The 112,139-nt window shown below is 54.6% G+C and overlaps 1 protein-coding gene across 3 annotated transcripts; it reads right to left on the minus strand.

The window, feature by feature from the left end:
- Positions 1-39,802: 39,802 nt before the first annotated feature.
- On the minus strand, positions 39,803-102,071 carry SPSB1 (splA/ryanodine receptor domain and SOCS box containing 1). Of its 3 annotated transcripts, none has more exons than XM_064494084.1 (3): positions 101,903-102,071; positions 49,055-49,895; positions 39,803-41,848 (listed from the first exon to the last, which is right to left on the minus strand). In XM_064494084.1, the coding sequence occupies exons 2-3, from the start codon at positions 49,746-49,748 to the stop codon at positions 41,721-41,723; spliced, it is 822 nt and encodes a 273-aa protein (XP_064350154.1). In that variant the 5' UTR covers positions 49,749-49,895; positions 101,903-102,071; the 3' UTR covers positions 39,803-41,720. The 3 variants fall into 3 exon arrangements, with proteins under 3 accessions (XP_064350154.1, XP_064350155.1, XP_031319867.1); XM_064494085.1 differs by having other exon boundaries at positions 101,889-102,071; XM_031464007.2 differs by lacking the exon at positions 101,903-102,071 and adding an exon at positions 64,311-64,538.
- Between the last annotated feature and the right edge of the window lie 10,068 nt (positions 102,072-112,139).

The raw sequence follows: 112,139 nt of genomic DNA on the forward strand, positions 1-112,139 counted from the left end.
TGGATTCAAAGAGATAAGGGTTTGAAGCAGCTCTGTGCTACCGATTGGCTGCAAGTAATTTAATCTCTCTAGGCCCACTGTCCTCATCGACAACATTATCTGTTTCACAAAGTTGTGAGGCCTGATGAGACACATGGATTTGCTTGAGGTGGAGTCTGGCCCATCGTAACTGCTCAATAGATGCTGGTTCCCTTTTCTACTTGCAACACTGCTGTTCATTTAAGGAGATGCACTAAAAAAACAAAAGAGATAAAACAACAAGCAAAATATTGACCCCAGGACAACTGCCTGGTGGGGCCATAGAGTGGGAGTTCTGGTATTTGTGTCGGTGCCCATTGTGGGGAGGATGCTGGGAGAAGGGGCGGGGCTGTCTCAGGGTCTCCAGGCCCTGGAGGCAGCATCAATGTCTTCCTCTGGGCGTGGAGTAAGGTGGTGGAGGGAAGAGCAGGCAGAGTGCCCCTTCACCCCTTCACTCAGAGTGATATTAATAGTGATGTCTCCTATTCAATCTGCATTTGGACGTGGGCAATGGGGGACCCCTGCCTGAGCCCCAGCCTCCAACAGTCTCCACTCCAGCCCTCCTTCAGCCGCATCCCTCTCTTTGAAATGAGGCATCCACAGCTAAGTGTAGCCATGAGGGTCATCGCCTCTGAAGTCTGACGGACCAGGTTCACATGCTGGTTCTGACACTTACAAGCGCTGCAGTCTTGGGCAAGTTACTTCACCTCTCAGTGCCTCTGTTGCCTCATCTATAAAATGGGTCAAATAATAACCACATCATAGAATAGTTGTGATGTTTAAATGTGTGAATATATGTAAAGCACTTTGAACAGCTGCTGGCTCCGTGGATCAGTGTTAACCACTAGATGCGCAATCGTGTTTGATTCTTAACTGCAAATAGGTCCTGTTAGTAGTTCTGTTTCACAGATGAGAAGACTGAAGCTCAGAGAGAGATGTAACTTTTGCAAGTTCACCCAGGTAGTAAATAGTCAGGCTGAGACTTTACTCCAGGTCTTTCTGACTCTTTCTCGTGCATGAGGTTTTAACCACCTCCCCAAGTTGCATATTTTTCTTCTCCTTGGAGTCCTCCTCCCACCCCCACCCCCACCCCATGATGCTCAGCCTCTCCCTGCCGTCCTGGACCTCACCCTCTGCAGTCTCCAGCTGGATTTTTGCTTTCAGGTCAAGGTCTTGACTCTTCACTGTTTCCCTGCAGGAACTTACCTTGCAGAGTGACTTCTTACATGCAAATATTCCTTCCTGGGGATCACCTGAGTTTATTCACGAGAAGATTTCAAGTGTTTCTAGGACTGTTCATATTTTAACCCAAAGAAATGACTCTTTGGAGAGAATTCCACAAAGAGAAGCCTGGCAGGGGAGACATTCTGTTGCTGTTTTAGCTGGAGAGGTGGTCCTTTGCTGCCCCCTCAAATCCCACTGCCCCGGTGGTGGGCTTCGTCTGATGGAAGAGGCAACACGTGGTGATGCAAAGGGTCTCAGACTTCATGAGCATAATTATTGCCTGAGGAGCTTTGAACATGGAAACTCCTGGGCCCCATCTCAGTCTGTAAACTACATTTTGAGAAATGCTGGTATTGCAGCAAGAGGCTCAGACCTCGGTTCAAGTTCTCTAATTAGCTGAGAGACCTCAGGAGGACATTAACTCCTTCCGAGCTTCATTATTCTCATCTTTAAAATAGGTATTAAGCCGATCCCACCCACCTCATAGGGGATCACTAGTGAAAATGCCTCATTCCCTGTTCAGCGAGAGACTGTGAGAGAGGACCATTACTATACTAATGTTTAACCAAGTGCTATAGAGAAATTCAAAGGAAAGCGTAGACACAGGCCCAAGCTTCAGAAGTTCCTGAAATCTTTAATGAGATAGGGAACCATGGGCCCCTGAATGTAAGCACTCCTTTGGGTGAAGGCTGCTGGCTGGAAGGGGCGGAAGCATTGCTTTCCACCTCTTGGGCACAGGTCCCTCCCACTGCACAACATGGCAAAGTGTGTGAGAGTCTGCCAGGAGCATTAATCAGCCAGGGCTTGCCAGGTAATGCTGCAGTGAAAAACCAGCCCTGGGTCTCAGTGGCTGAACACGGCAAAAGGTTCTTTCTTGGTCAAGCTGGACATCTCAGTGGGTCAGCAGGCAGTTCTGTTCCACAGACTTGCTCAGGGACCCAAGCAGGCAGAAGCTCCACCACCTTGAACCACACCGTCTGGAACACACGGCTTCCATAGTCAGAGTGGCCGGGAAAGAGTGACTAGAGATCAGGGACTGGGCTTTTTACTGCCCCAGCCTGGCAGTGCCTTGCATCCTTTCTGCTCAGTTTCATTGGCCAAAACTAGTCACGTGGCATGGCTGGGAAAGACCGGGAGCAAATGGCATATTTGGGGAGCATTATTGTCCCTGCCACAGGATGCTTCCTGCATAGTGTAGGGGGCTCTGAAAACTCTTGGTCCAGATTTCTAGCTAGGGCACAAAGACCAGTATCTCTCAGAGAGAAAAGAGAGGAAGAGTTCTCTGATGAGTTGCTCCCGCATCCTATGTGCTGAGAAGCTCGGCTTTCCTGTCTGGTAGAGCAGAGTTTTATTTGTTAGTTAATGTGGTTGGCTTTTTTTTTCCCCCTCTCTCTCTTCTTCCTTTTTCTCATTCTTGCCTACCCTCAAAACATGGGAAGAGAAGCAGTCTGCTTCAAACAGCCAGCAGTCTGGCCCAGCTCCCTCATCTGGAGAGGGGCCATCTCTCAGCAGGCCAAGAAATACCCCGGAGCTCCCAGGGTCCTGTGGGCGCTGGGTGGGAGGCTCACAGAGCCAGGAGGCTCTGTGCCCGGCCGCCAGCTCCACTATCGGCCTGAGCACTCTGCGCAGAGCACAGCCGAAAGCAACCCAAAGCTCTTCGGAGCTGGAGAACGCTGGAATGGAACCCAGCAATTTGGGGCAGGAGTGATTCTGGAGCATGCAGCTTGGGAATTTGCCTGAAGAAATCTTTCATTCCTAGAGCGTTGGTGGATAGATGGCACTTATTTGTTTAACCTCAAATCAAGCCACAGACCCCATTTCTGGGCTGCTTTGAAAGGGTTGTTTTAAAATAGCTGAACAAGCTGAAAATCATGGGTCTAAGTTGCTGGAATGGCTTTGCAGAAAGCAGCAGGCTCAGGAAGTTCCTGAATTTTCCGTAGAATGTGACTGGCAGTAGATGGTGGGGGTAGGGGGTAGGGAACAGAGCCTGGACCTTTTTCCTGCAGGTTGGCTGGACTGTCTCTGTGGCGGGTTCGGCGCTGACCTGGTCAGTGTCCCCTTGGGCGTTTCGGGTGGGAGGAACCCTGGAAGATTCCCGTCTGAGATCCGCTGTAAGCAGTTTTGCAGTATCAGAGTGGAGTTCCTCTGTTATTTCTGTCTGACCAGCCTCTGCTTCCCCTCTCTTGGTAACAGAATGTGTCTTTCCTCAGGACAACTGTTTCCCTGGTTTAGGTAGGGCTGACTCTGTGGCCTGTGTGTTTGACAGCTGGCTCTGGGGGGGTGGCGTGGGGAAGCCCTGACGCGCAGCGTTTGCCAGTTTCCCTGGTGTAAATACAGGCGCACCTTATTTTATTGTGCTTTGCTTTATTGGGCTTCCTGGATATTGTGTTTTTCACAAACTGAAGGTTCGTGGCAACCCTATGCCGTCAGATAATGGTTAGCATTTTTTTAGCAATCAAGCATGTTTAAGTTAAGGCATATACCTTGTTTTCTAAGACATAATGTTATTGCACACTTAATAGACCACGGTGTAGTGTAAACACTATGGAAAGTTTTGCATGCACTTGGAAACCAAAAAAATCGCATGAGTTGCTTTATTGTGACATTTTCTTCATTGCGGTGGTCTAGAACTGAACCCACAATATCTCCGAGGTCTGCCTGTACTCCCACCATGGCCAATTTCAAGCTACAAACATGACAGTACTGAACCCCCATAGCACATCTCTGGTGCTGATTCTGCCGTATCCAGGGATGAGCAGATGACCCAGAGGCACCCTGTCAGAATTCTTAGGAGCTATCAGAGAAGACCATTTCCTTCTTTTGGAATTGCCAGATAGATAGGATGTAGTCTGAGGCTGTCAGCAGTCATCTTCCCAGTCACAGAGAGAATTTGTTAGAGAGAGAGCCCGCAAGCAAGGGGACACTCATGATGCCATTTGAACACCTGAATCCAGCTGTATCTGAAGCTGGTATATCTCTGACTATCCAGTTACACAAATCAGCATTTCCCTTTCTTTGTCTAGGCAGTGTGAGCTAAGCTCCTGCCAGCTACCAATAAAAATGCCATGAATAATACAAACAGGTCACCCATAGGAAGCCAATTAAGTAGATTTGGTGTTTATCTTGATTGTGGCGGTGGTTTCACAGGATATGCATCTGCTAAAACTCACCAAATCGTACACTTTACGTGGGCGCAGCTTATTGTAAGTAAATGATATCTTAACTAAGATGTTACAAATTAATAAACAACAACAACAGGTTTTGGGGCGGGGGGTGTGGTGGGTGGGAGTGGCTTTTTCATATCTTATTCTGCCACGCAAAGGCTCAGACAGGAAAAGGTGAATCTAGATGGTTCTACCACTCCCATCAACTGGTTCCTGCTTCCACCAGTGCCATGATTTTTATCCACCCATCACTGACCACCTGGGACTTCTTGGAGAAGAAATGGATGAAGGAAGGACGGAAGGAAACAGCCCTCTTGGAAGTCGGGGAAGCAGAGCTGAAGTTGGGTGTTACCTCCCCCGCAAGCCCTGGAAACCAGCCAAGTTACCATTGTCCTTCATCCAGTGACAACAGAGCAGCCCCGCTGACAAAAGCGAGCTTGGCCTGGGGTTCCTTTGAGAGGGGGATGAAACCAACCCGGCGTGCACCCACTCCCCTCTTCCACCTCGGGGGTCTGGGAGACAGTGGGCTCCAGGTTGCAAAGAAAGAGAACCTGGCCTTGAGCTCAAATCCCACCATTTTGGTGCTGGCGCAGGGCCCCGAGGCTGCCAGCTTACTTTCTCCCTGGGCGCCTGGGACCACACCTCGTCTCCTATGCAGCCAACTTAGTCGCTAGTGGAGTGGAGAAATAATACTGACGGAGGCAGCTACTGCTGCTTCTTTCTTGTGAGACTGTTTGAGTGTCCACCCTGAGCCAATTTCATGTTCCAAATCGTAGAGGTAAGTTCTCTGACAGTCGCCATTATACAGATGAGGAAGCCAGAGCTCAGAGAGGTTAGGTAACCTGCTAGAACACAGCTAGACACAGCTAAGAAGAGGCATTGCTGGGCCTCAAACTCACATCCTTCTGGTCCTGAACCTGGCTTCCACATCTGTACAGAGTGCAAAGCAGAGTGAACTGCATTTGCCTTTCTCACTTGGTGGCACCGAATTCATAATAAGCCAGCCCCAACAAGGTGAGCCAGCTGGGCAAGATGAATTTCAAACGCCTGCTGCGTGTCAGATTGCCCCGAGCCCCCGGGCCACGGTAGAGTTTTCCCAGCCAGGGCACTGATCCCCACCTGCACCCCAGAGGAAAGTCCTGGGGAGATGGCTGGGGGCAGAGTTGGGCCACCCAGCTATAATGGGCCAGAATCAGCCTGGGTCCGGCTCACTACTCTGCAGGAGGGGCTGGGCACTGGTGCTGCCCCTGGCCATGAGCTTTTCCCCAAGTGTGGCAGGAGTGTTATTCCAGAACAGGTAGGGGTTCTCAGCCCAGTCTGCCCAACACACACCTCTCTGATGACCACCAGGCCCTCGAGAGAGGCTGTGCAGAGCCAGTGAGAGTTCTACAGCCATTTGGGGCCCCTGGCAGGGTAGGCATAGTTGTGCTCTTGTGCCCTTGTGCCCATTTCACTCAAATCACACCCGGTTCTGGTCTCCTGAATCATCCCGATTGAAGTCACCCCCTTCCCCACTGCAGCCCTGATCTGCAGAGAGACTGCTTCGAGCAAAGGACCCACTTTGGCTGAGATTTTAGCTGGGTTTCAGGAGGCTGACTTGGTCTGATTGGGTGGTGTGGATAGCCAGATGTGAAGGGGGAGGGAGAGGACGGGGTGGGTGCAAGGTGGTGGGTTTGTCGGGGTGGGATGTGGACAGAGAACAGGGGAGACCAGTGAGCTTAGGGGGAAAGATGAAGCAGAAAGGGGCTCTGAGGCCGGAAAGGGGAGTGGGGGCAGTGTGCACCCCAGGGCTGGAGAGAGGAAAAGCACCAGAGTAACTAGAGCCCTGAGAAAGGGCAGAGTGGAATTACAAAAGGATTATTGATGAAGGCTGTTAGGCAGGAGGGGCAGCGGGGTCCCCAGATCAAGAGCGGAGCTGCCCCAGTTTGGGGATGAGTGCTGTCTGGGTGTGTCTGGCTGGCAGGAAGCTGGGCAGGGCCCAGGTCCACTGGGTTTGGGCTTCAGTGTCTGTGGGGTGCAGACAGCAGCCACGGGGCTCTCAGCCCCAGGACCCGTTGGAGCTGGCCTGGGCGTCCGAGGTGTCCTAACGATGCTCGTATTTACCACTTCCATTTACAGATCATTTACAGTTGGTGTGACTGGCGCAGCACTCAGCACGCTCAGCAGTTTTCTCATTTAATCACCCAGGGCTCCGAGCCTGGTCTCATATGAAGTAACAAGTGGTGGGACTGGGGTTGGGACCTGGGTCACTCCTCTGGCCGTGTCACCCTGTGTCAGTGGAGGGGGTGGGAGCCGAGGTGGGGGCTAGAACTGCTGGGGACAGTGTCACCAGCCAGCTTGTCTCGTTGGCCAGGAGTTCCCCCTTCTGTCTCTCCTTTCATGAGGCAGCGAGGGCAAGGTGCTCTGAGCCACCAGGAGGGTGGAGAGGAGGGGACAGCCTGTGATAAGAATGAGTGAGTGTGTCGGGGAAGACGAGTGTGTGTGAAGGTGGGAGCGAGTGTGTGTGGGTGAGTGTGAGTGAGGGGCTGGGCTGGCCAGGGGACATTAGCCCCCACAGAGTCTGGCTGTGACAGGAAGTCACTCACCCTCGGTGTACCCAGCAGCCCTCCTGGGCTGGGACAGGATGCTGTGGTCTCTGCAGAAAAACGGGAACCTGCGAGGGAGCAGAGGGAGGCAGTGGCTGAGAGGGAGGAGGTGGGAGATAGGGTTGGAGGCCTGGAGGTGGGTGGGGGGATACCAGGGGCTGGGATGGTTGAAAGATGAGACTTTGGAAATGCTCTAAGACACTGAAGAAAGGGAGGAGGGCAGATCTTTGCCTCATGTCCTCAGGGATGTACTGGGGGACAAGTGAAGCATGTCCCCCCTGGAACTGACTCGCTCCACCGTCAGACTGGCACTGCTGTTTTAATTCCTGGGCTCCTCTGCCTGGGCCCCAGCTGCCAGCCCAGGGCCCCGGGGTCCCAGGCCAGGGGACATGCCTCCCTCAGCTCTGTCAGCAGGAACCCTGCCCACTTTGGAAGACAAGATGTACCTGGTGCTTCACCTCTGAGAAGCCTTCCCTCCCGTGGCACAGGGGTTCCTCCCTTGTGGCCCGAGCTGCTCATTTGTACAGACATCAGCTCCCCAACCCTACGGGGCAGCCTTTCAATTCTCTTCAGCGTCTGCAGCATCCTGTCGAATGTGGTAGGGCCGGTCTCACAGCTGACACCACCACTCACGATGAAAACCATGCAAAAACCATATTGGGTGGATGGGGTTGGGGAGGGGGAATATGGGAGGCAGGAGGGATCCCACCCCTGCTCTGTCCCCAGTGAGACCTCATTCCCATTTTTCTCTTAATACCATTTGTTAAGATTAAAGACTGGGGAGTCTGGGGTGAGATGAACTTGGTTTAAAGTCACCCTTTTCTTCATGTGTGGCAACCCTTCACACTGTAATCCCACATCTGGAAATTCGAGAATTTGACTGAAGACAGTAATCTCCAAAAAATGAAAGACTTTTCCATATGAAGATGTTCACAACAGTGTTATTTATAATTGTGAAGAATTGGAAACTACCTGTATATGCCAACATGGGACAATGGCTAAATGCATAAATATTAGATAGACATTTTAAAAGATGGTTATGATGACTTTGTGGTCCCACGGGAAAGTTTCGTAATAATGTAAGATGATCATGGCTACGTTAAACGAACAACAACCTTACATCCAAAATGTCTGCGTGGGAGAAACTGCAAAAGAAAACAGGGAGATGTGAGTGTTGACAGTACTACGGTGATTTCTAATTTCTCCTTTCTGCTTTTCTCTAACAAGCATGAATATTTATATCAAGATTAATTATACTTAAAAATATCTTTTTTCTTATCTTGAGAGTCTTAAAAAAAAATAAAACAACACCAAAATGAGAAGAAACAAGCATGTTAATATGCTGTGTATTTCCTTCCAGTCCTTTCTCCACGCATATTTCCACATCTATAAATAGATGCTCAGTTGACTAGAAAAGAAAAATCCCAAGGAATTTTGGAGGCGTTCTCTCTGGGCTTGGAGGTCCCAGTTCCCTGGAAGCTTCCTGCGGCTGTGGGAAGAGTCAGGCTCCTGGGGCGAGAGCTGCTCCCTGCTTGGAGCCTTGGGCCAGGGTGAGCCCACTACCCTCAACCTGAGAGCTGCTCCCCAGGAACCAGCTTGCTGACGGGTGTCCCTCAGACTTACCTTCTCTGTTCCAGTCCCCAAGTCCTGGTCCTGCCCCTCCACTGCCTTTCTAAGGACCTCTCAGCAACCAATTTGCTAATGAATCCTGACCTTTCCAAAGTCTGAAGTTTCTTACTAGTGAGAGACTTTCCCTTTTCAAGTGGTTTTGGCAGTTGTTGGCCACGGCTTGGGGCTTTCCACCTCAGTTCCACGGGTTGGCCAATCAACGGCAGGTCTGGCCCCAGAGGTTGGTGGTGCCAGGACCTGCTGGGCCTTGCCCTGCCTCGCCCTGCTCAGGTGGGGACATTTGCTCCAGGGCTCTGTCAAGGCTGCCACCCTGGCCCCCTGGGAATCTGCTAGCAGAATTCAGGTGGCTGTTGACTCATTCACCCCTCCCAGGCCTGGGACCATCTCCACGCCCTTGACCGGGGGGATAGTTGCTGCCTCCACCCTTCCTAGGAAGCACCATGCACTCTGGCGAGGAGGGCACGAGGGAGGTGGGGGATATGGCAGCCCGGCTCTGTGCAGCCTGCCCTCAGCATAGGACTCCGCTCCCCACCCTCACCCCGTCCCATCCTATGGCCCTAAGAATAAGACCCTGTGATTCAGAACATCTCTGTTCCCCCAGCATCCCTCCCCGTACCCCCTCCTTCTTCTGCACCGTCCCCCATGCCCGCCTGAGTCGCTTTCTGATAACCACAGCTGGGTTTCTATCTTGGTCAGAGATGCACATGAATCAAGAGTTACCAGGTTCTGCCCTGAGCTGACTTTCCTTTTCAGCAGCCTGTTTCCACTTAGAAGACAAAACAGGTCAGGCTGGCCCAGCCCTGCTTGCTGGGTCAGGACGAGGACAGGGTGGGGAGGCTGGGCTCGGGACCAGGGCAGGCATGGGAGGGTGGGATGAGGTGCCCAGGCACTGCCGTCTGCACTGCCCTCCAGCGCCCTGCACAGAGCCAGGCGCACAGGACCACTTCAGAGTAGTTTTGCAGAATAGATGCTCTTCCCCAAGCCTGTAGGGGATGCAGCAAAAGATTTGGTCATGTTTTTGTCTTTCGATGATGGGAATTTTTTTGGCTCCATTCTCAGTCTAAATCCCTGAAAAAAGCACCTGCTAATCACCCACTGGGTGCAGAACATGTGCTCTATTTTCAAAGGAAAGCTCCGTCATCCCATTGCTCACTTCCAACTCAGACCTGGAGGGAGGCTGTCTCACATCTCAGGCCCTTCCCGGGATGGTGCTCTGGAGACCCGGCGTCCTGTCTAGGCCTGGGGCGTTGGAATTTAAGTGGCACTTCTTAGCAACGTTCCCTTTAATCCATTAGACATTTATTATGGTTGTACTTCTAACATCATTGTTGATGGTATGAAGGGGCCTGAGACACCAAGGTGCCCCATAATCAACAGCATAACTCGCAAGGCGGTGGCTCGCCCGGGGGGAGAAGGCAGACAGAGGAGGCCCGAACCCCTCTACGAACTGTGATGGACCCTTCCAGTTGCAGGGAAGGTCCACTCAGGGTTTGCTTGGAGACTGGGGGTCCACCGGAAGGATAACTGTGGACCCAAAGCTGGGAGGGGCCTCAACCAGGCCACCCCAACCGGGAGGCACAGCTGTTCCTGCAGGTCCAGCCCCTCTTCCCTCCGCTGGTAGCCGCACCCCCGACTACTGCATGAGAGGCTGTTGCCAGCGTTTCCAAGACCCCGCCCTCTTCTCCTCGGGGGAGGGCCCATGACTCAGAGCCCGCCAATCTCCTCACACCTCTGACTGCAGTGATTGGCTTAGGAATTAGCACATGCTCCAAGCTGGCCAATCAGAGCCCTCCCAGGCATTCACTGAGGGGAAGGAGCTCTTTTTCCTGGGCCAGGGACCAACAGAGCAAGCTTTGGGTTTCAAACGACCATCAAGATCCACTCCTAGAGAAAACTGTCTTAGAGATGTGGTGAAACATGGACGCCTGAAGCTGAAGCTGGCCCATCTGGGAAGTTTTCAGATAAAAGCTCATAGGGTTTTTTCCCCCCTTAAGCTAGTATGAATTGGGTTTCTGGTACTATTAAGGAAGAGACAAGCCCACAGGGGTTATTGTTGCTTCTCCTGGATATGGCATGGGTCTTCAGGAGGAACCAATTCAGGTTGATCTTTATCTTTAAATTTTATTTATTTATTTATAATTTTTTTTTGGGAGGGGAGATAATTAGGTTTATTTATTTATTTAATTTTATAGGATGTACTGGGAATTGAACCCAGGACCTCGTGCATGCTAAGCACACCCTCTACCACTGAGCTATACCTTCCCCCATCAAGTTGATCTTTTTAACAACTACATCTGATATACAAGGTCTTGATCCAGGTTTCTTTCTGTGTCCTCATGCCCCTCTCAGGCCCCCAGCCCCCAACCCCCAAAATCCTCTCAGATAATCTTCTCTTTGGCTGACTTCAGTGTGGTCAGCAGAATAAGGACCCTCTAAAGATGTCCCCGTCCCTGTCCCCAGAACCTGTGACTATGTGCCCTCACGTGGCAAAAGGGATTTTGCAGATGTGACTAGAGTTAAGGACCTTGAGATGGGGAGATTATCCTGGGTTATTCGGGGGCCCCCTGTAATCTCAAGGATCCTTATCAGAAGGAAGCAGGAGGATCAGAGCCAGAGAAGGAGACGTGACAACGGGAACAGAAGCTGGTGTGAACTGAGGAAGAGGCTGTGAGCCAAGGAATGCAGGTGGACTCTAAAGGCTGGGAAAGGCAAGACAATGGATTCTCCCTTTGAGCCTCCAAAAGGAACAGCCCTCCTGACCCTTCTTTTAGCCCAGTGTATAGTCTGCTTGGTATACCATACCAAAATACCACGGTCTGGGTGGTTTAAACAACAGAAATCTATTTTCTCACAGTTCCGGTGGCTAGGAGTCCAAGATCAAGGTGCCAGAAAATTCGATTTTCCTTATCTCCTTAAAGGCCCTCTCTCCAAATATAGTCTCATCAGGGGATTAAGGCTTCAACGTATGAATCTGGGAGGAGGAACACAGTTCAGACTGTAACACTCAGTGTGGCTGGTTTTAGACTTCTGACCTCTAGAACTACTGGAGAATATACTTCGGCTGTTTTAAGTGACTACACGTGTGGTACCCTGTACAGCAGCAACAGGCTCACACACCCAGTCGGCAATGCTCTTTCTCTCTCACCATCATGTCCTCCCACGTGCTGTGCCTTCTGCCTGTCACTCTCAGCTGGCCAGCTCCTGCCAGTCCTTCCTGACTCAGCTTCCTGTTCCACGAAGTTTTCCTCTGTTTATGTATCTGTCCCCTAGCCGGGCGGAAAACTCCCATCCCCATCCTCCATTCGGGAGGTATATACTGAGCACATCCTATGGACTCTACAAAACCCAACGTTCTTACCCCCTTGGAGCTTTTGTTCCAGCAGGGGACAGAGGGCAGGATCTCCACCCCTCTCACCTGTGTATCCCCAGCACCTAGCAGTGTTAGGCACACGGTGGACCCCAGCGCTATCAAATCAATGAGAGACCGTGAGTGAGTCTGAAGTCCACAGCCCCAGGCCTCGCCCTCGCACATATCCCTACAACTGCCATTCTGGAAAAAGCCCAGAGTTCAAGTCTCAAGTCTGGCGGATCAGCCGGAGTGTGTTTTCCTGGCTCTGAGTGTTCCCTGGGTCCTCCCACACTTGTTAAGCCTTCTCTTTGCTCAGCCAGCATCCAAGGCCAACTCTGGGGCCAAGGGCACAAGTAGCCCATTCATCAGCCTGTGCCCTCAGTGTGTCCACTCTGAGGTTGGGTCCCCCTGCCCCTTCATTTCCAAGCCCTACGGTTCTCAACATGGGGTGATTCCTCCCTCCTCTCCTCTGCCTCCTGCCCCAGGGACATTTGGCAATATCTGGAGACATTTTTAGTTGATGTCATGACTCTGGGTGGGGAGGGGTGCTATGGATATTTAGTGAGCAGAGGCCAGGGATGCCACTGAACGTCATCTGATGAACAGGACAGCTCCCTTCCAAAGCAACAAAGAAATGTCCAGCCCCAAAAGTCAGTAGTCCTGAGGTTGAAGAACCCTGAGGCTTAACCGCACTCTTTTGGACTCTTTTTGGCTGGAGAGTTCAAGCACTTGGGTTATGAGATTTGGCCCCTCTTTTTAGGACTAGATGGGCAAATCTCTGCTGTATCATGTTAACGGTGGTGTCCTGTTGAGAGACAGTCCACCACTGTGTTATCTTCTTTTGAAGGCCTCCCATTGTAACTTTGTTCTAGTGGATTCTACATGCTGAGGCTGGGACATTTGGAGGCCACACCAGACTGAGAGAAGTGTGTTTACTGATTCCTGACACAACAGCAAACCCCCAAACACACCTGTGGTTCAGTCTCTGCTCACATCAGCCCTGCTCCGGTGACAGGTGTGTGTTGAAAATCACATGGTATCAGACCATCCTGGGCACAAGCCCTTGCCCTGTGGCCTCTGAGCCTCAGTTCCCTGATTTGTAAAACAGGGATGGTTAACCTGTCCTATGGGATCGTAGGGGAATGAGATATGCGTCTGCTGGAATGCTAGAGCCGGCTTGTGCCGGCTCATGGGGGTTGAATGATCAATTTTCAGGAATTTTGTGTGTCGGTGGTTAAATATGGCCCTCATTAATAATTCAGTTTTACAAATTATATCAAAAACAATGCTAATACCCCCAACTCAACACTTCCTCCTTATTTTTTTTACTTTTTGCTATTGCCTGAAATCTTATGGTTATTTACGTCTGCTGCATCTGCGTGCTGTGAATGTTATATAATGCTATAATATTAGCCGCTATATATTTCTTCTCAACTCCGCAGGCAGTGGCGCCACCTCGGTAGCTTGGAATCAGCCACAGTGGAAGTGTTCACACCATGGAAGTTGGTACACACTATTGGGGCTTGAAAGTGAAGGGGAAGAATGGTAATAACGCAGGTTAAACCTGAAAGCGAGTCAGGTCTCTGGTCCTTACACTGTGAACAGCATACCAAATTGAAGATAAGACTCTTTTCATATTCAAACACCGTTACTCAGTTCAGCAAAAAAGTGCAGTTGCCATGCGCACCTCCGCTGTTTCACTCTCCCTCGCTCATTCAGGTAAATGGAGATATTAATCAACCTTCAGGTCAGAACTGCACCCGCTCAATGATACGGGCTATTTCTTTCACCGAGGTGGATAGTGATGAGCGTTGATTTGTAGTTTAGACTAAATGTATGTTCGCATGCATACGGGCCCTTTTCCCGTCAGAGAGCCGATTGTTAAACATTTACCAGCACAGCGAGGGATGTGAGCATAGATATTAAAATTCTTAATGCAGAGACAGAATTCCATCGCAGTGTCAGCTTAGCTGACGGCCCTGCAGCTGGAGCCCTGTGGGAAGATGACGTGTGCGTCTGAGATGAGGCGGGGACTGGTTCTTGTGAACCGTGGCCTGGAGGGCCCACTCTCCCTGCCCATCAAGCTACCTTGGGTGGGCATCCTTGGCTCTAGCAGGTGCACACACAGGCTGAGCCTGCCTGGTTGCAGGTGAGGGATCGGAGTACCCAAGGTGGACGCCTCCTGGTGTGGGCGGGTCCAGTGCCCATCCACCTCAGGAGATGGCCTAGAAACTCCAGGAGAACCCAGACTGAGCAGGTTGGAAGGGCAGGACGTGGGCCTAAGTGGTTTTTGGGGGATGGGATGGAGGTGACCTCAAGGGCCACACTCAGAGTGAGTCCAGCCTTGCCGGCAAAATACTGGGCAGCAAGCCATTTACACTGAGTCATTCATTGATTCAAACACCATTTGAAAAACATCCTGTCTGCGCTGGCCCTTGGCTGCGTGCTAGTCATCCAGCTCATTTATCTTTCTTTCTCTTGAGGAGAGAGTGTTCTAGGCAGAGGGGACAGGCCCCGGCAGCTCTAGAGCACGGCTGGAATTGGTAGGGGTGGGGTGGTGACAGCATGTTCAGGGCCAGATGGGGGAGAAGTGTCACAGAGACCAATGTAAACAGTGAGCTCTAAGCCCAGCTCACATGGCACCATTTTACTAGTAAAGCTTATAAGCAAATGTTGGTTGAATGAAAACCGTCAGGAGACGGGAAGCTCACACTAAACTTCTAGGGGGCGGGAAGGAAAGGTTCTCAGATGTCTGAGAATCTGTGTGAGCAGCATTCTGGGAGGATAAGCCAGGCAGGAGGTTCAAAGCCTGCAAGGACCCACCCCCATCCCCGACCAGGCAGAAGCTGAAATGATGTTCCCGATGGTAGGACCAGACCGTCTGGTAGGATGGTTGGTGCAGTGGGTCCTTAACTAAGATCACACACCTCCTACCTGGCAGGACTGGCACTGGGGGACGGGTGAGGTCAGCAGGGTGGCTGAGTGAGCTTCTCAGACTTTGTATAAAAGGCCCCTAAGGTGAATCTTTCAGGGGTGTTTCCTCCAAACCCCCTTCCTATGCCCCGCTCCTGCTGGGAACCCCCTCATTGTTCTGCGCCTCCACCCCTAAGGTAGCCAGATTCAGCAAGTGAAAATAAGACTCTTCGTTAAATTAGAATTTCAGGTAAGGAACAAATAACATTTTAGTTGATGTATGTTCCTTGCAACGTTTGGCAACTCTGCGCCACCCGCACCTCCCTGAATTGGTCCCGGGGGCCTCCTCTCGTCTCCAGCCATCCCTCTGGGCGGGGAAGGTGCGGCGCAAGGTGGACTGAGTCAGCGCTGAAGTCAGGTGCAGATGCAGGGAGAGGCCCAGGAGCTGGAGGACACGGAGGAGTGAGGTGTCCAGCGGGAACTCTGAGGGCAGACCTGGACCTGAACCAGGATTGAGGGTCCCAGACTTATTTTTGTGTGTGTGTGTGTGGGGGGATAATTAGGTTTTTATTTATTTATTTATTTTTATTTCATTCATTCATTCATTCATTCATTTAATGAGGTACTGGGGATTGAACCCAGGACCTTGGCATGCTAAGCACACACTATCACTGAGCTATACTTTCCCCCAAAATATTTTGTTCCTATTTTGTTTTTCTTTGTATGTTTGTTTGTTTGTTTGTTTTTTAGGGGAGATAATTAAGTTCACTTATTTTTTTAAAATTATTATTATTTTTTAGTGGAGGTACTGGGGGATTGAACCCAGGATCTTGGCATGCTAAACACACACTCTACCACTGAGCTGTACCCTCCCCTGGGGGTCCCAAACTTCGTAACTCCCACCTGCCAAAGGGCGGGCTGGCACCCGGCTTCTCTGAGCTCATGTTGTCCCCTCTGTCAAATGGGGATATTAATACCACATACAGGTGGTGGTGAAGGTTACGGGGGATGGAGGGCACTCGGCATAGTGCCTGGCTTATGCTGGGTGCTCAGTAAGTGGTGGGCATGACTGTACACTTACCCATTATTCTATATATTTTGTTAATTATTCACAATAAGAAATTATGATTTCTCTAGACTGGTCCTTTGTTTTGCTTACTGTTATATTGCCAGCATCTAGAATGATGCCTGGGACAGAGTGGGTACTCAGTTATTATGTACTGAGTGGGTAAATAATGTGGGAAAGGCCTTCACCTCCAGGTAGCCGGGAGTGGTCCAGGCACCCAGCCTGATCCCTGAGGTTGGCCCAGCCTCCTCCCACCTAACCAAGCCAGCCGGCATCGCCCAAATGATAAATAAACAAGGCACGTGGGAACATAGAAAATCCAGGCTGAAATGTGTAGCTTTGTTTCCATTGAGTTCTGGGAAGTCAGGCCTGTGACAGGAGGCGGGTGGTCTCTGGGTGCGTCTCAGGAGCCTGGCTCCCGTTGAGAGCCCTGTGGGGATGAAGGATGTCACGGTCTAGCCCTCCCGGCAGATGGAGAGGAACCTGGGAAAACAAATGCAGGATGGGCAGCCACAGATTCTGTTCTAGACGTCCCTGTGTCTGTCCCCACCTCCTCAGTGTCCAGTCTGCCTGGCTGGCATTGTGGAAGGATGCAGCATCCCACAGCCCATGCCTGGGGTCCGAGTTCTGGTTCGCAATATTTGGGCAGAGGTGCGTTCAAATTCCTGAGACTCTGATCGAGATGCCCTGCAAGCCCCAGACTCAGTCTGTCTGAACCGAGCTCTGACCTTCTTCCAGGGATCCGCCCCTCCCTGGGTCTCTGCCGCAGGCATTCTCCTGATCTCACGCCAGCGATCCTGGGGTCTCTCCACATTTCCACACCCTCTCTCCCCACATACAAGCTCCCACCAGGTCCTGTCATTTCTACCCCCAGCTATCTCCTGATCTCTCCACACCCAACAGCACCGTCACTGCCTTGCCATCACCGACCACTGAGTAATCACTGCCACGCCCTAACGTCCTGGCCTCCCACCTGTTCTCCTGGCGGCCATCCCTGAGTGCTGGCCTTGGCCAGGCTGCCCTCTGTCCCGTGCACCTTCTCCCGGCTTTGCTTAGCTACTTCCTACTCAGCCCGCAGGTGCCTGCCTCCTTGACGGACACAGAAATATTCAAGTCGATCACAGACGCACAACAACACTCCCTCCTGAATATTTAGACAAGAGCCTTCTAAGATCAGAGACAGTCTCCTGCATAAGCAAAATCCCATTTTCATGCCTGGGAACTTTACTTTGATGCAGGAAGATGATACAACATGTGACCCATAATTTAATTCTCCCAGAATCCTTAAAGTTAGTGGCTGCCTTGATTTCGCTTTAATCCAGGATCTAACCAAGTGTTATGCATGGTGTCTGGTCGCGTGCCCCTGTTGTCTTTGTGATCCCCCGGCACCACCCGAACTTGCCCCCCAAAGCCCTAACCCTTCTCTACAAGGCAGCTTTAACCATCTGCTCTGCCTCTCGACCGCCAGCTCTCCAAGGGGCGGGGCTTGTCTTGGGTTTGGTTGTTCCTGGTTCAATAGTTTTTGAAGTTGAATAGAGGCAATGACACAAAATTCTGTGGGCTCCCAACTATCCTATCCTTCAGTGATAAAATCGGTGCCCTGCAAAGGGGGCATGGTTGGGAGAACACTGTGAACTCAAACTCTCACTCTAAACCGTGGAAGGTGTGAACCTTGAAAACAGCAGAGGCAGCTTGTCTGTGCCTGATTTTGGTGTCTGTGTGAGACATGACACTGTCCTTTTATAGTGAGAGGGAGGTTAGGGACCCCTGGGGCGGCGGTGTAGGGGGAAGGGCAGGGTCAAAGTTGAGCATCTTTCTGGCTCTTCCTGAGTCTGGGCCTCCCTGTGTTGCCCATCCCTCTGCACCCTGGTTTCACCAGTTCCCAGGCGGTCCAGGGAGTGCTGGGTACGTGCAAGTGCAAAGCTAGGACGCAGCACACGCTTCCTGGATTATCAGCTCACTGGGGTCATTCATCCTCTGAGGCCCTCTCACTGGCAAGAAGAGCTACACACTAGCTGGAATAACAATGGCCTGGACTGGGTCTTTGGAGGGGCAGGAAGGCCCAAACAGCCCTGCGAGACGGAGAGGTCATTCAGAGTCACCAATATTTATTGACACAGCCATGACTGTTCCTGGGACAGCTGTGAATCAGAGGAACTGCCGGGAATAGCACTCAAAGGCCAGACTCACACTGTCTGACCAGCTGCCTGCTGGCGTCCCTCCCTCATCCCCACCCCCCACCCCCAGCAGTGGGGCAGGAACCTCACCAGGGCCCATCAGGCCCCAGATCGGGCGCTATGTGGGCAGGGTGAATGCAGCAGGGTACCTGCTTCTAGCTTGTTGCACTGTGCTGAAGACAAATTCATTCCTTCATTTGTTCAACATGTACCACTTTTGAGCACTTACTGTATGCCAGGCAGAGTTCTAAGCGCTGGATTTGGCTATTCCATCTACATTTTTTGAGTACCTACTATGTGCTAGGCATTATCTAGATACTGGGTTCCAGTTATTTGTCCTTCATTTTTTGGAGCACCTACTATGTGCATGCCAGGTACATAGCAGGTGCTTGCCCAGGGCAACTCAAGGCAGTAAAGTAAATCCCAGAGCCAGGCCCTGTCTTCATGCCTTTGGGTCTTGGCAGTGCCACCCTGGGCTGGGTAGAGCAGTTTTGCCTCAGCCTGACAGGGATCTGCCCTCCCTAAAGTCAGCCCTTTGAGGGGGCGACCAGAGTGGGAGACCCACTTCTAGCCCAGGGCGTCCAGGCCTGGCCGCTCACAGGCAATGCAGCCAGGCTGAATTCATCTCTCACTGGCTCCTCGGGTGCCCCCCTCCCCATCAGAGTGGCCTCCGTTGCTGGGAGACATCGGTACAAAACAGTGCTGGCTATTCTGCAAACCTGGCGTTGCCCCCAGCCCCGAGGGCTGCTGCACAGAGCCCAATCCCCTAATTAGAACCGGCCGGCTTGGCCTGCACCCGGCCCAGGCCCAGGCTGACTTCAGTGGCCGTAAAACTTGCAAACTCTTTCCTGTGTGTTCCCCTGGGATGCAGCCTGCAGGAGCCTGGGAGGCGAGTCATTTCCCCTGGCCTCGGGCCGGGCAGGTGCAGCTGCGGCCTCCGGCCTCCTGGACGGCAGAGGCTACGGCTCCAGGGCGTGGGCCTGGCACGCTGTGGGCGCTGGGAAGGGATTGCTGAACCAATGAGCCCCCGCCCTCCTCACCCCTGCAGAGGCCTCCCTTCAGCATCCTCACCCCTTCCTGCTGACCCCGTCTGCCCCAGGGCATCTCCCCATCCTGCAAGGCCTAGCTTGGGGGCACTTCCCTGGTGGCCTTGTGCAGACATACTGTGTTGCCTTTGTTTTACCTGTCTGCCTGGGAGTTCCTCAAAGTTCGGAGCTGAGTTTTGTCCATCTCTACATCTCAGCACCCACCACGGGGCTGGGTCTAGAGAAAGTTCAGGGTCACTTGTTGAGTGGCTGATTGGAGGCTCAGCTGCTGGTTTCCAAACCTCTCTTGGGTCCCCCGGCTCTGGCAGGAAGGAGCCCACCCCTCTCCTCCAGGGGCCAGAGATATCAAAGCCAAAAGCCTTCTCCCAACAGACCCCCAGAAGCTGGCACAGCCTAAGCCATCAATGTCCCCGGCCAGGTGGACCAGGCTGATTCCAGCTTATAAGCCAACTTCTATCCAAGCCCGGGCCGAGATTTTCACTTGGAAAAGATCCCCATGGTTGGGCTGGCCAAGGACCCAATTCGGAACCTCTGACTAATCCCCGCTGTCCGACCTCTAGCCCCCGGGTACAAGGGAGCAGCTGGCACTGAGCTCCCTCCCCAGGTGCTCCTAGCCCTGTCTGTGTGAGAGGTGGCCAGGGTGGGGCTGGATTGACGCCCTGAGGTCTTCTGCTTCCCCTTTGCACCCCAAAGCCCACGTCAGTATGCAGAGAGCCGTGGCCCCTAGGGTTTTTCCCGGCCCCGAGGACTGTGTGCGGCGGCCTCCAGCAGGCCCTGCCTGGCTGCGTGTTTTCTGGAAAGATGGTTGCTCTTTTCCGAGCTCTGGGGGTGCTTGTCCACACCAGAGGCAGTGGGATCCCCTGGTGGGAGGCCAGAGGGAAGGGCTGTCAGCCGAGGCAGGGACTTCAAAGTGCTCCTCTGGGCTCCCCGCTTGGGCCTCCAGCTGCAGGCTGGGCTGAGCCGCCAGCCCGGCAGCTGGCAAAACAGGGCTCTGCTTGCTCGAAGCACCAAACAGCAAACAAGGATGGTGCCCAGAGAATCAGAGTGACAACGGGATCCTCCCAAGGAGTTGGGGCTGGAGGGTGGTTCAGGCTGCAGGCACAGACAGGGTCTCCACCCGCATCTCTTTAGGGCTGGGTGGAGGATAGGGGGGAACTGGCTGGTCCTCGGTCACCTCTTCTGGGGACATGTCACCCAGCTTTTGCTGATTATCTAGGTACTGATTCGTGAAAGATCCACCAGGGGCAAAACGGGGACTAGGAAGACTGTGACATGATGCTAAGGAGGAGAGGAAACTGGCATTTATTGCCCACCAACTGCCTGCCTGGCTTGGTGCTGAATGTTGGAGCTAGAATGGAGGAGGGCACCCCACAGGGGCGGGAGGGAGCGGGAGGGAGGTGAGTCCAGGCTGTGGGCTGCCCTGGGATCTGCTGGGAATGGGGAGGCCAGTCCCCCGTCCTTGTGGGTGGGGCCCGCCAGTGTGTCCAGAGAATGAGGTCTTTGGTGGGCCATGTCCCTGGAAAGGAGGGAGGGGTGGAGGAGAGGAAGTGGTGAATTGGCTGAAGCTGTAGTGGGACCCTCCTCCCAGCCTCTTCCCAGGTTCCCTCGCTGGCTGCCGACCCCTCTCCTCCTGTTCCCTCTGTGATCCCAGCAGGGGCGATGAAAAGGGCCCTCCCCACCCCCGGCCACCTGCCTCCTGGTCTCAAAGTTCCCGTGTGACTCAGGAGGGTGGAGAAGCAGCCTGGAAGCATCTCAGCATCCTCTTCCATCCCCTCCCCGGCTGCCAGCCAGAATTCCTCACCTTTCCTATAGGACCCGGATGGCCTGCCTGGCTCTTGGGTCCTGCAGAGCACATGGGATCTGAACCCTGCTTCCACTCAGGAAAAACCTGGCTTGTCCAAGGGTGTGGCTGGCAGGCCTTGGCCAGGGGCCCTGTGCCAGCCGAGCGGCCGTCGCCGTGCCCTGGCTCGTCTACCCCAAACAAGGGCTGCTGCTCGACCTCACAGACTTAACCGAAGAGTCCTTTTAAATCTCTCCAGCTGCTGGTCACTAAGGCCTGGACAGAGAATTCTGGGCTCTGGAATCCATCCCAGGGGACAAGCCTGCTGGGTCCAGGGGAGCCTCCAGCCCCTGCCCTGCAGGACCTGTTTCTCCCCAGGAAAGAAGTGGCAGGGCCCTGCCCGAGCCTGGTAACTAAGCTGTGGAGGCCTCAGTCCCCTGGAATCCAGCTTGACAGGACCTGGTATATGTGTGTGTGTGTGTGTGTGTGTGTGTGTGTGTGTGTTTGTGTGTGTGTGGCGGGGGGTAGGCTGAGCTTTTACGGAGTGGCCCTGAGGATGGCGAAGGCAGCAGGACCACAGCCTTGGCCGGACGCTCTCCTGGGGAGCCCTGTCCTTTCCTTCCTCTTCCCGGGGATTGCTGAGACCGGGACAGTTCAGCAGGGCCCAGCCCCATGTCCACAAACACCGTTGCTGGGGCCCTGATGGCCAAGCGGAGGCCGCCAGGATCCCGCTGAGAGCGCGAGCCAGTCCTGCAGGTGCCAACTCAGGGGAGGGTGACCATTTCGGAATCCACCCCTGTTCCTCTTGTAAATGATTTACTTTCTTTTATTTTTTAAATATTAAGCTCTTTATTGGGTCTGGAATTCTGCCCCAAGAGTTGATGTAGGTGGGTCTGAGAAAGTGTAGGATTCCCTCCTTCCTTCCAGCGGGCCCTTCCCCAGCTTCACCTTCCTGTGACTTCCTGGGGAGCGGGGACAGTGACGCGCCAGGGACGGTGTCCTCTTGGCTTTCACCAGCATTGAGCCGCTGATCCTCTGCCCTCGGGGTGTTTTTGGAGAAGGTTCTCTGTCACTGGACTGTGTGCTGGGCCCTGTTTTCCTAGGTCAAAGGTCAGGGGCAGCGTTTTCAACTGCAGGATCTAATAGGCTAGATGCCTCTCTGAGGCAGAACCGAATAATCCATCACTAGTGGGAGTTAGGGCGTGAACATTAGGATGGGTACGAAGCTGTGGTAGAATCATGGCTGCCCAAAGCGGTCGGCTTTCTAGTCCCCAGAACCTGTGACTCTGTGGCCTTCTGTGGCCAAAGGGACTTTACAGATGTAATTAAATTAAGGACTTTGAGATGGTGAGATTAGCCTGTATTATCCAGGTGGGCCCAATGTGTTCACAAGGGTTCTCACATGGAAGACAGGAGTGTCAGAAGGATAGCTAGTTATGGGCTGAACATTTGTGTCCCCCCAATGTCCACATGTTGAGGCCTTAACCAAACCCCTCCTGGCCCCCCACCCTACCTGCCGCAGTGTGGCTGCGTTTGGAGATGGCGGGATCTAAGGAAGAAATTAAGGTTAGATGAGGTCACAAGGGTGGGGCCCTGGTCAGGCAGGAGTAGTGTCTTCACAAGGGGATATGCTGGAGAGGCTGCACTCTCTCCCCTCCCCCTCCCCTTCTCCCTCCCCCTCCTCCTCTCCTTCTCTCCCCTCCCCCACCCCTGCCACTGAGGAAAGGCTGGGTGAGGACAAACCGAGAAGGTGCCCGACTGCAAGCTGGGAGGAGGGTTCTCACGAGGAATCGCATTGGCCAGCACCTTGATCTTGGACTTTCCAGCCTTCAGAACTGACAAATTTCTATTGTTTAAGTCACCATCAGTGGTATTTTGTATGGCAGGCTGAACAGAGAGAGAGAAACAGAGAGAGAGGGGAGATGGATGAAGGGTCATGAGCCAGGGAATGCGGGTGCCCCTAGAAGCTGGAAAAGGCAAGGAAACAGATTCTTCCCTAGAGCTTCCCGAAGTCAGCCCTGCTGACACCTCGAGTTTAGGACTTCTGGCCTCTAGACTGTGCAATAATACATTTGTGTTATTTTAAGTCATTTTGTGGCAGTTTGTTATAGCAACCACAGGAAACTAGCGTGGGGCCGTCGGAGCTCTGACCTGCCCTGTCTGGCTTCCTTCCCCGTCCCCTGGTGGCTGCTCCTGGACCTTCCTCTGGGAGCCTCTCCTCCCTGCTTTCAGTCCCTCTCTGAGTTGAGTGGAACTGGCCCCAGCCCCTAGCCCCTGCGTGAAGCAGGTGACCAGAAAATAAAAACATCACAGCAGCACGTCTCCCTGGCTGCAGGGCAGGTGGCTGAGCCCACAAGGCTCCGCGCTGGGACTCCTGCAGGAACCACAGGGTGGAGGGAACCGCTCTTTCCATGAGGTGGCTGAGGATGAACGTGGGCTGGGAGCAGCTGGTGGCCCCCGGCCACTGCGGGGTGAGGGCCGCTTCGAGATGGAGCCCATGCAAGGACTCAGGGGCCTAGAACTGAGGGGGGACCTGGGTGCCTCCTGGCCTCCCGATCAAGCCCCAGCAACCCAGTCCTGAATTTGGTGACACAGGAACCACTAGAGCCCCCGTTTGGCTTAACTCAGTTTGAGGTGGGATTCCATTACTTGCAACTCAGAGCTTCTAATGATGTCGCCCCTTGCCACTGTATTGCAGTCAGTCTGCTCAGGTGGGAGAGAAGGGGCTGGAGTCGCAGCTGCAGCTCCGGAGTCACCCCTCCCCCCTCCCCCTGCCTCATCCCGACAGCAGCCCCTTTAGTGTTTGTCGGGGGTATCAGGACGCATCGCCCTGCTCCTTGAGGAGTCTGACTTGGAGCTTCTGTGATAATTCCGAGAATGCTTCCTGTTTGGATGTCTTCACCCTTCACTGCATTGCCCTCCCCAGGTGGCCCCCACCTCAAGCCCCCTGGACACCCTCCTGTAGATGGAGACCCTCTTTTCTGATTGTTTCATTCCATGGTGTTCTGGGACAGAGGGCTTGGGCTCGGGGCATGGGACAGAAAGCACAGGGTGGCTCTCTGGCTAATCTCATGGAATCCCGTGTGGTAACAGGCATGGATGCCAACATTATCATCATCATTGTCAGTACAGACACGGGCGGCGGGACCCCCATGCCCTCAGGCAGGCTGGGATCCATCGGGGCCTCCAGGGTTCCATTTCCACATCCCTGGGGACGGAAGAGCCACAGCTCTCCCTCTGGGATCTGGGTGGGGTGTCACTGTAATAGTAACTGATATCTGCTTACCCCTCCATCCCCTGCCTCCTGAGTCGGAGGCTGCTGGTGTGACCCACCCTCCACCTTCTGGCTGGGGAGCCCCGCAGCAAGCTAGAGGGAGGGAGGAGCCTGAGGGTGGGGCACACATTTTGTCGGCCCCCTCCCCATAGGCCTGTGTTGGTTTCCTGGGGCGGCCAGGAGTACCACAGACAGGCTGAATTAACAACAGCAGACGTTTATCCTCTTACAAGTCAGGAAGTCATCGTGTGTGAAATCACGGTGTCAGTAGGGCCCCGGTCCCTCTGAGGCTCTGGGGGAGAGTCCATCCTGGCCTCTCCCAGCCTCCGGGGCTCCAGCTGTTTCTCGGCTTGTGGCCTCATCACTCCAATCTCTGCCTCCGTCTTCACATGGCCTCTCCTCTGTCTGTCTGTGTGTCCCCTCCTCTTATGAGGACACCAGTTATAGATTTAGGATCACCCCAAGTGTGGGGTGATCTCATCTCGAGATCATTAAATGACTACATCCACAAAGACCTTACTTGCAAATAAGTTCGCATTCTGAGGTTCTGGGGGGACATGCGTTCTGGGGGTACTGTTCAACCTACCACAAAGCCCCCTTGGACTTGCTGTGTTCCCTGCCTGGAAGTCACTGCCCCTCAAGGTGTCCTGCTCTGCACGCCTCTCTCGTTCCGGGCTTGGACGGCTCCCACCACCCTTCTCCTGCACCCCGATGGTAACGGCTCTGCTTGGTGCCAGCCCTGGTTCCCGCGTTCTCCTCTTCTCCCTTGAGGTTCCCCTGCATCCCACCTTGTAAACAAGCCCTTCTGGGAGGATCCAAAGGTGCCAACTGTTTCTCATCGGGATGCTGAGGATGGGCACTGAGCACTTCCTCCACCTTCCGGCCCCACAATCGGTATTATTCCCGCCTGAATGAAGAGACAGGCTCTGAGGGCTAGGTTACTTGGCCAAAGCCATGCGGCTGAGATGTGGTGCTGGTCCACCCCCGGAGCCCGGCTTCGACCTCAGGGCTTCACTGTGACCTGCGATACCCTCCTTTCTGCAGGATCCTGGGAAAAGCCAGCTCTGCCTCCGAGGGGTGTCCTTCAGGGTGTGGAGACGCAGGGAGAGTGGGGCCTGACTGTGCAGACTGCTCCAGACTCTTGTGGCTGTGGGTGATAGAACCCCAGCTCTCACTGGCTTCAGCAAAAAAATTTATTGGCTCATGCACCTCAAAAGCTATCGGGTGGCCTGGCCTGAGGCGCCTCTGGATTCAGGGTGCAAAGGATGGCTCGGAGTGGGTGTGTTTCCCTCCCCTGTCTCAGCTCTGTGTCCCCTGCACTGGCTCCACCCTCAAGCAGGCAGCTCTGCCCAGGCTCATCCTCAGCAGGAAGGTTCTCAGCAGGAAGAGAGCCTGCGGCAGTCCCAGGCAAGGCAGTGGTAGACTGGATCACGTGCTGGGCAGGTGGCTCCCCACAGGGAAGTCAGGGTACCTCTGAGACTTCGGCAAAGGGCAGGTTCGCAGCCTCCAGCTTGATGGGGAAGGTGGGCAGAGGTTTTATCAGTCACCTAGAGCAGCAGGGATGGGGCAGGCAGACTTGGGGCTGGGGCTTCCTCCTTAGCACAAGGGTCCTACTGGGCCAGAGTTCTGGGAAGGAGGGGGTGGGCAGTCTGTCTGGGCAGGCAGGGGGGATGATGGTGGTGATGGGGTGGAGGTGTGTGCGAGCACCTGGGTGCGGTGTGCAGATGGACAGCCGATCTGGTCCCAGGACTTCAACACCACAAAACTTCCCAAGGGACGGGGCTGCATCTTCAAAGTCTGCCTTTGCGTCCCCAGACATCACAGGCCCCCAGATCTCCCTGGCTGCTCCCCACAAAGGCTCTGCTAGAGTGAGAGAGCCCTGACTGCCACATCCTAGCTGTGTGACCTTGGGTCGGCCCCTTCCCTCTCTGGGCCTCAGTTTCCTTTGCTGTAAGAGGAGGCCTGCTCCCTTTGTTGGGAGGACTGAGCGGAACTTCAGCTGAGAGACAGCTGCCTGGGGCCTCAGCAGACATTCGACAAGCACCCTGTCTGAGTCTAAAATCCCTCCTCCGAGTCCCTGCGGTGGGGCCGGTGCTCTGCAGCTGGGGCCTGTGTTTCCAGTCTCCTCAGTGTCCCTTCTGTTCACCTTGCGCCCAGCCAGGCGGAAGGCACATAGAGCCTGGGCTACTGGTCCACTGCTGTCCTTGCCACCCCCGGTGTCTTCAGTAAGGGCTTGTGGAGAGGCAGGTGCAAGGGATGGGGGTCTCGGGAGTGAGGAAGGGAGGGCTCTGCTTTCTCTGGGTCGTGCATTGAATAAATGTCTTGGGCCGACATGGTGCCAGGCGGCGGGGGACACGGGGAGGCGGAGGGGCTGGGAGGCCTGGAATCAGAGCTGCCTCTGTCTGAACCCAGACCCCGCCTCCTCCCAGCTGCGAGCTTCACTTTGGGGCAACCTACTCCCCACCTCCCCCCATGCCTCAGTTTCCTCCTCTGTGAGCTCTAAGTGGGGCTGGTGCCTTGCACGGGACCTGGTCCCTGAGCCGCAGGCTTCGTGGACAGTTTATCAAACAGCCTGGATGAGTTTGATTTTGCTCCAGTCACTTGCCTCCCAGCTGTGCTCGGTCAAACCGCTGCTCCCTGGCCCTTGACTTGCAGATTTTTAATCACTTTCAATTTTAAAAAGCAGAGGCCTGTGCGTTCTAATTCTCCAGTCTCTTCCTTCACTCTTCCCTTCCTGCTTACCCGGCATCAACAGGTGCACGCCCTTCCTTGCAGCTGGGGAAGGGAGATGCCTGGCGGGGTGCCCTCCAGTAAGGCGAGGGGACGCTGGTCCTGGTGGCCGGAGTCTGTTACTGGAGGCAGGTATAATCTGGGGCAACAGGAAGTGTCTCACTCCCTCTCCTGCATAACATTGTCAATACTACTGAATGCTTGGGACAGAAATTTCTTTGTTCTGTGCACACTGTTGATGTGAGCAGAGAAAGAGGAGGAGGAGGGGGAAAAAATCTCAGGAGTGTGCAGTCCCTTTCCTGAGGGTCTGCAGGGCCTCCTTTGTCTGAGGTGGTCCTGGCAGAGGCCTGTCTATAGCCAGAGGGACCAGTGAGATGGTCCCTCCCCACTGCGGAGCTGCTTGGCATGGTTTGGGGAGTTCCTCCCTGAACATTCTGGACTAATGGTACCATTTAGATCAGATGGGTCAGAGAGACCCCACAGAAAGGACGCCTGCCTCCACTCTGGCCGTTGCTCTGGGGAGATGGGGGACAGCCCAGGTGCATGAACCCCATGGCACTGACCCCTCCCATCCTACCTGTGACCCTCATTTTCCTCTGTCTTGGCTCCTAGGAGCCCTGCCCTGGGTGGATGGAGGGGCAAGGTTTGGAGAAGAGAGTGAGCATGGCTCTGCTGAATCCCACCAGCGGAAGCTCTCGCCTCCAGGATGGGCCAGAGTACCAGATTAGGAGCCTGAAGGGTGGGGTCTAGTCCCCAGTTACCCCGTAATAAAAGCAGAAGTTCCACTCCACCCACAGGGAGAGTGCTGTGCTGGGCACTTACACGTGTGTCCTTGGAGAATCCAGCCCACAGCTCCCTGAGGTCGGGGTCCATCTCCACCATCTGCCTCTTGATTCTGTGTCAGTCTTTCTTCTGCTCGCCCACTGACCTTCCAGGGCTCCCCCAGCGCACACCAGAGGCCAGAATGAAGACTCCACTGACCATGGAGGATCTAGGTTTTCTGTTACAGAGATTCAGTCTGGCTGGGCCTGACGGGAGAGAGCGGAGGTGGCACAGGGCTGCCTTGCACAGGTGTTCAGGTTGTGTACTGCACAAAGGTGCCTGGCCTGTGAGAGCAGCTGTTGATGAAAACATAAAGTTACTTTAATGAGACTGTGTGGGCAAGTGTGTGAATTTGGGCCTGTGCTCCTAGGGAGCCAGGTAATTCTTTACGTGACCCTCACACAGGCCAGAACACCCTCAGGGAGGCAGGTAACTGCACACTCCTGTGTGCACACGTACACACATGTACACACATGTAGCTGTACCATCCCCGCTGAGCTCAGGAAATGCCCCAGGGTCCCTCCCCCTGCCTGCTGCTCTCAGACTGATCTCTGCCCTCTCCGGGTTCCCCGCGGGCAGACCTGAGACAGGATTTGAGAAACAAGCAGAAACCAAATAAACGAATGCATAAAGGAGAGGGCAGGCGGCTGAAAATTCCAACCTTGTACCTTGACTTCGTGGGCTGAGCAGCGCTCTGGACCCTGGCAGGCTCTGGGGTCTTTGCTGGGTGGAGGGAGTGCGCTTTCTCTCAGTTTAACCCCAAGTGGTTCTGGGCTTGAGTCCGCAGCTTCTCCCAGCCCAGACCCGGGCCCAGGGACCAGTGCACTGACTTTGGAAACTGAAGTTAAAGCACCCAGTGGCCACCCGAGTGTCCACTGGTCCAGCAGTCACCACAGGCCCCGGGGAGTGGTGAGTGCCCAGGATGGGGCAGATGCCTTACCAGGGCCCCAGGGGGACCGTCCAGGAGTGCCTGGCCTCCTTCCTCCTTCCTCCTTCCCACAGGCAGCGTAGGCTCCCGGCCCCCCAGGTGTGGGGCTGGGGTCTGGAGGCAGGGGCAGAGGTGGGCAGGGAGGGAGGGGGAGCTCTGTCCCCGCCAGCCTGCGGGGAGTCTGCTCACCCCACCCCAGGCTCTGTAGAGAGGCTGGAAGACAAAGCTATTTTTATTTATGATAGTGTCAGTGGGCTGGCCTCTGTCTAGACAGCTGGCGTTATCATTCGAGGCCATCCTGGAATGCGCAGCCCCATTTATTGAGAACAGAAGACAGTGTGCAGATTAAACAGCTCATAAAAATAAGCTGGGAACAACACTGGGCCGGGAAGAGCAAGGTAACCTGGCTAGGTCAATTGTCCTTGTTTGTTTTGGACCCAGGGACATTTTCAGAGAAAACAAAGAGTGATGTGGCCCCGGGGAAGCCAGCAGCTCTGCCTGTGGCCCTAGGCAGATATCGTGGGGGCAGGCTGCAGAGTCTCTCCCTTGGGGGCAGGAAGGGACAAAGGGGACAGGCCTGTGGAGCAGTCAGGGCTCTGTCTGTAGAAACCTTGGCCTCCGCAGGGCTGCCAAGCACCCAGCTGCCCTCTCCTGCCCTCAGCGCAGAGGCCATTGCTGTCATCCTGTTATCTGGGCTTCAAGGAAAAGCCAGACTCTGGGTGATTGATCAAGGAGACAAGTGTCCTGGGCGCACATTGACCACTTCATATGTTCATTCATTCATTCATTTATTCACTAATTCATCTGTTCATTTATTCATTCAGTCAATCAATCCACAAATGTTTATAGCATTTATAACATGCCTGGCAGTAACTTGGGTCTTATCTTCAAGATACTTCCAGGGGAAACAGACGTGAAAACACAGACTTGGGTCCTGGCGTGGAATGCCAATGATCTGACCTCACCACTCCCTTAGTTAAAGGGCTACTTGGTGCCCACGAGAGAGAGAGGCTGGCACCCCAGCCCAGTCTTCCTCAATGCCAGCGTCATGTCTCCGCAGTCTCTGCCCTCAGCCTGCTGTCTGCACCCTTCATCCCAGTGCTGATGACCCACCCTCCCCAGGGCCCCCCTTCCCCTCCTCGGAGCCTCTCCACGGGCTGCTCACTCTGTTCTAGATGGCGTTCCCTTAGGTCCCCCCCGACTTCCCCACCTCAGAGAAGCCCTCACAGCCCTGCCCCAGACAAGGGTTCTCGAGGCCACCTCTGTGGGCTGCAAAGCCTCACTTTCCCCCTACCCCTGCAGGTCCTGGGGGTGGGGGCTGGGAGCTGAGCACATGTGCGTGTGAGCCCTACGGGCCGGGGCCGGAACCTGCTAGTCCTGTGCGGATGGCGCACCAGCTGCCCTGAGCCTCAGTGTCCTCATCTGCGAAGCGCGGATGAGCTCGGCCCCCCCACCCTGGGGGGAGGACGGCATGGATGAGAGAGCGCTGGCACACCGTGACGATTTCCCGATGCTAACGCGTGCTACTGTTCTGTCATTGTCACTTAATCCACTTTCTACCTTCGAGACCTGCCCCAAACCTGGTGCAAGCTGGGTGTGGCGTGAGCCAAGTGACAGAGGGAGGTTTTCTGGGAAGTCTCCCTTTCTGTGAGCGGCTCAGGGATCAGTTTCTAAGCTCCAAACACAAAAAGGTCAGTTCTGGGGAAGGGGAAGAAAGAGGAGGCAGCAAGAGTGGCCTTGACCCAGTCCTTCCGGAGGGACAAGTCTGCTGTGGTGCGGCTGCTGTGTGGACACAGCCAGGCGGAGCTGGCGGGGCCCAGGTCTGGGCAGGAGAGGGTTCCTGCAGGGTTATAGCCTGGCAGGGCCCAGCTCTGCCCCCAGCAGACAGTCCCAGCTCCCCTCGGAGCCTCGGTTTCTACTTCTGGGGAAGGAGGATGCTAGGATCTCCCCTATGGGCTTGCCCAGGACAGGGCACCCAGTGCTCAGGTAGCACTGGATGCTGTGTGGACGCCTGTGTCCACCGAAGGCCAGGACATGACAGCCCTCGCCAGATAAACCCGTCAGGCAGACTGGGCCCAGGGGTCCGCTGGGTTGGGAGAAAGTAACGCAGCCTCTTGTGGTATCTGGTGCTCTTCCAAGCACACCCTGCCTCCCACCCCAACCCCCGCCGGCACCAGCTGAAGGTACAAATTCCCTCTTCTGGTTGCCCAACGGATGCCTTGGCCTCTCAAAGTCAAGGCCTCCATCCTAACACAGCTCCCTGCCTCGTCCCTCGGCCTGGGGCCTCAGTGGTCAGAGACGCCTTGGCTGCCTTTCCTTCACCTTCAGAAAGCCCGAGGGTTTCTCCTGCTAGCCCTCCAGGCCTTCAAGAGCTAAGCCCCTCCCTCTCAGCCTCTTCTCTCATTCACCCCATGTGCATTTGCTGAACACCTACTGTGTGCCCAGATAAAGTGGGAACCAGACAGGCACGACACCCACCCTCCCATTCCTGTGGCAGGTAGGGTCCACTCCGTCCTGGGGCTACACTCAGGGTCCAACACAGTGTCCAGCAAAGTCAGGGCTTGGTGGACACCTGCTGAATGAATGAGCACGTGGCTGCCAGGTGGCAGAAATCTCCCAACAGCCTGAGAGAGGTGACAGAGCCTGGGGTCAAGAGCCCAGGGTTTGGTGCCAGTGAGGCCTGGTTTTGAGTTCCGGTTTCACCACTTCAGCTGTGTGACCTTGGGCAAGTGAATGAGCCTCTGAGCATCCGAGGTCATGGCAGCACCTGCCATGGAGGTCTGCCGACTAGATCGCATTGGAACCCAGGTCTCAACTCTGAGTCCTTTTTTTGAACCCACTACCTTTAGGAGGAGCTGACGCCAGCTCCTCCAGGACTCCTGCCCAGGAATGACCCTGGGGAAGGCAGGCTCAACTTCCCTGGGGATGCTGGGCCCTGTTCCCCCCACCGTGCCCCACGGCACAGCAGCAGCAGCTTTGCTGGGCTGCCCCACTGACACCCCTAGGCCTGGGGATCACTGTGCACAGAAGAGGTCCAGGAGCACAGGACCCCACCTTCCCAGGACCCCCTGCACTGCATGCGCTGAGTGGGCTCCACACAGCCACCGTGATGCTCCAGAAAAGCCAGACACCAAAGGGTGGAGCTAAAGGAGCCACACAGATGGGCCTGGGCTCTTCTAGGTGTATAGACTCTGGTGAGTTTTGAGTCTAGAGCACCCAGGAGAATTCACAGCCAGAGCCTGCGCCGGGAGCTGCCCAAAGATGGAAGAACTTTTGTATGTAAACAGAATAAATGACCGACCCCGGATACCTGAAGTTCTGGGTTTAATGCTCCTTCAAGAGGCTGCCTGTGGGAGACAGAGAGGCTGTGAGCTTAGACAACATTATTATCATTCATAACAGTAGTTTACTGTTTCTACCCAACCCTTAAATGGCACTCGCTATGTGTCAGCCAGTGTTCCCTGTACCTTACAAAGAGCCACCCAATGAGGCAGGTCCTATCACCATCCCCATTTTACAGTGGAACCTACACAAATAGGCTCACTTCCCTCCCCCTGGAAAACTCCTATTCATCCTTCAAAGCCCTGCTAGGGCATTCCTGCCCTGATCAACTGGTGGAGCCCATCACTTCTAATTTTATATCACTTTGATGCGGAGCCCCATCTCCCACATCTGCTGCTCTGTGTCCACCCATTGGTCTTGCTCAGAAGCCTGGTTTTCTGAGTCTGAATCCCTGGCATCTCCATGTGTCTGGCACAGAAAAGGGGTCAAGATGTGTTTGCCTAATGGGACCACGGAGGCTGTGGCACCTCTTCTCCTTACTCCCACGGGGCCTCCTGCAGGAAGAGGTCACTTGTCCCCTGCATAGGTGGCCAGGATGACTTCAAGGACCGGTCCTCCGGAGGTGGGTCTGGGTGGGATGCTGCTTCCCTTCATCCCCAGCTCACCCTTCCAGGAAGCCAGGGGTGGGGGTACTCAGAGGAGGTCCCCAGCCTCTGGGGACGGCTACAGGGGGCGTGAGGGGAAGCCCCAGGACCAGAGGGAGGGGCGCTTTCCGGGAGGGCCAGGCATGGATGCTTATCTTCCCTACTTGCTCATAAACAGACATTATAGCAACTAGACCTTGGGCATGCTTGGACTTCACAACTTCTCACGGCGTTGCCCCATACCCAGACCTCATTTGATCTTTGCAACACCACGAGCTTGGCTGGAAGGTATCATTAGTCCTACTTCACAGAAGAGGAAATTGAGGCTCTTGTAGGTGGTATCCAGAGCCATGGGGTTGGTGACTGACGTTCTGATCTAAACCCCAGACCCCGGCCTTTCTGCTCCCTTGCCTGTGTCTCTCTGCACTTCTGTAGGCTGTTGGGGGCATCATACACCCCGCGGTGGGAGGGCCTGGGAATGCCCTAAGTCCCACCACCATTTCTGGACTGGGAACACAGACACGTGGGAGAGGACGCCCTGGTCGTAATCTCTCTCTGGTTCTCTGCAGGATTCAGAAGTTAAAAGGGAGCAGGGCTGGGAATGGGTGATGCAGAGAAGTAGGTCGCTGAGGGCTGTCAGAAAAGGCAGGCTAGGGGGGTCTCCCCTTGTACCCCAGGGAAGCAGGCCCTCCAAGGCCCCATGAGCTGCTCCCCACAGCCCCGCTCCTCCCAGCACGGCCCTCAGAAGGAGAGCCAGACGCGGGCGTGCTGGCCCAGGAGGTTTCCTGCCCAGTGGACAAAACATTTCTGGCGCTTCCAGGAGGGGACTGAACACTTTGTCCACTTTGGCGGACTTCAGGATTCCTGGACGGACACAAGTGTGTTTCACATGCAACAAGATTAATTGCACAACCTCCCCACCCCCAGCCCAGGCTCCTCACTGCCCCACCCTCTTCCCTGGTTGCCTGCTCTGTTCCAGAGCAAACTTCTGAGAATTCATTCCAAGTGGCCTCAGGAAGTGAACACTGAAATCATGTGTCTCTCTCCACAGGCCTCATTGGTGGGGAGAGAGGCTGAGAACCCCCCACAACCCTGCATCCTGTGAACCCCAGCATGCTGGAGCATCATGGCCCTCTAGACGGGGTTGGCCTCTGGCCTGACGTGGTGGCCTCGACCCCAAGCCTGGTCTTACTGGTGCCTCTCTGGAACTTCCCTTGTTCTCTGGGATTTCCAGGGGGTTGGGAACCTTCCAGAACTGCCCTCCCCCAAAGAACTGTGGTCCCATCCCCGGTGCCCTGTGGCCTTCCACACCCCATTTGAAGAGGCCGGCCAAAGTGGGACCAGAATGGAAGAGCAGGAATGAAATGATGAAGTCTGTGTCCACACCTCCCAGGGGACAGCCCTGGCACGTGGGGCCTGCTCCAAGGGTGCCTCCTTGCCAAGCTGTTTGTAGGGTCTCAAGGCTGGTTTTAGACCCTGCCTACCCCAGCGGGTCCAGCAGTGAGAACATTCCACAAGTTTAGGGTGCCTGCAAGATGCTCTGAAGTCAGGGTCAGGCTGCCACCCCAGGCAAGTCGGATGCTTTGGAAAGCAGTCTCCCACTCTGGCTCCACTCAAGGCAGAGCAGGCTTGGGTTGCACGGGAGGGAGCATCCAGGCCGCTGAACAAAGGCCCATGGGCCGATGCCAGGGCCCCAAACCCTTTGGGGCAAGATGAACTCCGGCGGGAGGCAGGCTGCTAACCAGTAAGCAAGTTGTAAAAACCCAACTCAGACACAACATCTGGCAGTGGCTTCAAATAGTTCTCTGTCTGAAGTTGGAGTTGCTCGTGGCCCTCCAGTAAATCAAACCATGTGCAGAGAGGAGCCCTGGGCAGACCTGAGGCACCCTGCTTGGCCGAGTCCCAGCCGCGCCTCCAGTTTCTTGTGCTCTTTAAATAGCCTGGGGTTCACATTCCATTTCCTTGTACGATCTGTTCGAGCGGGCCTGGCTGGGGACGCTGCTGGGAGGCAAGCTGCCTCCCTGGGTCCCAGAGAAGGATGGAGGGAGGGAAGTCGTGAGACTCCACAGGAAACTTGGCACCTGGGGCCTCCTGCCCCTGGCTCAGCCTCGGTTTCTGATGAGCAATGCCCGCACCTTTCCAGACCCTGGGACCCACTCACTATAGCTGGTCAGAGGGAGACCCGGAGAGAGGGTTCACGTCCTCTGTCCAGGGACAAGTTTCCAGTTCTCTCCACATCCTGGCCTGAGCTTGGCCCTGAAGTTCCCATGCACAGCCTGGGCACCCACCTCGTAGAAAACATCTGTCAATCCAGAGCTGACCTGCTCTCGTGGGACTGGCTGTAGGTGGCTGGGGCAGGGGTAGGTGGGACTGTGGCTAATAATGCAGGGACTTCTTGCCCCTTTGGCAGCATTCATCACAGGCCTGGCCTTGGCTATGTTTTCTACCTTCATCGTTTCATAAATCCTCATGGTCATCCTATCAGTGTACTGTTATGAACTCTGTTCTAAAGATGTGCGTGTGTGTGTATGTGTGTGTGTGTGTATGGGGGGGTGGGTATAGCTCAGTGGTAGAGTACGTGCTTAGCATGCACAAGATCCTGGGTTCAATCTCCAGTACCTCCATTAAAAATTAAAAAATAAAGATGTGCCCAGGGGGTTGAATGGTGGCCCTTAGGAAGATACATCTGTATCCTAACCCCAGGACTGTGACTGATCTTATTTGGAAAAAGGGTCTTAGATGCCATTGAGTTAAGGATTTGGAGATGATTTCATCCTGGATAACCTGAGAGGACCCTAAATCCAGTGCCAATTGCCCTTATAAGACAGACACGGAGACATAGAGGGGAGAGGGTCATGTGACGATGGAGGCAAAATTTGGAGGGATGTGACCACAAGCCAAGGACTGCCTGGAGCCTCCAGGAGCTGGAAGCAGGAAGGATTTTTCCCTAGCGCCTCCAGAGGGAGCACGGCTCTGTCCACACTTTGATTTTAGGCCTCTGGCTTCCAGAACTGTAAGAAAATAAATGTGTGTTGTGTTAAGTCACCCTTGCAGGGTAGTAACTCCTTGCAGCAGCCACAGGAAACTAGTACAATGTGGAGATGGGGGTCAGAAAGGCTGAGCAAGACCACATAGCTCCTGACTGCTGGGCACTCTGCTGCCTGATTATGAGACTGATTTTTAGAAAAGTGACCTTGTTTCCATCCAGAGGGACAGAAGCTCCCAGGCCCAGGCAAATTTCCTGCAGGACGTCCTCCTGGGAAAGGCTAGTTCCTGCGCAGCGGCTGCAGGAGGCTGGAGCACAGACAGCGTCTCTGGGCGTCTCAGGCAGTGTGCAAGTAATCACACCGGCTGCTTTTATTGACCCCTTACTATGCTCTGGGCAGTGCTCTGAGTTCTTCACAGACACACTTTAAAATGGTGAATCTGATGATGTGTATATCTCACCTCAATCTTCAAAAAGAGCCAGTTGGGAAATAGTGAGGTAGGGGTGCCTCGTACCGGTATCCTGGTGTGCTCAGCCCTAAACCTATGATGGCTCAGTGGCCTCTGGGAGGAAAGTGTGGGTCCCACGTCACAGATGGGGACAACAAGGCTCCTGGGGTTCTTATTCCCCTCCGGGCAGTAAGGAGGGGAGCTGGGCTGGAATCCCGGGCTGTCCTGGCTCTGGATGGTGTCCAGACCCTGTCCCCATCACGCAGCCCCAACACACAGATCAGCTGGAAGGTGAGGATCTTTGCTTTGGGGCTGGAGTTTACTCTGCCTGTGTCATCAACAGCCCAATGGCGGCTTCGCTTAACAGAAATCATTGGGAGGGTACTTCATAAATGGGCTTTGGTTGAAAATTTTCAAAATGTGGGGCCCAGGGACACAGGTGGGAGGGGAAGTCGGGGGACATGGTCCTGGGTGGGCTCTGAGGTCGTGGGAAGTGGCCTCGAGCAGCTCCCCAGTGACCGGCCCTACGGGACGGCGCAGGGGCAGCTCTCAGATCCTGGTCTGGCTTTCCAGGGACTAATTTCCTTGGGGAAAACCGAGGCTCAGGGGAAGAGCCCAAGGCTGAAGCTCCTCCGCCCCCACCCTGGCGTTTCCCCTGGGACCCACCTTGCTCACTCCTCCGAGACAAGCACTTCCGTCGCAGCCCCAGCTGCCTGGGGCTTTTGCTCACGGTCTGAAGCAGGGCGGGTAGAGCTGATTCCCGTGGAATCTTCCACCCTGGTGCTCGCCAAGCTCCTCTGGGTCACAGCCCCTCTCGGGCCTCTGCAGGAAGTGGGGAACAGTGGCGGTGGCGGGGGACGGGGGAAGTGGTTGGTGCTCTGCATGGGTATAACCTTGCACGTGATTCTGGGGCCCCAGGGACCCCTCTACTGCATCAAAATTTCTGGGATTTTGTTTTTTCCCCAAGGTCACCTGGTCATTCAGATGCAAGAGGTACTTGTACTTCAAATTGAGGCCCCCAAACTAGGTCCTGTTACTCCTGCACTTCTGTGAGACACATTCTTAGGGGTGGCTGTGAGATCCACACTCAAAAGAGTCAGGGAAGGGACACATGAGGCCTCTGCTTTTCCTGTCTACAAAGTAGACCCAGAAGAGGCTACTGCTGGGCTGGGCGGGAAGACAGACCCGGGGCAAGGTCAGTGCCACCTTCCATTTAGCTAGTTTCCCCAGCCTGGGCTTTTCCAGCGAGAACATTTTCTCTGCCCAGAAATATCATTATCAGACCAGCAGCTGTTCTCCGGCCCAGGAATAAAGGTTCCAGAGAAGTGTTAGCTTCTTTTTCTCTTTAAAAAAAGAAAGGAAAGTCAGAGCCCGCAGAGGACACGGAGGCCTGAAGCTGGGACCGGATTTTGCCGAGGACACCAGGAGGCCGGTTGCTGGTCCTGCCCGCCAGCAGTTGAGCCCTGAGAAGCCCTCCGAGAGCCCTGAGTGGCTTCCTCTGCGTTTGCTCGGCCAGGACATCATTTGTTGATTCTAGAGCCCAGTCCCTAGCTCATGATTTCCTCCCTGGTTGCCATGGCCCCGCACAGACAACACAGCAACTCCTGGCCCCAGGCAGCTCATTTATTTCAAATATTCCTTGCAGCTGGCCTCCAACCATGTTTGGGTGTCTGGACTGGAGCATGAACTAATTGCTCTGTCTTCGGCCCCCTCCCCAGCTCCCCCGGCATACTTTATGGTTCAGTAAATCCACATTCCTCATCTAGCCCTCCCCGCCGAGGAGAAGCGGGGGGGGGGGGGCGGGAGGGAAGCCGTGTGCAGGAGATGGTCTGCCGAGGGGGGAGGGAGGGCTCTTCCCATCGACGGCCAAGCCCGAGAGCCCGCTACCTGCTTGAAGGCAGGGTATTAATTACAACCACATGAGCCAGTCTGCAAGATGGTTTTATTAAGACCGCTCCCTTCAGCACGAAACCCTGCTCCCCCAGAAGTCTCTCGGCAGCACAAAGGCCCTCATTTTCCCCATGCTTCTAGCCCCCGCCTCCGTCCTACCCCACCGTCTGACCCCTCGCTTCCCCCTGCCACCACTTCTAAGCAAGCTGGAGTCCCAACTGCAACCCAGACATGAACTCCAACCTAAAAATAATTTCAGCCCACCCCTTTCTTCCAGCTGCATCTGGGGAAGGCATCCAGGGGTCCCTTTTCCCAATACCCACCCTTGATCTTTGAAGACTTTACCTGGGAGGAAAGAACATTTGTCAGGAAGTTGGTTTAGGAACGTTTGGTCCATTCTCAGAAACCAAGTTCAATCCAGGAACTGCCATTTCCCAGAACAGAAGTGCGTGAGCAATTACAGCATTTGTTTGCAGGCTGGTTAATATGCCCAGTCCTGTTCTAAAGCCTCATTTCACTCTTGCTACCCTCCTCCGAGATGGGCACTGTGATGACTGCCATTTTGCGGAGGCTCATCTAAGATCACACAGCTCGTGAGGGTCAGAGCCAACATCTGAACAGGTCTGACTCAGGAGGCCACGTGCTCATCGCTGGACCAGCCCACCAACACACCGAAAGAATCTCCCCTTACCCTGCAACTTTTACAGAGAAAAAGCTGACACGGTCTCCAACAGTGGTCTCCAAATGCTCTTCAACAAGGTCCCTGCGTAGCTGGAGAAAACTGCCAATTCCTGGTCCCCAGAGGTGCTGATTCAGCCCATCCCAGGTGGGGCCCTGAGACGGGCACTTTAACAAACATCTCCCAGGTGGTGCCGATGCAGGTGGTCTGAAAAAAGCTGGCCAGGGGGCCGTCAGAGAAAGGGACACAGGACTTTGGTCCCAGGGGTCTTGGACCCTCAGACCAGGGCACTTTTCCCAGCACCACGGATTCTGACATGCCTTTAGAATGAAAAGTACCCAAAGGGAGCTGAATGCACCCTTGTTAATTCTTTGGAAACTAGTCACAACACGTGATCATATCTAGTAAATTTCTTGACTGTTCACTTTCTCACCAATTCTCTAAGCCGGAATTTCCTGTCTTCTCTGCTGTGCTGGGGTGTGGGGAGGGGAGACCCTGCTCACAGTGGCAGGCAGAACGAGTTCACTTGGCATCACTATGCGCTTGGCACTGGGTACACGAAGATGAAGTGAAGTTCCAGCTCCTTCCACTGAGTGCCCAGAGCCTGGACTCTGAGCCCACACCTGGGCTCCTAAAAGTCCACTGGCAACTCAACCATGAGCCAGAGGTGTTCACTGATGTGCAGAATCCTATTAGGTCAGCAAGTCCCTTACTCTGAGCTGCAGGCTCACGAACTTCTGAAAAGGGACGGGGAGGTTCTGGGATCACCCCTTCCAGGAGTCTCCTTCTCTATCTGGGGCTCCAGCTGGCATCCCACCCTCTCCCAAAGGGTCAGGGAGGGTCACCCCCTTATCTGTTGAAAACCATGGACCCAGGGAGGAGTCAGCCACGCCCCATCCCTTCCCCCAAAGCACAAAGTGGCTTTGTATTACATTACTACATATAAAATAGATAAACAGCAAGGACCTACTGTGTAGCACAAGGAACTATATTCAATTTCTTGTAATAAGCTACCGTGGAAAAGAATCCGCATATATATATATATATGTATATGTATATGTATATGTATATGTATAACTGAATCACTTTGCTGTACACCTGAAACTAACATTGTAAATCAACGACAGTTCAATTGAAAAAATAAAATAAAAGAAACAACAAAGTGGCTTTCTATTTTAATAAACTTTACTTTATTCTAATAAGGTTACTGACTATTATCAACCATCATAAAATAGAATGGGAGTTTCAAAACTGTACAGGCCACAAGGCTCTGGGCTGAGAGGAAAGAAGGATGGGGTTGAGGTTCGGGGAGCTGGGGGGCGGGACGTGCAGAGAGATGACAAGGAGCCCGGTGATTTGTCCAGCGTCTGCGGGAGACGGCTGGGTCAAGGTGATAAGGCTGGATCTGTATAAGTGAGACCCTCTTGTGTGCAACATTCATCAAAACATGACCCAACCTGAAACCGGAGTGAGGACAATCTTTAAAAGTCTTACAGGTAAGGTTCCTCCCCCGCCACCCCCTGAAAAAAAAACACCTCTAAATAATAAGGGGGTAATTTACACTCCTCACCCAGTCTTGGCACCAATTTTGTGCTTTAAAAAATACACACTTTTTTTTAAAGGTACCCTACAGCAGCTGTTTAAAACACGATTCTTACAGACAAATATATATGCATATATATTAAACATTTTAAACAAATAAAGTCATCTATTGTACCTGTACAGAAATGGACAGAAGTCAGATTCTAAGAGCGTTGACTTCAAGACATAAGAAATGGTGAATGTGGTGGCAGGTGCTGGGGTCTGCTACGTGGGGGAGCTGTGCAGGAGAGGGAGTGTCCGTCCCCTGCTGGCTGCCCGCCCCGCCCCACCCTGCCCCTCTAGCACTGGGGCATCACGATGAACTGGCCCAGAGCGTGGACAGGGGCATTTAGCAGAGACCTGCACTGGCTTCTAGGATCCACGACTCTACTCTGGTCTCCCCCACCCCACCCCGCCCCTGGCTTCTCGGGGGATGGAGACTCACACATCTTCCCTTCCTGGCTGAGGTGGCCCTCGGGGAAGCTGAAGCTTCTGAGGATGCGCGTAGAAGGTCTCAGGTAGCAAAGCAAAAGTAAAACCGAAACCACACCCCAAATCCCATAGAAGACGAAAGAAATAAAACCACGTGCAAAGACGTATGAGCCCAAGTGGTAAGTGGCTTCCAGGAGAGACACAGGGAGCTGCCACAGCCCGTGCCGACTGGTCCCCCAAGACTCTCATATTGCACGTGAGGCTGATGCTCCCTGAGGGGCCTGCTTGGGAACTCGGTGCCCCCTGGAAACCTTAGGTCAAGAGACCCAAACAAAGACACCCTGTCCCCACGTGGGGACACATCACAGACACGACCCAGCGAGAAGGGCAGGTGAGGCACACACATCCCAGGGAGGGGCAGGTGGATGAAAAGCAACAGAACACTCCAGAGAGAGGTGACCCAAACAAGCTTTCCTTTCTAAATGGAATAAATAAATGGCTTTTGTTATTGTTAAAAGAATAAATACAGGGTACAGGGGGCACCAACAGCCAGGACTGATGCTCGGTGCTCACGTGCCTGCGGAAGGTCCAATTTTGGTTTCTGCCTTGGTGGCCATGGTGAGCTTCTGACATCCTGAGCTTCGTCTGCCGTGGCCGGGCCCTGCTGGGTGGGCCCCGGCCCTTGTCTAAGCACCTCTTAGCACCCCCGGGATCTGCTCTCGGCACCAGGGCATCTCCCACCTGCTCCATCACTGTGGGACCCGGCAGGTGGGGGAGTACCCCAGGCTACCCGGAGAGCAGACCAGAGCTCAGGGTAGGAGTTTATTCTATGTGTCTTTGTCCGAGGAGGGGCCGTGATTCGGCACGCAGGGAACTTCTGCCAACGTCCGGAAGGGGAACGGAGGGGCCCGCGTCCAGAGCTGTCTGTGTCTGGCGGGGCAGCCAGGGAGGATGAAGAGGAAGAGAGGGACTTCCTCCCACGCCGAGAACGCCGGTCCAAGATGCGGGGCGCGGCGGTGGCTCAGTGAGTTGGCACCAGGGGGCTGTCGTGCGGGCGGCCCCGGGCGGGGCGTCACTGGTAGAGGAGGTAGGCCTTGAGGGAGGCGGGCAGCGGCAGCGCGTGGATCTCACCCAGGCGCTCCTTCCCCAGGGCCAGGCGCACTGAGCGGCGGCAGAGGTCCATGAGCGGCAGGGGCTCCGCTGGGGAAACCGAGGAGAGACAGAGAGCGTCGGGTTAGCACAGCTCTGGGTGGTTCTAGAACAGACAACACTAACAGCAACAGCATCATTAACTGTAGTTTTAATACACAGACTATTAAAAATTAACTCATTTTACATTTTAAATGAGCTATTAATTGCTAGCACAGAGAACTCAACTGGGCCAGGCACCTTTGTAAGCCCCTCTGCGAACACTAACTCATTTAATCCTGGCAATGGTTCATGATGAATGGTTTAATAGTCACGGGCAGGTACTATTATCATTCCCATTTTACAGATGGGGAAACTGAGGGGTGGAGAGTCCAAATCACTTGCCCAGGGTTGCACTGTTGGTAGGAGGTGAAGCTAGGATTCCACCCCAGGCCGTCCCTGCTCTTACCCACCGGACAAGTGGTGGCCTTCAATGCACGTCCATCCAGGGCACACAGAGTGGACCCTCCCTAGCACCAGACCCCACACGGACTTTTAGGAGGGGAATCATTTGGTGTTAATGCAACTGTTCATGGGTACCGTTCTCATCTCTACAGCCGAGGGGACCAAATTGCCAGGGTTACAGGCCGGGATCCAAATCCAGGCAGTCTGGGCCCAGCTCATGGCACAGGTGCGCAGGCCCTGGGTTCCAGAGGGGCTGCTAGCTGCAGTCTACCGTTGTACCTCTGTCTTTGTGTTCCCAGGGGGCCCGGCTTCTTGCAAGAGGCTCTGTGTAGCCTGCATCTTATTTAAAGTCTCAGCTCCAAAAGGAGCCAGAAAGTCATGCCCTCCCTGGCCCTGGAGGCTGCCAGGGGCCCCCGTGAGCTGACTCCTTGCTCTTGTGCCTGAAACCAGGTATAGGTGAGCACACCTGAATAGCTCGGGGTCCCCCCACCAAGTCCTGGACATGGAAAGAGCTGAAATGAATGGATTGGTGGCTTCATCCATGGTCTCCCCCAAGTCTTTTATGAGCAAAATAAAGCTCAGATCTCATTCCACCAATTAAAAGTAGATTAAAGTTCTTTAATATTCACCAATGTGTCTTAGAATATTAAAAATAACATTGAAAATTCTGTTACTGAAGACCAAATCCTCTGGTGGGGGTGCTGGGATAGACAAGGCATGACCGCTAATGAGCAGAGGCTCCCTCTGGAGTGACAGAAGTGCTGTGAGGAGGACCGCCGCGGTGGTCCACAGCTGTGAGTGCACGAGAGGCCAGCGAACCGTGCACGCTGATGGGTGACTTGTGTGGCGTGTGAGTTATAGCTCAATAAAGCTGTTAATAAAAAATACGTCTTAGGCTTGATAATGCATTTACTGAATTCCAGGCTTTAAAGGAAGACAAACAACGGGTCTTCATCTCCCAGGAGCAGTCACAGGAGACAGGGCTAAAGTGACAACTGTTTTTCATGGAAAGCTTTGAAACAGGGCCTTTCCTGGAAGCAAAGGATGAACTAAATGAACTTTTGGGTCAAGGATTCCACAGACTCCTGGTGGGTCAGGCCGAGGTCCTCCTGGGGAGGAGAGCCTGGGGTCTACCTCACCATACAGTGTCCTGCCTCGGTGATCCCTGACCTGGTCCTTCACTTCCACCCTGCACAGCAGCCTGACCTCGAGCGGATCACTCCCTCTGCCTGGGCCTCAGTTTCCCCATCCATCGTAAGATAAGGCTCCCCAAAGTCCCACTGGCTGAGCTCCTGAAGGCCAGCAACACCTCACAGCAGCTCTCGGCTGGACCAGCTGTTGTGAAGGGAGTGGTCCTCTGAGTGATTGAGTAGGGGAACTGGGCTCCCCTCTCTTCCATCTTCCCCCAGCGCCTTGTCCTACAAGGATGTGGCTCAGCTCCCACTGGGAGGCAGAGGGCTTCCCCTGGTGGCCCAAGGCACTTGAGAAAGCATTAAGAGCCATTGACCGTGGCTGAGAGCCCTACCAGGCTGTGGGGGGAGGGCAGAGAGGGAGTTCCCATCATCACCTCTTGGCTACATGGGTTTCAGGTCCACTCACCAACATCCTCAGGAATAAACATTTCCAAGACAGCAGGTCATTCCCAGCCCCACTGATCTCGCAGGAGGCAAAACAGTGATGCTCAGGGTCACGGTCTGATTGCAGAGACCCAGCGCGAGGCTACAGAAAATGACGTGGGCACTGTGCCAGGAGAAACATCTGTCCCACACATTTTGGTTGGTCGCTAACAGGACTCTGGGGGCCTCCCCCAACCTCAACACTTTGGACAGGGGGCGGCAGGTTCTGCATCCAACTCCATCCACACAGCCAGTGCCCAGTGCTCTTCCTCGGAGGCACGAGGGGCCTCTGGCCGCAATGTCCACCTCCAGGAAGCCTAGGCGCCTGCTCATTTACATAGTTTATATGAATGAGAGGGGGTGGCGCCCAGAGAGCAGCACAGGAATCAGGAAGTGACGCTGGCACTATTTACGGGAGCAGAAGGTTGAGGAAATGGACGAGACCACACGCCCACTTCCACATTTCCAGGAGAAATGAGCACCTGGTGGTCTATTTGAACAGATGGCGGGGCCGTCTCCCGGTTCTCCAAGAGACTGCAACCCAGCCGGCGCCCCCAGAGCCTGGCGTCCTGTTCGTGGGCTAAGTGAATGAACTTCGGGGCTGTGAGGTCAAGTATGAACATCTCAAGTCAGGAAGTGCCTGGTTCAGGGAGGTTCCCATCCAACACCTTCCCGGCTCCCAGGACTGGCCCTGCACTCACTTCTGCAGGCAGCCTGCAGTGAAAAGGCTCTACGAAAAGGATGCTGGAAAGTTGTGGGCGGAGGAGGACCGTCCCAAGGCATGTGTGTGTCTCCCCTTTACATGAAGCAGTTCTTAGAAAAAAGAAGCAAAACAAAATACCACCCTTGTCCTTGACCATCAGGGAAGGACGCCGGACACCCGGCCAGGGCACGTGGGCAGACTTGCTTCTGTGCCCCCCCGTTCTGAGAGTTTGCTCTCTTCATATGCTCCCCTGCCTCCCACATGGCCCCTCTCCCCTAGAAGGAAGCCCCTGCAGGGTGGGGTGATCGGTCCCCCCGATGAGGAGCTGCCCCAGAGCCCAGCTGGAATGGAGGTGCAGGACGTGAGGTGCCAGGGAGGGCGCTGGGGAGGCCAGGAGAACACCGGGAAGAGGTCACCAAGTTGAACGACAGGAAAAGAGCTGAGCCTTTCTTGAACTGGCAATCATGACAAACCACACCAAATGTATCTGGGAGCCGTGAAAGAGAGAATTTGAAAATGCTGAATTGCAGGGAAATGCTTCCTGACTGGGAGGTGCCTTTAAAAGCAGTGGGGGCAGGGAGAACCCATGGTTCAGGGACTCTCCCTTGAGTGATGGCCAGTCTGCTGCTTGCAAAGGGGCCTCTCCCTTCTGCATCTCTGGGGAATGTGGCAGGCAGGCCTGGGGCCAAGCTGGGCCCTGTCTCCCCACTACCATGGCCATCTCTGCCCCTTGGCCCCAGGAAAGAGCAAGGTGCCACAGCAGCCCCTCTGGTTACAGCCTCAGCCCCAGAGGTCGCAAGCCTTCAGGGAAGAGTCAGAGCACGTGGCCTGTGATCATTGCTGTCTGGACAGGGTAGGTCACGTAGGGACACACTGCTCTTGCTCTGGCCCCAGCCAGTTCAGCCCATGGCCCCAGCACTGGGGCAGGGACTCTGATGGGGTGGGGAAGGGTCTGCCTGGTTCCCAGGGGAAGGCAGGCTGGGAGGACAAACGGCCACCGCAGCATCCACATGCCACCGGCTACTCTGCTGACCCTCTCTGTGAACAGCTGCTCCCTGCTGAGGTCAGGACCTGGTGACCAGGCTGGGTAGGGCTGGGTAGGGAAGGAGGGAGCAGACTTCCCAAACATCCCCGGGAGCAGGAACAGATCAGAACCACCTCCAAGACTGAGAGCAAAGTCCAGTCCAGGCCTGACACCAAGAAGATGTATTTGGCCAGCCCTGGCCAGAGCTTCTGCCTGTCACACCCTGCTCCCTGGGTGGATCCTGACATTCCTCCCTCCTCAGCTGCCTTGGAAAGGAAAGCAAACCCTCCTGGGCCCAGTACTTGGGCACCCTTTGACCTCACCTGACAGACACTCCACCATCTGAGCGCTGGACTCGGTCTGTCACAGTCCTGTCTCCTGGCCAGGTGGCAGCCCAGGAGGGGGAAGGTACCGCGGGTGGAATGGCACCCGCCCCCCACACTAAATTCAGGACCGTCTGGAACCTCAGAATGTGCCCCTATTTGAAACAGGGTCTTTGCAGTTGTAATTAGTTAAGATGAGGCCCCACGGGAGTAGGATGGGTACTGAATCCAATGGCTGGTGTCCTTGTAACAAGAGGACAGACACAGAGGAGGCCACGTGACCACAGAGGCCAAGACTGAGTGATGTGTCTACAAGCCAAGGAGTGCTGGTGTGGGGTGGACTCGAACCCTCAGAAGGAACCAACCCTGCCCACACCTGGGTTTCGGACACCTGGCCTCCTGACCTGGGACTGCACACATTTCTGTTGCTTGAAGCTGCCCAGTTGGTGGTCACTTGTCCCTGTGGCCTCAGGAAATGACCACACCGCCCTTCCTGCTCCTCTCTACACCAGCCACTGTCTTAGGATTCTGACCCCACCCCATCCAGATGACCCTTGACAAGGTCACCAGTGATCACCTCACTGCCAAAGCTGATGGACAAGTCTCAGCCACAAGTGTACTTGATCCGGCTTCACTTTGTCCTTCGTGAATTCCTTTTTTCGCTTGGTGTCCGGGACAGCCCTCTCTCCTCCAGCCCCACGGCTACTCCACCTCTTCTCCCGCCTTGTCCACCCCAGGGCTTGGCCTCAGCCCTCTCCCCTGTCCCTCCCTAGGTGACTTCATCCAGGGGTCCAAGTTTTAAGCTCCATCCCACCACCGGTGACTCCCCGACTGACCACTGTCTCAGACTCGCAGAGCCACCAGGATGGGTCAAGTAAGCATCTCAAATTCCACTTCCCCACTTCCATGGTGCCCACTCTGGCCTTAGCCCCTATCACCTCTGCCCTGGACAATGGTCAGGGCTCCTCCCTGGCCTTGCAGTGGCCACTCTCCTCCCCACCATCCATTTCTAAACAGCAGCCAGAGTGACCCTTCCAGGACATGAGATCTAACATCTCGCAGTGGCCCGGGATGCTACACCGGCTGCACGGAGTTCCCCACCTGGATCCTCTGAAGTCAGCCAGCAGTGCAGAGTGGGGCCCATTCATGTCTGACCAGAAGTGGGGAAGCCAAGAAGCCAAGGGGCCCTGGCACTGCCTGTCATGATGATTCTGGTGGGGAGGGAGGGGGTCCCCATCGGTAACCAAGAGTGTTGAGGGGGCTCAAGCCACTGGGCACCTGGTCTCCACTCAAGGTCTGGCTCACCAGTGGGATTCTCACAGCCCATGCTGCTCCTCCCTGCCTCAGCCCCGCTTACATTTCCCAAACCCCAAAAATGATGAAAGCATCCGACCTCCCATCTGATGCAGAGCTGACAGGGCCTACACCTATGACACCGCTGGGGCTCCAAGACTGTTCTGGCAGACCAGCTGCCGAGCCTTGTCCTGACTTGGCGGGGAAACCGTTCTGCTCGCGCGTGCCCTGACTTGCCCCGGGTGAACAGGCTCCAGTCCCCTCCCGGCCGCTCTGGATCCTGTGTTCTGCCTTGGAGCTGGGCACGTGAACAGTAAAGCCATGCCCTCACTGCACCGATGGCCCTGTTTCCAGAACGGATAGGGCTGCACGGCTCTTGTGGAGACCAGCAGTCCCAGGGGCCTGGCAATGATGCGACTGGCCCAACAATTCGCTTGTCTCCCTGTACAGAACAGGCCGTGGTCACTCTCTGCCAGAAAGAGGGAGGCAGGGCTGTGGGCCAGGGTCCCCTGAGATCCTAGATCCCAGGGCTCCCAATCCTTGCCCATCCCTGCACAGGGCAGATTTGGCTGTGGACTTTTTACCCTGTCACCTGGGGAGACAGACTCACAGAACTTGCCCTGCTGGTTCCCTAGACCAGGTCTGAGGTTACTTCCTCGGGGAGGTTACCTGCAGGACGCACACCTGGCCGCCCCGCCGAGCCGCACGACCTAGGGTGCCAGTCGCCCGCACCACCTGCACAGGTGAGGCAGGTGCCCCGCCTGGCTGTGCGCTCACTGTCATCGCCCAGGCAGAGCCTAAGAGGGGCAGCGACAGAAAGAGGCTTCCAAAGAGAAACATTTTAAGAGTTAGCTCTGCCTAGTGGTCCTGGATGTTTTCTCCGGCATCTTCCGCAAACTGAAGGAGGAATGGGAGAACCTGAAAGTTTGGAGGCTGCAAGACCAGAGGAAGTGTCTGTGCTCCTGACCCCTGGCCAGGGCTTCGTCCACCACTCACCTGGGCTGCGAGTGGGGCTAGATCCCGGGGATGCCAGGCCAAGCCCACCCCTAAAGAGGTCAGTGCATGGGTGGACAAAGCTTTCTGGCCCACCCCCTTTCCAAAGGTGGCATCTGCAGATGGTAGAACGGACTCGCAAAGGAGTGAGGGTCAAACATGTTCTGGAACCCTGCGGTCTCCTGCCACCATGGGCTCCCAGCCACAAAGCCACAGAGCTCCCCACTTCCCATCCCAGGCCTGTGCTGCTGTGTGCTACCAGGACATGCAGGCTGTTTTCACACGTGGTCTAAGAAAGGCCACTCCCTTCTCCAAAGGGACAGGTGGAAGCTGCTGCTGACTCAGCCCGATTCTAATCCACATTCTCCTCTCCAAAGGCCTCCTGACACTGAACAAGCTCCTCTCAGGGAACTGTGTCCCAAAGGAGCCCACTGGCTTTCATTTATGTGAGAGGCCCTAGTACCCCCAAAGCCGCAAAGCCCAGCTCAATACCGTGCTGGCTACTGTGCTAGAAAGTAGTCAGTTGCAGATCAAATCTGGAGGCAGGTCAATCACATCTACCAAAGACCATCCATCCACCTATTCACTCATTTATTCACCCATCCACCCATCCATCCATCCATCCATCCATCCATCCATCCATCCATCCATCCACAGGTGCTGACAGGAAATCTGGCAGACTCTGGCTAGAAATCCTCCTTTAACCAGAGGCAGGCAAGAGTCACCTCTGAGGATCTGAATGCTGGGATAAAGATATTTAAATTTCAACAACTGTAAACTTTCAACCAGGTTCAGCCAGGCCAAGGGGAACACGGGAAGTCCAGGGACACTGCCACTTTGGACGGCGCAGAGGACACTTACGGTCAAGTCCGTTCAAGTAGCGCATGCGGATCTCACAGTGGCCCCAGACGGCGCTCACTACAGGATAGAGTTTTTTGCCCTTGAGTCCCCGAAAAGCTACTCCCATGTACTGTCCATCCACAATGAAACTCAGGGTCCCGTCGTCCATATCCAGGGCCACCAGGAAGGAGTCAGGGACAATGAACGTCTCGTCCGGCTCCAGAAAGGCCGGGTACGTTTTGCTCGGCTGGTTTTTGCCATCATGGTAGAGCCGGTTGCGTCCCAAGTCCCAGCCCCAGGACTCATGGTTATTCCCCACGAGCGTCGTGTACCCAACGGAGTGCAGGGGGGCGTCCGCCGTCGCCACGCCCACCACGGCATGGGTGCCCCGCTGCCTCATGGCCCACGTGATCTGCCACACGTGCAGCCCGCGTGTGTACCCGACTTTGCCCCTGATGGCGTCTGTGCTCTGGGCCACCGGATGCCGGTGAAAGATCAGCTTGTCGTCCTCCTTCACAAAGACGTTGAGCGAGCGGTCGTTGTTGTTCCAGGAGTGGAGCAGCTGGACGTCGTAGGACACGGGGGGCATGTCCAGCAGCAGGTCCAGGCGGGTGGGCTTGCAGTAGTCCAGACCCTGGAGCTCCTGCTTCAAGGGCCGGTACGTGGGGTCCCTCATGTCCACAGTCTTGATCCCTCCAGTGACCTTCTGACCCATCCTGGCCTCCTGTATCACCTGTTCACCGACTCCCAAGGCACACTCATCAATCGCAGGGCCTCTTCTCCAGTTTTCCAATCAGGCCCAGACAGCACTCCCAGGACGTGGCTAGGCGGCCTCTGCACAGGGCGGAGTGCCCAGTATTGCCTGGCAGATGGAAAAAGAAACACGAGGCTAGTGAGCAGGGGTGCGGAGAGAAAGGGGAGAAGCCAGCTAGGGGCACAAGGTTCCTATCGTATGGGCACATCCTGGCAGCCTGCCTTCCTGGCTCCCAACACACCCAACTCGGGGCAGGCCAGAGCCTCGGCACAGACTGAAATTCCCTTCTGGGCCCGCAGCTAGGTTGGCATAAAGGAGGGGGCCGTCCACCAGGCAGTCTGCGTGCAAAGGTGGGCTCTGGGGATGGGCGTTATGCTCAACTGTGTCAGATGCATGGCCTGAAACAGGCATGGTTTCTCAGGGCAGAAAGCCAAGTTGGTCCCGGTCCCCAGATCAGCCTGGTGCGGTGGGCATCTCTCCTGGTCAGAGCAAGAGGAAGCTTACTTCTCGCACCTGCTGTTTGGAGGGCAGACGAAGCCCCAAGTGGCAGCAGAAGCTGTTTGAGATGCTAACTCTCAGCCCCTCCTCTCTTTCCCACCACAGCTGCCTCCAAAGATGTACCACTGGTTCACTCTAGGGAAGGGAACTCCAGGGGGCACATAAAGCTCTTATAAAGGCCCCTGAGGCTGCAGCAACCTCCACAGCACGTCACACATCGTGCCTGGGCTGGGGCTGCCAGTGATGCTCTTCTCGGGGCTCAGCTGGCCCGAGTCAGGTGGGCACAGTGGCTCTCATCCTGCACCCCCAGGTAGCTCTGGACCAACGCTTAGACGGCTGCCTCTTTCCTACCCACATCCTTCAACTAGCAGCTAATGTTTGCTCCTTGGGTCCCAACAGCCCATCTGGAGAGGAAGTCTGACTCCAAGACGCCTCATTCCCACCCTGGCTTTACTGTCTCTTGGGTCCTTTAAGGGGGATCAGAGCCACGAGTTGGAGGAGAAATTTCACTGCATCCGTCCCCTCCTCTTCATCGGCAGCACCAGGAGGAGGGGACTGAAACGAGGGACAGGACTCTGGCCACTCCTGTCCTTGCTGCCTGCCTTGGAGAGGGAAAAATCACATGCTATTTTGATTTCCCGTGGCTCACTGGAGAGAAAAGCTTCTTCCCGCCACCACAAACTCCCTGGCCGGTGGAAAGGACTCTGGGCTGCCTGGTATGGAGACGGGCTCCTAGGAATGACCAGACAAGGGAGCAGGCAGGCTCTGGGCTAAATAAACACGACTAAATGAGTATGCAGAGGAGCCCGGGCGAGAGGCCATCGGTGCCTGGCTGCTGGAGGAGCGTCACATGGGTCACTTGTTCCAGGGAGCACTCTGGTGCCTGGGACAAAGAACACAAAGGAGCCCAGTGTGCGGACTGCAGGGCTGCCCCCTGCAGTGGGTGTGTTGCTTCCCCACGGTGGCAGAAGACAGAGCGCCTGCTGGGGGATGAGGGCAGGGACCGGCTGCAGGACGTCAGTCTGGGAACCTGGGACCACTGGCCTCCCTACTGGGGCTCAGCGACCAGCCAGATGCCTGTCAGGTCTCCAGCTGACCTGGTGCTGCCTCCCTCTCAGCTGGGAAGAGACCCTGTGAGATGACACCTTCAGGGCAGCCAGGGCTGCTGGAGGCTGGCTCTCAGCAGACGCCCCTATGGGGACACTTGGCCCCAGATCCCTCATCTCAGTGGGCAGGTCACTCTTCCCTTCCTCCCCTTTCTGGTGTGGAACAAGGGGCTCCCCAACTCCCTCATGGGCACTGCTTCAGAGACAGGCTGGGACCCCTTGTGTCAAATATTTTCAAAGCCAGTTCAGAGCTGAGGGGTCCCTCTGTAGTCGGGGGACCACCTTGGTTCTAGAAAGTTCTGAGGATACCATGACCTCATGTCCTGGAACTCCCAGGACAGTCCCAGTTTCAAGGTCTCAGTCCCATCAACTCCCAAGAGCCATGGAAACCTCCAGGACTCCCCTACGGGCCCTGCTGAGTGGGCACCCCGTGGCTTCGGGGCCTGATCACCAGGCTGCACAAGGGTGGAGGGTTCTGGGTTTTGGTGTGGAAACATGGTCCTGGTTCCTGCAGAGACCGGCCCCTCGGCTCAGCCATCCCTGACCCCCTTCTTCCATGCCTCCTCGACAGCATCTTTCTGAGTGGGGGGTGGGGAGGCTGACCCAAGGCAGATCTCAAAGTCCGAAGCACCCACACCCATCTCTGTCTGGACACCTCCTCTGGCGGTGCCTGGCGACCTCTCTGTGAAGGACTCCGCGGGGACACAGGTCCCCTCTCTGGGAGGATGAGGAGTGGAATTAACTTCCAAAGAAAGTTCATTTTACTGCCTCCTGGAGTGAGGCAGCTTGCTGTCCTCCTGGTGGCTGGCTCATAGCAGGAAGGCCCTCTCTCCTAGAACCTCATGGCGGGACAGTCCCACCCAACTCCCATCCGTGGGAACAGGTGGGAGGAGAGGAGACACTGGGCAGGTGGGCCACGTGGGTAGGGAAGGTGGTGCGGAAAAGTCCTTCTGACACATTAATTTAAAATACTTGGAGCAGGGAAGGTACAGCTCAGTGGTAGAGTGCATGCCTAGCATGCATGAGGTCCTGGGTTCAATCCCCAGTACCGCCACTAAAAAAATAAATAAACCGAATTACCTCCCCACCCTAATAAAATACTTGGAGAGAAATGGGGGGGAATGGAGAAGGACCATAACAGGGAGGATGAGCATAAGTCAGAGGTGGAGCTGCGAGAGGGGAGAGAGGGAGGGGGAGACGCATGGAGGGAGCTCTCTGGCCAGTAAATCCGAGTCTATGCACACGTATAACTCCTACTTCAGCTGGACCAGCATCAGCAAACCTTTTCCACAACGGGCGAGACAGCAAATGTTTTAGGCTTTGTGGGCCCGATAGTCTCTGTGCAACTGCTCAGCTCTGCCTTGCAGCACTAAAGCAGCCACAGACAGCTCAGTGAGCACGGCTGAGTTCCAATAAAACTTTATCCACAAGAACAGTCCAGTAAGAAGGTGACCAACCCCTGAGCTGGAGCGAGGGCCCTGCACGCGTAGCGCTGCAGTGGAAAAGCATGAGACAGAGGTGGTGAGGAATCTCGTGGCAGCCAGGTCAGTCTGGCCTCGGAAAGAGGGGTCAGAAAGGACAGCACAGCCTCACAGTGGCTTGTCAGCTGTCTGTCCAGGTCAGCTCCACAGGCCCTTCCCTTTCTGAGATTCCCGCCTCCAAGTCTGGTTGCCAAGCAGGTGCACTTACATGGCCCTTGTGCTAAGCTCCAACCCTCCTGGGCCCCCATGTGGGGAACCATCCAAGGTCTGTGGGGCTGGGGGGCTTCTGGCCCCTGGACCACATGACCTTGAGCAGAGGGGGCCCCTGGGAGGAAGAGGCTGGGAAGAGGGGGTGGGGAGGGCAGGCAAAGGTGCCTGCAGCATCCTGGGGCCGCTCCTGCAGAGGGGCCCCCTAGGGCCACCCCTTTTGAGTCCTCCCAGGCAGTCCGTCACTGTGGTAACCCTAAGGCCACTCGATTCACCTGTCACCTGCCCAACCCCACCGTGTGTCCAGGCCAACACTTCCCTCTGGTAGACTTCCTGCTGTCGACATAAGGCCACTAAGGCCATCCAGCCGCCCTCTACCTTCTATCTACTTTTAAATGTGGCCGCAGAGACCCACTAGCCCTCTTTTGGGGGAACAGAGCCCAGCAGGGTGCTCCCCCTCAGGCTCCTCTCCATCCTCACCTCCCCGCTCTGCAGTCCTGCCAGCCCTGCTCCAGGGGCTTCCAATCCTTGGGCCTCTGCCTAGGACTTGTCCTCAGCTTTTCCGAGCCTCAGTTTGCTCCTCTGTAAGATGGGTGCTCCAGGCTTACTTAAGACTCATTTGAGACAATGTTCCAGAGAGCACCTGGAAAGTTGGCCTTTTCACTTTAGTTTTTGTTTTTATTTTATTTTCTAGACCACGCTCCGTACCCTGAACAAAGATCACTGTTATCCATCATCTTGGTCACTGTACCTGGTCTGACAGATGGATGCTGTCTTTGGGCCAAGACCCAAGTGGTTGGACTGCTAAGCTAGAGAAGATCAAGTTTAAGGTCCCTTCTAAGCCAGGGGCAAGCAGACTTGTTCTAGATGGATGATCACAGCCACAGGGCAGGGTCACTGCACTTCACACACTGGCCCTCATTTTACCCTGAAGAGGGGCACAGAGGGACATGAGCCCCACCCTCCGCCCCCACCCCAGAAGTCTGGCAAGTCTTCGAGATTTTGCATTTACTTTCAGTAGAGCGAATAAGACCAAAAGCTGTGGGACAGAGCGGGAGGGACGTCTGCTAAGCCCAGTGGTTTGACTTGGTTGGACCCTTTCCACCCACTGAGAACCCCCTCCCCCCTCTGATGCAGCACACACACCATCCTCACTGGGCCAAAAGTCAGCTCACGGTTCACTGTGAAAGGGGATGCCTCTTGGACCCTCTAATGGACAAAAGCCTTCCACGCAGTGTACCTGGCGGCTGCCATGGGACAGGGGGGTGGCCTGGGGCTCCAAGAATCCACCAAAGCTGCCTGTCCAAAATGGGGGTCCAGGCTCTAAGCAGATGGCTTTCCCAAAGCCGCCTCCTGCCATCGCCGCCACAGGCAGCCAATGGAGTGCTCTCGGCTCAGGGTCTGGGGACCAGTGCTCCTATCACGTACCTCTGCTTTGGAGAAGGTTTGCTGGGGGCCACAGCTCTCCACAGGAAAGAAGAACAGACCCTCACAAAGCACCTTCTTTCTAGTTTCTTGGGCTCCTCCAGGTGGGCTCTTTGTGCCCTAACAGGGAGGGGCAACCAGAGCCAGAATGGGTGGCTGTGCACGGAAGGAACCCCAGAGCCAGCCAGTGACCCCAGGAGGGCAGCGAGGGGCCAGAAGCACCCCCGAAGCGCTCTGGGAGTCTGAGACCCGGGCCGGGCGAGTGGCCGCCAGCCTCTCATGATCCTAGGCAGCAACTCTCTCTGAAGGGGGAGGGAGTGGGCTCGCTCATGCCCACGCCCCCTGGGCACGTGTGGCGGAGAACACCTGTTGGGTACGCCCACTGTTTTCACTGTGCTAGTCACAGAGAAAAGTGGTGCTGGCAGAGTTCCATCAGCGACAGGGGCCCAGTGAGTCTTGCGGGATGCACAGGGCTAACAAAGGTTAAGGGAAACTGGAGAGGATGTGGGGAGAAGGCCGTTCGTGTACAGGCACAGGTGTGGGTGTGTAGCCCAGACAGACAGACCCCAACCGGCACACGCTTCTCAGCCTGCAGGTGCCAAGTGGCAGTCCCTGCCCGGGTGTAAGACAACCAGCAGTCACCCACTGACCACGCTTCCAGGGGTCCCATCTAGGAAAGCCTACAGCCGGACGCGTGGGCAAAGACGCACACTGCTCGGGGACCTGCGGGACCTGCGCAGCCGCGGGGAGGCGGCAGCCCCCCAGGTGTGCTGAATTAACATAGACGGTAACCCGACGCTGTCGCGTGTTTAAAAAGCAAACTGGGGAACAAAACGCAGCACAGGATCCCATTTCTGTAAGAACAGAATTTTTAAAAGATTCTATCTGTGCATTTACCTGTTTGGAGGCACAGAGAAAAGTCTAGAAGAATAAGCACCAAATTATTAACACCAAAGGTTAGCTTTCACCATGGCTAATCTTGCAGGGTGGGGCAGGAGGAAAGATGCATTCACTTTAAGCACCTTTTGAACTGAAAAAAAAAATTCTTTTTAAATGCACGTATTGTTTTTGTAATGAAAATGATTTTTAAGCACACACACACAAAATAAAGGGTTAAGAAACACTTTAACACAGTATATTCGCAAGAACAAGTTGTCCCCAGAGCAATTCCTAAAGGCTCTCCACGTGTGTCACTTCTTGTAAAGCAAGCACAGGATAAATGTTTAATTTACCCACAAAGAGACACATGAAGGAGCTCACAGTTGACAGCGGGGCATTTAAAATAAAGGACAAAAATCTCCAGGTACGGCTCTGGAGCCAACCCAAAAGGGGACATTACTTCTGCAACGAGTTCTCCTAAGACTTCCAATCTCACTGCTGCTACGTCACCGATTTTAATCTGCCCAGCAGGGGTGGGGATGTGATCGTCTCCCTGGGCCCCAAGGAAGAAAAGAACTGCTCCACCCTCCAACCAGAAAGCCAGTGCTGGCTGCGAGCACACTTCTGCGCCCCGCCAAGGGCAGGGGAGGGGGTGAGGAAGGCGGATCTCGGGGTGGGGGCAGAGGCTGGAAAGGGAGACAAGGATGCCACCCTTGGCTCAGATAGGACAGCGTGTTCAGCACCTGCCCGGAACTCTATGCTGTCCCTTCCATTAAAGCCACAACTCTGCAGTTCCGCCTTCCAGAAAAGTACTTTCGGATCAATTGGCCCTGGAACTACTTAAAAGTATCCTTTTGTTTAAAAAAAAAAGGATAATTTTGTTGAAGGAGCAATAACCCTCCGTTGGAGACATGTCCAAGGTGACCGGTGACAAATGGATGGAACAGGGGTGGGGGGCAGGGGACACACAGAGGAGGCCACTGTGGAGCGGAGGACGCGCGCTCGCCTCCTTTCAGCTCAGTTCCCCCTCAGTGCATCCGACTGACCCCAGAACAGTAAAACCATTGTTTCAACCCAAGACGGGGAAAGAGTAAAATTCAGGATGTGGAACAAGGTGACCTATTTATAAAGCTTCCTTTCACCTGAAGATCAAATGAGCTCCCTCCCTCCACCCCCCCACCTCACACGTCTCGGTGGTTGCAGCCCAGGATTTTTGCAAGAGAAGCAGACCTGAGTGATCCGGTATTAGATCAGAATGCAACGCCTGCAGCCAGACTCAGTGGCTGCCCAGCTCTGCCTGCTAATTAGGGCTGCGGGCTCCGTGCGCCACGGCTCAGGAACGACTTTGCTGGTGGCAGCGCTCAGGATGTGCGTGTTCTGGGCAGGCTTGGCCGTGGAGCCTCACAAAGTGTCACCAAATGCAAGAGCCATGTGGTTCCAACCCCCATCTCACCCTACCTGCACACTCGAGGAGAGACTCCTGGGAAGACCCGGGAGAGCTGTCTTCTTGCTCAAGCAGGGATATAAAAGTCAGGGTCTGCCCTGAGAATCAACATAAAGTAGTGGACCCTTCTGGAAAGTTCTGACGAGCGAAAAATCCCACACGGTCCAGAGCTCTAGCCTCTGACCTCAAAAGACCAAAAAAAAAAAAAAAAAAAAAATGTACCTGCCGTAAACACCTACGGAAGGACCCAGATTACTCATGACACTTTCAGAAAGTGCTCGAATCAGTTGAGCCTTGCCCCTGGGAAACAGCATTAACATTCATTCGGAGACTAAACATTAAAAAAAAAGAAGTCACAGCTGCAGCCAGGTCAAGGTTGTGACAGCAACGGCCTGTGCTTTGCTTAGATGAGAAGCCCTGATCTTCGGAGGGACCTGAGTGACACTCAATGACACAGTGACCTTTCGAGAAGTTTTCCAAGCCAGCAGCAGATGCACCTTCGACTGGCAGTGAGAATGAAGTCTAGATTGTGGACCCCCACCCGACGTCGCCCAGGCTGGGCAGTCCATCAAACCGGGTCCGCCTGGACCATGCAGGAGCGGGGGTGTCCCCTAAAGGGGGCAGGAAGGCAGGGTGGACAGTGTCACCACCAGCCATCTCCACGAGGAGGGCCCACGGGCACCCAAGGGGAAAGCTCAAGGGTACCTCGGGGACCCTGGCCCCTCCTCGCCCCACCTGTTGGGGAAGCCTATAACTCCTCCACCGGATGGGCTGGTGGACCCACCAAGCTCACTCTGGCCCCAGGAAAAGTGGGGTTCACCTTCCCCAAGGTCAGCATCTGGAGGAGGCGCCAGTGGAAACCAGGCTTCTCTCCAGAGGCCCTCGCCTCCTGCAGGATGCTCGCTCACCAGCTCACTCCAAGCTGAACAGCCTGCGAGGAGGCCTGGAGCAACGCCACCTGCTATGTGCCTCCATCAGGGCCCCCGGAACAAGGTCTGACCTCACCCAGGCTCCGGAGCCCAGAGGCCTGAGTAGGAGCAGGTGACACGCTGGCCTCTTCCAGTGGGATGTGCCAACTGAGAAAGGTCACCTCAGAGAGTGGTCCCTTGGGCCACCCCACGCCCCTCCAGGGAGAATGAGCAGCAGGGAGGCCAGGGAGAGATCTAAGGACACGAGAGGAACTGGCTCTCAGAGAGATCTGAGGGAGTCAAGAGGAGCCCGGGTGCCCTTACCCCACCTGCAGACCCAGGCGATGGTCTCAAACTACCTGGGGGTAAGAGGAGGGGGAGGGGCAGAGCTCATGACTACAACATGGAATTGTGCAGCTAAAGCACTCAACCCAGCATCGGGTGCACAGAGTAGGGACTTAACACATGCCACTCCCTGCCCACTCCCGCCTCCCTTTAACATCAGGGGACACCTAAAAGGATGGAATCTTGAAAGCCATGTGCAGGAGAGCACTCAACCAGGAAGTGCCAAGGTGGGTGCCAGTTAAGACCTCACAGGGTGGCCCAAGGAGCCCAGTCCCCCTGTGAGACCACGGCTCCAGCAAAGCTGCTTGTGGACGTACAAACTCAAAAACCCCATTAAATAAGGTGAACCCCTTAAGTCAAAAGCAGGGGCAGAAGTCCCACAAAATTTCTATAGCAGGAAGAAGTTGTGGGGAAGCTCTCTTATAACTGGGTTCACAGGAGTGGTTCTCAAAGTAGGGTCCTGGGATCAGCAGATCCCCATCACCTGTTAGAGACACAGATGCTTGGGCCTGACCTTTGACCTCCTGAATCAGGGACTCTGGGGGTGGGGCCCAGCAGTCTGCATTCTACTGAGCCCTCCAGCAGATTAGAACACTGCTGGCTCAAAGGAATGACAGCTCAGTATTTTGGAATCTCAAATCCACAGTAAATGAGAACCGATAGGCTTGGATTTATAACCACAACTTTAAAAAAATGTCTTGTTCTATCTTGACTTGAAATATTTCAAATGTTACACATCCTCATAAGAAATCTCAGAGAAAATGTATAAAGTATGAATTAAAATATGCCCCTCCCACTCTGGCGCATACACAGGCTCAGATACAGGGACTGTCCACTTAAAGCAAAGGATCACACCACACACACCAAGCCCCAGTTTGCTTGTTCCAAGTCACTATTAGCTCCTAAGTCAATTTCATGTGTTAGTAGCTGCATAATATTCCACTACCACAATTTTGGTAACTTTCCCTTATAGATGGACATCTAGGTTGTTTGATTGTAATGATGGTCACATGTGGGAGGTCAAGGCCTCCCAGGACAACCTTAGGGCAGTTTCTTTTCATTTAGTTCACAGCCACCTCTCCTCTCATCACCCTCAAAATCTTGGCCCTCAGAAACCACCCCCACTTCACTGTCCATTTTTAGGAGAAGAAAAGCAAATGTCCGAGTGACCTACCGCCAGGCTTCCCGATCTCGGAACTGACCGTGGGGTCTGAAGACGCTCAGGAGTTTCTGCACAGCCAGTTGAACCGAAGGTTTGTCAACTGGACCTCGTGTGGACCGCAGCCAATGAACTTGGACAGGATTCAAAGCAGAATTGGGCAGTGCGTCTCCCAGTGCAATCTAATCACCTTTCCCCGGGTGGGATTTCACGGAACCCAACAGGATGCCAAGGAGGAGGTAAAATCCCTGGGCCTCACAAGCCAGGTGGTGAAAGAGGGACTTAAATACACCTTTACAAGAGCCTACAGGAACTTCCTCTATTATGTGGCTGGCCTTCCTCCCCCAATCCTGTTAACCTGGAAAGTTCTGAACACCTGGGGTGACAGCTTGACAAGGGAAAGCCTCAGCAAGCCCACGGGCAGCAAATAAGTTAACCCTGAACTCCCAGGTAAGCAGAAGGGTCCAGATGCCAGATTCCATGGCACCAGTTGGTTGTGTGGGGGATGCGACAAGGAGTCAGGAAGGGGCCCCCTGGGGCAGGACATCTGTGGAGATGGATATTGCTTCTCAAGATGCTAGCTGAAACGATTGCTGTACAAGAGGCCAGGAAAAAGGTTTGCTATGTCAGGTGAAAGGAAGGCACTCCGTATCTGCCCTCAGAATAAAATCTAGAAAAAAACTATACAGGCACATGCGGGAAAAGAGGTGAAAAGGGAGATGGAAAATGATAATGTTTCTGTGTTTAGAGAGACGAGCTTCAGAGTTTCCCTTTCTTTCAAATTTCCTTACCGCTCTTACTATTGTTGCAAAAACATAAATGGATGAATCCAAATGTCCATGAATGGCTGAATGGATACACAAATTGTGGAACACAAACACAATGGAATATTATTCAGCCATGAACAGGAATAAAAGACTGACACTTGCCACAACATGGATGGACCTCAAATATTTTATGCTGGTGAAAGAATGCAGATATAAAAGGTCACCCAGTGATGCTCCCACTTAACATGAAATAGCCAGAATAGGGAAACCCATAGAGACAGAAAGTAGATTGGTGGTTGCCGGGGTGCTGGGAGGGGAGGGGAGTAGGGAGTGGCTGCCAACGAGTCAGGGCCTCTTTTGTGGGGGGTGAAAATGTTTTGGAACTCGATGGAGATGGTGGTTGCACACCATGAATGTACTACATGCCACTGAACTCTGTAAACGGTTCCTGTTATGTGAATTTCACAACAAATTAAAAAAAAAACATAAATGGATGAAAAACATGCACTTCTCCAAAATCCACATGGCAGGAGGCAGGTGTGGAAAGGGTCGTCAGTGCAGAGAGAGGCCCAGAGCTTGCAGAGACCTGGCGGGCGGAACCAGGCCTGTCAGCCAGGGTTACACACAGGGACACAGCTAATGATGTTCATATGTGGGAAGCGAGGCGCCTTCTGGAGCTGAGCTCTCTGCTCCCCACCCCATCCCTCCTTGTCTTTCCTCCAAAAGCAAAAGTGCAGCACTGTGGTTTGGCAACCCTGCTGCCTCGAGACGGCACCTGTAGATCGAGTTTCTCTGGAGGAACCCAGAATGTGTGCCTGCATCTCCGTGCCTGCACCCAGACCGTGGTGTGAGGAGGGAGCGACCAACACACGCACAAGCGTCGCTGGGCTGGGGACCAGGACGTGGGAGAACCGAGGTCACGCAGAGCCCTGGTCTGTGCACTCCCCACCCTGGGGACGAGGTGGGGCAGGGAGACAGACACGTGCTTGAATGCCCAGGTCCCTGCTTTTCCGCAGAGCAGGTCAACACCCCAAGGACGTGCCAAGCTGGCAAAGGCCATGCTTTGTGTTATCAGGAGACCATCCCAGCCACGTGGCTCCTGCTCACTCCTCTGTCGGTGACGCCGGGGCCTGCCTGCCAGCTCAGATGTCACACCACGGGGCTCGGGGCCCAGGCCCGGCGGGCCCCAGGCTAAAGCACAGTTTGGCTGGACCTGTTGCCACATGAAAACCTGTTCTGATGGGTTGAGTTTCTGCATTCTTATGAGGATTATCATTCACAGACCTGGAGCGACCCTGGCTTCTCATGCCAAGGGCCACCACCTCCCACAGATCCTTTCTGGCCAGATTCACTCACGGAAAACATGGAAAGTTGGCCCCAAAGGACCACACTCAAGTCCTGTGCATATATAGTAGGTGCTAATTAATACCTGAGTTGCTCGCCACCCACCCCACCAGCACCTGCTAAACCCCCGACGAGATGGTATGGGCTTCCTTAGATTCTTTCTTTGGTCCTTAGTCCCTGAGAACCTCAACAAAGTGGATGATTCAAAACTGTGGGCCACACATGGTCGGTGTTTGGGAAAGCAGGAGACTGTTCCACCTACACTGCCAGGAAGCATCATGCCCAGGAGGAAACTGATAAGAACCAACAAAATCTCCACGAAAGACACCTGCAGAAGTGATCCAGACTGAGACGTGGTCCATAAATGTTCCGCTGATGAGCACTTGGGAAACACCCGAGGCCAAATAAGGTGCTTTAGGGTTGGAATTCATTCCAAAAATATTAGGTACCTACTATATACATTATACATACACATACTATGTGGGTAGAGATCATTGTTCCCGTGGAGCTTACAGTCTCATACGGGAGACAGAGAGCAAACATAACAATCATTTCAACAGTCAGTGTGAGCTTCAGGACTGAGGTTTTTCTCTGTTGTGTTCACTGCCGTAGCCCCCATGGCTGAAACAGCACTTGGAACGTAGTAAGTAAGTGTTGAATGAACGAATATCTAACATAACAAAGAGCCAACACTGGCCATGTATTTACAGGTTAGTGGTCTGAGGAGGGAGGGACGGCTTCCTGAGAAGGCTCCCCAGTGGTGGAATGCGGCCACACAGATCCTGCACTGCACCCCAAAGTCAGCAATCTCCCACAGAGGACAGCCGCCTTGGGTGTCCGCGACCCAGCTCTGTGGCTGCCTCTCGCCATCTCAAGCTCACTAATGGTGACAGAGGCCTCCACGGGAAGCCTCCAGGTGCCACCGAAGTGGAGGCTACCCAGCACCCGCAGTGGTTTTGTCTGCCTCCTCTGAACTCTCCTTATCCCACCGCACCTGCTTCAAGAATGGGGTGGCAGTGGTGGTGGTGAGTCTGCCACGCCCCCATACGAGGACAGACACAACTGGAGAAGTTTCTTGGAAAAGCAACTTGGATCTGGGGTGAGTCTGGTCCACTTATCACATCTGAGGACACAAAAGGAATACATGGGAAATGGAAAAAAGGGAAACTGGTCCAATATCCATGAAATGGGCGAGTCCAGGATGGCAATAGGGGCAGAGGGAGGGAGAAGCCAGAACGAAGGCACTTGCTTGTTTAGCAAACTGGTCAGCTCAGCCCCACTTTGGAAACAAGCAAGCCCAGGACGGGCCATTCTAGCTGGACCAGGTCCCCGGTACTCAGCAGGTGCGAGGGCTGCACACACACATTTCACCTGCTCGCCCCAGCTTCAGACAGACGGCGCTCAGAACGGTATCTCCTCTGCAAGCTGGGCTTTCCATAAAATCAAAACAGCAGATGTCGCCTTCACAGGAGACATGGGGAGCAGAGGACGTGTCCCCCCCATTCCTCAGTGTCAGGAAAGGCCAGCCTCGTCACAGCTGTTGGGGGCATGGACCAGAGACCTGGGTTGGGGGACCCCCTTTCCCAGCTCCATGTGGGGCCGCCAGCCCCGGGCCGCCACCACGGCCAAGCAGCGAGTTCCCATGACTAGAGGAGGACCACCGGTCACCTCCCGCAGAACACCCTGAGTATTTCCAACACGGTCCCAAGTTTCCGTTCCCATATCAAAAGCGCCTCTTTTCAGCTGAGGTGGCAAGACCTGCCAACAAAACAAGCCGCTGGGACCCACGGTTTTTGTAACACAACGCCTTCCCTTGAAACGCACTTCAATGAATCACTGAGGTTAAATAGTACTGGCAGCTTGGCTGGTGGAAGGAGTCCATGTGAAAGTCGGACAGAGGCACTCGGGCCAGTCCCCCAGTGCCATGCCCCAGCCCCCCGCCCAGATATCCCTGCTCTTGATTGACAGGACCCCCTCTCTGGGCCCCCGAACAGAAAACCAGACGCACCTGAGATACTGCATGCAGAGCAGGACAACTCCTTCTCTTTAGGAGGGAGGGAGCTGGTCACCCTCTGCATCTGGTCACACCCAGGGAGCCCATGGGCCCCAGCACAGGCATCTTCTGGGAGCCTGTTGGAAATGCAGAGCCTCAGGCCTGTCTGTCGCTGACTGCCTCTGAACAGCCCTATCTCAGGTGATCTGTGTGCCCAGGTGGGTGGGGCTGTGCTGTGGGTCCTCCCCAAGGCAGAGGCGGGGAAGAAACACATCAGAAAGAAAGAAAACGGAGGCACGTCCATCCCTCTCCAGGAAGCCAGTCCCGAAACATAACTGACTCCTAACCAACCAATGTAGAAGCCGACAAGTTTAACAGAAGTCGTGGGCAGAGCCTGTCAGGGCCCCGTCCTCTGCCAGACCAACGAGTGGGGGTGCGTAAAACAGGCTGTGGATTCCCTGGCCCAGATTTTCTAGAAGCCCTCTGTCACTCAGGGTCTGGGAAGACCAAGGTGGCGGCAGCACCACTTCCAAACCCCACTCTGTCCCTGCTCCCAGCTCCTGACAAGCCTCCTCAACTCTCCCTGCTACTCCAAATAGCCCCGATTTGCCAACCAGCCAAGCCAGCCCGGCCACCTCCAGGAGCCTCACACTTTCTTGTGGCCACACCTGTTACAACGCCATTCCTTTCACTGCAAACAACCCTACCCGATCGGAATCCGGTCCATCTCAGATTGGTCCTGGCCCTCTTGGCCACAGAGTCTGCCCTGGTCAGTTTTACAGCCCGTCTCCTTCTCCCGCAAAATCTCCCTCAGAACTAGCTCAGGACCCCGCGTCCTGCTGGAATCTAGAATGAAGGTCAGCCCCCCAGCCCTGAGCAGCATCCCGGCTGAGGTCCACAACCCTGCCCGCAACCCACCCCCACACGGCCTGCCAGCGAGTGGCCTCCCGGTCTCCCAGGCACCTACCGGAGGATCGGAATTCTGGAATATTTCGGGCCAGTGCCTGGGGGGAGCACTAGCAGGGAAACAGGTCTTCAGGCTTGGGGTACGGAGGTGGAGGGCAGGCAGCTCCCTGACACTCCGGGAGCAGGGTGCCCTCCCTGCCAGCAGCCAGGCCCTGTGGGTCCCCAGGCCTCCCTCGCCGGGGCTGGATCAGCCCTGGCCTGAGTGAGCTCCACCGTCACCAAGGGGAAGCGGCCCTTGGTTACCGCTGGCCCGGAGAACACAGAAGGCAAAACAAACACTGGACTCGCTCCTCACTGCTGGGAACAATTACAAGGTAATCGGCCAGTTTTTAAAAGCCCTCCAGAAGGGAGGCTGCAGGCCCAATGGGAGGCTGGTCTGTAACCCGTTCCCTTCCTCCAGCTGCCACTGCATCTTCCTCAAGACCCAGGGACCTCCCCCCCCCCACTCAGGGTCACCCGGAGAGGCAAGGCTGGAGTCACAGAGGAAGCAGGACAGTCACGGGTGGGCCCCGCGCCGTTTCAGCGGCCATCATCACGTTCCAGAATGACAGGGGGCCCAGCCTGGCAGGTGTGGACCGCAGCCGGCCTGCAGGGGCAGACGCTTGGCAGCACTGGCCCCTTCCCCATTCCCTGCTCCCCTTCTAGCAGCGACCAGCTCTCTTGTCCCCAAGCAACTTGTCATAAAATGAACAGAAACTCAGCAGCAAATAGGAAAGTGCCCCCCTTACCAGGCTCCAGCCAGGGCTGGTGGGCCATCTGCCAGGACTGCCCCCTGCCCACAGCCACCCACCAAGGGCTGTCCGTAGGGGGTCTTCAGGCACAGCTGGGCACTGACCGTGAACTGCCATGTCAGCAGACCTGGGAACCCTGGCAGTGACACACCTCCTCCCGGAAACAGGGGAGGCCCCCCACAGCCGGCTGTCCCAGGACCCATGAGCACAAACCATGGGGAGGCCCCAGTGGAAACCAGGGAGAGGGAGAGCTGAGTGATACCCCAGCCTGTCTCTAGGTCTCCCGGGGCGCGGGGGGGAGGCGGGAAGAGGTTTCTCTCCCCCACTGTGGATCTGCACCTGAGCCCTCAGTGTCTTCCAGGCATTGATTTCAAGCCTCACTCTCTTCTCTGCTCCCTCACTGGGAAGGTGGGGCACCTTTTTTGCGGACAGACTGCTGACGTTGGACAGAGAATGTGGCAGCAGGTCCAAACCCCTGACAAGCTGGTCCTGACTCACCCTCTTGAATTCCCCCACCCCACGCTGCCGGGCACACCAGTCCATTTTCCCAACTTACTGAAGCCACACTGGTCTCAGGTGAGAAGAGCCCACCTTGACTTCACGGGCCTCCCCGGGGACGAGAGAGAGAGATGGAGAAAGACACGGGGAGACAGAGAGAGACACAGACAGAGAGACAGAGACACAGAGGGACACAGAGACAGAGACACACGATAAAGAGACAGAGACTGAGATGGAGACACGAAAAGAGACAGATGTAAAGACAGAGAGACACACAGAGACAGAAAGAGACAAACAGAAACAGAGAGACACACACAGAGACAGAGAAGCAGAGAGAGACACACAGAGAGAAAGAGACAGACAGACAGAGATAGACAGGGAGGGAAGCAGAGACAGAGAGACAGAGAAAGAAGCCGCAAGGGGAGAGGGGACTGGGAAGCAGTAGGGGGAGCCCGAGCCGGGCTGCAGGGCGTCCCCACCAGGAGGGCGGGGCTGAGGCTCTGAGTGGGAGCTACGCCCAGGGATGCCCAGAGGACCTTGCCCCAGCAGGGCAGGGGAGTCGCTGATCACAGCTGGAGGGAGGGAGCGGGGGGCCGGGCAGGAGGTTGGGGTGCATCTCTGCCCACACCCACCTTCACCCGGTTCTCCCACTCCCCCAAAAAGGGTTTCTTGTCCCCAAACCAGGGAGATCTGGAAGTTAAAAAAGTCAGCGACCTCACTGACCAGGCAGGGCGGTGGCTCCAGGGCTGGGGCCGGGGCTCCTGCGGGTGTGGGACCCGCCTGGGCTGTGCTCCAGGACGCGAGGGGCACCAATGGCAGGCACAGTGGCGATGACGGCTCCACTGGGTGGGCCAGGCACCTTGAGAGGGTCCCTCTTTCTAAAAATATCAAATCAGGACCTTTAGAGGTGAAGGCCTGGCTCACCTGAGTGTCAGGATCCAACCTCCAGGCCCCACCGGCCCACCAGGCCGAGCCTCTGCTTGTCGCAGAGGAACCTGGGGGCCCGCATCCGCCCCCACCATGCCCCGGGCACACAGAGCTGTTCTTTAGGGGGTGCTGAGCGGGGCTGGAGCCTCAGACCCCGACTCTGACAGGCTGGGAACTGAAATGGGGCATTTCTAGGACTACTAGGCAGAAACCACCAGCAAGGCCCACGCCTCCTCTCACCTGAGCTGATGGAGAAGTTTCTTCCAGATCTCCAGGTGAGGAATTTGATCTCAGAGGGGGAGGTGAAGGGGCCAAGAATCACTGCACTAAGAAGCCGGACCCTGCTTGGCATCCGCACCTGCACTCCCCGCTTCCCTTTCAGGCCCTGGGCGGGGCAGCCATCGCCGCCTTACACACAGGAGCCCGGCTAGCGAAGCGTCTTCTGTTTAAATGTCCGCACGCTGGCTTTCTCCTGGTGGTCTTTCCCCTCATGTGGTGAAGGAAAATTTAAACCATCAGGGAAAGTAAAAAGCTTCCCGACACAGCCTTGCTCTTCTCTAACCACTAACAATCCGTTCAGCAAACGCGACGGCTTGTCCCGCAGGAGAGCCTGGAGTGGCTGGGGACCCTGAGGCCAGCGAGCCGCCAGTGCCCACGGCCCCACAGGAGAGAGCACAGTGAAACAGCTACAGCGGATGCAGGATGCACGACCCGGGTCGGGGCTGGGGGGCGCTGCTGAGATGGGTGGGGGTGGAGGATGAGTGGGACTCTCGGGGACGTCCCCTTCGATTCCTGACCAAGGCTGGGACTTCAATAACAGACAAGCTGAGAGAGGAAGCAGGCAGACCCCAGGCAGTGAGAGAAGCCCACCCACAGAGGTGGGGAGGTGTAGTTGGGACTCGGGGGGTGGTCAGTGACTAGAATGCCATTTGAAGCATCTGGAGGGTAATTGGGGTGGGGGGGAGAGGAACATAATCTGGAGCCAGAAGGCAAGGGCCTTGAATGCCACAACAGGAAGCTGGGACTCGGGTACGGAGGCCAGGTAGGGAGGGGACAGATCAGAAAGTTTGCACCAAAAGTTCATCCAAGCCCTTCCACCCCGGCCCCCCCAGTGGAACCAGAAAGCACTTGAAATGGAGGGGCGATGTCCCCTCCTTCCACAGAGCAGCTACACTTGCACCGCTTAATGAAAAGTGCCGTGAGGGTCAGTGGTTCCATAAGTACTTTGGGGGAGGTACGTTAAGAACCAGGAAGAAAGAATCAGAACATTTCTTTTAGGTAAACAGAACATCTTAAGTGTGTTGACAACCCAAGAGATACCACTTCCAACCAACATCATGAGAAAGCATCACTAATTTTTCACCCGCAAAAATGAGAGAGATGATAAATACCTACCCTGCAGATAATGATAATGCATATATTCAAAAGGCCAAAAAGTTTCCAGAACATAGTAGGTCCTCAGACAATGCCGGATACTCACACGGCCCTCACGACGGGTAGGGCATCTCGCCTTGCACGTGCATTAATGGCTTAGGTGGTGGTGGTAAGTCTCACTGATACATGATGATCGGGTGCTCAAATCTTAACTCCAAAGATCATCTTCCAGCCACTGACCATGGAACCAGAGAACCAAAACCTTCTTTTGAAGTGTAAAGATACCTTAAAGATCATCCAGTAAAAGTGCTTCATTTTGTAAAACGGTGCAGCTGTTGTGGCCAATGGAATGGCAAATCCTTAAAACAGCAAACGCGGAATTACCACTACCATATGATCCAGCAAGTCCACTCCTGGGTGTGGACCCAGAAGAAGCGGAAGCGGAGTGTCAGACGGTTATGGGTGCACCTGTGTTCACAGCAGCATCATTCACAACACCTGAAAGGTGGAAGCAGCCTAGGTGTCCACCGACGGGTGAACGGATAAGCGAGACAGAGTGTAGGCACGCTCTGCGGATGGAGTGTCATTCAGCCTTAAAAAGGGAGGACATTCTGACACACGCTGCAACATGGATGAACCTTCATTCACGTGAAGCTCAGTGAATGAAGCCAGCCACAGAAAGACAAATACCATACGATTCCACTCACATGAGGTACCGAGAGTAGTCAACTTCATAGAGACAGAAAGTGGAAGTCGGAGGGGCTGGAGCAAGGGCAGGGGGCGTTAGTGTTTAATGGGGACAGAGCTTCAGTTTGGGAAGATGAAAAAGGTCTGGAAGTGGATGGTGGTGATGGTCACACAATGTGAATGTACTTAATGCCACTGAACTGTACTCTTCCAAATGGTTAAAATGCGCAATTTTATGTTACGGCTATTCTACTACAATAAAAAAAATGCTTCATTTTATATAAAAATAAAGGAGAAAAAATCCTGAGGGGTAGAAAAATTACGTGATGGAAGGGAGGGTCCCTCTATCCTGACGCTACTGGAGCAAATGCTGAATAATGCCGAGGCATCAGCCGCCATCCCCAGCCAAACCCCTTCTGCATTTTAAGCCAACCAATGGCCAAGGTTGTCCCCACCTGGAGCTGTTTTCCCAGGAGTCCTGCTGGACAGGAAAAAGGCCGTGATGGAACGTCACCATTTACTTAGCTAATGGGGTCCTCAGACCTCCTTGCCAATCTCTCTTCTTTTCATCTGGAGTAAGAAAAAGAAGGACTTGAATCCTCACAGGCTTGCTCACACGCTGTTTCTTGCTTGCAGGTGCTTCAGAAACCCCACAAGGAGACAGGACCGGCAGGAAATAGAAGCTGACTTGAAAAGGAAGATAAATTCATGAAAGGCCAAGCCCAAAATGGCTAAGAAGCTGGGACAGGTTGCTGTCCAGGAAGTGACTCATGTGTCCTCTGGTCCCTCGGGGCTGCTCCGGGAACAGACACTGAAGAGTGCAGACCAAGGTTCTTGGGGTTGTCACAAGGAAGGTGGCTTCTGGTGAATTCCCCTCGGACACTTGGGGTGGCCGGTGCCTGGCACGGCCCTCAAGGGCAGCTCAATCCACATGTGCTGATGAAGAGTGCTGGAGCCAAGCCGGACTGCCACAGAGGCCGGGGCCGAGGCCCTCTCCTGCAGCCACCCACACTTCCTGTGGCCTCTGTCACCCTTCATGCACTCGGGCTGCAGAACCCAGCGAGCTGACTTCAGGCCCCAGCCACTTCAGGGAAAAGTGGTCTTCCAAGGTTACCACCTCCTAATCGATAAATTGAACGGCCTAAAAAAGCATCTCCTCTACCTGGCAACCGCATCTGAAAATCCTGACCATGTTCTTGACCTTGAAGCTGTTTTCCGCGACAGTGTACCCCCCCATCCTGCAAGGCTCTCGCCCAGCTCCTTGGCCAGTTTCCTCCTTCTGCCCCTTAAACACAGGTGTTCTTCAGGGGCCCTCCCTTCACAGGCTCCTCTGCGCTCGTGGCTCCAGGGAACATTTCCCTTGAACTTGATGCATCACCCAATGGCATCACCCTTACGGCAACCCTGCCCCCTACTCTCACAGATCCCTCCTCTGACAGACTCATCCACGGCCCCTCCCAGCCTCTGCATCTCTGCCAAGTTCTGCCATCATCTTCCTGGTCGGTCATCCAGATTCAAACCCCTCATCTCCCTGGATTCTTCATCTCCTTGGTTTCCCACGTTATCACCAAATGGTATGAATTCTCCCATACTTGCCCAAATCTGTCCCCACTCTCACTGTTTGAGTCATTATCACCTACAAGGCTATTGCAAGTCTCCAAGCTGGTCTCCCTGCCCCCAGCACCTCTCTGACCCCAACTGGTCTTCCTAAAACCCTCTCACTTAGGTATTAGTCTATTTTTTTTTTTAATTTGGAAAATTTGTAATTCAAACATGCACAAAAGAGACACATACTTTCAACACCTACAACAAACAGCTGTCCACAGTTTATCACATTTGCTTCTGGTCCTTAGATTAACAGTCAAATGTCCAGAGGACTTGAAGAGGCAACTTAGGAAAAAAACTAAACGCGAACGGCCAATAAACTTGTACCAAAAGACAGCCAACCTGTCCAGGAAACAGGGAAACATAAAATTAAGCACTAGTGAGCTAGCTAGCACTTTGCATCCCCCTAGATTTCTACACAGTCAACAGAGAGATGGTGCCTACTGCTGGTGGGGACAGGCACCCACATGGCTGGTGGAATCGAAATCTTGTAGCTTTTGGGAAACAAACTGGCGACCGAGCCAGCAATCCCACCCCTGCGCCACAAGAATAAAAGCACCTGTGCCAAGTACATCAGTACAGGTGTTTATTACAGAGTCACCACCATTTTCTGCCACTCCCAATTAAGCATGTTGCCACCAAAGACAACTGATCAAGTGGACAACTCCAGTGCGTCTGTGCCACAAACTCTTCATCACATGGCAATTTAAAACACAAGGTAGAGCCACCCTGGAGCCTGGGGGCATTTCCACAGGCCTTCAGTGAGAACGGCAGGGTAGAATATGAAAGGCAAACCCATTTTATTTTATTTTATTTTAAATTTTCTTTTTGGGGGGAGGTAATAAGGTTTATTTATTTACTTATTTTATTTTTTTAATGGAGGTACTTAGGATTGAACCCAGGACCTCATGCATGCTAAGCATGTGGTCTACCACTGAGCCACACCCTCCCCACCAAGCCCATTTTAATAAAATAATGGTGTCCCCAAAAGATACATACACTTATACGCCTGGGCAGGCAGGAAGGTATGGAACTAGCCGAGGTGCCCTTAACCTTCAATAAAAGGCTTAGGGTAAAAACAAAAAGAACAAGAAAATAATAGATGTTGGCGAGGATGTGGAGACATTGGAACCCACATCCTTGCTGATGGGAATGTAAAATGGCACAGCCACTGTGGAAAACAGTATGGCGGTTCCTCAAAAAAAAAAAAAAAAAAAAAAAAAGGATGACTGTCTTTCACTTCAGGGTACAGACCCAGAAGAATTGAAAGCAGGGTCTCGAGCAGATACTTGTACACCTGTGTGCACAGCAGCATTATTCACAAGAGCCAAAGGGTGGAAGCAACCGGAATACCCTTCAACAGATGTATGGATAAGCAAAACTTGTAGCTCCACACAATGGAATACTATTCACCCTGAAAAAGGAAAGCCTGTCACATGCTACAACACGGATGAGCCTTGACAACATCACGCTAAGTGAAATAAGCCCGTCGCAAAAAGACAAATACTGTGTGATTCCACTTACATGAGGTACCAAGAGCACCTCAAATTCAGAGACAGAAAGCAGAATGATGGTTGCCAAAGGCTGGGGGTGGGGGAATGAGGGAGTTGTAGTTTAAATGGGGGCAGAGTTTCTGTTTTGTAAGATAAAAAGAGTTAGGGAGACGGATGGTGATGATGGTTGCACAACTTCATCAACGTACTTAACATACTGATGTGTGCACTCAAAGATGGTTAGGATGTTATGGGCCGAATGTTCGTGTTCCCCAAAACTCCTATGTTGAAATCCTACCCCCCAGTGTGACGGTGTTAGGCGGTAGGTCTTTGAGAGGTAATTAGATAATGGGGGTGGAACCCTTGTGAATATAATTAGTGCCCTTATAAGATGAAACACCAGAGAGCGATCTCTCTCGGCCACCTGAGTATACTGTAAGACTGGAAGCCAGGAAAAGGGTTCACACCAGACGCCAGTTCTACCAACTCCTTGCTCGTGGACTTCCCAGCTTCCAGAACTGTAAGAAAGAAATGTTGGCTGTTTAAGCCACTCTGTCCATAGTATTCTGTTTTGGCAGCCCAAGATCACTAAGACAAATGGTAAAATTTGTCATACGTGTTACCACAATTTTTTTAAAAAGGGCGGAAAGACATGTTATAGGTTAACATCAGTTAGGGATGAGACTGAAGGACAGAAAAAGCAGCAGAGAGGATGCAGGCAAACCCAAAACACTCCCCGCAAAGCGTTACGTGAAGTTACACGTGTGCGTCATCAGCACCACACGGTCAGCTGTCAGAATCCTACCGTGGGTGTCCTAGAATTGCAAGTGATTTGTATTTCTTCATATTTACACGCATCATTCAGTTTCCTCACAATGAGTGTGCAATATAATTAGGAACGATGCAGCTATTTTCATTGTGGAAAAAATTACCTACAGAAACGGGCAAAGGTTGACAGCACCAAAACCCCATGTTTTTTCCATGCAGAACAAGCATCTATTAACAATGCTGACTCAGATCGAGCCGCGTCTCCTGGGAGCATCTTGCGAACTGAGCGCCTGTGATACGTGCGTACATTCTCCTGTAAACGTGCACGATTCTCATCTTGATGCTCTTGGTCTGACGTCTTCTGTGGCTTCCTCCTGCTTAGAGGATCGAGTCGAAACTTCCAAGACGGGCACCAAAGGCTGTTCCCACACTGACCTCAGCCCGCTTTGTCACAGAAAGGCTTTCTTGAACACTTCACTCGCTCTTACGGCTGCTCCTGGCCCCCAGTGTGGTTCACACACGTGTCCCTGCTAGTTCACCCCATCTGCCGACCGGGAAGGCTGCCACTCCAGACCCAGGCAGACCCTCCGGGGCTCTCTGCATGTTCTCCATCACCTTAAACACCTAACTGACCGGCGTGGGGGGGGGTGGTCCCTTTCCTTTCTGTGAGCCCATGTTAGACTTTGAAACAAACCCTCCCCTGCCCCGTGCCCTAACTCAGACACCCAGCAACTATTTAAAAACTTCGGTGAGAAAGGACGCCCTGTGTACCCAGAATGGTGGCATGAGGCTCACGCAGACCATCAGGTTTCACTTTTCCTCTACACAGACGTGGGGCCACCTAGATCTGGGCCACTCTGAACCAGCTGTCTGTCATCCAGTACAATCTTCCTCCCTGGACTCTAGGCATCAGGCGCAGAAAAAAACTCCCAGAGCTTCAGAGCATCAGAGTTTCGAGAATAAAATGTAGAGTGACACTGCCTGCAGAAGGTTCTCCACATCCCTGCCGCTGGACACGTCCGCATCCCAGCCCACTGTCCTCCTGGCCTTCCATCCAAGGCCAAGGCCTGACTTCTGGTTGGCTGCCAGGCTCACCTCTTGGAACGATCTCCTCGCCACTGCCTTCTGCACCCCTCCCACCAACCCATCGACTTTCCAGAACACTCCCCGCTTGCAAGGTCATTCCCCTCCTGCTCTGGCGTGAAGTCCTCTGACTGTGACGCGCACATCCTCCACCCATTCAGGATCTCACCTTTGCCTCCCTCTCCAGGTGTGCTCTCCTCACCCCAGGAACCTCTCAACTGGTCTGCAGAACTGAGCAGCATGTGCTGTTTCACACCTTCAGGACTCTCCTGGCAACCTGCCTGGGATGTCTCCCCCTTTGCCCTGTGCCCCGAAGAGAACTTTCCTACACTCTGCCAGAGCTCGGGTAAATCTTTCTACCATTTACCAACAATTCCAGCAAATGAACGATCCACACCGACTGGCTTAAGATAAAACAGGGGTTCTTAACCACGGTGATTTTACCCCCAGAGGACATTTGGCCAAGTCTGGGGACATTTTTGGTGGTCACAATGGGGGGGGGCATCTAGTGAGTGGAGGCCTGGGATATTGTTAAATATCTTACAGGCAAGAACGGCCCCATATCAAAAATTACCTTGTGCGTAAGGTCAACGTGCATGGTTGGGAAACCCTGAGACAGAGCGGGCTTCGGACAAAAGGACGCAGTGCATCCCTGCGGCAAAACCAACCCCATGTGGCCAGAAGCACAACCCCAGACACCCACATCTGTGACTCTGTGTCAGGACAAGGCCACGAACCCTGTGCACGTCCCAACACTGTCACCAGCCTTCTGTGTCACCTGAGCAAGACATTCAGCCTCTCTGGGAGATAGGTTTCCACATCTATAAAATAAAGGGTTGCAGGAGATCAGCTCTTCCCCAGGGCGGTCTGGACAGATCCTTAAGCACCTGAAAAGTTGCTTCTGAGTTTGGGGAAATAGGATATCCCTTCCTAAAGAGTCACAGAGCCCATCAGCATCTTAAAGGCTCTGAGAAGTCCTGCAGGAGAAGAGCTTGGCAGGTTTCAACTCTAGGGGTTCCCACCCTTGAAGAGAAGGGGATGTTCCTCCTACACGTTTTCCCTCCACATCCCGAGGGATGCCAGTTTGAAGGGCCTCCAAACCCCTCTTGGCTCTGCTGTTTTTTGATTCTCTGATGAGCAGAGCCCTGACTCTCACAGCCACATTTCCCTGGCTCTAAAAGAGGTGTGAAAGCCAGAGCTGAGTGTTCCATAGGCTGAGGGAAGGGGCTGCTTACTGCTCTGCAAACTCTGTGGGACCACACCATACCCCCAGGCCCCCCAAGGGGAAGTCTACTGGAACAAGGTTGGGGACTTGCTTTTAGGTGGGTAATTTTGGCTGGTTCCGGGCTCCACTAGGCCCGTCCTCTTAATTTAGACCAGAGCTTGGCAAACAATGACTCCATGAGCCAGTCTGGCCCACTGCCTGTTTTTGCAAACAAAGCTTTATTGGTACATAGCCATCGCTTGTTTTTGCAAATAAAGTTTTATTGGCACACAGCCATTCCCTTTTGTTTACACATTGCCTCTGGCATTCCCGCTCACTCACACGCCCACTACAACAGCTGAGTCAAGTAGTTGCAACAGGCCTAAATATTTCCTATCTGGCCCTTAGAATTTGCTAACCCTTGATCTAGACCTTAAGAAATGGTGCCTACAAGGGGCCAAACCTCTCCCCTAAACTCCTCTAAAAGCGTGTTCCACCAGACCCAGCACCCGTGGCCCCGCAAATCCAGGTGGCACACAGTGCCCAAAACATGGGAAAGAGCCAGGGTCCTGCCGTCTGCCCACCCCACGCCCAGCGCTCTGTCCCCTGTACATGCATGTCCCCTGCCACAGCCTTTGCTGGACTCCAGTGATGCCCCCTCCCTTCACAAACCAGAGCTCATATACAGCAGAATGCACTAGCCTTTTTTGGTTATGCACCAGATTTGCAAACTTTTAAGCATATATCCCCCCAAAGACATATTGTGCACGCATTATACTGGCATGCTTCTGTATTGATAGATGATACATGTTATGAAATACATACCAAAAAAAAAAAAGAAGAAGAAATTAAACAGGAGGAGATAAAAGTAAAAATACAGGGAACTTTATTCAATATCCTGTAATAGCCTTTTATGAAAAGGCTATTATACACACACACACACACACACACATATAACTGAATCACTTTGCTGTACACCAGAAATTAACACAACATTGTAAATCAACTATAGTTCAATTAAAAAAAAAAAAGAAAGCTACCAATTTCTACTCATACAGTCTCAGAAGCGGTCACTCTGGAGGCGGCTAGCTCCCAGGGTCACCCGGCACCCCCGCCCCACGTGTACAGCACTTGGACAGAGGGCGCTGTGCACTTCCCCCAGCGGGAAGCAGCAGTTTTACCAGAGGATGGCGACTCACCCTGACACCCAGTTCTGAGCGCCTGCCCTGGGGACCCGGCCTGCGGAGGCTGGGAGTCTCAGGACCCAGGAGCCTCACCCATCTGGCTGTGGCTGGAAGGGAAGGATTAGGGACCCCCCCGGAGGAGGCGCCAGCTGCTCCCAAGGTGGCAAACACCATGGCGCATCCAGGGGGATTTTTATGTTTTGACTCAGAGGCAGTAAGTCTCTCAAGTTAAACCGACGCAGACTAAACTGCAGGAAAGAGGAAAGCCCCTTCGAAGCCGTCGGCTGGGGGTTACCACTCTGCCACGTGGGTGGGAGGGAAGGCGGCTGGTGGCGGGGCTGGTAAGCAGAGGGCGGAAAGGCAAGGATGCCCGTGCCCGGCGGCAGAGTTCTGGAAGGCGGGCACTGCGGCTGCAGGAGGGCCTGTGAGCATGGCAGCTTCAGGGTTCTCAGACCCACCGCTCAGTTTCTGGGCTGTGCCCTCCAGCGCTCACTCCATGCTAGCCCACCCACCAGGGAAACACTGGGCCACCCGCAGGCAGTGATCCTGGGGGCACGAGGTCCCATCACACCTTCTCAGCCACTGCTCAAGGGGCCCTTTGGGTGACCACTCGGACACCACCCACTAACTGGCTGTGGGCAGTTCAGGTGGCTGTGTGGAGTGACGCTTCATGACCCAAGAAATCTCATGAGCACCAAAGGTGGAGAAGAGCAAATTCAGCCCCACAGAGAACATTCCGCCTGACCATTTTCCTCAACAAACGCCAGCCACCAGCCCAGCCACACGCCTGGGGTCAGACACAGCCCTGGAGGTACAGGGTGGGGTGGGTGGGTGAGCCTGACCTCTTGGATCCCAGACCCCTTACAGCATCTGCTCTGCTCCCGGGAGGAGTCAGGCAGACAGGATACATCGTCCCTCGAGTTTTTATGGAGAAAAAAAATTCAGCTACAGGGAGTTTTGTGCCAGCCCAGGAAGCAGGGCCACCCAAGTGAAAAGGCGGCCTCACCGGGCAGCCGGCTGCTTTTAGAAACACACCCTGCTCATCCGCCACAAACATCAGCCAGCAGCTAAAAGAGGGAAGTGAACCAAACAGCTCTCCGGATAAGATGAGGGCTGAGAGGATGCTGAGGGCAAAGCTAATGATAGGATTCAACTCAGCCACCCAAATTTGTCCAGACGGCCTCATATGGAGAGGGGCGTGGGGGGGAGCATGACAGCCCGCAGCAGGAGGAAGCAAGAAGGGGAGGGGGCCCCCGTGCCAGGCTCTGTGCTGAGTTGGCCTGAGGTCCTGGCCTTCTCAAACCCTCATCTGACTCTGCTGCTTCCCTGTTTAAAACCATCTGGGGGCCATCCAGGAGACACACAGATCACCTGGTGCCTATCACCTCAAGGACAGTGGTCAAACTCTCACATGTAGAAGTGCTTTATGACCTGGTTCTGACTGCCCTCCCAGCCTCATTCTGTCCCCCTTCCCTGCCACTGTCCTCCCCGGAACACCCACCAGATGAAAAGATGCACATCTTCCCTAATGAGCTGGGGTGGGCACCTGAGCCCTCTGCCCCAGCACCGGGCTTCTCTTGTTCTGATGATGCAGCTCAATTCTGGCTTGGACCCCCTGTCCCCACTCCTGGCCCCGGGCTCTGGTGGAGGGGTGCACAACCTCGATCTGCGAGAGGAGGGCATCACCCACCCCTGTGACAGTGAGTTTGCAGGCAAGTCAGAGCCAATCTTGGGACTTTTGCTTAAATGACCTTCTGAAAATGATGCCAAAAAGAAAGAAAACAGACACTTACACAGAGAGAGAGGTAATTGCTGATGCCAGGGTTTGAGCTTCTGGATCCAGCTGTGCCTGAAACCCCTTGACTTTTTAGCTGCTTACAGTTCAGCAAACCAGTTGCTTTTTGCTTAAGGCTGTGTGGATTGGGTTTTTTCTCTCTTGCAACTGGAAAATTCTAACCAACCCAACAAGCCAAGCTTTTTAAAGACTTTACTTTTTTGTTTATGCTGTTTCTTCCATCTGGAACGTCCAGACTTTCTTATCAGGTTTTTTCCCCATTTGGACTTTGCAACTGGACTCAGGTTCCCTCTGGAAAGCCTTTCTGACCTCTCCCCAGTGTCATTTAGATGCCTCTATGCTGTGTCCTACTCTTTTGTACCTGTGTGTTCTGGTCGTTCACTCCTTCCCCAAATATGTGCTGGGCAGCCACGCCCTGGCCCTTGGTCAGCTCAGTCCGGGGGGAGAGAGGCTGTGACCGCTGATATTCTTGCCTGTCTGTCCCTCCTTGCAGGTAGGGACCAGGCTGCTCCAGCACCTCGCACACAGCAGGACTGATGTCTGCTGGAGGAGGGGCAGCCCTGCCTCAGGGTGGCCCACCTTATCCCTGGCCACATCCTGTGTGAGCGATGGGACAAAAGTTCAAGCCAGTCCTGGAGCAAACCCTGGATCTTCAATCCATCCAGAACCCGGCCACCCTCACGGCCTCACTGCTCCCTCTCGGGCCTCAGCACCGGCTTCCTCTGCCCTGACTGCTCCGTGGTTCCACTCAGTGAAAAGCAGGTGTCTCACGGGGCCCCACAGCCCTCACAGCCCAGCCTCCTGCACCTCCATGCCCCTCGCCCCCATCTCCTCCCACACGCTGTCCTGCCTCACTGGCCTTCTTGCCATTCCTGGCACGTGCCAAGCTCCTACCTCAGGGCCTCTGCACTTCCCAAGCAAGCCCTCTGCCTGGTACACTGAGCCTGGGGACCCAGACAGCCATGCCTTCATTTCCAGCAGGCCTCTGCTCAAAGGATGCCCAATCAGCGAGGCCTTTCCCAGCCACCCTCCTTTAAATGGCCACCGTCCTCTGCCCTCAGCACTCCTGCTCCCACACTTTCCTATGACATCCAGTTGTCTGCTTAGGACCTGTCCCCCTATACGAAATCATGCTTCATAAGGACAGGTGTCTTGGTCACCTCTGTGGAGGTGACCTCCACAGGTCTGGGCATGGAGCAGCACGCGGCACATAGCAGGTGCTCAGTGAATACCTGCTGAACGCGGGAGGGGCTCTTTCCATTCTGTGAAGCCACCTGCTCGAACCACTATGCGCCACAGATACAGGTCCCCTCCTACACCACCTTCCTAAAGGGGTGGTCAGGTGTCCATCTGTCTGTCCCCAACCTGCTCTGGATCCTTCCCTCAGTTGACCCACAGGCCCCTCACTCCTTGAGAACTCAGTCCCCGAATATGGCAAGAACTCACCCCTACACGCCCAAACCATCCCCAGGGAGCCAGGCCAGCCGGAGCCCAGAGACAGGGCACTCTTCCCCTCTCCTGCACGGGCTGCTCTTTTCTGGAAAACCCCGAGTCAGCGGTGGGAGCAGACACAGCTCCACCAGCTACTACCAGCCCTGGGGCCCCAGAGTGCCCACACAAGCCCTCCATTCAGGGGGCAGCCACGGGTGGGGGGCTGGCTTCCAGATGGGCTGACGCAGACCCGCTCACAAGTTGCCGGCATCGCAGCCCTGTCCCTGCTGCCCCCACCCACTCGGTTTTCCAAGAAAGAATGTGTCTGGTCTGGCTCCGACGATGCTGGTCCCAAGACACGGAGAACAGATTTGTTGTCCCAAACTCACTGTCTGGCCTGATGTCGTCTGGCTCTAAGAGGTCAAGGGTCACAGGAGTTATCACTGCAGCGCGCAGTGGTCACACCCGTTCCCAGGGAGAGTCTGGGCGCCGGGAGACGCTGGCTGTCTCCTCCTCTGCCGGGAGCCACATACAAAGTTCCCTTTATGGGAACAAGGCGGGCCGGGCACTGGCAGTTTCAGCCTCAGGGAAACCCAGGTTTGGGTTTTCTCTGAGGGCACAACCAGGCCTTTGTCTTGACTTTACCCGTCCCCAGCTGGGCTGGCCTCCTGGCCGGGTACACAGCATCCAGGACCCCAGCCCTTCCGGGCCCACCCTTCCGAGGATGGGCACCAGGACACACCACGGAAGACAGCGAGGGACATTCCCCGAAACCTCACTGAGGACCTACTACGTGCTGATCACCGGACCCACAGTGGAACCCGCCACAGAGGAGGGCAGCAGATGTGATGATGCTAATTAGGACACAGTCACAGATGCCAGGAATTGCTGTGAGCCCCACTACGTGCTGGCACTGGGCCTGCGGTGGATCCATTGCAAAGCACTGCCCACCTGGAGCCCCCCCCCAGCTGTATCCAATATGCCAACTAACCAAGGAAAGCAGGAATGTGTGACTGCACAGCAGGGATTCGGTCCCCTACTTTGGCACACAAAAAAGATGCGGCCTAAAAAACTAGGGAAAAAGAAATGGGGAAAAAAACCCTAGGAACTGTGACTGAACAGGGCAACCAGGATGCCCAAGGAGGGATCCAGGCAGCCAAGAGGGGCTGGTACTACACGTCAAGCCTGCACATGACCTCCTCTTTGGGGTCTGTATCCTGGTTCTCCTTCCTGCAGGAAAAGTTCCCCCGAATTTCCTGCTGGCCACGGGGAGGAAGGACCCCAGAGGAGGGAGGGAAGAGGCCCAGTCCCACGGTTCTGGGGACTTGTGCTTGGTTGTGTGAGCATGGCAGGAGAAATGAACTGCTCGCCACACTGGGAGCCCAGCAGCGGGACGTCGATGGCGTGGATGAAGTATTGCCTCGCTGGGGCCCAGGAGGCCTTCAGGATTCTGCAAAGGTCACTTCCCCAGAATCTGCCCAGCTTGGGCTCTCAGTGCCTGGAGACACAGGGGCAGCCAGGCGTGAGAAAGAGACCACCTCCTTGGAGAGAGACGGGTCTGGTGTTCTCCCGTCCACGGAGCTTCAAAATGAAGCCCAAACTAAGCATTCCACTGCAGACAGGGCTTCAGGCTCAGGTGCGGGGCCACGCTGCCCAGCGCTGACTCCAGGCACTGGGCCACATTGGAGCGCTGACCTTCGGGGTCAGCCTGGGCGCCTGGGCCATACAGCGAGCCTCTTCCGAGCTCCACCACCGCCTCCGCCAATGGTCCCTGAGGGACGGCTCCCCAAGCTGGCCAGTGGAGAAACGGAAAAACCCCAGCCATTCTGAGGAAGGAACATCTGAGGCTGAGCCAGGCAGAGGGGCTGGGGGCCAGAGAGGGGCCAAATCGGGGCCACCAGCCCCCCTCGGCTCTGGCTCAGCAGGAATCAGTCTGTTCCATCGAGACAGTCAAAGCCGCAGGCCCAGCCAGGGCACCTCACGGAGCGGAAAAGGTCGGATGCTCAGACGGAGGGTCGGGAGCGTGGATTTCCCCTTTCCAGTGTGGCCAAGGGGAGGAGGGCCGGCAGGCACTGCCGCAGAGGCGGCGAAGTCCTCGAAGGCCAGAGTAGGGGAAGGGTGCCCGCCCCGCCCCCCCATACTCGCTGCCCCTCCACAGACAGCATCAAAGAGTGACGGCCAGACACTGTCACCACGGGGAAGGTCACATGTGGGTCAGTGCCGGCGGCACGGGAAGGGAGTGACCTATTTCCAAAGCCCATTCAGGAACCTCCCTGCAAACCCAGACGTCTGATGCAGCCAGACAACAAAGGAAAGAGGGCTGGGGGGAGGGCCGAGGTGTCTGACGGTCCAAGGCAGCAGCACGCTCCTCCTTCACGGGGGCCCCCACTGCTGCACCTTGGCTCCTGCTGACCATCGGAGTGTCCAGGACCGGATGTACATCTGCACTGGTTCTCCTGACCCTCTGGAATATCCTGCCAACTTTCACCCTCAGTGGAACCGAGGAGGTCCTGGCCTCACCAGAATTTGGCCCAGGACCCCATAAGCACATCTTTCCCCAGCAATCATGCCATTTCTCATGAGGCCCTGAGGAACACTCACCACCCTGGGTCTTATTCACAGACACCCCTTCTCAATCAACCAGCAAGTCACTTACCAACAGGCCAAGTTATGGTGCAAACTGGGGAGGAATGACAAATGAGGATCTGTGGACAATCTGCGAGAGCGAGAAACAGGCAGGGGCTTCAGAGCTGACAGCCCTGGGCTCAAAGCCCAGCTCTGACCTGGGAGTTTCTCAGCCTCAGCTTCCCCAACTGCAAAATGGGACAATAACCATATCTATCTCACAGGGACAGGGCACTGGAGGGTGAGATGATGCTGGTGCACATGTGTCCCTGCCTGGTCCCTACTGAGTGCTGGCTGACGAGAAGCTACAGAGGTGAGTCTAGGACAGAGAAGGAGCCCAGTCGCCAGGGACTAAGCCCCAGGGGTTTGGGTTGTTAATAAAGAGCCACTCAAGACCCTCACAGGATGGCAGCTCAGAGAGAGTAGGTACTAAAATCCCCCACCTGATGTTATTCCCAGGTGGGAGTTACCTGGGATGGCCTTTGCCACCTGGACCACAGACTCATCACAGCTGTTCCTCCAGGGGCTGAGAGGCTGCAGCAAATAAATGACCAGAATGGGGCCACACCCAGTGACCACTGGATTCATGGTGCCCACTGGCAGGGATTTTGCTGGGCTGCATCCCCAACCCGCCTCTGCCCCCTGAGGTACCTACTGCAGTTGAACAAACCTCTTCCACGAACTGAGCAATGCCTCCCGCCAGGCCAGTGCCCCCATCCCATCTCCTCTCGTGACACTGAGTGATTCACATCTTAACATCACTGAAATTGGGCTGGTTCTGGAGCCCAAGGCTCATTACAGCCACAACCAGCAGCGCAGTACAAATGGCGAACCTTCCTCCCGATGAGTCATAGATGTGATGAGAGAGCATTAGTGAGCCTCCAGCTTCTGTCTCCTGCACGGGTGTCGAGCTTCTGGAATGGCTCTCTGACCCATTTTTTGGCTGAATAGTAAGTGTGCACAAAAGGTCTGAGAACCGAACTATTGAAATGCCTCCCTCCCGGGTACCAAGGTGATGACTAACAGGTCAGGGCGAGTTTAGATCAAGCACAGGGCCTGCTCTCCCCGCAGAACGGGCTCTGGTACTTGGGGGCCCCTCCGTGCCATCTGGGATATTTGGAATTCCACCACACACACATGTTTTCTTTGTGAAGACTTCTGGCTTCACCCTCCACGTACCACTAACCCAGAAACTCGACACGCCAAAGAACCGGCTAAGCCCAAGGAATGCAAATGTTTAAGGCCCACCGCCTGCGATGTCTCTCAGACTAAACTGAGGAGGTTTAAGAGCTTTTCTCAGCTTAGTGTGTGTGTGTGTGTGTGTGTGTGTGTGTGTGTGTGTGTGTGTGTGTCTGTGTGTGAAGGAGAAGGTTCAAAGGGAAATGGGATGATTTCCAGTACCTGTAATTCCACTGCTGCCTTTTTCAGCCCATCAGTCCCGCTGCCTTGGCCTGGGGAGTGGGTCAGAGGCTCAGGAACTGAGACTGTGAATGGAGCAGAGGAGAAGCCAGATGCCTATTTTAAAAAGGGGGGGAGGGTCTTCCACTGGAGCCTGGGGAGTGACCCCTCCTGATCACGCCAACCTCTCACGAGTAGAACTTCCCATAATTCCATCCCACGAAAACAAGCCATGATGGGAGGTGTGGCCCCAACAGCACCAGTGACGTCAACGAAAAGTCCCCACAAGGAAACAAGAGACATGGAGCCCACAGTCCAGGGCACCTTCAAAAGGAAGGTCATGCTCAGCTGGAGGGGTGGGGGACAGCCACACAGGGGTGCAGTCAGACCCTACAGTGGGGATAAGGTGATGGCTGAAATGTAATCGGCTGATTCAGCCCCACTGTGTGCCCCACCTTGTCGAACTCGGTAGATGGAGGTCCTGCCCTCATGCAGAAAGACAGTCAACCCACAACCATGGAATGTGGGCTGATTAGATCAAAGATGTCACCTTTTCCACAGTGCCGTCCCGGCCTGTGTGCCAGGCCGGCACCAGGACCTGACCTTGGTAACCAAGACCTCGCCCCAGGGGATGTTTCAGCAACTCCCACCACACCCCCAGGACTCTCATAGTGCCTCCTGGATTCCTTACAAGCCCCCAGGCCAGGCACTGAACGCAGAGACCAGACCCAGCTGTGTGCGGCCTGTTCCCTCAGCGATGTGGGGTGAACCCACCTGGCTGGGGTAGGGAGGGAGGAGGTGTTGTGGGTGGACCCTGGAGTCACAGAGGGCAGTCCTGTCCCAGAGACAATAATGGTTAATTATCACCCTCCAGTCTGTCTTGCTCCTGCTGTAACCGCCCCCCCCCCCGGCCTAGAACAATAGCAGACAGTGGGTGCCCAGTAAATATTTGTAGAAGGAGGCATCTGCTGTGTAAATTTGAGAGGGAGGCAAAGAGGAACCAGAGTTGGGGGAGGGTGCCCAGAAGCAGTGAGAAACAAACACCACTGGGACGTCAGGGTCCTCAGCAGAGACCTCTGGCCCTGTCCTGGCAGGTGAGTCTGGCCGCCACAACAGAAGTCACTTGATCCAACGGGCCTGAAGTATGGACTCTCCTCCTCCCTCTGAGAAGGAGAGGCCCACCTCTGACCCCAGGACCAGGCCGCAGGTGGCGGCCCGGGGCCAGGCCCAGACGGGGTCTTTCCAGGAGGTCTGGGACGGGATCCCTGGGGACAGAAAAGGTGAGAAGGCAGCAGCTCTGGCAGTCCCAGGACCAGGGGTGTGGACTCAGGAGCTCATGGAAACCGGGTTGTCCTGCCTCCAACCACCAGGCTGGACAGCGCTCTGAAGCCCCCCCGTTGAGAGGTGGCCCTACCAACAACAACCCCCACCCAAATCGCACCAGTCGCGCCTGGGCCCGGGAGGGCCCGCACTTCAAAGCTACATAAAATCCGCTGCCTCCACCACTGTCATCCAGGTTCACTCTGCCCCTTCCCGCCCTGCGACCCCCTCTCTCTGATCCGGGTGGCCACCTGGGGCTGCTCCACAGTAAGGCCTTCTCTCTGCTCACATCAGCCTCACAGGCCAGGACTTCACCAAGCCCAGAACCCAAGACTGTCTCAACCTGACTTCAGGGGGTCCCGAGGCGGGGAGCAGCAGCAGGGCCCAGAGCTGTCCTTGTCCCTCCACCCGCCTCCTCTCTGGCCCCTGCATTCCAGTGCTCCCGAGGCGGAGCAGCCTTTGCGGGTGAGGCCCTGGCCTGACGGGGTGGAGCGTGTCTCACGGACAAGGCGAGCCCCACCTTGTGGCCTTGGTGGCTCCCAGGCTGGGCCTCTGTTTGCCTCTCTCGCCAGCCTGCCATACCCACACACTGCCCTGCAGCCCACACGATGTTGCTGCTGGCTGCCCTCCCCGCACTGTCCCCTCAGCTCCCCGCCCCTCCCTACTCTTCAGGACCTCCCTTCCTGGCCAAGGTTGGGCTCCTGGCAAGAGTCTTTCCTTGGAACTTTCCCCTGCACCAGTCCCTGTGCTGTAGCTACAGCTCATATGACTGTCCCCTCAACGGATGGAGACTCCTCAGGGGGTCCCTGCTGTACCAGAGCCTGGCAGAGGCCCTGACCTGGGTGAGCTGCCCACACTGCTAGATGACAAAGGCACAATTCTCTGAATGAAGGCAACAATGGCCTACGAGGCACCAGCCACGCTTCAGTCAGTCCTTTGTTTAGTCCCTGCGGTGATCCTCATGCCCATTTCTACAACTGTGGAAACTGAGGCTCAGAGAGGCTAAGTCATCTGTCCAGGATCCAGGTCGATAGCCAGAATCAGAACTCATGGTCTTCCAGGATGCTGGGCGCCTGAAAGTGGAGGTGGGGTGGCCTTAGGGAAAAGGAGGAACATGACCGGAGGGCCATGTCCCCCAGCGCCTGGAGATGCTGTGCTCAGGAGATGCTGGGGAGGAAACACAAAGAGGCAGGGGCCCAAGAGAACAGACAGCAGGGGCAGCGAGACCGGGAAGGACCAGAGTTGGGGAGGCACAAGGACCACCTCCCAAGGACCCAGGGGCATCACGGGCCTCTGGGTGCCCACACCCACCTTCACCCCTCACCAACTCAGCCCAGACCCCTCGGGGCCTCCCTCACCAGGCCACAGGAAACGCCATCCCTCCCCACGATGCACCTGCCTCAAAACCACCTGCCCGGAAAGGGAGAGTGAGAGCAGTGGCTTCCTGTGGTCCCCACCTGGCTGTCACAGGCACGACTGTCCACCACTTCCCCTGGCTCCCGTGGGACGCTCGGTCAGACCCTCGTACCAACCTGGGCATCGGGAAGTTCCAGAAGAGCCGGGGCACAAAAACCCAACAACGGTCGGGACTCCCCTCAGGCCTTCGCCCGTGTCCCTGTTTCCTGTCTGCACGCCCCAGCAGCGACCAGGGCAGGAGAGAGCCCGGCATCGAAGGCCCTTGGCGAACGTGTGGGATGAACGGAAGGCCGACGGAAAATAAAAGCAGTCAACCGAGAAGCCCGCGGAACTGCAGGGGCTCAGGAGAACCGGTCCCCTCGCCACAGGAAATCAGCTGCGTGCGGCTGTGAGACTGTCTCTTCCACCTGGTGGCCAGAAAATCTCCACCCCACACACACGTGCACACACACACATACACACACACATACACACACTTTACCCCTTCACTTCTTGATGGGAAAGCAATGAGTTTTGGTTCTGGCTTCCAACCTTGGATCCTGGACAAATCACTCGGCCTCTTCCAGCCTCAGTTTCCACATCCATAAAAACAGATTCCCAGACACCTAAACTGGAAACCTGGGAGTCATGCTGATTTCGACGACAGTATTTATGAAGTGCTTACTACACACCGAGTACCATCGAAGCGCCTAAGCATACGCACATCCCCTTCCCCCAAAGATCTCTTTCCTACTTTCCTGCCTCCTCCCTCTTCAGTCCTTACATGTCCTAAGGGCCGGCTTCAGTATCACCTCCTCCAGGAAGCCCTCCTGGATTCACCAGCTGACCCTCATCAAAATCCTCCAGAACTCTACTTGCCTCTCATTGCCTTTATTACCCTCTGCCTAACATGATATAGCTTGAGAGTTACTATATATTCACCCTTCTCCCCTTCCAGAAAGCACACAAAGCAAGCACTCAAAGGCCAGGATTAAGGATTATAAATTCCAAGACATGTTCCTTGCAGCAGGAAGATGCGTGGGCAGTAAGGCCCCACCCCACCTCAGGTTTTGGATCCCAGTTATGGCACCTGGGAGCTCACAAGGTCAACTCATTCCATCCACTGGGACCTCTTACACCCCCATTTCACAGGTGGCACGCTAAGGCCCAGGTCATAGAGGCAGGAAGTACCAGAACAGGACTCCAGCCTCCTCCATCTGACTCCCAGGCCAGGTTCATAACTGCTCCAGCCTGGGCTCCCAGACTAGAGGCAGCTTCTGGGACCGCAGCCTCCAGAGAAGAAATCGTGGATCATAGATGCCACCCAGCAGAATGGTGTGTTTGTGCTCCGAGGCAGAGGGATACACGTGGGCTGTGAGATCCCCAAACACTCCCAGACCTGTTGGTAAATAGTGATTTCCCTGAGCCCCTGGGTGCCCCTGCATTGATCAGCCCCTTTGCCACGACCACGCCCCCTTACCACCCAGCAACAAAAGGGGTCATACCTGGCAGGCAGTAGTCCCAGGACCGAACACCAATGCCAGGTCTGCTCTGCTTGGCCAGTGCCCACGCCAAACCAGCGTTCAGACATTACCAGCAGAGCATGCGCGCGCGCACACACACATACACACACCCCGTCCCTTGCCCCTGGGCACACCACCATCTCCAACTCACCTGAAGCAGGTGGCCCAGCCAGCTGGGCAGTGTCTCCTTCCCAGGCCCAGTCCTTTGGGAGGTGCAGCGAGTCCCAGGGCAGGTGAGGCCAGCTGTCTCACCTGGCATCTTTCCCTTCCCCAGATCCCCTCCCCCACCCCATGGGGTTTGGGCTGAGCAAGGAGGTCCCTGTTCCCTCTGCAGGACCCGGTGGCAGCTGCACCTCCCTGACCTCCAGCACCTGGTCCCTGCTGGTAAATGACTAAGCGATTTCCACCTCAGAGCCCGCCTGCCAAGAGGCCCCGCTGGCTGCCGAAAGGCCCCGGGATGCCCGGAGCCACATGCAGTAAACCCATAATTGGCGAGTCCTCTTCTTGGGAAAGAAAACCCCCTCCATATTTTGTTTTGTTTTGTTTTCCCCTTAAATGAAACAAATCCACCCACGTAGTTACTGGAAACTCAAGCATGTGAAACTGAACCGTTTGCAAAGAGAATTAGTCAGCAACCTTGTGAGCAGAGGAGCAGTCCCTCCACGGGTGGAGCTGCCTGTGCTCTCGAGGCTCCCGTCCAGGAGGGCAGCAGGGTGGCATTGACCTCCGCGCCAGGTTCCCCAAACTGCAGGTGATGCCCTGGGGGTCAGTCAGCACGAGGACACGCTGCCACCTGAGGGCAAGTCCGCTTGCACTGGGTCGAGGGTGAAACACACTTCTCACTGCTGTACACGGGCGATGGTCAGAAGCCCAGGCTCAGGGATCAGACCCCACCCCCTCCAGTTAGTTGAGCCCCCAGGTCTCAGTTTCCTCATCTGCAGAATGAGGCTAAAGATGCCAGGCGCGTAGTCAGATCCCTAGAGACAACCTAGGGCAGCTCGTTGCGCCCGGTGCCCGACAGGCAGTCCTGAATGCTGACTCTTCAGAAGGTGCCTTTCACCGGAGACTATGGGGAGTGGGTGGGATTGTCAGGACTTTGGCCCTCTGGGTGCAGTGGAATTTGCTGAGTTGGTTCCCAGCCCTGCTGCCTTACCCAGGATGTGGCACCATCAGGCCAGGTGCCAGCAGGTACAGGTCTGGTCCCAGCGCCCTAAGCCCCAAGCTATGTGACTCCACTGGCCTCTGGCCTTACCCTCCTCGTCTGTGCAGGGAGGGCACAGACATTCTATTCTGTGCTATTTCTCTAAGAACAAACAAACAAAAAACCCACTAAGTCATTTACCTACTTAAAAAAAAATCTGGATTCCTGGCTTCTCTTAGAGGAGAAAGAAGTGGACTGTAATGTGCTGGCCTCCACATCTCTGGCAAGAGAGGCCACCCCCTTGTACAGGACATACCCATGCCGCTCCTCCACAGTCCCCCCGGCCCCCATAGCCTTCCACCCACTGCGACATTTGTGCCTCCTTCCTGGCCCCTGGGGGCGTCTCAGTTTGTGACCCAGTTTAAAACCCTCATTTTATTTGGGAGCACGACCTCAGCCACTTGTCACTTGAAATATCCACAGGAAGTGTCCCTCGGGAAGGTAATTAAAGTCTGATGCTTAAGGCTGATTTTTCTCAAAGAGAAACATGACAATGTAAGAAGATCTATGCTCCACTCTGGCTGAGGGAAACCCAGGAAGGAGGTGGTAGTTTTCTGAAATTCTTTCTGTGATTGACTAGACAAAGAGCAGAAGTGAGTGCCCGGGGTCCTGCCCTTCATTGCCCGAATCTCCCTCCCTCTCCTTTTGTTTATGAACCAAAGAGGGGTCTTGTTCTTCGGACCTCACCCCTCTGGACACGCAGAAGGTGGGCAGTGGGAGTCAAGATACTGACAAGTGGAGCCTTCAGGAGCTTCTAGGACAGCTGCTGCAGAACGAGCGCTGCCAGCTCGCTTGAGCTGGCCAGCCATCTTGTTTATTTAAGGGGGCGGGGAAGGTAGGATTCAGCCGACACATTCGAACCTTCTCACAGCTCAGCAGAGATGTTGAAAATATCCAGGGGATGCTTGAGGACAATTTCTAGCTGTCTTGGTTGCTCCTGAAGGGAAAAAGTCAAGACTCAGGACGTCCAGTGTCCTGGCCTTGCTAATGACACTTGGCTCATTCAACCTCCATGGAGCGCCTGCGCAGGGCCGGCCCAGGCTCGCGACACAGCAAAGCCAGGCTAGACCCACCTCGACCTTGCATCGCAGCACCTCCTGAACCAGTCCTCCTCTCCCCATCTCAGCTCTTGCACCTCCTCCACCTAAGGGCACCTTTCCTGGGCCCTCTCCTTTGTCTGGCTAAGGCCTGCTCTCCTCCAGAAAGTTCTCCCTCATCACCCCCCGAAGCATCCTGGGCACACCCGTATCACAGAACTTAACACGGTGTGGTATCCCTGCGACCACTGCCTCTGGACCCACTCCCCATCCCAGCCAGATCATAAGCCTTCTCACGCTCAGAGCCCGTGTGGGGCAGTGACTCAGAGCACAGGCTGGGTCTGCGACCAGAGTGACTTCTTGGCTGTGTGATCCCAGGCAAATGATTTGATTTTTTTGTGCTTCAGTCTTCCCATCTGTAAAATGGGCATAATAAACCCTACTCAATGGGGTTCTTGGGAGCAATATAAGTTAACTCATGGAAAGTGTTGAGAACGGTGCCTGCCGGCACACAGCAGGTGCTCAGTAAACCCGAAGCAAACTGGTCTAAATCCAGGAGGAAAAGGTGGTCCACGTGTGCAGGTCCGCCGGGGATGCACACAGCCTCGGGCCCGGATGGAACAACTGGCACTGGCTGCTTCACCTCTGCATCCTCTGCACAGCCCCAGACTCTGCCCAGGCAGCCTTCAACAGGTGCTTTACAAATCCATGCCGCTTCAGTGAGAGCACACCACATGAGATTGTCCAATCCTCAAAATTCAGCTCATGAGCCGCTCACCCAAGAAACCTCCATAATCGTACCTGCCTACGACGATACCAGAGCTACTGAGACTCAGGAAAACTGCAGCCCCCCAGCCCGGTTCCCACCTGCAGGGCAATGAATCCCGCATTAGCTCCTGCTGTATACACTCTGAGCCTCGAAGAGACAGCCTCCCACCGCTACAAGGTCCAGAAAGATCAGGTACTACCTGCTTTGTCTTTTAAAATATTCAGGGGAAACAGTTACACCAAGACAAAACTTGATCATCTTGGGTCTCCCCGTGGCTGAAGGAAGGAAAGCCAGCCCCACTTTTCCGCTTTGTCTGAACACAGCTATTTAATCTGGCTAGCGAAGAAGCATAGTTCAACCCAAGGAGAAAATTCCCCAAGGATCCTTCAAACGCACCTTCCAGGGGAGAAAATTGAGACCACACCCCCAAACCCAAAACGTGATGGTTAAAACCACATCTCGCACCCAGCGCCCCGCAACTCGGGCAGCACTGTCTTGGATGCCAACGCTCAACCCTGCTCCTAACCTCTGTCTCCCTCCACAGGGTTGCTGAAGCGTGCTGGGGAGAGGACAGGCAGGAGGGGACAGGAGAAAACCATCCCAATCTGCTTCTATAAGAGTGGCCCACAAACTTATTTTTAGCGGTTCAAATGACTTTCCCCCAAAGTTAAGCCTTGTACAAAACCCTACCCCGTTCAAGAAAAAAAGAAAAGAAAAAAGTCTAACTACTCTGTTCAAATGGCCTGTCTTCCCGCTCTGCGTGGCCCCCCTGAGGCTCTGCAGGAAATGAGGGGCCAGGGATGTGGTGTCCACACCCCCACCCATGGGACAGAGTCCCTCACTGCCTTCAGAGCAGGTGGTCCCGGGACACCCCATACCCTAATGTCAGAGCCGCCGAGGAAACAAGAGCACAGTTTCAAAGCCCCAAAGCCCCGTCTGACCCTTCTGGGACTTGGCTGTTATCCCTAAGGCTGGTCTGCCCGGAAATGAGGATGTCCCCTACGTGCAGTCGAACTGGATGATGGAGCAGTGACTGCAGCCAGCGAGACGCAGACGTGGGGCTCTCGACACCGGCCTCTGCCCTTGCATGTGTTCGAATTTTTCCATTCAAAAAAAAAAAAAGTGTAAACACTGACTGCAAAGCAAAACCTCAGCAGAGGGAGAAACCCCAGTCATGGCTCAGACTCAGCTCAGACACCGCAGCAGCCGAGACAGAGCAGGCATTCAGGGAACACTGGCTGAATGATGAAGGAATTAAAAAAAAAAACACCCCTTTATCCGAGCTGTCCAGACACCCCTGAGCGTGACCCGATGGTGAGGAAGACGGGCTTTCTGGGACCCTGGAGAGGGGTGCAGGGCAAAGAGAGAAAACGTGAGATCTACAAAACGGGCTCAGTAAGCTGGACCTGGGACGAAAGGGGGAAAGCCCTGTCTTCTGAACCTCACACTTCTCCAAAGACGAGGAGGATTCTTTAAAGGGACCCTGACGTTTATGTATAATTTATACATAAGCTTCACAAAGGCAGGGTGACTCTTCTCATTAGAGCTTCTTAAAATCTCCAAACTGAGCCCCTCAGACCAGCAAAATCCCTCGCAGGTCTTCCCCTCCCTCCCCTGTCTCATCAGACAGAAATCCACAGAGGCACCCTCAGAACTTGGCTGGGTCCCTCTCCCCACAACGACAAAAACAGTCGTCCTGTCCTCTGGATCCTGTGTTTCATCTCAGGGTGGCATGAGGTTCCCTGGGATCCGCCCAGCAGGCAGATCCACCAACAAAGCCCGTCTCCTGTGTGGCCCGTTAGCCCCCACTCCCGAGAAAAGGTGCCCAGCCACAGTGCAGCCCTGCCCCAGCCAGAAACCCCAGCCCTGGTCAGACCTCCGGCTAAATCGCCAAGCAGACGGCGAATGATGTGTCCAGAGGGTCCCCAGCGCATCCAGGCCAAAGGGCTGGGGCGCTGAACTGGTACTCCTAGCACTAGTTCTCTGGCCAGTGTTGAATGCACTGCAAATGGAGACAAAATTTCTAATTTATGCACACATCCTAGGAGCAACGTTTGGGGCGAATGGGGTGGGGGAGGGACGCAGTCACCAGTGCCCACTTGGAACCCCTGGACCCAGCATTCAAGGCCTCCCTGCTACACAGCAGCCTCCCGGTGATCCTTATGACAACGAGTCCCTCTTCCTCAGCAGGAGGGCAGAGGGTCACTCTGCCTCCCTGCCCCCAACCTCGGAAACCCCACAGCCTGCAATCAGCCTTCCCAGTCACAGGAGGACTCGCCGTCCACTCAGCACACCTGGCAGTGAGCTAGTGTTTCCTGCACACACCTGTCATCTCCACCTGCTCCATCCCAGACTCCCCAAGGCCAAGGGCTGCTCCACACACCTGCAGTGTTATCTCTGGCAGACAGGAAGTACCCAATTAATGATGCGGTGTGTTCAGCACTCACAGCAGAAAGAACATAGCCGTGAACCAGGCCGACCTTACATCATCCACAGAGCCATGTCACTTCCTGAAGCGCAGAAAACGCCTCTGAGGCTCACTTTTCTCCTCTGCACACAGGGAGGTAACACCTAACTCACGGGTTGTTTGAAGGATGAGAAATCTGTCTACAGAGGCAAGCACAGCGCCCGGCACATGGGAGGCATTTGACACAGATTAAGACCGTTTCTGGCAAAGTCATGCACAGAGCAGACAGGAGTCAAGATATCCTCAACTAGATGTTGGCCCAAGAATGGGAGGAAAATGCTGTCAGAGGGCTCCCATGACTGCAGGACCGGTGTTCCCTCGGGCGGTGACAGCTCAGGTCTCCCCCAATCCAGGCCTGTCTACAAACTCCCCCATCCGCAGTCATAGCACCGTGGCTCTGGGGGCCGCCAGGCCAGGACCCACTGTTGGAGTCAATGGTGGACAAAGAGCAAATGGTCCAACTGCTCGTGGACACTGCTCGGGGCACCACTGTCCCAGAGCAGGGCAGGAAGCTCTCAGTCACACCTCAGATGAGACAGACAGTCAGGTCTCAGAAAACTGGGAGGGAAGCAGGGAAGGAAGTGATGTCTGAAGCTGAAGCTCTGCTCCCAGATGGGCCAATAGGATTTTAAAGTGGTACCAAATCGCAAAGCAGTCAGACCAATCCTGGAAGCAGTTCCCACCCTAGGCAGCTGGGGAAGAAGGTGCTCCACGGCCCCCTGCCTCAGAGCTGGTCCACAGACATGAGGCATGGTTGCTTGAGATGGGGGAGGGGGTGGCCTGCACGCAGTGAGCTTGAGACCAGGTCATGCCCCGAAGGCCACATCATGGGTTTGGGAATTTACTCAAAGAGCAACAGTTGCTGACGATGGGTTTCAAGAAGTGAGTTGATGTCCTCAGGGGTTCACTTTAAAAAGCTCGCCGAAAAAAATTAAGAACAAGGAAGAGATTCACTAGCTGCAAGAGGGCAGTGGCTGGGTCTTCGGGGGCGATGGATATGGAGAGAAAGGCAGGTGTCTGCAGCTCCAGGTGAATGTTTTAGACAAGCTCCCACCTCCAAGTGGCCCCCAACTGAGCTAGGAGAGGAAATCCAGCTTCTTCCTAGGAAACACTTCAATCTGCAGTGCCCAACATAATTAGCCAGAGGCCAGACACAAAAGGTTCCGGAATGGATGATTCCATTTACAGGAAATGTCCAGAATCGGCAAATCCACAGAGACAGAACACAGACTGGTGCTTGCCACGGACTGGGGGAGGGGCACAGGGAGTGACTGCTTCATGGGTACAAGGGTTCCTTTTGGAGTGATGAAGATTCTGGAACTAGATGGAACTGGAGGCACAATACTGTGAATGTACTAAATGCCACTGAATTGTTCAATTTAGAACAGTTACTTTTATGTCATGTGGAATTCACCTCAATCTTTCTTAAAAACCATAATTAGCCCACATCGGAGCACATCACCACACTGAGACCCAGAGTGAGGACCGAGCCCATTTCCTCTGGGGGTTCACCATTTCCCCACACACCTGGGGCCACTTCGGACTCTCATCAGCCCCCTACATCCCACTTATCAGGCTGCAGGTGACATCCGATCCTCCGGCCCGTCCCTCAGCTCACTCATTTCTACTGCTCTTCTTCTTTGCGGAAGAGCTTGGTGATGAAGTGTGTAGACCCGGGAGCCAGGCTGCAGGGTTCAGCTCCCAGCTCCTGAGCAGCCCTGAACTGGTCTCAGTTTTCTCATCTGTAAAATGGGGCAGCAGCCACCTGCCCTACAGACATCACAGACATTATGAAGACCAACCGACTTCATGCACGCACAGTCCCTGGAAGCGCGCCCAGAGAAGCCAGCCTCCGCCAGCTGGCTGTTGTTACTGCACTCCGAGCCCAGCACTGTGCCTGAAGTCATCCCACCTCTTCTCCACTTGATCCCTTGTGTGTGGCTCTCCTTCCTACAATGGTGACTCCATCACGTCCAAACCGTCCAGCTTGGCTTTCAAGCGCCCCTGAACCCATCCAGCCCATCCACCTACCTTCACATCCTCCACACTCCATCCCACCCCCACCTCCCGCATCTGGGCTGGAGGGTAAGAGGTATCCCCAGGAAAATGGGTTCTCTCGCACCACACACCCCAACTTGGCTGTGCCAGAATGGGCTCCATGATCAAAGCCTGGTTCTTTATAGTGAAGGTGTAATAAGCAAACTGTGGCAGGAAGAAGCATCCACCACGCGGGAGGCCCAGGGCCCAGGCCTCCTGCTGCAGGGACCCACGGTGAAGATGGTGAAGACAGCCAGCAGGAATGAGTAATTACCCCGAGGCCCTCAGCCACTGCCTTGAGGAGTCCAAGTCAGAGCACATGCTCCAGGGGACCCCGCCCCTCCCCATAGGAGCACCCCTCAATCTCCCAGCCCCTCTCCCCACAGGCCCCTCCCCTGGTGTTCTCCAGCCTTCTGCCCTCATTCAGCCCCACTCCAGCCACACTCTAGCCAATGCTCACCTTCCACACTTGCCATTCTCCCATCTGAAATGCCCATTTGCCTTCCACGCCCCCTTCCCTCTGCTAGCGTGCCCCCAAGCCCTGGGGTAGGGAGACAGGCCTGTCTCTCCCACTAGACACACAGGTCTCTGAGAGTGAAACCCTCTCCGTCCTCTGTATCCTCAGCCCCAGCAGGCCGGCTGCATACTGTAGGTGCTCAATAAATGTTTGAATGAAAGAGTGAACACAAGCGGTCTAATAACAGCTCATGAGAAGAGGTTTTGGAGTCCTGACCGTCCACGGAGCTGTGGGGGAAATTCTGGTCAGGTCCTGTAACAAGAGCCCAAGGCGGGTGCGGTCCACCCCCCGCGCAGCACGCCGAGGGCCACGCACTGTGGCCAGTATTGATGCACATCACCTCCCTGAAACCTCGGTCAGGGAGGCCAAGGCTCCTAGGGGAAGCCTGTGTCCAGGCCACCTCTGAGCCCAGGTTTGTGTTCCTCCAAGCTCTGCTCAGAACCACCGAGCTACCGGCCTTTCCTGCACCCATTTGTCTGGTAGGTATCCAGCAGGAACCTACTGTGTGAGCTGGCTGGGGACAAGTGATGAACAAGATCCATGTGGCCTGGTCCCACCGTCTGCCAGCTGCCTACGTTGCCTCGAGGGGTTACTGGGTGGAAGGTGGAGTCAGGGCTACCTGTGGGCAGGAGCCCCACGGTTGCGAGGGGGTCAGGAAGAGGGAGGACCAGGGAAGCCCAGTTTTCCAGGTCAAGGGAGAAGGGCTTGCAGGACATCCACGCAGAAATGTGGCCGGACTGGTTGGCATGAAACACACTGGGCAGAGGCATCTGTACCTGAGACAGAGCTGGGGGACATCAGGACACAGATGCCGGGGACTGACGCTACAAGGTGGGTGAGGGGGACCTGTGTTGGGGGGGAATGGGGGAGACAAAGCGGGCAGGGCCAGGTGGGGCGTGGCAGTGGCCCCGGGGGCAGGGTGGGAGACAGCTCTCTCAGCAGGCAACAGGGACAAACGGATCCAAGCAGCAGAAATGGTGAGTGGACATGAGTGTGGGCAGTTAGGACGGTGGCCTCCAGGAGCTGCTGGAAAGACCTAGAAGTGCCGGAAGTGAGGCAGTAGAAACCAGGAGTGTGTGGCCCCAAGAATGAGAGGCTGGGCGGCAGCTGGAGGGGCTGCTTCTCTTGCCCAGATAGCAGCTCTGGGGCTCTTGGCCAAGTGAAGACTGAGCCCAGTGGCTTCCTGGCCCCTGCAAGCCCCCACAAGTGGCCTCACCTTACCTCTGACCAGCTGGAGAGGGCAGCAGATTGTGAGGCTGGGACAGTCACATCAGGGCAAGGCAGTAGCCCAGAAGTCCATCATCTGAGCCCCCTTCCTCCGCATCCCCACAAGCACCCGAAGGGCCACGATGGGGCCCCTCCCTGCAGCCTGTAACTCTCACAGAGGACAAGGAAAAACCAGAGACCAAGTGTCCACCCACAGATGAATGGATAAGCAAGTGGTCCCTCCACACAGTGGAATATTACACAGCCCTACAAAGGAAGGAAGTTCTGACATATGCCACAGCACGGATGAAGACAACATGCTAAGTGAAATAAGCCAGTCACAGAAGGACAGCGTGTATATGACTCCACTTATCTGACGGACCTAGAGTAGTCAAGTTCATAGGGACAGAAGGCAGAAGGGTTATTGCCAGGGGCTGGTGAGAGAGGGAGAACGGAGAGTTAGTGTTCAAAGGACACAGGAGTTTTGGTTTTGCAAGATGAAAAGAGTTCTGGAGATAGAGGCGCTGATGGCTGCACAATATTGTGAATGTACTTAATACCACTGAACTGTACACTTAAAAATGATTTAGACATAAATTTAATGTTGTGTGTATCTTACCATGATCAGAAAGAGAGAAGAAGAAAGCCCCTAAACCAAGAGAAACCTTCCCAATGGTCCTGGCACCCTGGCACCCACCGTGGAGACCCCAGCCCACAGCCCCCTTGTCAGAGGCGGACCCTCCCAGAACACGGAGAAATGCCAGGAGAGTGGTTTCTGCATCCTGGGCACGCCACACCTCATGCCAAATGCTCCCGTGCTGCTGGCATTAACCCCCTTTGAAAGAAGGTTCCAAAGTTTTGGCCTCCAGCTCAGGCCTCTCTCTTGCCACCAGGCTGCGACGCTACCTGGACACACCTGGATAGACCATTTCCAGCCGGGACAGGTTCAAGGCACATCCATGTCCTTAGCCCTCCATGCTCCCTATAGGGTCACCCTCCGCTCTGACCCCTAAACAGACCCGCAATTCTTCACCTGTCTTCACACCCAGTGTCCAACTAGTTACCAAACTTGCTGATTCCACCTTGAAAATGCAGCCAGACTCCATCCTGCCAGGCAGGAAACAGAGGCAACGCAACCCAAGGAAACATTTTTAATAGTCAGAGGCCCTAAGAGCAGATGCAGCAGCTGTGTGTGGCCCCAAGCAGCCTGTCTGGAGAGGGGCAGCTGTCCAGACCTTGTCACCAGGTAGGTCCCAGGTTCCTACTCAGTGTGGTGTTTACACCCCACATGCCCTCATTCTGGGGCCCACATCACCCACCACCTTCTTCATTTTCCCAGTAGCATCGCGAGGGCTGCAGATGCTCCCACACACCTCCACCCATTATCCACAGGCGGAATTCAAGATGGTGAAGCTTGGGTTTAGGTCGGGGGGCAGCGCTTGTGGATGGCCCATCCCCACAGGCCAGCTGTCCACCCAGGCCGGCACTGCAGAAGCCGGGCCTCGGCGGGGGACATGGCTGGGTTGTCCTTGGCGGCTTCTCCAAAGGAGGCGCAGGGAGCCTGTGTGGTCCATCCCCTGACCAGACTCATTTATTTGTAATGCTGGGCATGACAGGATTTTTAAAACACGAAACAGCAGGAAGCTTCCCAAAGTAGGTGGGGTGGAGGGGTGGCAACAAGACAGGTCCTCCCCACCCCTCCTCTGTGAGCCATCCTCCCCTGTCACAGCCAGGAAGGTCCCTCAACTCCAAGTCAGGGAGAGCATCCTTACCCCAACTTGCCCCCCAAAGTCCCCCTCTTAGAGACATGACACGTCTCTTGAATGCTTCTTAGGAAGTACTCACAGGCAAACTGACATCACGCCTGAGATGTGCTTCCAAATAATGCAGGATTAATGTGTGCATGGGTGTGTGTCTATGTGTGGGCGTGGGCGTGCACGTGTGTGTGCGTGCTGACACCTGCAGCTGGTGAGGGAACCTAAGAGGTTTCTCTCAACTTTGGGATCTGCTGTCAGATGCTCTACCACTGAGCTACACCCCCTGGAATCTGTTTGAAATTTTCCATAATAATAACCATTTTTTAGGGGGAGGGTATAGCTCAAGTGGTAGAGCACATGAGGTCCTGGGTTCAATGCCTGGTACCTTCTCTAAAAATAAATAAATAAACAGACCTAATTACCTACCCCTACAAAAAGTATGAATAAAAAAATTTTTTTTAAATATCCATTAAAAAAAATTAACACCTGCTTCCTAAAGAAAAGGCTAAGGCGATGGAGGTGGGATAATGTACTGGTTAAGGGCTTGGGTGCCAAAATCAGGGGAGCAAAACTCTAACCCCGGCCAAGTCACGTGGCCATTCCAGCCTCAGCAGAAGGTGGGCGGTGGGAGAACCCACTCACTGCCCTGGGTTCTTAGGAAGAGCACAAGGACTCAATCAGAGCCTCATACTAGTGCAAGCTGTAACAGTTCCCCTACTGTTTCCCACCATACGATAATATAATAATAATTGTTATTATTATCAAATAAGGTGCTGCCCATAAAGCACTCGGCAGCCCAGTGCCTGGCACCTACGAAAGCAGGAGTTTTACCCCTAGATTGGGAGGATGCTATCAGATGCTATCAGATAACCAGGAAATGGGAGAGCACTAGGCTGAAAGCCCAAAATACAGGTCCTTTGAAGTTTGGATTTCATTGATCAGGCTTGGGGGGGGGAAGGGTAAAATTATGCACCTCTAGGTGGACTGAGGCAGGTCTATACCTGCCCTGTGCTTCTGTCTGATAAAGATGCTCGGTCGCAAACTTTTCACGAACGAAAAGATAAATTGATCACAAACACCAGCCACAATCTATTTCTTGGGAAGAATTGTTGCAAAACTCCCAGACTAAACTTGTGAACGCTGTAAGAATCAGAGGTTTTGCTAAATGGGAAAACGTATGGGCAGCAAGTCTCTGCTTGCCCGGGAGGAGGGGGAAAGGTGCCAGGAGGGACCAGGCGCAGCATGGCGGAGCACAGCATCCAACGCCCTCAGCATTGGCCTCCACCAACTGGATGCCCACCACACTTCCCCACTCCGTAGGAAGGTGATTCCGCCACGGGTGTTAGAGTTTTACCAGGCAGCCCAAGGGAGCCCACTGAAGGGTGGTTTCAGCCTGGCTGGGGCAGCCCAGCAAGGAACGCAGCCTCACCCAGCTCCAGAGTGACATCACCTAGGGCCCCAGGCAGGACCACTCCTAAGAGCCCTGGAACTCCCAGAACCCACTGATTCTCCCCAGATCCCCAGCCTCCCTGAAGCCAGGCCTGCCCCTGTTGGTAACTGTCAGAGCCCCTGGGAGCAATGTGCCACTGCTTTTATTCTCTCTGCTTCCCTGGTGGTAGCCACACTGGGAAAGGAAAGGAAGCTTGTAAAGTTACTGCATTAGGCCACTCCACACCTCCCCATCTCTGTCTCTCTCTCTCTTCATCTACTGGGTAAAGCGCTCCCTGCAGAAGACAAAGTAGTAAGAGAACAAGAGGAGTGTTTTAGAGGATCTAGCCCAGCCCATCATTTACAGCTGGGGAGACACGAAGTGCCCAGCCCATGACCTCAGCGCTGGCGACAGTAACCAAAGGCAGCAGCAAGGGCTCTGGAGACTTGGTCCACGGCCCCTGGCTGTATAACTGGGGTAAGCTGGCCACCGTCTCTGGACCCTAGCTGGGAAAGGAAGGGCTGGCCCAGATGGATGCCCTGTAGGTAAGATAGGGCTTCCCTAGCTCTGTGACTCCTCAGTGTGCGAGAAGCCTGCCTATGCCCCGAATGCTTCATCTAGTGCTTTCCACCACGGAGGGGCCAGGGGCAGGGGTCAGGAAGGGGTACAGCAGAGAAGGGAGGGGCAGCCCCTCCCCCTTCCGTGCGGGCTGCCCTCACACCCAAACCAGGGTTAGAAGCCTGCTTCCCCTCAGCTGTTCTTCTCCAGGAGAGAATTCTTCCAAGGACACAGGCTTTAGTCACCAGAGATGGCATTTTTACCATCAACACCTGTTAAAACTCAACTCATGACCAGTTTCTGATGCTCCGGGCTGGAGTATTTAATTAAATATTACTCACGCAGGAAGCAGTCCCTGCCAACTCACCCCCAAACTGTACAGTTCATTTTCAGAGAAAAAGGGAGGGAGGGAGGAGCCTGTGCCCTCCTCAGCTGGTACCTCTCCCAGGTCCAGCGCAGCCCTCTTGAAAACTGAGAAAGGAAAGTTAACTTAAGAAGATCTCAGGAGCCAGCGGCCCCACTGCTGCTGGATTACCGTGGACGGCACATACACACTCAGCACACACAGATGCACTCAGAGACGCACACTAACTCACAGACACACTCCGACACACATGCACAGACACACGTGCACAGACACACAGAAACACATTCACACATACACATTCGCACACACTCACACACTCACGGACACACACACACAGCTCCCAAACTCTCCCCGAAGACCAAGTCACCGCGCCTCGGAGGCCTTTAGCATTCCAAGGAGCGTTTCCCTTGAACTTGAACAGGAAAATTACCACCGACGGACCCAGGCTGCTCTGGTTTTTCTGTTTTAATTGATTTCCTGACATAACTAACACTCGTCTCTCCCTTGGTTGCCGGGAGAAGCTGCGGCGGCTTCGGGGCGGCGGGGAGGGCGGCAGCGCCCGGGATGTCTCCCGGCGGGCTCCCCGGGGGAGGCGCTGCGGGCAGGGGGGAGGCGCTGCGGGCAGAGGTGAGGAGCCTCCGGGGGGCTAGTCGGGCCGCGCTGCGGATCCCAGCCATGGCTGGCGGGAAAAGCGAAAGTAACTTTGTGGAGCAGGGTCGCGCTGCCCCCGTGCGGAAGGGGCAGGCCGGCGCCCCCGCCTCGCCGCGGGGATGGTCGCGGGAACCGAGGCCCCGGCCGTTTGGGCACCTAGAAGTCGGAGGGGGCCACCGAGCGTCCTGGGCCCCCTTCCCGGGTCTGCAGCCTCCGAGGCTCAATCACGGGTGCGACGGTCGTCGCGGCCGCCGGGACTCCTGTCCCATCTCGCCCCCGCAGGTGGTACCCTGGGCCGCGCGACCTACCCGCGCCTGCAGCTGCAGCAGCAGCAGCGACGCTGGGCGGCGCCCCGGCCGCCCTTCCTGGGATCCCCGGCGAGAGAAAGGCTCCCCGCGCGCCCCTACCGGGTCCCCAGCCGGGACCCCACCCGGGACCCCACCCGGTCCCCAGTGTCCGGCTCCGCGCTCGGGTTCCCATTCGATCCCCAAGTGCCGCGATCCCCACGCGCACCCGGCCCGGACCCCCACCCACCCACGTACCCGGCCCTGCCTACCGCTCCCGGGAGGCCGCTGCCGCCGCTAGCTCTCCGGGGCCGAAGAGGCTCCCGCCGCCGGGAGCGAAGTCGCCTCCTCTCCGTGGCCCCGGCGCCAGCGCCTGGAGCCTGGTTCCTGCTGCGAGCGCGCGGGCTGCCCGAGCGCGACTTCTGTGCAAAGAAGAAAAAGCAACCCAAGGCTTTAAAGTGGAAAAAAAAAAAAAAAGAAAGAAAGAAAGCGCCGGGGGCGGGGCCGTCCCGGGGCCGTCCCGCCCCCGCCCCGCCCCGCCCCGCCCCGCCCTCGGCTCCCCCTCGGGCTGCGGCACGCGGGGCACTGTGAGCTGCTGGGGCGGCCGCGGGGCGCGGGGAGCTGGGCGGGCGGCCGGTCACGTGCCCGGCGCTCGCTCGGCCGCCCCCGCCCCCGCCCCCTCCTCCGCCGCGCTGCCGCCCCACCCGGAGGCCATCGGGGCGCGGGAGGCTGCGGCTGGGAGGCCGCGCGGGCGGCGCCGAAGCTGCGGTCCCTCTGGAGGACTCTGGGAAACGCCGGACAGCCCTCTGGACAAGAGGCCGGGGTTGCAACACTTGGCGGGCTGCGGTGGTGCCCGGCCCCCGAGTGGAGGCGAGGGGTTTACTAATAATTTTTAAAACCTCTCGAGAGGGTCGGGGTTTCTTCAGTAACCCCGGGAGCGAGGCCTTGCTTGCCTCATCTGAAATTCCCAGCAGTTTAAAGTTCCGTAATTCTAGGGCACAGGAGGGGTTCATGGGACCGCACATAATCCAGGGACGCCACGCCCGGCCGGAGCCCACCCCTCCCGACGCATTTCCTTCTCTGTACCCACAGACACGGGGATCTTGGGACTCCCAGACCTAGGGGGAATCAAGCAACTCGGCATCCGGGCATACAGCAAACGTGCTCCATGAACGTTTGTTGAATGAATGATGGAATGAAAGAAAGGAGGGAGGGAAGGAGCAAGGGCCATAGCCCGGTAGGTACCCACCACCTCCCACCCCTCTACACTTCTTTGTATAGAGTGTCCTGTGGCTCTAGGTGACCAAAGGAATTTTCCTCTCTTGCCCCCAACAGAGCAGTCACTTGACCTCTAGAATGGGGAAGACTTCAAAGAAAGATATTCTTAAAGAACAAAATCTCCTTGCATTCCTCCACCCCTCATTGTATGTAGTGTCTATTGAAGGGAATGGAGAATTAGCATTATTGGAGAAGCTGTTAAGAATAATGTGGTTCCCTAGTTATTTCATCTTTACCATAACTCTGTAAGAACGGGACTGTTACTCGGGTTGTAAAGATGAGGTAGCCGTAACTGGCCAAAGACCCTGCTGTAGCAGAGCGTGGAGCCAGCTGGGCTCTCTGAGATCCCAAAGTTTGTTGTCTTCTCACCTCACCATGCTGAAAATCAGGTTTTTTTGAATTTTAAAAATACTAAGGCTCAACTAGCAGTCACGGGCAGGGCAGGCCTGGGTGGTCGTTCTGGCCTTGGTTAACATTCCTGGTTCGAATTGTCTAGGATGTTGAACCAGGCCAGGCGGGAGGGCAGCCATTGCTAGCACCCAGGGGTGCTTTGCATTTAAAAAGAGCACTGGACTCCCTTGGCCACTTGCAGTTTGAGAACCATTAGTTGTCCCAAGATGCAATGACACTTGAAAGAACTGTGAAAACATCCAGGCAGGCAGGAGGTCTGTCCGAGTTCCCGGTGTCCCCCAGAGTAGTCTGATCCCTGGAAAGCATGGCCGCCTCTGTGCTCTCTGTGCTCCATTTCCTTCCCTCCGAGAATAACCATAGTGGGCATGTTACCCAGGATGTGTACGCCCCTCACCGGAAGTGGTCCTGGAAGGGTGGGCTGGAGGCTCACGCTGTAGCCGCACAACCTGGGACCGTGATGATGTCAGCCTTCCTGAGGGGAACTCCTCCAGGCCTCGCCCCTTTTCCTGGAGGATACCTACCAGGTAGGTACCTTGGGCAGACTAGGTGTAATTCAAGTAGTAGGATCTATTCATCTGGGACCAGAGACCCCACCTTTGGTATGAGGGCCCTGAAACAGGCCCTTCCTAGTTAGAAGCCCTCAGCACTCCCAGCCCACCCTCCTGCAGCATTAATCTTGGCGTCTCAGCGCTGATCCAGCGGTGTAATTAGATTCTGCTGACCTAAATTTCCCAGAGGAATCCCTGGGGAGTGAGCCTTCCTCTCCTCCAGGACAAGAGCAGGTTGGCGGCACGATGCTGGAAAGCTGAGACCCGGAGCCGTGTTGAGCAACTGTGGAGACCAGGCTGTGTGAAAGGGGTGTGTGCTCATCCTATCAGCACTGGTACTATTGTTTGTTAAAAAGATACAGAAACTTGCGGTACTGTAACATCAGCTGATAAACACCATCCAGGAATCTGAAGGCTGACTCAAGTCTCAAACCAAGTATGTGTGCTCCCCAGGGGTGAGCAGGGAGGGCTGTGGCTCTGGGCTCCTGGTGATGTCACCCCCCCCACTCCACCCCCACCCCGACTCACATTTCATCACTTGTAATAGCCAAACTTGCTCACTTCTCTAATCTGTCCCAGGAAAACGACGGGGAGGAACTATTAGATAGCAAATTAGCATCAACTGCTTTTTCTAATGATGAAGTCTGTCCAGAGATGTCTCAGACACCCTTTGAGCCTTTAGAGCAGAAGCCTGCTGCCCTCACAAGCTCCCATCTCCTAGGGGCTCCTGTGATCTCTGAGTCCCTTTTGCTGATTGGAGTGAATGGGCCAGGAATTTGGGATTAGCAAACCTAAGGCAAACCTCAGCTCTGCCATTCACCAGCTGTGTGCCCTTGGGCAAGTGACTTAATCTTTCTGGGACCCAGTTTTCTCATCTGTAGAATAGCTCTACCTGTTTCCCAGGGTTTGGGGGCAGGGGTGGGGAGGGTAGTATTCATTCAACAAATATTAATTGAGCACAACATGTTCAAGGTGTTGTGTTAAATGAAATTTGGAGGGTTTTGACGACTGTCAGGATGATAGATACATTTTAGATGTTATTGACAATAATATCAAGAGGTTTCCTAGAAAAAAAAATACTGAAGCAGATGAATAATATTTAGGCCCATTCTGCACCCCTAACACAAGCTATACCATAAAGTATCTCACGAAGTGAAACTGAAATACAGTGGACCTTATCTTACAGAACTTTGATCTTAAAGCGTTCATGAGTCAGTTCACAGATTCTTTCCATAGACTGCCCTTAAATATCTGGGGCTTTCACTCCACATCACATCATTGTTAGACAGTGACACCTGCTGGCAGAGTGCGATATTGCAGTGCAGCTCTATCAGACATTGGTAATCATGAGTCCAAAAGGATAATGCAAAGTTTCCATGACTTCAAATGAGACAATGGTTGGCAACCAGCCTTGAGGAGAGTTCCCATGACCTTGAGAAGAAATTGACAAAGAGATGACCTTGACTTGTGACAATAGTTATTGCCAAGTTCTTCTAAAACACTCTCAGTGAAATAAAAGTGAGCAGGCTGTGATCTTGACTGTCTTAACTCTTCACCAGACGTTTTCAACAGTTTTTCAGTGTATTTCCCCCCCACGGGCCAGCTTCAATATTATAGTAAAATTCCATTAAAGTAATACAGGTGAAGCACCCCTCCAAGTATCTTTTTTGTTGTTGTTGTTTACTAAATACTGAGGAACTGAATGAATAGACGTTGAACAGCACTATTCTGCATGCTGGAGAGAGAGTAGTAAACAAAACTGACCAGGCTCCTGGCCTTAGAGAATTTCTATTTAAGTGGGAGAGACAGACTATAAACAGCAAATGAGATCATTTCAGATAGTAACAAATGATAAAGAATTGTTTTATGTAAATTTGCTCTGTGGTCTATTTTTCTTTAGAAAGAAAGGTATTCAAGTGAACTCAGTTCAAACTTGAAGACTCAGTACATAAAGATTCTAGAAAGGTCATGCTTCTGTCTCAAATGCCAGATCAGAGACCTCCAATAGTCTGGGACTCATCTCCTTCCTGTCCCCCACAGCAGTTTGCGGTGTTTGGTAGACACCTTGAAAATGAGTCCAAACTCACAGGTCTGGCTTCTCTGTTCCGTCCTTATCTCAGGATGCCCCATTTTCCAGCCAGAGGGTCAGCTGCCAAGTTCATTAAGCAAGCATTTAGTGGGAGTGAGCCGAATGCCCCATTCTGTGTTGGGAGCTTCCTGGGTTAACACGGATCCCATGAGGAACCAATTTGGTAAGTGACATGGATCAGTTCCCACTCTGCTTCACTCCTGGAAAAATAACTCCAAGCCTTTAGAGCGTCAGTCCTTTTACCCTTCTGCACAAAGCCTGGCACTTTCTGGCTGGGGATTGGTGATGCTGGTTCTGGATGGGCTTTTCCCTCACTGGGGATGTCCCGAGTATTTCTCTTCAGGAGAGATCAGTTCAGAAGAAGAAAGAATGAAGGTGTCCAAACCTATAGGATGATCATAGCTATAGTGATATTTTTAAAGCTAACACTTATTAACCACTTACTATATGCCAGGTTCTGTGCTCTGCATTTTACTTGTATCGTCTCGTGCACCCCTTCCACAAGGTGGGTACTAGGATCATCTACATTTTCGATGGGGAGACTGAGACGTGAAGTGGTAAGTCGATCCCCCAGAGTTGCTCAGCTAGTCAGTGGCAGAGCCCAGACTTGCACCCAGAGTGACTCAAAAGCTCACGCTACATGCTGGGCTGGGTCTGATTGACCCCTGTGAACTCAGGGCGTCTGGAGCACCAAGTGGCAGAGAAAGAAGGGTAAGTGTTTCTCAACCTCTGGAAGGGGTCAAAGACACAGCAACAGCCAAACAGGAGCCCTGTGCAAGTCAGAGACCAGCTGACAAATGCGTGAGTGGACACTAAGCAGTGGCTCTGAGGGCAGGTGAAGGGTCGGCAGAGTGGGATACCGGGTGGCCCTCAGCGGACCCAGCTCCATGTTCATTCATTTCCCCTAAGTAACTCCTAACACTGTCCATCCTTGTGTCACCTCCTCTGCCCTCCCTCTGTGCCACACTGTCCTGGGTGAGAAAATGTGTCCCCACAATTCTTGCCCACCTGGAACCTGTGAATGTGACCTTATTTGGAAATAGGTCCTTACAGATGTCATCAAGTTGGGTTGGGGTGGGCCCTAATCTGACGATGGATGTCCCTGTAAGAAAAGAGAGAGATTTGGACACAGAGGAGAATGTCATGTGATGACAGGGGCAGAGATTGGACGGATGTATCCACAAGCCAAGGAATGCCAGCACCCACTGAAGCTGGAAGAGGCCAGGAAGAATTCTCTCCTGGAGCCTTTGGAGAGAGCGTGGTCCTGCTGACATCCTGGTCTTGGACTTCCAGCCTCGGAACTGTGAAAGAATCAGTTTTAGTTGTTTGAAGCCACTCAATTCGTGGTACTTTGTTACCGCAGCCGAGGAAACGGATACACAGGCCATCATCACCTCTCACCTGGATGACTGCCAGCGCCTTCTCTCCCAACTCCTTGCTGGCATTCGTGGCCCCTCCAATCTGATTTCTACTCAGCAGTGGAAGTGATATTTGCAAAATGCATGTCAGAATTCTTCATGTGCCCACAGGGCTCTAGGTGGTCTGTCTTCTGCCTGCCCTAGCCCTAACCTTAACCCTGTCCCATTGGCCCCACGTGGCACCTGCACCCCCCCACCTTCCTCCTACTGCTCCTTCAAGTTCTATGCTCCTTCTTTCTTGTACCGAGGCCTCTCTGCCTGGATTTCCCCTCCTCCCTTGCTTCTCCCCCAGGTACCAGCTCCCAGCTCCCAGCTCCCATCTTCTCCTGCCTGATCATTATTTCTCACTGTACATTCTCCCATGTACCGCTTCCTCTATACCCTTGTCACAGAAGACAGCTTTACTCTTACTTATTTCAGACCTTGGCACACAGTAGGCTCTTGTATCAGTCAGCCATTGCTGCATAACAAACAACCCCAAAACACAGTGGCTTCAAGCCACAACCATTTCTTCTTGCTCACATTTCTGCCAGGTAGCTGGGGGCCAGCTAGTCCACCAGGCTCTGCTTTGGGTTATCAGACTGCCCAACTTGGCTCACAGATCTGTTCTATGCATTCATCCCAGAGCAGAAGGGGCAATGGAAATTTCCAGAAAGCTCCTCTCCTGGTGGTGGCAGAGGTGCTGGGGAGGAAAGCCCAGCAGTGAAAGCGCATTTCAATCTCTGCTCGTGTCTCAAGTCTACTCGCTTCCAGTTGGCCAAAACCAGTCTGAGCTCCAGGTCATGGGATGGGGAAGAACTCATCTCTAGGGGCTGGGGTGGAGGACAATAAATATTTCTCTCCTGCAATCCTCAATCAATATTTGTTGACTAAATATGTTTGCTTGAGCAAGATTAGTCAAATGGAAATACAGGGATGCAGAATTCCAAGAGGGTCCTGGATGCTCTGCAAGTTTGACGTGCCTTGGGCCTGCCCTGTGCTGACCATTCTCCGGGAGATCCTGCAATGGTCAGCGTTAAGCTCCTGTGAAAGAACAAAAAGGTAGCACCCAACTTCACTGCGGGGGCCACAGAGGGAGACCCTGCGGGAGGACTCCATCCTCTTTCCTCCCAGCTCCTATGGTCTCTTCCCTGGTTACACAGGCCCTGCTGATGCTTTATGGCCCACAGCTGGCCAGTTGGTCAGCCCTGGGTGCCCTTCTCCAGAGAACATGCATCCGGCCAGCCCCCAGCAGTGCCCTGCTCTCCCCGCCCCTCCTTATGATGACAGAATTGCATGTTCCTGTGTCTGGAAGTTACCTCGCAGTCCCCCTCCCCAGAGGAATGCAGGTGGCTGACTGATGCTTCTCTCTTTGCCTGGATTATTGGCTGGGCAGCCTCTCATGCATAGAATCCTCCAAGTTCAGCACTGGGCAGAGGGGGATGGCCTTGAACCCAGTCCACGATGGGTGAGGAAACTGAGGCGTGCAGCCAGGAATGACTTGCTTAGGACCTCAAAACTAGCTTTAGATTTAAATCCCCAAACTGGTGCAGAAACGTAAGGTCTCTCTTGGTACCAAAGCCAGCTCAGAAGTCATGTTGGTAACTACTGTGTATAAAATAGATAAACAACAGTCTTCTTCTGTGTAGCCCAGGGAACCATATTCAATATCTTGTAGTAACCTATAATGAAAAAGAACATGAAAACGAATGTAAGTATGTATATGTATGACTGAAGCAATGGGCTGAACACCAGGAATTGACACAACGGTGTAAACTGACTATACTACAATAAGAAAACAAAAAGAAAAAAATTTTTAATTAAAAATGTAAAAAAAGAAGTCACATTGGGGAGCCCCTGTCTTCCTCCAGCGGAAGCCCCAAGCTCAGCCCCCAGGCCCCTGTAAGGAGGCCATTTCTGTTACTATTATCTTAGTATTTCTGCTGCACAGGTAACTCACAGGAAAGCAGGGTGGCCAAGGGTGCTTAGGGACCCAGCTGCCAGGGTTGCCTGGCAGCCCACCTGCGACTGCAGGAGAGTCATCTGATCTCCGGCCTGGGGCTCCTGTCTGTGCAGGGCGCATGGTGACAGAGGCCACCTTGTGAGCTTGCAGGAGACCCTGCCTTTGCCCTCCCTGTCTCCGGTCCCAGGGGTGGGCAGCAGTGACCCCTGGGCACGACTCTGCCTGCCTGCTTGGGTTCCCAGTCGATGCTGAGGTGGGGGAGACTGGGGCCCTGACGACCAGCCACGTGTGGGCAGTCCTGGGGCGCAGGTGGTTAACGCCCACAGGGGCAAACCTTTAACCAATGGGATACGGGAGCCAAAGGGTTGGTTCTCCCCCTGAGGTGCAGCTCCAGGGTCTTCCCAGCACAGCCCGGAAGGGCGGGGCAGTAGGCGGTGAGGCCCGCTCAGGGACGCCCATGCTTCTCCCCCACAACACTCCCCTCCCCTCGCTGCTGGCCTGAGATCACAGGTGTCGGGAGGCGGGAAGAGTCAGCATTCATAAAGCCCTCAGTGTGGGGCCCGGCCTGGAGCCCCCACAGGTGGGAGCGCTCCGATAATTCCTGACATAGCTGTTGTCCCCGGAGCAGAACTTTCCAAGAAGGGGATTCCTGACTCAACACGGCTGACCCAACACTCATATCTCGCTGTCTCCCTCCCAAAATGTATTATTGAAATGAGTTTTTTCAAGTATGAGTGCGCGAGGGCAAAGAGGTTAGGAGAGAAAGTATCTGATGAGGGATGTTAACAAAATGTCACAGGGAGGGCACGTGGTGGCGGGCTGGGCGGAGCAGAGGGAGTGCCTGCAGAGAGGAGGCCCCGCACCCCACAGAGCAGGGGTACAGATCCCTCCCTCCGAAAGCAGGTGTAAGGCTGGTGAGAAGGGGAGGCCTGGTTGAAAATGCAGGTGAAGGAGTGGGATTCCAAACCCCCTCCCAGCCAGGGGCAGCCAGGCTGCGTCCTACCCCCCTGGGGGGAAGCTGGGCTCAGACACCTGGCCGAGTGGAAGGGTGTGGGCAGTGAGGCACCTTACTGAAAATAACGTGTTGAAGCCCAAGTCTGCACGATGAACTGGGACCTCTGCCCTCTCCCCCTTGGCCAGCTCCCAGGGCGCTGGTGGCCAAGCCCCATAGAGTAATCTTTTGTGGGGAATCTAACCTGTCCAAGGGCAAAGACCTACAGATCCTTACACTCGGCCCCCCAACAAGTGGACTCCACTGGTTGATAAACATCTCCCATACATGCTGGGTTTCCATCAGCTTTCTGTTTATGTTTTTTTGTATTTGGGAGAAGGTAATTAGTTTTATTTTAATGGAGGTCCTGGGGATTGAACCCAGGACCTCGTGCATGCTAAGCACATGCTCTGCCACTTAGCTATACCCTCCCCCTGTCCATCACCTTTCTAAGCCTCGCTTTCAAACGTGAGTGGGGAGCTGAGGATGGTGGTCATTTGAACAGAGTCCGAGCCGGTCAGGAGAGGCGAGGTTTTTTATGATAACAAGCTCCCCAAAGCTCAGAGCCTTTAACTCTCGTTCACACTCCCTGTTGATCTCTGCTCCATGTTGTCCCCGCTCAGGGACCCAGACCAGTGGTGCCTCAACCATCTGTGGGTGGCTGTCTCAGAGGGAAAGTGTGATAACTGCCATCATGACTCACTACCTTTATTCATCATTTTTGTTGTTGAGTTTCAATGATCTGAAACTGATAGAAAAGTGGCAAGAATTGTGTAGAGTTGCTGTCTCTTGAATCACTTGAGAGTTCTGACATGATACGCCTCCTTGCCTCCCAAAATAAGGCTACTCTCCTCCCTAACCGTGACACTCCATCCATGCCAGGGACCTCGCTGTGGCATGTGAGCACCCTCTAATCCTCAGACCCCACAAGTTCTGCCAGTCGTCCCAGTAATGGACTTCAGAACAGAAGGACCCAGTTTGGAATTATGTGTCACCTTTGGCTGTTACATCTCTCTTGCCTCTTTTGACCTGGAATTGTTCCTAAATCTTTCCTCGACTCTCATGACCTGGCTCCTTAGAAGTAAGTCTCATGACTACAGGCCAGTTATTCTGTGGAGTCCCTCAGTCTGGGTCTGTCTGCTTCCTCATGACAAGATTCATGTTGTGCCTCTTTGGTAGGAAGACCACAGAGTGACGCTGGCTTCCCCATGTTGCCTCCCGTCAGGTGGCACTTGACTTTTATCCATCCCATTACTGCTGACACTAACTTGGACCACTTAATTAAGGTAGTGTCTGCCAGACTTTTCTATGGTCAAGTTACTCTTTTCCCCTTTGTAATTAATACATATTTTATGGGTAGGTGCTTTGAGACAGTGTAAATATTCCATTTCGGATCCGACTTTCATTTTATTTGTTAATATCCATATGGACGCATGGATTCCTAGTTCAAAGGATTACTATCCATTACTATCATGATTTATTTAAAAGTTCAAATCGTGCCTACTTTAACCAGTGGACCCCTGTCAAATTGACTTCTGTGATGTTCTTTGGACAAGTCTCCACTGCTCTCTGAACATTCCCTTCCCTACACAGCAGGATGCCCCAGGCTCGTTTTCTTCTTCCCCTGCAATCAGCCATTTCACCCAGGAGCCCTGATTGCTACTGCAGGGGAGGGATGTTTAGAACCCAGGATCTGGGTGTTCATTCTCATAAGCCCTTGTCCCTGCTGGACGCCTGCTCAGTGAGCAGCCAAGCTGGCTTGGAGCAGGAGGCCAGTAGGCTCCAAAGTAGGACTGATGGATGACTGTACTGAAATGAGACTCACAGTTCCC

This window comes from Camelus dromedarius, chromosome 14 (genome assembly GCF_036321535.1).
Source record: "Camelus dromedarius isolate mCamDro1 chromosome 14, mCamDro1.pat, whole genome shotgun sequence".
NCBI classification, from domain to species: domain Eukaryota; kingdom Metazoa; phylum Chordata; class Mammalia; order Artiodactyla; family Camelidae; genus Camelus; species Camelus dromedarius.

Coding starts and splice junctions, on each gene's coding strand:
- SPSB1 (XM_064494084.1), bottom strand. CDS start 49,748: ATGGGTCAGAAGGTCACTGGAGGGATCAAGACTGTGGACATGAGGGAC. Junction 41,849..49,054: donor CTACTTGAACGGACTTGACC/GTAAGTGTCCTC, acceptor CGGTTTCCCCAG/CGGAGCCCCTGCCGCTCATG.